Source organism: Bufo bufo, chromosome 2 (assembly GCF_905171765.1).
Source record: "Bufo bufo chromosome 2, aBufBuf1.1, whole genome shotgun sequence".
Classification (NCBI taxonomy): domain Eukaryota; kingdom Metazoa; phylum Chordata; class Amphibia; order Anura; family Bufonidae; genus Bufo; species Bufo bufo.
In genome coordinates, this window is record NC_053390.1 from 71654161 (window position 1) to 71798339 (window position 144179).

The window sequence follows — 144179 nt, forward strand, 5'->3', positions numbered from 1 at the left end:
ACAATAAAGGAATTCAAGAGGGGCCTGGATGTATTTCTGGAGTGTAATAATATTACAGGCTATAGCTACTAGAGAGGGGTCGTTGATCCAGGGAGTTATTCTGATTGCCTGATTGGAGTCGGGAAGGAATTTTTTATTCCCCTAAAGTGAGGAAAATTGGCTTCTACCTCACAGGGTTTTTTTTTGCCTTCCTCTGGATCAACTTGTAGGATGACAGGCCGAACTGGATGGACAAATGTCTTTTTTCGGCCTTATGTACTATGTTACTATGTTACTATGTATACTATACACAACCATCTGGGATACACAGTGCACAAGAAAAATAATACTTTAATCATTTAAAGGGGTTGTCTCACTTCAGTAAGTGGCATTTATCATGTAGAAAAAGTTAATACAAGACACTTACTAATGTATTGTTATTATCCATATTGCTTCCTTTGCTGGCTGGATTAATTTTTCTACCACATTATACACTGCTCGTTTCCATGGTTACATGGACCCTAGACCCCCCCAGGGGTGCTGCAGCTTGCCCCCCCCACACACACACACAAATTTTTGGGGCGCAAGCAGTTTTCTTTTTTGCGTACGCTGACTGTGGCCGGCACTCTTAGCGTCCGGCCACTGTTAGCGCATCGCCCACCTCACCGCTGATCAGCTTCGGACGGCTGATCAGCGAGTTGGAATATTTTAAATTTTTTTTTCAAATTTATTTTTATTTTTTTCTGTTAGGTTTAGGCCTCATGCACACGACAGTATTTTTTCACGGTCTGCAAAACGGGGTTCAGTTGGTCCGTGATCCGTGACCATTTTTTCGTCTGTGGGTCTTCCTTGATTTTTGGAGGATCCATGGACATGAAAAAAAAGTCGTTTTGGTGTCCGCCTGGCCGTGCGGAGCCAAACGGATCCGTCCTGACTTACAATGCAAGTCAATGGGGACGGATCCGTTTGACGTTGACACAATATGGTGCAATTGCAAACGGATCCGTCCCCCATTGACTTTCAATGTAAAGTCAGGAGTTAATATACCATAGGATCGGAGTTTTCTCCAATCCGATGGTATATTTTAACTTGAAGCGTCCCCATCACCATGGGAACGCCTCTATGTTAGAATATACCATCGGATTTGAGTTAGATCGTGAAACTCATATCCGACAGTATATTCTAACACAGAGGCGTTCCCATAGTGATGGGGACGCTTCTAGTTAGAATATACTACGAACTGTGTACATGACTGCCCCCTGCTGCCTGGCAGCACCCAATCTCTTACAGGGGGCTGTGATCCGCACAATTAACCCCTCAGGTGTCGCACATCAGTGTGCGGCCCCCCCCTCCCTCCCTCTATTGTATTATTTTCATTGGTGGCACAGTGTGCGGGCCCCCCTTCCTCCCTCTATTGTATTATTTTCATTGGTGGCACAGTGTGCGGCCTCCCCTCTCCCCCCCCCCCCCCCGATCATTGGTGGCAGCGGAGAGTTCCGATCGGAGTCCCAGTTTAATCGCTGGGGCTCCGATCGGTAACCATGGCAACCAGGACGCTACTGCAGTCCTGGTTGCCATGGTTACTTAGCAATATTAGAAGCATCATACTTACCTGCTGCGCTGTCTGTGACCGGCCGGGAGCTCCTCCTACTGGTAAGTGACAGGTCAGTGCGGCGCATTGCTTAATTATCTGTCACTTACCAGTAGGAGGAGCTCCCGGCCGGTCACAGACAGTGCAGCAGGTAAGTATGATGCTTCTAATATTGCTAAGTAAGGGGAGGCCGCACACTGGCCACCAATGAAAAAAATACAATATAGGGATAGAGGGGGGGCCGCACACTGTGCCACCAATGAAAATAATACAATAGAGGGAGGGAGGGGGGTCCGGGGGGGCCACACACTGTGCCACCAATGAAAATAATACAATAGAGGGAGGGAGGGGGGGCCGCACACTGTGCCACCAATGAAAATAATACAATAGAGGGAGGGAGGGGGGGCCGGGGGGCCGCACTGGCCACCAATGAAATTAAAACTGGGGAGGGAGGGGGGTCTGCCCCTGCTGCCTGGCAGCCCCTTATCTCTTACAGGGGGCTATGATATGCACAATTAACCCCTCAGGTGCAGCACCTGAGGAGTTAATTGTGCGGACCACAGCCCCCTGTAAGAGATCGGGTGCTGCCAGGCAGCAGAGGGCAGTCATGTACACAGTTCGTAGTATATTCTAACTAGAAGCGTCCCCATCACTATGGGAACGCCTCTGTGTTAGAATATACTGTCGGATATGAGTTTTCACGAAGTGAAAACTCAGCTCTGAAAAAGCTTTTATACAGATGGATCTTCGGATCCGTCTGTATGAAAGTAACCTACGGCCAAGGATCACGGACGCGGATGCCAATCTTGTGTGCATCCGTGTTCTTTCACGGACCCATTGACTTGAATGGGTCCGTGAACCGTTGTCCGTCAAAAAAATAGGACAGGTCATATTTTTTTGACGGACAGGAAACACGGATCATGGATGCGGCTGCAAAACGGTGCATTTTCCGATTTTTCCACGGACCCATTGAAAGTCAATGGGTCAGCGAAAAAAAAAACGGAAAACGGCACAACGGCCACGGATGCACACAACGGTCGTGTGCATGAGGCCTTAGGGATAAGTATGATAACACCCGTGCCCCCACACACATGCACACAAAATAAAAGTTTTCCACACAAGCACACACACACTCCCCTATGGCCCGCCGGATGTTCTCGGCCGAGGAGGCATACGCCCAGCTTGCCTCCAACTCCGAGAGCCCCAGTGAGGACGAGGATGACCCCACTTTCCTTTTGTCATCCGCAATGATGATGAGCCCCCAAAGCAGCGGAGACGCCGCCAGGCAGAGCAAGGGGACCACCATGCCAGGGACCCTGTGGCCCACACTAGTACGAGCAGCTCTGGGGCTCTTACTAGTTTTCAGATATGTCCATCTGAGCCCCCTGCAGGTGGACTTGTCTGGTGTACCCCAGAGGATTTTGAGCCTGTGATTCCTGATTTTGTTGGCCAACCAGGAATCCAGATTCCCACAGTGGGCTTCACTGAATATGACTATTTTAGTCTTTTTTTCAGTGACCACTTTGTGAATCTGATGGTAGAGAAAACTAACTTGTACGCCGAACCGTTCATTGCTCACCCGGGCTCCTTTTTGGCTAGGTCCGGTGGCTGGTCTCCGGTCAGTGCAGCCGAGATGAGGACCTTTTGGGGCCTCGCGCTGCACATGGGCCTAGTAAAAAAAAACTGTGTCAGGCATTGCTGGAGTGGGGACGTCCTCTACCAGACCCCACTTTACAGTACGACAATGACACGTTCCCGTTTTGAGGCCATTCGGAAATGCCTGCATTATGCAGATAATGCAGCATGTCCCCCCCAAGGTGATCCTGCCTATGACCGCCTGTACAAAATCAGGCCGGTCATCGATCACTTTGGGGCCAAATTTTTGGAGGCCTATGTACCTGGAAGGGAGGTCGCGGTGGATGAGTCTTTCATTGCTTTCAAGGGGAGACTCATTTTCCGCCAGTATGTTCCCCCAAAGCGGGCGAGGTACGGCGTGAAGCTGTACAAACTTTGTGAGAGTACACTTACAAGTTTCGTGTGTACGAGGGGCGAGATTCCCGTATTGAACCCCCAGAATGTTCCCCCACTCCGGGTGTTAGCGGGAAACTTGTGTGGGACCTTATGCACCCACTGCTAGATAAGGGTTACCACCTGTACGTGGATAACTTTTATACTAGTATCCCCTTGTTCCAGTCCCTCGCCGCCAGATCCACGTCCGCTTGTGGGACCGTGCGGAAAAATCAACGCGGCCTCCCTGCCAACCCCCTCCAGGTACCTATCCCCAGGGGTCGAGACCCGTGCCCTTACCAGTGGAAACCTGTTGCTGGTCAGATATAAGGACATGAGGGATGTCCTTGTACTGTCCACAATTGACGGTAACGGCATCACCCCTGTCCCTGTGCGAGGTACCGCGGCAACTGTCCTCAAGCCCGATTGTATCGTCGACTACAATCGGTATATGGGAGGAGTTGATCTCTCTGATCAAGTCCTCAAGCCATATAACACCATGCGCAAAAACCGGGCATGGTACAAAAAAGTTGCGTTCTTGTCACAGCCAGACAGCTGAGAAGCGCTCACAGGAGCTTCTCAGATCCTCCTCCTTGAATTTCTTTGTTTTGGTTTAGTTTCTCATCTCGTTAGTCTATCTCAGCTGTCATGCAGTTAGACTGATCGCTACCCTTTAAGTTCCTCCCCATAATGCAGTAGTGTGCGGCTGATACAACTTCCTGGAGTGTGTGTGCATGCTGTTCCCAGTTCCCAGTTCCCAGTCGTCAGTCGTCAGTCGTTTGCAAGATAAGTGCTGTTTATGTATTTATGATTTTGTCTTTTCTGGATCCAGGTGACCCTGACTCCCTCCGTGTCAGTGTAGGGAGCCGGTGGTCGTGTCCCTTCACTATTGTAGGGTCTTCAGGTAATAGATAGCCGAGGAACGTGGATATGCGGCCATCCACCTTTGGGGTGTTCGCATAGGCTGAGCAGTGAGGGAGAGCGGCAGGTCTATTGCAGGGGTCTCCCTTTGTTCCTTAGTTGTGGATCCAGAGAGACATTGTTTATATGGTATTGTCTTGTTTCCTGTACACCATCCGTGACAGTTCTACTTGGTACAGGTTGCCTTGTACAACTCTTTTGTGCTGTCCACACAGGGAGATTCCTCCAGTTCTATGAGGCAGTCCTCAAGGCCCTGATCTTTTCTGACCGGGAAAAAGCAGGCCGGATTACCTCGGGAACTGGAGGCGCCCGGATCGTCCCTGGCCAACACTTTCCAGGTGTGGTCCCCCATACTGGAAAGAAGGGACGGACCCAAAAAAGGTGCAGAGTGTGTCACAAGAGGGGGATACGAAAGGACACCACCACTCAGTGTGACACGTGCCCCGATCATCCGGGCCTCTGCATTATTGGTTGCTTTAGGGAGTACCACACTTCCATGGAGTACTAAATTTATAATCCCCTTCCCCAATTTTAATTCCATTTAGCCACTGCCAATCGAAAAAAAACTATGGTTCTCAGACTTGAGACACTAAAACAAACAAAAAAAATGTTTCAAAAATATTATTTTGTAAAACTAAAATAAATTTTAAAAAGTAGACATATTAGGTATCGCCGCGTCCGTAAGAATCTGCTCTCCACCGAAATAGTGCGAATTAAACCGTCCTCTCATCCCTTTAAAAAATTAGCCCCTAACTAAGATAATCGGCTAAAAACAAAAAAAAAATGACTCTTAGACTATGGAGATACTAAAATGTTTTTTTTTTTGTTAAAAAAGGATAATATAGTGTAAAACCTAAATATATTTAAAATAAGTAGACATATTAGGTATCTCCGCGTCCATAAGAATCTGCTCTATAAAAATACCCCATGAACTAACCCCTCAGATGAACACGGTCAAAAAAATAAAATAAAAACGGTGCAAAAAAAGGTATTTTTTTGCACCTTACATCACAAAAAGTGTAATAGCAAGCAATCAAAAAGTCAAATGCCCCCCAAAATAGTGCCAATAAAACCATCATCTCACCCCGCAAAAAATGAGCCCCTACCTAAGATAATCAGCTAAAAACTAAAAGAAAAACTGACTCTTAGACTATGGAGATACCATTTTGTTTGAAAAAGGATAACATAGTGTAAAACCTAAATAAATAAATAAAAAGTAGACATACAGTATTAGGTATCGCTGCGTCCGTAAGAATCTTCTCTATAAAAATACCCCATGACCTAACCCCTCAGATGAAAAAAAATAAAATAAAAACGTTGCCAAAACATCTATTTTTGGGGAAATTTTCCATTTTAATCCGTTTTTTTCCAGTAACAAAGCAAGGGTTAACAGCCAAACAAAACTTACCCTGATTCTGCAGTTTACAGAAACACCCCATATGTGGTCGTAAACTGCTGTATGACCAAACGGCAGGGCGCAGAAGGAAAGGAACGCCATATGGTTTCTGGAAGGCAGATTTTGATGGCCTTTTGTTTTGGCAACATGTCCCATTTGAAGAACCCCTGATGCACCCCTAGAGTAGAAACTCTATAAAAGTGACCCATCTAAGAAACTACATCCCTCAAGGTATTCAAAACTGATTTTACAAACTTCATTAACCCTTTAGGTGTTCCTCAACAGTTTATAAAATTTCAGAATTTCAATTTTTGGTAACCTTGCCTCACAAAAATATAACAAAGAGCAACCAAAAATCATATGTACCCTAAAAATAGTCCCAACAAAACTGCCACCTTATCCCGTAGTTTCCAAAATAGGGTCACTTTTATGGAGTTTCTACTCTAGGGGTGCATCAGTAGGGCTTCGAATGGGACATGGTGTAAATAAACCAGGCCAGCAAAATCTGCCTTCCAAAAACCATACGGTGCACCTTTCCCTCTACGCCCTACCATGTGCCCGTACAGTAGTTTACGACCAGATATGGGGTGTTTATGCAAACTACAGAATCAGGGCAATAAATATTGAGTTTTGTTTGGCTGTTAACCCTTGCTTTGTTACTAGAAAAAATTGATTAAAATAGAAAATTTGCCAAAAAATGTAAATTCTTAAATATCATCTCCATTTGCCAATAACTCTTGTGGAACACCTAAAGGGTTAACAAAGTTTCTAAAATCAGTTTTGAATACCTTGAGGGGTGTAGTTTCTTAGATGGGGTCACTTTTATGGAGTTTCTACTCTAGGGGTGCATCAGGGGGGCTTCAAATGGGACATGGCGTAAATAAACCAGTCCAGCAAAATCTGCCTTCCAAAAACCACACGGCGCTCCTTTCCCTCTACGCCTTACCGTGTGCCCGTACAGTAGTTTACAGCCACATATGGGGTGTTTCTGCAAACTACAGAATCAGGGCAATAAATATAGAGTTTTGTTTGGCTGTTAACCCTTGCTTTGTTACTGGAAAAAATGGATTAAAATTGAAAATTTGCCAAAAAATTGAAATTCTTAAATTTCATCTCCATTTGCCAATAACTCTTGTGGAACACCTAAAGGGTTAACAACGTTTGTAAAATCTGTTTTGAATACCTTGAGGGGTGTAGTTTCTAGAATGAGGTCATTTTTGGGTGGTTTCTATTATGTAAGCCTCACAAAGTGGTCCTTAAAAAGTGGGTTTTTGAAGATTTGCTTCTAAACTTCTAAGCCTCGTAACATCCCCAAAAAATTCAATGGCATTCCCAAAATGATCCAAACATGAAGTAGACATATGGGGAATGTAAAGTAATAACTATTTTTGGAGGTATTACTATGTATTATAGAAGTAGAGAATTGTAAACTTAGAAATTTGCAAATTTTTCCAAATTTCTGGTAAATTTGGTATTTTTTTATAAATAAAAATGAATTTTTTTGACTCCATTTTACCAGTGTCATGAAGTACAATATGTGACGAAAAAACGGCCTGGATAAGAATGGCCTGGATAAGTAAAAGTGTTTTAAAGTTATTCACACATAAAGTGACACTGGTCAGATTTGCAAAAAATTGCCTGGTCCTTAAGGTGAAAATGAGCCCGGTCCATAAAGGGTTAACTTTCTCTACATGATGAATGCAACTAACTGAAGTGAGACAACCCCTTTAAGTACTTTGGCAATGAATCACAATATTAACTTTTTATCAGTGATCCACTGATTCACTGCAGCATCAGTGGTTATGTGTTGTCATTGCTACTGCCCCCCGGGGCCAGTCCCCAGTAAATATTTAGGGCCGCCGCCACTGTTTGCCTTTGAGGGGGCAGCAGTTTATGGTGTGGCATGGCGCTGTTCAGCCTCATAGGTACCAGGCCACTCGGCCTGAAGCCTATGAGGAAGTAAAAAGGTGCAGGAGATCGCAATGACATCACATTTACCTTCCGCACACAGTTTCACGGGATGACATCATGACGTTCGCAATGTCATTATGTGATGTACAAGACCTGGTGCAGGAGGTTTCGGTGATGTCATCAAGACCACCTGTGCCGGGATTGCAGGAGAGCAGGGGCAAAGCAAATGGTGGCGGAGAGTGGAACACAGATAAGTGTGTGTGTGTATATATATATATATATATATATATATACACTGAACAAAAATATAAATGCAACACTTTCGGTTTTGCTCCCATTTTGCATGAGCTGAACTCAAAGATCTGAAACATTTTCTACATACATAAAGGACCCATTACTCTCAAATATTGTTCGCAAATCTGTCTAAATCTGTGTTAGTGAGCACTTCTCCTTTGCCGAGATAATCCATCCCACCTCACAGGTGTGGCATATCAAGGTGCTGATTAGACAGCATAAATATTGCACAGATGTGCCTTAGACTGCCCACAATAAAAGTCCACTCTGAAATGTGCAGTTTTATCACAGAGCACAATGCCACAGATGTCGCAACGTTTGAGGGAGCGTGCAATTGTCATGCAATGTCTACCAGAGCTGTTGCCCATGCAATTAATGTTCATTTCTCAATTAACCACCTCAGCCCCCTTAGCTTAAACACCCTTAATGACCAGGCCACTTTTTACACTTCTGCACTAAACTACTGTCACCGTTTATTGCTCGGTCATGCAACTTACCACCCAAATGAATTTTACCTCCTTTTCTTCTCACTAATAGAGCTTTCATTTGGTGGTATTTCATTGCTGCTGACATTTTTACTTTTTTTGTTATTAATCGAAATTTAACGATTTTTTTGCAAAAAAATGACATTTTTCACTTTCAGTTGTAAAATTTTGCAAAAAAAAGACATCCATATATAAATTTTTCTCAAAATGTATTGTTCTACATGTCTTTGATAAACAAAATGGTTTGGGTAAAAGTTATAGCGTTTACAAACTATGGTACAAAAATGTGAATTTCCGCTTTTTGAAGCAGCTCTGACTTTCTGAGCACCTGTCATGTTTCCTGAGGTTCTACAATGCCCAGACAGTACAAACACCCCAAAAATGACCCCATTTCGGAAAGTAGACACCCTAAGGTATTCGCTGATGGGCATAGTGAGTTCATAGAACTTTTTATTTTTTGTCACAAGTTAGCGGAAAATGATGATTTTTATTTTTTTTTCTTACAAAGTCTCATATTCCACTAAATTGTGACAAAAAATAAAAACAAAGGGGCCCACATTCCTTTTAGGAGGGCATTTTTAGACATTTGGATCCCAGACTTCTCACGCTTTAGGGCCCCTAAAATGCCAGGGCAGTATAAATACCCCACATGTGACCCCATTTTGGAAAGAAGACACCCCAAGGTATTCAATGAGGGGCATAGCGAGTTCATAGAATTTTTTTTTTTTTGCCACAAGTTAGCGGAAATTGTTTTTTTTTTTTTTCTCTCACAAAGTCTCCCTTTCCGCTAACTTGGGACAAAAATTTCAATCTTTCATGGACTCAATATGCCCCTCAGCAAATACCTTGGGGTGTCTTCTTTCCAAAATGGGGTCATTTGTGGGGTGTTTGTACTGCCCTGGCATTTGAGGGTCTCCGCAATCATTACATGTATGGCCAGCATTAGGAGTTTCTGCTATTCTCCTTATATTGAGCATACGGGTAATGAGATTTTTTTTTTTCCGTTCAGCCTCTGGGCTGAAAGAAAAAATGAACGGCACAGATTTCTTCATTTGCATCGATCAATGTGGATGAAAAAATCTCTGCCAAAAAAAAAAAAGGAGGGGAAAGGCGTCTGCCAGGACATAGGAACTCCGCCCAACATCCATACCCACTTAGCTCGTATGCCCTGGCAAACCAGATTTCTCCATTCACATCAATCGATGTGGATGAATAAATCATTGCCAGGATTTTTTTCTTTATATATACAAAGTGTTTGCCAAAGCATATGAACACCGCCACCTCCTCAGCTCATATGCCTCGGCAAACGTATCTTTTACTGCAGAGGAGAAATCTCGTCTTGCAGCGCCGCATACACCGACTTTTGTGTAATCTGACAGCAGCGCAATGCTTCTGTCCGAATGCACATCAGTGCTGCAGCTGGTTCATCGGTTGGTCCACCTGGAAGGTAAAAAAAAACAAAACAAAAAAGAAAAAACCAGGCCGCAACGCAATAAATTTATTAACTTTATAATAACTTTTGAACAGAACATAGAAACTTTATTTAACTTTGCTTACTGGTGTTTTTTTTTTTTTTTTTTACCTTTTATAGGACAAACCTCTCCTTCCCCATGGGACAATGTGCAAAGCGCAAATCGCCCAAAGATGTGGCGAAGTACATTATGCACTTTATCCCAGGTGAAAGGAGAGGTTTGCAGCAGCTGTGAGTAAAAGGGCCCTAATAGCCCTGTGTGCCTGTCCTGTGAGATGCAATCCCTATGCTAAGTGTACCTGTGTGTGGTACTTCCGGAAACACTCCCCTAAGCATAGGGCAGGGTGGTCAGGGCAGTCAGGACAGAAATAGCGGGTGTCACGCCTTATTCCACTCCTGCTACAGACACGACATTTTTTTCGGGGTGACGGTTGGGTTGAGGTACCAGCAACGACATTGGGGAAATGTCGCTCGTGTAGACGGCTCACTACACTGGTGGTTGGGGCCACGGAACCTCCTGGATACAGGAGGTTCTCGATGATCTCTTCCTGAAATTTGAGGAAGGATCTTGTTCTCCCAGCCTTACTGTAGAGAACAAAACTATTATAGGCAGCCAATTGAATCAAATATACAGACACCTTCTTATACCAGCGTCTGGTGCGTCGGGAAACTAAATAGGGAGCCAACATCTGGTCATTGAAGTCCACCCCTCCCATGAGCGCATTATAGTCGTGGACTGAGAGGGGCTTTTCAATGACACGGGTTGCCCGTTCAATTTGTATTGTCGTGTCTGCGTGAATGGAGGAGAGCATGTAAACGTCACGCTTGTCTCTCCATTTCACCGCGAGCAGTTCTTCGTTACACAAGGCAGCCCTCTCCCCCGTTGCAAGACGGGTGGTAACGAGCCATTGGGGGAAGCCCCGGCGACTAGGTCGCACGGTGCCACAGCAGCCAATCTGTTCTAGGAACAAATGCCTGAAGAGGGGCACACTTGTGTAAAAATTGTCCACATAAAGATGGTACCCCTTGCCAAATAAGGGTGACACCAAGTCCCAGACTGTCTTCCCACTGCTCCCCAGGTAGTCAGGGCAACCGACCGGCTCCAGGGTCTGATCTTTTCCCTCATAGATCCGAAATTTGTGGGTATAGCCTGTGGCCCTTTCACAGAGCTTATACAATTTGACCCCATACCGGGAGCGCTTGCTTGGGATGTATTGTTTGAAGCCAAGGCGCCCGGTAAAATGTATTAGGGACTCGTCTACGCAGATGTTTTGCTCAGGGGTATACAAATCTGCAAATTTCTGGTTGAAGTGGTCTATGAGGGGCTGAATTTTGTGGAGCCGGTCAAAAGCTGTGTGGCATCTGGGACGGGAGGTGCTGTTGTCGCTAAAATGCAGGAAACGCAGGATGGTCTCAAAACGTGTCCTGGACATAGCAGCAGAGAACATGGGCATGTGATGAATCAGGTTTGTGGACCAATATGACCGCAATTCATGCTTTTTGGTAAGACCCATGTTCAGGAGAAGGCCCAGAAAAGTTTTAAATTCGGAAACTTGGACTGGTTTCCACCGGAAAGGCTGGGCATAATAGCTTCCCGGGTTGGCGGATATAAATTGTGTGGCATACCGATTTGTTTCTGCCACGACTAAGTCCAAGAGCTCCGCAGTCAAGAACAGCTCAAAAAATCCCAGGGCCGAACCGATCTGAGCTGTCTCAACCCGAACTCCAGACTGGGCGGTGAAAGGGGGAACTACAGGTGCGGCTGAAGTTGGGGACTCCCAATCAGGATTTGCCAACACCTCAGGGATTCTAGGGGCTCTACGGCCTGTCTTTGCGGTGGCTGCAACGGGCTAACTACTGCACGTGCCACCGTACCAGCTTCAACTGCCCTTCTGGTGCTCGCCACTTCACCAGGTTGTACGGCAGTGCTGGTACTAGGTCCAGGATGGGCTGCGCTGCTGGTGTATGCCTCACCACGTAATCCAGCAGCGCCAGCCCCACTCTGCTGCCCTTGAAACGGATCCTGCACAACCTGTGGTCTAGCGACACGCCTGGTGCTATCAGGGACCTCAACCTCCTCGTCCGAACTTTGGGTCAGACTGCCACTGCTCTCTACAGGTTCATATTCTGACCCGCTAGATTCGTCAGATGAGGGTTCCCATTCCTCATCCGACTGGATCAGAATCCTGTAGGCCTCTTCAGAAGAATACCCCCAGTTTGACATTTGGACTACTAAATTTAGGGGTATTCCCTGAGACTACCCAAGAAAAAAAGCAAGCCTGTCTTACAAATGGGAGGCTAGCGAAGTACCGGAGGCCGCTGCGATTGATAAAAAATATCAAAACTGATTTTTTTTATCGCCGCAGAGCTTGTAAAGTGATTGTGCAGTGATCAAAAAAAAAAAATTTTTGTCACTGCGGTGGGGCGGGCGTGGGAGAACGCACGTGTGGGCGACCGATCAGGCCTGATCGGGCAAACACTGCGTTTTGGGTGGAGGGCGAGCTAAGGTGACACTAATACTATTATAGATCTGACTGTGATCAGTTTTGATCACTTACAGATACTATAAAAGTACAAATGCTGATTAGCGATACGCTAATCAGCGAATAAGGGACTGCGGTGCGGTGGGCTGGGCGCTAACTGACGCTAACTACCTAACCAAGGGACCTAAACTAACCTAAACCTAACAGTCAATGACAGTGGGAAAAAAAAGTGACAGTTTACACTGATCACTTTTTTCCCTTTCACTAGGTGATTGACAGGGGCGATCAAGGGGTTAATTGGGATGATGGGGGTGATGGAGGGTGATCTGGGGGCTAAGTGTGGTGTTTGGTGGATACTCACAGTGATGTCTGCTCATCTGCTGGAACCAACCGACCAAAAGGACCAGCAGAGGAGCAGAGAAGCCATTTAACACCTTATATTTACAAATATAAGGTGTTAGATGGCTTGTGATTCGATTTTTTAAAAATCCGCAACCTGCCAGCGAAGATCATTGGCTGGCAGGTTGCTGACGAAATACTCCTCGAACTATTGCCGGCCCGCGATGCGCATGCGCGGGCTGGCTCTGACCGAAATCTCGCGTCTCGCGAGAGGACGCGTATATGCGTCCAGGAGGAATGAATCGACCGCCTCCAGGACGCGTCGCTGCGTTCGGCGGTCCGGAGGCGGTTAATAGTAGAATAGAACAACAGTATGTAAAGGGTGTATCTCACACGGCCTGAACCAGACTAGGCCTCAATTAAAGATTTCTTTGCCCAAAATGGCTGTATTTCAAATGCCTGAATCAAATCCCTGTATGTAGAGGGTGTATCTCACAGGGCATGAACCAGTGTAGGCCTAAATTATAGATTTCTTTGCACAAAATGGCTGTATTTCAAATGGCTGTATTCTAAATGCCTGAATCAAATCCACGTACCGTATTTTTCGCCGTATAAGACGCACCGGCATATAAGACGCACCCAATTTTAAAGGAGGAAAATCTAGAAAAAAAAAGATTCTGAACCAAATACTGCAGTAAAATATTTTATATCAACTGTATAAAGTTAACAGCAGTTTAAGAACAATTTTATGTCAACCATGTAACATATTAAGAACTATCTTTACTCTCATTAACAGTCAGAAAAGTCAGTAAACAGTGAAAGTAACAAAAATAAGGCTGTAATGTTTTTATTCGAACCCCAAGAATTCCTCTTCTTCGCTGCTATCAGAAATGTGGAAGGACAGATCCACGCAGTCATTGTCATCACTTTCTTCCTCACTGATGTCAAATAAGACGTCGTCTTCTATTCCATCCAAGGCATTACTAATGCCACACTTTTTGAAGGATTTTACAACAATGTCCTCCTTCACGGAGTCCCATGACCTTTTAACCCATTCACACACTTGTGTGATAGTGGGCCTCTTCATCCGCCCAGTAGGCGTCAGATCATGGTTCCCAGCTGACATCCAGGTGTTCCACTCCTCTCGCATCAGAACTTTGAACGGTTTGTTAATGGAAACGTCCAGAGGTTGCAGCTGGCTGGTAAGACCACCAGGAATCACAGCTATTTGGGTCTTAACTTCCTTAAAGTTCTTTTTAATAGTTTCTGTAATGTGCGCTCTGAACTGGTCAAGCACCAACAAGGAAGATTTCTTCATAAGCCCGCCAGGACGTTTGCACCACACTTTGTCAATCCACAGCCTCATGCCATTTTCGTCCATCCACCCTTTATCATGAACGTGCACGACGACTCCCCGTGGAATTTCTTTTGGTAATGTTTTCCTTTTAAAGATCAACATCGGAGGCAGTTTGGTACCATCTGCACAGCAGGACAGCACAACTGTGTAGTGGGTTTTCTCATGCCCTGAGGTTTTTACGGTTATGGTTTTGGCTCCTTTGTTATCTACGGTTCTGTTAGATGGCACATCAAACGTTAGCGGGACTTCATCCATGTTCCCAATCTGGCTAATTTCAAAGTTATTCTTCTTCCTCGCATCAATAACAAACTTATGAAAAGATAGAATCTTTGATTCATATTCCTTTGGCATTTTTTGTGCAATCCTGGTTTTGGTGCGCATAGAAAGGCCAGATCTCTTCATAAATCTAAAGCACCACGATGGTGATCCGGTGAAATCCTGAATGCCTTTCTCCACAGCAATGCGTTTGGCCTCATAGATTATCATTTTTGTTGAGACAGAAAGTCCATTTTGCCGGTGACGGGTGATCCACTCCTTCACTTCTACCTCTAACTCTGGCCACTTTGCAGTTGGTCCACGTAAGGTGTGCTTGCTTTTATCCAACTTTTGGAGCTGATCCTCCTGTTTCCTCCACTCTCTTATCATTTTCTCAGTTGGAGGTGGCCCGAAGTGTCTCTCCGCTGCTCTGTTTCCATGCTCCTTAGCAAATTTGATTACTTCCAGCTTGAAAGCAACTTTATATGCCAGTCTCTTCTGCTTAGACATCTTGAAAAGGATAACGGTACCGTAATTTTCTACAAGAAATCCAGAAATTACCAATATGTTCTTCATTTCCCCTCCCCCCTTATATTTCATCTGGTGCTTTCTTATCCAGCCATATTTCATCTGGTGCTCTCTAACCCCCCATATTTCATCTGGTGCTCTCTAACCCCCCATATTGCATCTGGTGGTCTCATACCCCCTCATATGCCATCTACAGTACCGTAGTTTGAGTGAATGCTGCTGGAGTGAATGTTGTGGGATAGTCTGCAGCCTTGGTTTACAGACTGTTACACTGACCATGCAGGAGTCATGGGAACAGCTATTCATCACACTGACAACATATGGGACATATGGGGAGACTTTATCATCATATGGGGGCACAGGAACAGCCATACTGCAACTTTTTTAATCAGTAAAATCAGCCAATACTTGGCTTTAAATGTTCATTATGCTCTTACTAGGTGTGCTGCCCTGATATTCTGTGTGTATGCACATTTTACATTTCATTTACCCTGTAGTTGGTCCGCCTGAACACTTTCTCTCCATACACCATACACGCTGCCTGGCAACAGTATGATGTAGGGAGGGGGGTGTGTCTTCTCCCCGTGATTCGGGGGCGGAGCTTGTGGAGCCATTCTTCTGCCCATCAATCATGGGCATCCAATAGAGTAGTAGGCAAAGTGGGGGCGGAGCAGGAGCAGCAGTATGAGGTAGGGAGGGCAGTGTCTTCTCCCCGGGATTCGGGGGGCGGAGCTTTGGCGGATCAATCAATCACGGGCATGAAATCAAGGAGGAGCAGGGCGGAGCAGAGCACGGACAGCACACAGTAAATCTTGGCCGGAGGAGGCGGAACTTATGGAACAGGAGGGGCAGACGTACAGACATTTCAGGGCAGCAGGAGATATGCCCAGTGCCCGGGAGATATGCCCAGAAGCGGATTGTGCCCACACTGCCCAGCAAGGAGTGAGACTGCCCGGGGAGACATGAAGAGGCACAGCCCGCACTGATGGAGGGAAAGGTAAGCAGCTCAGCAGAGCGTTGACATGGTGCCCGGGCAGCACGTGGTTAGACTGTCGGGAGGGGGGGACAAGGCGCGCTTTAGGAGGAAGAGGGAAGCCCGAACACACAGAGCCTGGCCGTGCAGGGAGGGTCAGAGAAGTCTCCACAGCCCGCAGTACATGCCACAAATCCAGCCTGCAGCACACACAGCATAAAAAGAGGACTGCGAGCAAGCACCACACAAAGTTAGGGGCAGTTTTAATGCAGATAAAATGTGTATTCGCCGTATAAGACGCACCAACTTTTTCCCCCCAGTTTTGGGGAAGAAAAAGTGCGTCTTATACGGCGAAAAATACGGTATGTAGAGGGTGTATCTCACACGGCCTGAACCAGTGTAGGCCTTAATTAAATATTTCTTTGCACAAAATGGATGTATTTCAAATGGCTGTATTCTAAATGCCTGAATCCAACCCCTGTATGTAGAGGCTGTATCTCACAGGGCGTGAACCAGTGTAGGCCTGAATTCAATATTGGTGCACCAAATGGCGGTATTTCAAATGCCTGAATCCAACCCCTGTATGTAGAGGGTGTATCTCATACGGCCTGAACCAGTGTAGGCCTGAATTCAATATTGGTGCACCAAATGGGGGTATTTAAAATCTCTGAATATAACCAAAATGTATTAATAGTGATTCTCACAATGACATCTGCATCAAAGGCTGCCAACTAAATGTTTTGTGCCCAAACTAGTGTTTGTTTAACAACTGAATTTGACAGCAGTATATAAGCCTGTAATTTCACACGTGCTGATGTTGCAAGGCCTGAAAATAGTGTTTTTTGTCAAAAAGTGTGTTTTTCGAAACCCCAGAAAATGATGGGTGTATTTCTAGCTTAAATTGCACACTGACTAATCCAGATGTTGTAGATTGCCAAAAAAGTGTTTTTTTTTGTAACAGAATATGAAAGCTGTATATATTAAACTTGAATTTAACACTTGCAGATCAGGAAAATACTGTTTTTTGAGAAAAAAATGTGTGTTTTTCAAACCCCAGAAAATGATGGGTGTATTTCTAGCTTAAATTGCACACTGACTAATCCAGATGTTGTAGATTGCCAAAAAAGTGTTTTATTTTGGTAACAGAATATGAAAGCTGTATATATTAAACTTGAATTTAACACTTGCAGATCAGGAAAATACTGTTTTTTGGCAAAAAAGTGTGTTTTTAAAACCCCAGAAAATAATGGGTGTATTTCTACCTTAAATTGCACACTGACTAATCCAGATGTTGTAGTTTGCCCAAAAAAATGGTGATTTGCAATGTCCCAAAAGCTCAGACGCAGTGCTGGTGCACTGAGCTTGCATAAAATGGCCGCCGCCCACCTAACTAACAGAATTATGAAAGTTATTTTTTTTTGGTCAATGGCCTCAGGGCAGGGTAAAACGTTTGTCCCCTGCATCCACACAACTATTTCTAGGTAGATCGCTGAGCTAGATTCTTTCCTATTCTCCCCCTGAAATCACAAGTCCAGCAGCATCCTCTCCCTACACTTGTAACAGCAGAGTGACGTGCAGCGCTACGTGACTCAAGCTTATATAGAGCCTGGGTCACATGCTGCTCTGGCCAATCACAGCCATGCCATTAGTAGGCATGGCTGTGATGGCTTCTAAGGTCAGACAGTTAACCGCTTGTTGATTGGCTGCTCTGCAGCCTTTCAAAAAGCGCCAAGAAAGCGCTGAACACCGAACCCGAACCCAAACTTTTACGGAAATGTTCGGGTCCGGGTCCAAAAATCCTAAAGTTCGGTACGAACCCAAACTTTACAGTTTGGGTTCGCTCAACCCTATTTATAAGGTCAGAGATCAGAGATAAGGAGCCCATCAGCTCCCTGCCTGACAGAGCAGAGAGTAAGTAAAGATCCTGCTGGGAGTAGAACTCAAAGCTGTGCAAGGAAAATGGCTCATTATTTTTGCTAAAGACCAATTGAAAAAATTATTTTTAGCTCAAAATGAGCACAATACAATAATACAAAAAAATACTTCCAAAAGTGTACACAAGTATTAACCTGTAAATATGGGATATGACTAATACTATGACTTTAACTGTAGCGATGCATGATACATAGTTGCCAACTGTCCTAAAATTTGACTGGACTGTCCCTGAAGTCCTGGCATATTGTGCTGACCCAGGCCATAAATGGATGGGTAAGTATGGTGATATGACAGGTTCTATAGCTGTATATACATGAGAATTGTCAGTAAATATGATATGACTGGTACTAGAAGAAATGTATACAGTATGGCCATTTCTGCCATTACAGGCCTCGACTGCTGCTAGTAGACTTTCTAGCCTGCCCCTGCTGTATCCAGCCCACTACTGTTTTACTCTATGCCTTGCAGGGGATGCCAGGCAACCCAGCGCTCGGTGATATCCTCCCTTCTCCTTCTCTTTCCCATGCAGGTATCACCCTAGAATGTACTAAATGGAAGGCCACCTATTCCCCAAGTGCAGCGGGCTCCTCCTGCTCAAACAATTTTAGATTTTGCTGCCCCTTTGCTGGCATTTGAATTATCAAGCAGTTGAAGGATGAAGCAGCTGCCAAAGAGGATCTCTAGTCCTCCAGAAGTAGGAGGAGGGAAGGAGAAGATGGCAGTACCAGAAGGACAGGACAGAGCAAGAGTAAAAAATGGAGAGATAGCAAACCCATGGCACAAAGTAACCACCAAGTAAGTAGTGCCCGTCACACAGCAGTGTTTATAAAAACCCATGCCAAAGAATTTGGAAGAGAGGGTAAGTAATGGGCCCAGGAGCTGAGCATGGTTCATACATGGTGGTGTCAGCCAATCTGAATAGTTAGACAGAAGATGGGGGGCTCCACCTTTTTCCTCCAGCAAAGGTCCCACCCTAGGCCCTTTAATCTGAAAGGGTCCAAAAGGTCCACATGTCCCATATAAGTAGACCAGTGCTGTACACCACACATGATAGTTCAAGGCCCTGTTAAGTATTTTACATTGGAGCCCAGGAGCTTGAAGTTAGTCATCTAGATTTAGGGCTCATGCACACGATCGTATATATTTTGTGATCTGCAAAACACGGATGCGCAAAAAAAAACGGATGCTACCTGGGTGACATCCGTGTGACATCCGTATTTTTTGAGAATCCATTGTAACAATGCATGTCCTTGTCCGCTATTGTAACAAAGCCTGTCCTTGCGGAATGGACTTGCGGACATTTAGATACTGAATGCACACAGAGTAATTTTTTTTTTTTTTGCGGGCCCATTGAAATGAATGGTTCTACATTGGGGCCACAAAAAAAAATAAGGAGCCGACACAGACAAAAAATACGTTCATGTCCATGAGCCCTTAGAGAGGTTTTCTAATAAAGACATGTTTCCGCTCAGTCAAACCATAAGTTTTATGACTATAGATCTTGAAACTGGCGCTGGTGACAAGAATAACAAGAAGAGACTCCATCCTCCTGGTCTTACTCCGATATAGTCTCTGTAGTTCTTATGTGATATATAGGCAGGTAAGGAATGGGAAATGAAATGCTGCAGTCAAGATTTCTTGTATATTTTTATTTTTTTTAGGGAAAAAGGGGAGGGAAGAAAAGGGGAAGGGAAGATAATTATTTATTTTTTGGGAAACATTTTAAATTTTTTTTTTTTTTATGGAGGGGGATTAGGGAGAGAAAGGGAAGGGAGAAATAGGGATGGGAAGTTTTTTTTAAAGTTTTTTTGTTTTTGGGGAAGGGTTAAAACTTTCAGTTTTTTTTTTCCTGGCGGGTGGCAGTACAGGATGGTGCTTGACGGTTCGCCTTCACACTGGCTCTTTTTCCAGAGGCTCTCTAGATTTCATTTTCCTCCAGAATATGCAGATGCTGAAAAAAGAAAATCTATCAGTTATTTGATATTTGCTACTTACATGTCAGCTCTGAGTGAAATGTGTGCACAGATCCTCCAATGTTTTTTCTTACATTAGCTGACATTATAACATGTCTGGCCTTGTAATATGCGCCAAATTTATCATGAAGCGTTCAGTATTGTGATAAATCTGGAGCATCTAGTGACTGCCTGGACTAAGTTTACACTGTGTAATGTGTAATATTTATCTAAGATAATACGCCTGTTCCACGGAATATCTTATAAATGCTACCTACCATATGCCAGCGATCAGCATGATGGTGACGGAGCCGGCCACAGATATTGCTATGAGGGAAGCATTGTTGTTCCGTAGCTCCTCTAGAAGTGGCGGCTCAGGCGCTGTGATGTCAAGCACATCAGGAAGTGTAGGGCGAGGATGGTATTTTTTTGTAGCCTGTTCCGATTCGCTGATAACTAAATGAAGAAAACAATTACATTAATAGTTAATTCCATGAAGAGAACGATAATGACATTGTAGTGTATCTTATACATGAAAGAACATGAAATATATGTCAGAATATCAGAATCGTCTGCATCATGGAGGCTCAGAAGCACTGTCAAAACCAAAATTGGCTCCAAAATACAGAAATGGCTAAAATCTTTCAATTATATTTTTTTCCTTACAAATACTAATGTAAAATAACCCCACATTATAGGTGACAATTCAGATTTTCAGAACTAGATCCTTTCCCACTAATTATCACCCACAAGTAGATATGAATCCCACGTATCTAAGAATTACCGCTCAGCATAGTGCCAGTAATAATATGTCCTTACCTGCCACGTTATAGGTGATCTTACTCACTGGCACCTCAGAGTCCAGGATGGTGGTACACGTGTACCGTCCGGAGTCCCCCATCTGTACGCCTTTGATCACTAGATAGGGCTCCCGGGTGATTTTGGGATTGTGTTCCCGAGGCTATAGAAAAATTATGGAGAATTATTAGAGCCTCAGATATCACAACTATTTATAATATAATATTTGTAATTTACATAGTCATATCATTTAGACAAAAATTTTGAAAATTACTGATGATAATTTGCTGACATGACAGAAAGTCTTATTTTAGACCATATTGAGCAGCCTGGTGATGATATTGGGTGAAAGGACTTTCTGCTAAGTGGTTTTTGAGTAATGAAAGGAATAGGTTTGGGAAGCGCTGCCTTAACATTATGGTCGTATAACTCAAACTGAACAATCTCCCAATTTTACCCTTATTTTCTTGGAAATCTGCATTGTACTTACCAGGGTGAACACGTTGTTATAGGTGTCCTCCAGCCTCGCGTACCATTCAAAAGTACAGTCCAGAATTAGTTCTTCATATTCTGGGATTTTTATATTTATCTCTAGAAAAACAGGAAAATGAAAGAAGATATTATAGAAGTAATTGTGTAGATATTCTGTCCTACATTTAGGGGTTGTCTCAATAACACGTCTCCTTCTATAAGACCTAATAGGAAATACGGCCATCATAGAGGAGACCGATAGTAACTGGTTATATTCTGCTATCTCCTCACCTCCACAGTTTACAGTCTCTGCCAGGTGAGACGTGTGATCTTTACACGGAGAGCAGGACCGTCCAGTTTTCAGATCTGAGAAAAGAAGAAAGAAATGAAATGTGAGCCGAGCATTAAAGACACTTATAATATTAGAATAAATATGATAATCATGTGCTGGTATCTATCACCCCTCTGTCACCTGCACATGGACAGGATACTGTACAGGCTGCCACAAATCACCCTTCTAGCCTGCTTATTGACTGAATCATATTAATGTAATTATCCTCCTGCTTTGGGAAGTCTGGTGTATACCAGTGACTGGTATATTTAGTGTACGGTGAGGATTTGGGGTCCTATATATTTACTAATGTACTATATGAATGTAGATGTAAGAAAATAAACTTCTACTTTACCAAAACATCTGTTGGAGGTGCATAGGCAGCTGCATCTCTCCAAGTAGTCTGTGAAAAGAGAAGAAGTCTTATAATAGTCAGCGAGTGCTGTGTAAAGTGCCTATGTAGTGCTGCTCACCTCTGTATAATAGGCACAGTACCCACAGTTTACACATAGTTTACACACACTAGTGGGAAAGGTCCATTGGCATGCATTAAATAGTGTAATTCTAGTTCCTCTGGCCTATGATAGAAATCTTATACTGTACCTTGATTTTTTGGAGGGCCCCCGGCGCAGACAACCTTCTCCTCGGCGCAGGTCTGACAGTTGATGTAGGTTTGCACCATTAATCCTAGGGAAATGCACTTGTGTTATAACCTTCCAATCTTATAGATAATAATAATGACAAGAAGCTGAATCTGGTATAAAATGTACTTACCACAGCTGTCTGCACCTGAGGAATGGAGAAGAAAGAAGACATTACTGACCGTTCTCATTGTCAGACTCAGAAACCTCTAATCTCTGGGTCTCCTTATTATTACATGATGTCAGTGCCTCTGTGTTCGTCACTTTGTTTTCTAGATTTCCATTGACAGAAATCTCTGAGCCGCCCCAGAACGGTCCGGGCCTCTATAGAGCGCAGCAGCTCCTAGTGCAAACATCCCTGGCAGCCAATCAGATGTCGGCTTTCATATGTCCAGTACAGGGTAGGAGATAACAGCAGTGATCTGATTGGTGGCTGTGGGGATCTCTAGTTTGGGTCTACATTACTATTACTACAAGAGGCCTGTGTGTGATGCACTTATATGTCATATTATAGCAGGTGTTATATCTAGAAGAACTCACCTTGTTTATTTGGACACCTCCCTAAAAGTGAGAAATGAAGAAAAGCAGAATTACCGATAGAAAACAATAGAGAACAGAAATCCCCTGTATATGAGGGCTCTATCTATAACACTGCAATAATACAAAAGAAAACTGCACGCATAGCAATTCCCAGTATAGAACATTTTATTACAATCGCTCCCTCCTGTCACTAGGCTGTAGGGAAAGGAAAACAAGCTGAAAACATCCTCTCTGACAACCTACCAGACACGTAGAAGATAAGTACAATGGTAGACAGAAGAAGATTCCACTTACGTTGGTTTGAGTCCTGGACGATAACCTTGAGCTTTTCTTTGAGTCGCTGGAAATGGAGTCCAATGATGTGAAGAAGCTGGATCTCTAAGATATATAAAGAGGAGAAGAATGAGAGTCCGATCCCCTCATCTGTCCGATCCCTCATCTATCAGTCTGAGCCCCCAACACACTAATTCCTATTAATAAGAGAAGTAGAATTTCCACCTACGTATAAAATATTGTACTTACCCTTAAAATCTATATCCTGGATGACGTCCACAGATTTTTTATATTCAGACGCAATTTCGGATATAGCATATTTATCTGGAAAGAAAATAATGGTACAATAATTATCTATCTATCTATAGATTATATGAAATAGAGAAAATAGTAATAATATAAGTACCCAGTATGCCGACTTCATCCTCAAGGTAGTTCAGGACCCTTTTTTCTGCGACTTTGGCAAACCGCTTGATGTTGACATAGGCTTCTATTGAGTCAATGTCATCGACTTGGCTTTTGATAAAGGTGTTGAATTCTTCCATAGCCATTTTCCCTCTGGAGTCGCATGGTATGCAACAGAGAGACTGTCCGATGAAGACAGATGTTACCAGCAGTAGAAGCCACATGGTCTGGAAAGAACCAGACATCTTTAGTAAAATCGCTTCCTGTAGCAAATAATCACTAAGGACGCAAGAGAGCAGAACTATGTCCCACTGAGAAGACAACAGCACTGCACAGGTTACAGCATCAGGCGCCGGTTAAGGGACAAGGTCTTTATGACATCATCAGAATATGCAGATGAGGCTCTGAAACAAGCAATTGGATTGGTGGAAAATGTGATTATGACATCACCAGAATATGCAAATGAGGCTCTTGAACACATAAGCTATTGGATTGGTGGAAAATTTAATTGTGATAATATCATATGAATATGCAAATTAGGCTCCAAAACAAATAAGCCATTGCATTGGTGGAAAATGTAATTATGACATCATCATATGCAAATGATTCTCTGGAACATGAGTTGTTAGAAGGAGTAAATAAGTATGTTCACAAAAAAAAACTTTTTTTTAAATATCACAAATAATACAAATAATGACATTCTTTACAGAATATACATATCAAACATGGTTCACAGAATGATGTACCCAGGGGCATAGCGGGGGAAGGGGGGGGAGGGCTGTTGCAAGTGGGTGCATATGCCCTGGGTGCCGAGGATGGAGGAGGCACCTGGGCGGGCACAGTCTTCTGAACATGTCTCGCATGACATCAAAACAAAGAGGTTTCAGACGGTGGAAGCGGAGCACAGGAGCTGCCTGCTGCATTGAGTCAGTCTATACGGGAGCTGCGCCTCTACCTCTTCTCCTCTGATGTGTTTTATCCTAATGAGAAAGATTTCATAATAAGGATTTGGAGAAGGGGCAGAGGGATAGCAGAGCAGGGAGAGGCTGGTGCTGCTACTAGGGGGTCATACCATGGGGGATTAATAAAGCCCACCATAATGCCCCCCCCCCCCAGTAGTAATAATTCTCCTTATAATGTGACAGTGCAAAAAATACCCCCTTGTAATAACGCCAGTTGAGCTAATGTCCCCATAGTGCCCCCATAATGTGCAAGTATAAAATACCCCTATATAGTGCCCCCAGTAAATGCCCCCATAGTGCTCCTCTCCCCCCTCCTAGTGCCCCCCATAATGTACCAGTATAAAATGCCCCATATATAGTGCCCCAGTAGATGCCCTCAGTGTCCCCCATAATTTGTAAGTATAAAATACCCCTTCTCAGTGCCCCCGTAGATGACCCCATAGTACTCCTCTCCCACCTTCCCCATAGTACCCACTATAATGTGTCTCAGTATAAAATGCCCCTATACAGATCCCCATATAAAATAACCGTTCTTTGTGGCCTCAGTAGATGCCCCTATAGTGCCCACCAATAATGTGCCAGTAAGAAGTGACCCCATAGATGTTCCCCAATAATGTGCCAGTAGCCAGAGCCCCCCATATCATGTGCCAGTAGCCAGAGCCTCCCCTATATCATGTGCCAGTAGCCAGAGACCCCCCTATATCATGTGCCAGTAGCCAGAGCCCCCCTATATCATGTGCCAGTAGCCAGAGCCCCCCCTATATCATGTGCCAGTAGCCAGAGCCCCCCCTATCATGTGCCAGTAGCCAGAGCCCCCCCTATCATGTGCCAGTAGCCTGAGCCCCCCATCATGTGCCAGTAGCTATAGGCCCCCCTATCATGTGCCAGTAGCCTGAGCCCCCCATCAACATGTGCCAGTAGCCATAGGCCCCCCTATCATGTGCCAGTAGCCTGAGCCCCCCCATCATGTGCCAGTAGCCATAGCCCCCCATATCATGTGCCAGTAGCCTGAGCCCCCCCATCAACATGTGCCAGTAGCCATAGGCCCCTCCTATCATGTGCCAGTAGCCATAGGGCCCCACTATAATGTGCCAGTAGCCAGAGCCCCCCCTATCATGTGCCAGTAGCCATAGGCCCCCCTATAATATGCCAGAAGCCAGAGCCCCCCCTATCATGTGCCAATAGCCAAAGCCCCCCTTATCATGTGCCAGTAGCCAGAGCCCACCCTATCATGTGCCAGTAGCCTGAGCCCCCCCCCCCCATCAACATGTACCAGTAGCCATAGGCCCCCCCCTATAATGTGCCAGTAGCCATAGCCCCCCCCTATAATGTGCTAGTAGCCATAGGACCCCACCCTATCATGTGCCAGTAGCCAGAGCCCCCCATTATGTGCCAGTAGCCACCAGTATTGACAACAAAAAAAAAAAAACACTTATACTTACCTCCTTGGCAGCGATGTGATGCAGGCCCGCGCTGTACGGCTCAGGGCTCAGGCGGCGCGATGACGTCATTGTGCCGCATGCGCCGGCCTCTGATAGGCTGCCAGCCTAGTGCCTGCAGCCTATCAGAGGAAGGGGAAGGGACACACCTCTCCCTGCCCTGCTGCACAGCCATCTGTATCGCTGTCCTGAGGACGGCGATACAGATGACTGGAGATGAGCGCTTCTACAATGGAAGCGCTCATCTCCGTGTGACTGTAACTGTCCTGCCTATAGTTAGTTGCGGGCCGGCGCGGGGGAGGCCCCTAAGGACTCGGGGGCCCAAGGGAAATTGCCCCCCTTGCCTCTATGGAAGCGCCGGCCCTGCACTCACTAAAATCACATCTATGGACAGAAACTGCTCTACAGGACAGGAGGTACTAGTCTGCGGCTACCCCAATGAATGGTTTATGGCTCCAAGACTATGAAGCCTGCCCAGGCTGGCCTGAGACAGTATTCACACTATTGCTGGCTCTGGGCCTCCTCTTCCTTTTCTGTGGCCCTCAGGCACTGGCACCTTGCCCCTGTAGTCCCAGTGTTATCTGTGGTGTAACAGGACTGCAGGTAACAATTACATTATCTGCGCAGACAATGATGACTGTGGTTTTACATAGGACTACAGGTCATGATACTATATTATCTACAGTCTGCTCATGAAGCTACAGGATTGACAAATATGATATGTCATGTTGCTTCAGGAACAGAGTGCAGATAATGTAGTATCATGTACCTGCAGTCCTATGTAAAGGCACAGATGATACAGTGATCATTCTCCTTACAGAGCCATTGCAGTCTATGGGGCTATTCACATAGCTTTTTTTTCCCTTATAAACAGCCTACCTACAACATGGGGCCACTTTTAGTTTTATTTTCCAGGGCCACTTTAAGTTCCCAGTCCACCCTTGGGGCTGACGATAATCCCCAGCCCTTTCCTCATCTACTCATCCCAGCAGGTGTGATGATGTCAATGCACTGTGCCAGCTGGAGAGATCAGGATGTGGTCTGTTCACTGGGACTAGGTGAGTATTACTGATTTTTATTTATTTTTTCACTGGGGGCCTTCACTTATATTAGCTAGAGTACTACTGTGTGGGGGCATTAAGGGGGATCACTACTGTGAGGATGGAGTAAGTGGGCATAATTACTGTTTGGGGGCACTAAGAAGGCATAACTACTGAGTTGGTGGAGGGTTTTTTGTTAAGTGTGGCGGTCTTGATTAGCCGTGGGACGTTGGCTGCAAGGAAGTTGCTTGGGTGGGTGGGGGGGGGGTCACATTTAGCCATTATGCTCTGGAATTGATTCTTGTGCAGAAGGAGGTGGGCCAGGATCTCTAAGTGTGATCCTCATTAGTCTTGGCTCTCCTGGCTCACCTCCTTCTGCAATCTTACACAATCCGGTTTATTACTGTGAGCATCTTCCGTGGGGCAGCGACCACAGATGTGTTAAGACACTTGTTATTGACATCAGAAAAGCATCCAATCGCATTTAAGTGGTGCACTAAGCACAAGAGGGAACACCAGGTGGTGACGGTTAGTAAAGCTTTAGTAGCCATTTTGCTGTAGCCTGATTATGCTTATTCTGACAGGACACTCAGATCTAGTGTCTGATCTAAAGCGTGATCTAGGGTGGGGTGCTGAGTGGGGTGTTAATGGGGCATTTTACTGTGTGGAGGCACAACTACTTTTGGGGACACTAAGGGGGCATTCTACTGTTAGGGGGCACTAAAAGAGGCATTTGACTGTATAGGGGTCACTAAATTGGCATTCTACTATATGAGGACACTAAAATGGGCAATCTAATGTAAGGGGGCAATAATGGGGCATTCTATTGTGTAGAGTCGATAAAGGAATTCTACTGTGTGGTGGTAGTAAGGGAGCAAAACAATTGTAAGGGGGTGTTGAGGAAGGGTTGAGACGTATGCATATATATCCATGCATGCCTGCAAACACGTGTGGGCATGTATGGTATATATATGCATACATTAACCACCGCATCATGGGGTGATGTGCGCAGATGTGCCCAGCATCTGCGCACGTCTGCCCATGGTGATCCCCAGGGGCTCATGGTGGCCCCTGTGGGAAATATGTGGTCCCTGGAAGCTGTGCCCCTTTATAATCCCCCTTATATTAGTATATATATGTGTCCCCTTATAGTTAGTATATATTTCCTGTATGACCGTGTATATATTGGCCCTGTATGGCAAGTGGGGACATATGCATGTCCCCTGTATGTGATGCCCCAGATATATGCGAGGGTGTGTGTATATATAGATATGTGTGTATGTATTTGCACACGTGTCTATGTATATACACTTATGTCAGCATGACAGTATGTATGTGGGCTTATTGCTGCCCATTCATACCCCCAGTTTTGTATGTGTATGTGTTTATAGATGTGATATATGCAATTCCAACTCTTATCAACAGAGTTGTTTAGAGAAAAACTTGTGCTGATAGCCTGTAGGATAACAGCTGATTAGCATCTAGTCCCCTTTTGTTCAGGCCCAAAGCAATCAGACTCTTTGGCACCGTTTGTGGGGGACTTTCTAACCAGAGACATCAAGAACCTGTTTTTCCACACCTCTGCCCATGGCTAAAACTCCATGCCCCTACTCCCAGCATTTTTGGGACATGGGGGGGGGGGGGGACTCTGGGGATTGTAGGCAGGCATACGTCACAGTGACACTATGATGTCACATCCCTGAGGAAGGAGGAGGGGGCTGGTTTTGGGCTATAAAGCCCCAAACAGAGCAGAGGTGCGGTCTCTTGCAACCAGACTAGATTCAGAGACGCATGGGAGAGAGCAGGTTCATGATGACCACCTGGATAAGGCCTAAGTATACCTGTGTAGCCCCTACCTACCCCTCACATATCACCCCTGGTCCTGTAACCCCTATATTTCCCTGATGTGCACCTTGGGCCCTGATTCAACCCCTATCCCACCAACGATTAACCCTTTCCCTGCCAGGCATTACCCCTGGTAGTTACCCTGGTCCCTGTGTGCTGGTAACCCCTGATGGACCCTGGTCCCTGCCTACTGTGCACCCTTGCTACCCTTGCCCCTGAAACCCCTGATATACCCTTTCCATACCCTGATTAACCCCTGGTGGTAACCCCTGCTTAAACCCTGCCACACCCCCCCCCCTCACTGTACACTTGCAGGGTATTTAGCCCCTGCATTGCTGTACAGTTCTGATATTATCCCCATTGTTAACCCTTTGTGTTTGTGGTCGGCTTACACCCCTGTAAGGCCACCGTTAACCCTCGGCGTACCCCATAGGGATAGTATAGAACTAGATGGGTGGGTTGTTATATACTTGTATGTGTGAACTGTATAGTTAGTTGATGGGTGGAATTGGGAATGTGTAGTGTAGTTTAGGATTGTATATTGTAGTGCTGTATTGTTAGTGTATTGCGTGCGTAGTGTATTGTAAGTAATAAATACCATGTTACTTGTAACTATCTGTGTAACGTGTAGTTATTGGCGATAGTTAGTTAGTAAGGCGCATGCAGCTAGCGTAGCGATCAGTGTAAAGCATAGCGAAAGTATTGTTGTTATATAAAGGCATAAATGGGCGGAGTTATCAATAGTTGGCTCCTCCCATTTATGAATATTAAATATTGATATTTGCATAAATATTAGTGATTAATATTCCCCCTTTACATTGGCGAGCCAGGCCAACTGCGTGGATTTTGCGCTTATTTTTGGTCTTAAGGCTGAGGGTCGCTAGTACTGTGAATTAGCGGGCAGGAGAGACGCGGTCAGCGGAGTGTCTGAGCGTCTAGGACCCGATAATTCGTACAGGAGAAGCGATACTTCCCTTAGAGTACCAGAAATAAAACAAAATCTTTTGCAGAGAATCTATAATCTGTTCTGTGAATTAATATTTTTGTATTTGCTTTACACGGTCACCGTCGCTGGGGTAAGAGAAGAAGACACGGAAAAGTACAGCACCAACAAGCATCGCTCAAGTGATTGCAAGGGAGAAGAGCACACGTCACTGAAGGAGATCCATCTTCGTGGGAGCGGCGTACAAGTCCGGCTGGGGAAGAACAGATCCGGGAAAATGGACTTCTTCCAAGCAGCTGCGAGGACAAAGAGGTACGGCCCCAAGGAGAAAATGGACGCTCATCAAACGGTGAGTATGGACTTCCCCACACTGCAACACTTGAGCAGACACAGCACATTTAACCCCATCCTCCCCACTACATACAAGTCAGCAGAAATGCTGTGGTCCGATTTGTTGGCACAGGCTTGTAGTTACGACAAGCTTTGTGTTAACAAACGGACGGTTTTGAACAAGTCCACCAAACGGCTTCGGATGCTAGCCAAACTCGTTCATACGTTTGAGGCTAGCATCTGTAAGCCAAAGGAAGTGGCGCTGGTGTCTCAGTCAACGGAGACAATTCCTCCGGCCGTTCACTGCCAGTGCTGTGCCGGTAATTCGGACCAGGTTTCGGCATTGCAGGCACAGCTGGCAGAGAATGTGCAGTCTACTGTTGACCGAGATGCACAGGTGGCTAATATAGAGTCACAGTTAGTAGAGCTGCAGAGGCAGAAGGAGGAAATTGAGGCTAAGTTGACTCAGTCTTATACTGAGGTCAAGGCCTTCAAGGAGCGGACTGCCTCTACTGACGTGACGGTAGCCAAATTAAAGGCTGAGGTTGCTGTAAGGTCCCAGCTAATGTCTGGCATGCAACAGGTTATCACCAAGTTGGTGCCGGCCCTTTCTTTTTCTGTAAAGCCAGGGTCGGAATCTCCCAAAACGTTGCCCTGTGCAGGGCCACAAGGGGGGAGAGTAGTCTGTGACCGGTCTAATCATCAGACCAAGCCGGTCCAGACTAACAGAGATTTTTCCCTGACTTTGGGAAAAAGAACTGTCGTGAAGAGTGCGTCCCTGAGGATAGAACAATTCAGGAGAAGGGAGCACGGCTGCAGTGTAGATGGACCTGGGCCATGCAGAGCAAACTACAGATGTTTTGCATGTGGTGGCCTAGGTCACATAGCGAGACACTGCAAAACAGATAGGAACCTAACACACAGGACAGGAAACCAAGTCACGTGTTTCAGGTGTGGGAACAAAGGACACATTGCAAGGAATTGCCCTTGTGCAAGTAATTGCAATGTGTCCAACAGTATCAGCCAGGTAACAAATTGTGCAGTGGGGTCTAGTCAGCCTGGCCATAACGGGGTTACCTCTTGGCAGCATCACCAGCTGCTGAGGGGTCAGAGTGGCCAAGCTAGGCTAGGCAACATTTGACACCCCTGTACTATTTGTTACACCGTTTGTTCCTTGTGTATGTCCATGTTGTGTGTTTTTGTTATCTGTTTGTAAGTTTTTCTTGACGTTGATGGTGGTAGTCCTTGTCTACGGATGTGTTCTACCATGCTGATTTATGTAGTGTTGTAAGTCCCGTCTGCTGTCTTTGTTTCATTCTGTGTCCCCTTGGAGTGGAACAGTGTTATACTGTGGATCGAGAACGTATAGGTTCGCGAGCAGATAATATCACACGGGAAATCCTGCTGGTCGGGAGAAGACATAAGGACCTTCTCCATGCAGCACACAAAGGATGATGTGATATTATTCTGGGCAGCCAGGGTCTCGGATCGATACGGGTAACACTGTTGTGCTCAAGGTTTTCGATAGGGCTGTGTTGCGCTGGGGACTGGGGCGGACAGACAACATTGGTGTAATGTTGTGCTGCGCACTTAATTCTAGTCCGAGCAGGCAGCACAGCTCTGATAGGGATTGGACGCAGAGTGTTTGGCAGCAGAGTGTGGACTGTGTTCTTGTGTTGTGGGGTCCTGGGGAGCCAGGGCATGACTATGCCATTGGTTTTGCGGGCCTCCACAGGATGGGATCACAGGGGGAAATCAGCCTGGGTACACATGAGTGGACAGGGATGTGGTGCCATTAATAACAAGATGGTGCTTTGTCCACAGAACTCCAGTTATCCTAACCTAGTAGGGTGGCCATCCTTATCTGTTGGTGCAGAGGGATGTGCAGCAGAGGACGCTATCCTCTGAAGGTAGGGTGTTCAGACACCAGTGTTGGGATAATGAGGAGCCCTGTGAGACAAAGGGCAGCCCAATACCTTTCTCTACCCATGGGTCAAAGGTATTGCTGCTGGAAATTTTCACATTTAATTGCACTGTTAGGGGAGAAATTCCCCCGGGAGCGCCTGGTGTTTTCTTCTGCCATAGGGGTGATTTTATATGGAGCGGAAGAAAAACCCAGGAGATGCCACAGAAGAGGCCAGCTATTCCCCCTGACACTCTTGTGAAGCTCCAGAGGATCCCACTGGATTTTGGCAACTAAGCAACCTCTGTCTAGAGGTGTTCTAGAGATGGAGGACTGTGCCTCAATCCAGCGGGAGCATTATTTAAGGCTCTGGAGGAAGACTTGGGAGACGTTCGGGTGGAAGAACTTATTATTATCACTTGTTTCACCCAGTGAAACTTCTTCTGGTTCTGGTCATCGTAATCGGAGGGTCAAGGGACTTATTGACGAAATACACCAGAACCAGACAGAACTTTACAGAACTATCCGAAGGAGGAGGCTCAGGACATAACTCAAACCTTGTTCCTGTAGCCAAATATTGTATGGACACTTTGTTTCCTATGAGGGTTCGGGACGTATAACCTGTACTACCCTGAAACCCCATAGCACATTGTACATTTTATGATTTTGTTTGTCGGTTGATTGTGTACCCATGGACACTCTAGGTACAAATGTGTGACAGCCTATATTTGGCTGTACACATTTGCATCCTATAGTCGTTTCCCATTGACACAGGGGTACCTACCTGTGTCTTTGGAGGTGTAGAGATATGCCAGGTTGCATGAGTCTCTATGGGTACACATACATATATTGTTTTGGTGGTGTTGGGAGGGATGTGACATGTGTTTTATGTGAATGGGGATAAGGTTAGGTCACGATAGGGACAGGCATCATTCATTTGCCACCTTGAACCCTGGAACGGTGAGGTTCTTAAGGGAAGGGCTGGATGTGTAGTGTGGCGGAGGTGTTCTCCGCAGTAGAATTTAGGTACTATGACATCACCGCTTAAGAGTCTGACTTGCCTTGTAAAGACCTATTAATCTGTCCACGGGAGAACCGCACCCATCAAGATGGAAACAGACGTTGGATAGAAGAAAGTTGGGACTGAGGTTGTGAGGGTGAACCCGCTCCAGATGCCTTGGAGGCGGGCCATACCTGAAGATCGGCAGAACTACCGAGAGACTGTGGGGGTGTGGCCACTCCAAAGTGGGGGTGGCCGACACCAAGAGACTGTTAAAGAAAGGCCAGTTAAAGACTGTAAGGGTGAACCCGCTCCAGAATTGGGGGGGACGAAGATACCTGAAGATCGGCAGAATTACCGAGAGAATGTGGGGGTGTGGTCACTCCAGAGTGGGGGCGGCCGACACTAAAAGACTGTTAAAGAGACTGTGGGTGTGTGGTAAGACGGTGTATCCTGTGGATGGAGGAGTAGGTTACGGTGAAGGGCAGGTCGGAGGAAGCTGGATGAGGGATGTTTAAGTACCTAAAGATCAGTGTGCACTACAGTTCTTCCTGAACTTCCACAAAGGATGGGGTTGAAGGGGGGGCAAATATATCTCAACCCGTTCCCCGAATATATTGTCGTATTATAGTCCGACAACAGGGGGATTGTTGAGGAAGGGTTGAGACGTATGCACAGTGCCGCTGATAGGCCAGTACAGCTGGCCCAGTTGTACCGGGCCCGGCTGGCAGGGGGGCCCGGGCTGCCGACTCCCGAGTAGGGTTGCCACCCGTCCGGGATTCACCCGGACAGTCCGGGTTTGTAATCCTGTGCCCGGGTACAACCCTTTCTTAGACCCGGGCACAGGATTATTCATTCAAACTGCAGTGTGGTCCGACCGAGACTCCGATCGCATATTTAAGCTGTCACTCCGGGTGATCAGCTGAGCGCAGCGCTCCCGAGCCTCCCCTCCTCCCTCCTCCCTCCTCCCTCCTCCAGTCTACACACTACAGTACAGTGATGCCAGGCAGCGCTGTGTTCACTCACTGTTCAGGCTCCTCCCCTCGCTCCTCCCCTGCCTCCTAGTCCCTCCCTCCCTCTCTCTGATAAGGAAGTGATGACATCAGAGAGAGAGGCAGAGGGAGCTCCGTGGGAGAAATCATTCTTCTTCTCCTCTCCAGTCCAGCTCCAGCAGCCTGCCCATGTAGTGCCCACTGTGCCCTGCCTGCAGACAACCTGACCAAGACAGTCCTGACTCCTGAGTCCTGACACCTGTCCTAGTCTGTCACTCACTTCTAAAAAGGTAGAAATATAAAACATTTGAATTGTGTAATTGTATGTAACAGTGTGGGCTTCTGTCACCCCACTAAACTCTTTTTTTTCGGCTTCTTATAATCCCTATACTGCGATATATGAATACATAATGTTATTAGTTATTTTGGTTCAGTAGATAATGAATAAAACAGATTTTTATAATATGTAAATTACCTCTCTACCAGCAGGCAGGGCGGTTACTTGCTGTTAGCAGCCGCATCCTCCTCTCATAATGACGCCCCCTCCTCATGTTGATTGACAGGGCCAGCGAACGCGATCGTCCTCTGGCTGGCCCTGTCTGCTATCAAGTTATTGCGCCTGCGCCGTAGCGGTCTTCAGTCGGCACAGGCGCACTGAGAGGAGGACGCTCGCTCGGCCGCTCCTTCCTCAGTGCGCCTGCGCCGGGTGTAGATGTGACGTCATTGGTGTAGGCGCACTGAGGAAGGAGCGGCCGAGCGAGCGTCCTCCTCTCAGTGCGCCTGTGCCGACTGAAGACCGCTACGGCGCAGGCGCAATAACTTGATAGCAGACAGGGCCAGCCAGAGGACGATCGCGTTCGCTGGCCCTGTCAATCAACATGAGGAGGGGGCGTCATTATGATAGGAGGATGCGGCTGCTAACAGCAAGTAACCGCCCTGCCTGCTGGTAGAGAGGTAATTTACATATTATAAAAATCTGTTTTATTCATTATCTACTGAACCAAAATGACTAATAACATTATGTATTCATATATCGCAGTATAGGGATTATAAGAAGCCGAAAAAAAAAAAAAAAAAGAGTTTAGTGGGGTGACAGGAGCCCTTTAAACAGGTTTCTGAATCTGTCAATCATCAGAAAAAACGTCATGTTATGTAGCTGACTGACATTAGCGATGTGCTGATGTCAGCAGTACATAACTCCCTGCCTGCCGCTGCCGCCGTTCTCTTAAAATAAAGACTTATCATATGCTAATGAGCCTCTAGGTGCTATGAGGGCGTTCCTGCAGCACCTAGAGGCTCCGTCTATTCACCCTTTGGCAGTGGCACGCCCATGTCCAGTTGATTGACGTCCGAGTTCTCCTCTTCGTCCCGTAAATCCCGCGCCTGCGCCGAATACTAAACGGGACGGCGCAGGCGTGGGATCAGGGGCGTAACGATCGCGGTGCGACAGCGACCAGGGGTGGAGACGGGACATGGTTGGAGGCGGGACATGGGCGTGGCTGGAGGCGGGGCCTGGAAGGGGGCCCTCCCTCCCTTCTGTTCGGGTTTGGCTTGAAGAAAAGGTGGCAACCCTACTCCCGAGCCATTTTAATTTTTTTGCTGTCAGTGGGCTGGCTCCAGTAACAGCAGGCAGTGTGGGGGCGGCGCTCACTCACTGACGTCACACGCCTGCTCCTCCCACTAGGCGGCGCAGGCGCGTGACGTCAGTGAGTGAGCGCTGCCGCCCGCACTTGTTACTGGAGGCTGGAGGGTGGAGGGAGGAGGCAGGAGCTGAATGTAAGGTAGTATTTTAGTAAAGAGATGAGCGCTGTGCCTGTGCTAAAATTAAAGTTACTGTCTGCAGCCTGCACGGCTGCACCGATTTATTAATGTATACTACTGTGAGTGGCGGGGGGGGATCTATATGGATGACGTCATGACGGCACTGTTATAGGGAGGGCGGGGGATCCGTGGATGGCACTGTTATGGGGGGGGGGGGGGGTCTGTCATGTGGATGACACTTATGGGGGGGGGCCGGGGGGTCTGTGGATGACACTTATGGGGGGGATCTGTGGATGGCACCATTATGGAGGGGGATCTGTGGATGACACTGTTATGGGGGGGATCTGTGGATGACACTGTTATGGGGGGATCTGTGGATGACACTGTTATGGGGGGATCTGTGGATGACTGTTATGGGGGGGATCTGTGGATGGCACTGTTATGGAGGGTATCTGTGAATGGCACTGTTATGGAGGGGTATCTGTGGATGACACATAGCATAAGATGCTATATACGGTATGTGTCATCCACAGATCCCCCTCTATAACAGTGCCATCCACAGATCCCCCCATAACAGTGCCATCCACAGATCCCCTCCATAACAGTGCCATCCACAGATCCCCCCATAACAGTGCCATCCACAGATCCCCTCCATAACAATGCCATCCACAGATCCCCTCCATAACAGTGCCATCCACAGATCCCCTCCATAACAGTGCCATCCACAGATCCCCTCCATAACAGTGCCATCCACAGATCCCCTCCATAACAGTGCCATCCACAGATCCCCTCCATAACAGTGCCATCCACAGATCCCCTCCATAACAGTGCCATCCACAGATCCCCTCCATAACAGTGCCATCCACAGATCCCCTCCATAACAGTGCCATCCACAGATCCCCTCCATAAAAGTGCCATTCACAGATCCCCTCCATAACAGTGCCATTCACAGATCCCCTCCATAACAGTGCCATTCACAGATCCCCTCCATAACAGCGCCATTCACAGACGACCCCCCAGCGCCATAAATATCACTTGTAGACAAATCTGCATGTTGTTTCAAGGCGGCGTCTGGGGAGGGGCCAAGGGCGGGGCCAGGGGTGTGGCTGAAGGAGGGATCAGGGGGTGGAGCTGAAGGGGGCCCCGTCATGTATGCTGTACGGGGCCCCATGATTTCTATCAGCGGCCCTGCGTATGCATATATATCCATGCATGCCTGCAAACACGTGCGGGCATGTATGGTATATATATGCATACATTAACCACCGCATCATGGGGTGATGTGCGCAGATGTGCCCAGCATCTGCGCACGTCTGCCCATAGTGATCCCCAGGGGCTCATGGTGGCCCCTTTGGGAAATATGTGGTCCCTGGAAGCTGTGCCCCCTTATAATCCCCCTTATATTAGTATATATATGTGTCCCCTTATAGTTAGTATATATTTCCTGTATGACCGTGTATATATTGGCCCTGTATGGCAAGTGGGGACATATGCATGTCCCCTGTATGTGATGCCCCAGATATATGCGAGGGTGTGTGTATATATAGATATGTGTGTATGTATTTGCACACGTGTCTATGTATATACACTTATGTCAGCATGACAGTATGTATGTGGGCTTATTGCTGCCCATTCATACCCCCAGTTTTGTATGTGTATGTGTTTATAGATGTGATATATGCAATTCCAACTCTTATCAACAGAGTTGTTTAGAGAAAAACTTGTGCTGATAGCCTGTAGGATAACAGCTGATTAGCATCTAGTCCCCTTTTGTTCAGGCCCAAAGCAATCAGACTCTTTGGCACCGTTTGTGTGGGACTTTCTAACCAGAGACATCAAGAACCTGTTTTTCCACACCTCTGCCCATGGCTAAAACTCCATGCCCCTACTCCCAGCATTTTTGGGACATGGGGGGGGGGGGGGACTCTGGGGATTGTAGGCAGGCATACGTCACAGTGACACTATGATGTCACATCCCTGAGGAAGGAGGAGGGGGGCTGGTTTTGGGCTATAAAGCCCCAAACAGAGCAGAGGTGCAGTCTCTTGCAACCAGACTAGATTCAGAGACGCATGGGAGAGAGCAGCTTCATGATGACCACCTGGATAAGGCCTAAGTATACCTGTGTAGCCCCTACCTACCCCTCACATATCACCCCTGGTCCTGTAACCCCTATATTTCCCTGATGTGCACCTTGGGCCCTGATTCAACCCCTATCCCACCAACGATTAACCCTTTCCCTGCCAGGCATTACCCCTGGTAGTTACCCTGGTCCCTGTGTGCTGGTAACCCCTGATGGACCCTGGTCCCTGCCTACTGTGCACCCTGGCTACCCTTGCCCCTGAAACCCCTGATATACCCTTTCCCTACCCTGATTAACCCCTGGTGGTAACCCCTGCTTAAACCCTGCCACACCCCCCCCCCCTCACTGTACACTTGCAGGGTATTTAGCCCCTGCATTGCTGTACAGTTCTGATATTATCCCCATTGTTAACCCTTTGTGTTTGTGGTCGGCTTACACCCCTGTAAGGCCACCGTTAATCCTCGGCGTACCCTATAGGGATAGTATAGAACTAGATGGGTGGGTTGTTATATACTTGTATGTGTGAACTGTATAGTTAGTTGATGGGTGGAATTGGGAATGTGTAGTGTAGTTTAGGATTGTATATTGTAGTGCTGTATTGTTAGTGTATTGCGTGCGTAGTGTATTGCAAGTAATAAATACTGTGTTACTTGTAACTATCTGTGTAACGTGTAGTTATTGGCGATAGTTAGTTAGTAAGGCGCATGCAGCTAGCGTAGCGATCAGTGTAAAGCATAGCGAAAGTATTGTTGTTATATAAAGGCATAAATGGGCGGAGTTATCAATAGTTGGCTCCTCCCATTTATGAATATTAATTATTGATATTTGCATAAATATTAGTGATTAATATTCCCCCTTTACAGGGGGCACTAAGGCATTCTACTGTGTGGGTGCACTAAGGGGTGAATCTACTATGTGGGGGCACTATGGGGATATTATACTATGTGGGGGCAGTAATGGGGCATTCTATTGTGTGGGGTAACTAAGGGGGCATTCTACTGTGTGGGGGCACTAAGGGGACATTATACTATCTGGGTCTAAAGATAGACATTAACCCCTTAGGGCCTGGGCTCATTTTCACCTTAAGGGCCAGGCCATTTTTTGCATATCTGACCAGTGTCACTTAATGTGTGACCAGTGTCACTTAAAACGCTTTGACTTGTCCAGGCCATTCTGAGATTGTTTTTTCGTCACATATTGCACTTCATGACACTGGTAAATTGGAGTAAAAAAAATTCATTTTTATTTATAAAAAAATACAAAATTTGCCAAAAATTTGGAAGAATTAGCAAATTTCCAAGTTTCCATTTCTCTACTTCTATAATACATAGTAATACCTAAAAAACTAGTTATTACTTTACATTCCCCATATGTCTACTTCATGTTTGGATCATTTTGGGAATGACATTTTATTTTTTGGGGATGTTACAAGGCTTAGAAGTTTAGAAGCAAATCTTGAAATTTTTCAGAAATTTTCAAAAACCCAATTTTTAAGGACTAGTTCAGGTCTGAAGTCACTTTGTGAGGCTTACATAATAGAAACCACCCAGAAATTACCCCATTCTATAAACTACACCCCTCATGGTATTCAAAACTGATTTTACAAACTTTGTTAACCCTTTAGGTGTTCCACAAGAATTAATGGAAAATAGAGATACAATTTCAAAATTTCACTTTTTTGGCAGATTTTCCATTTTAATAATTTTTTTCCAGTTACAAAGCAAGGGTTAACAGCCAAACAAAACTCAATATTTATGGCTCTGATTCTGTAGTTTACAGAAACACCCCATATGTAGTGATGTCGCGAAGATAAAATTTTACGTTCGCGAACGCCGAACGCGAATTTCTGCAAATGTTCGCGAACGGGCGAACCGCCATAGACTTCAATAGGCAGGCGAATTTTAAAACCCACAGGGACTCTTTCTAGCCACAGTAGTGATGGAAAAGTTGTTTCAAGGGGACTAACACCTGGACTGTGGCATGCCGGAGGGGGATCCATGGCAAAACTCCCATGGAAAATTATGTAGTTGACGCAGAGTTGGATTTTAATCCATAAAGGGCATAAATCACCTAACAATCAAATTTTTTTTTGAACAACGTTTAAAACATCCAGTGTGTGTATACGATCAGGTATGATGTTGTATCGATCAGGTAGTGTAAGGGTTACGCCCGCTTCACAGACATTGACAGACCAAACTCCCCTTTTAATGCACCGCAAACAACCGCAAACAGTCCATTTGCCCAACCGCAAACTCCCCATTTGTTCAAGGTTGGATACCAAGCTAGCCATGTCCCGTTGATGTCATTGAAAGTTTCTCCCTCCACCCAGCCACGTACAACACCAAGGGTCCCCGAAAGGTGAATTGAATAGATTTTTCGAACGGGGAGATGGTTAAAAAACTGCCCCACCCGATATGAGTGGTATTTTCTGTAGTACTATTCTCATCAGTTTAATCCCTGTTACGTCCCCAATCTGGGGTAAAATTATTAAATAGATTTTTCAAACGGGGAGAGGGTTAAAAAAAAATGCTGGCTCCCTCCCCTTTGTTTGAATCCATGCCACGGTCACTGTCTGCGCAGTGCAATTTACTGCCCCACCGGATATGAGTGTTATTTTCTGTAGTTCTCTCTTCTCATCAGTTTAATCCCTGTTACGTCCCCAATCTGGGGTCAATTTATTAAATAGATTTTTTGAACGGGGAGATGGTTAAAAAAAAATGCTGGCTCCCTCCCCTTTGTTTGAATCCACGCCACGGTCACTGCGTCTGCGCCGTGCAATTTACTGCCTCACCCGATATGAGTGGTATTTTCTGTAGTACTATTCTCATCAGTTTAATCCCTGTTACGTCCCCAATCTGGGGTCAATTTATTAAATAGATTTTTTGAACGGGGAGATGGTTAAAAAAATGTTGGCTCCCTCCCCTTTGTTTGAATCCACGCCACGGTCACTGCGTCTGGCCGTGCAATTTACTGCCCCACCCGATATGAGTGGTATTTTCTGTAGTACTATTCTCATCAGTGTAATCCTTGTTACGTCCCCAATCTGGGGTCAATTTATTAAATAGATTTTTAGAACGGGGAGATGGTTAAAAAAATGTTGGCTCCCTCCCCTTTGTTTGAATCCACGCCACAGTCACTGCGTCTGGCCGTGCAATTTACTGCCCCACCCGATATGAGTGGTATTTTCTGTAGTACTATTCTCATCAGTTTAATCCTTGTTACGTCCCCAATCTGGGGTAAAATTATTAAATAGATTTTTCGAACGGGGAGAGGGTTAAAAAAAAATGCTGGCTCCCTCCCCTTTGTTTGAATCCACACCACGGTCACTGTGTCTGCGCAGTGCAATTTACTGCCCCACCGGATATGAGTGGTATTTTCTGTAGTTCTCTCTTCTCATCAGTTTAATCCCTTTTACGTCCCCAATCTGGGGTCCATTTATTAAATAGATTTTTCGAACGGGGAGATGGTTAAAAAAAATGCTGGCTCCCTCCCCTTTGTTTGAATCCACGCCACGGTCACTGCGTTTGCACTGTGCAATTTACTGCCCCACCCGATATGAGTGGTATTTTCTGTAGTACTATTCTCATCAGTGTAATCCTTGTTACGTCCCCAATCTGGGGTCAATTTATTAAATAGATTTTTAGAACGGGGAGATGGTTAAAAAAATGTTGGCTCCCTCCCCTTTGTTTGAATCCACGCCACAGTCACTGCGTCTGGCCGTGCAATTTACTGCCCCACCCGATATGAGTGGTATTTTCTGTAGTACTATTCTCATCAGTTTAATCCTTGTTACGTCCCCAATCTGGGGTAAAATTATTAAATAGATTTTTCGAACGGGGAGAGGGTTAAAAAAAAATGCTGGCTCCCTCCCCTTTGTTTGAATCCACACCACGGTCACTGTGTCTGCGCAGTGCAATTTACTGCCCCACCGGATATGAGTGGTATTTTCTGTAGTTCTCTCTTCTCATCAGTTTAATCCCTGTTACGTCCCCAATCTGGGGTCCATTTATTAAATAGATTTTTCGAACGGGGAGATGGTTAAAAAAAATGCTGGCTCCCTCCCCTTTGTTTGAATCCACGCCACGGTCACTGCGTTTGCACTGTGCAATTTACTGCCCCACCCGATTTGAGTGGTATTTTCTGTAGTACTATTCTCATCAGTTTAATCCCTGTTACGTCCCCAATCTGGGGTCAATTTATTAAATAGATTTTTCAAACGGGGAGATGGTTAAAAAAATGCTGGCTCCCTCCCCTTTGTTTGAATCCACGCCACGGTCACTGCGTCTGCCCCGTGCAATTTACTGCCCCACCCGATATGAGTGGTATTTTCTGTAGTACTATTCTCATCAGTTTAATCCCTGTTACGTCCCCAATCTGGGGTAAAATTATTAAATAGATTTTTCGAACGGGGAGAGGGTTAAAAAAAAATGCTGGCTCCCTCCCCTTTGTTTGAATCCACGCCACGGTCACTGTGTCTGCGCAGTGCAATTTACTGCCCCACTGGATATGAGTGGTATTTTCTGTAGTTCTCTCTTCTCATCAGTTTAATCCCTGTTACGTCCCCAATCTGGGGTCAATTTATTAAATAGATTTTTCGAACGGGGAGATGGTTAAAAAAATGCTGGCTCCCTCCTCTTTGTTTGAATCCACGCCACGGTCACTGCGTCTGCGCCGTGCAATTTACTTTCACACCCGATATGAGTGCTATTTTCTGTAGTACTATTCTCATCAGTTTAATTCCTGTTACGTCCCATATCTATCACGGTCGGCGTGACTATCACATACGTGACACAGAGGGAGGGAACAAGGAAGGCCCTGACCAAGTGAGAGGGAAGGTGGTGACCCCTGACTCACCTAGCGGCTGGCACCTGGCTGCCCTGACGTCCCTAGACGGGTTCCTCACCCGTACGCCGATCACGTGCCTAAAGCCCTGGCTTTCCCTAAGCTGAGCCCTAGATAGTGAACAGGGCGGTGGGAACACTAGTCCGCACCACTAGCTCTAAAGGAAAACACCAAGGGAAGGACAGACAATACAAACTCAACATATAATCCCAGGTGGGCGACAACAGGAGACAACAAGAAGCCCAACAGGGATCCGGAGGGTAGCACTCTGGAACGACAACCAGGATTCACAACTCCAGTGGGTCAGTATAGATGTCTAGGCAGGAAGCTCTATAACTGGCAACTAGAGAAGTGTGAGGGGAGAATATAAGGAGGTTGGGAGTGGCAGACAAGAAACAGCTGAGGAGGAGAAGCTACGGATCCCTGATTGAGACAAAAAGGATAGCAAGGCAAACACAGAAAACAATCACTAAGAAACAACGTGATCTTTAGATATAGAGCGCGCAGCCACCCGCTGCGACCTCCTGACCCCGGGTATAACGGAGTCAGACGTGGCTCTAGATACCCTTGTGACAATATCAGGGTGGGATTGCCTTTTGTGGCCGGGTACCTTCGACTGCCTTCACAGTGACAGACCAAACTCTGATACACCAAAATGAATTAATTTTAGGAACCGGGAGATGGAAAAAGCAGCTTGGTCGGTCCTCTTACTCAGTCCCAAGTTGGGGCACTGCGCGTGCACGGAGCAATGTGCTGTGACACCCTATATGAGTGGTGTCTTAACTAGTACTATTCCTATCAGTTTAATCCCTGTTACGTCCCCTATCCGGGGACGTTTGTTGAATTGATTAACCATTGTCGAATTAACGAACCATTACAACATCCTGGAATAATTTAGTTCTGAGCTTTGTACTTGCTTTGTATTGGAATTGATGGGGATTTTTTAAATTGTCTGCATTATTTCTAATAAACTATTAAGAGACTTTATTATGATTTTTTTATTTTATGTATTAAAAACCCACCCATACAACTTAAAAAAAATATATAAAAAAATTTATGTTTTTTCTATGAAAAATTATCCAGCCGATCGCTTTTGGTCTGATCATAATGAAGCAACGGCCTTATCATCTGGGGTGTGGCAACATTGCCAACACACTAATAGAGGTGATGATCGCTTCATTGTGATATGCAAGCCCCTTCACCACAACAAGGTAACGATCATGAAGGGGAATTGACACTTGTATGTGCCTTTTTTTTTTGTTTTGTTTTTGCAGCCACAGTGCAGCACCAGAGGCCAGAAAAATTAGGCATGTACACATGCCTGAAAAATAATGTCATTGTTGCAGCCGCTGTTGTAGCAGCGGCCGGAAAAATTTATGTTTTCAAGGCAGAAAGGTGACTAAAACATTGCGGCTTGAACCCTAGTTGGTGGCGGAGAATTCACGAAAGTTATCCGGTATGCAGACATTAAATACAGCAGCGTGGGGACCATTTTGAGGCCAAGGCATGTCATCAGGCCCTTTGTTAGTCAAACGTATCCCCCACTGTCAGTCCCTTCGGGATACATGCCTCATTCATCTTAATGAAGGTGAGGTAATTAACCCTTTTTTGACCGAGGCGACTTCTTTTGTCAGTGACAATGCCTCCTGCTGCACAGAAGGTCCTTTCTGACAGGACACTTGAAGCAGGGCAGGCCAGAAGTTCTATCGCAAACTGGGATAGCTCAGGCCACAGGTAAAGCCTGCACACCCAGTAGTCAAGGGGTTCATCGCTCCTCAGAGTGTCGATATCTGCAGTTAAGGCGAGGTAGTCTGCTACCTGTCGGTCGAGTCGTTTTCTAAGGCTGGATCCCGAAGGGCTGTGGCGATGTGTAGGACTGAAAAAGCTCTGCATGTCCTCCATCAACAACACATCTGTAAAGCGTCCTGTCTTTGCCGCCGTGGTCGTGGTAGGAGGAGGATTACTTTCACCTCTTCCCCTGTTAGATTCCTGTTGTGCTGTGACATCCCCCTTATAAGCTGTGTAAAGCATATTTTTTAGTTTTGTTTTGAACTGCTGCATCCTTTCTGACTTTCGGTAAGTTGGTAACATTTCCGCCACTTTCTGCTTATACCGGGGGTCTAGTAGCGTGGCCACCCAGTACAGGTCGTTCTCCTTCATCCTTTTTATACGAGGGTCACTCAACAGACATGACAGCATGAAAGACCCAATTTGCACAAGGTTGGATGCCGAGTTACTCATTTCCTGTTCCTTGTCCTCACTGATGTCATTAACGGTCTGTTCTTCACCCCAGCCACATACAACACCACGGGTCCCAGATAGGTGACAACAACAAGCACCCTGTGGTTGGTCTTCCTCCTCCTCAAAGCCACATTCCTCCTCTGACTCCTCTTCATCACACTCCTCTTCCAGCGTTGCCGCAGGTCCAGCAAGCGATGATGACAAGGCTGTTTCTGGTGGTGATGGTGACCACAACTCTTCCTCTTCACGCTCATCTACAGCCTGATCCAGCACTCTTCGCAGGGCACGCTCCAGGAAGAAAACAAATGGGATGAGGTTGCTGATGGTGCCTTCGGTGCGACGGACTAGGTTTGTCACCTCCTCAAAAGGACGCATGAGCCTACAGGCATTGCACATGAGCGTCCAGTAACGTGGCAAAAAAATTCCCGGCTCCGCAGAGGCTGTCCTAGCACCCCGGTCATACAAATACTCGTTGACGGCTTTTTCTTGTTGGAGCAGGCGGTCGAACATTAGGAGTGTTGAATTCCAACGTGTCGGGCTTTCGCAAATCAAGCGCCTCACTGGCATGTTGTTTCGGCGCTGAATGTCTGAAAGGTGCGCCATGGCCGTGTAGGAACGCCTTAAATGGCCACACACCTTCCTGGCCTGCTTAAGGACGTCCTGTAAGCCTGGGTACTTAGACACAAAGCGTTGTACGATGAGATTCAACACGTGTGCCATGCACGGCACATGTGACAACTTGCCCAAAATCAATGCCGCCAACAAATTGCTTCTATTGTCACACACCACTTTGCCGATCTCCAGTTGGTGCGGGGTCAGCCACTGTTCCACCTGTACGTTCAGGGCGGACAGGAGTGCTGGTCCAGTGTGGCTCTCTGCTTTCAGGCAAATCAACCCCAAGACAGCGTGTGTAAAGGGGGAATATTAATCACCAATATTTATGCAAATATCAATAATTAATATTCATAAATGGGAGGAGTCATCTATTGATGACTCCGCCCATTTATACCTTTATATAACAATATTACAATACTTTCGCTATGCTTTACACTAATCACTACGCTAGCTGCATGCGCCTTACTAACTCGCTACCGCTAACAAGTACACGCTACACAAAGGGTATAAATATAACGGTATTTATTAAAACCTAATACACTAAGCACGCAATACACTAACAATACACAGCACTACAAATATACAATCCTAAACTACACTACACGGTTACCAATTCCACCCACAAACTAACTATACAGTTCACACATACACGTTGGAGCAACCCACCCGCATGGCTACTCACTGTCCCTACGGGGTACGACGAGGGTTAACGGTGGTCTTACAGGGGTGTAAGTAAACCACAAATACAATCAGGGGCAGGGGTACAAACAAGGCACAGTAATAGGGCTACCAATAAAGCAAGGGTTTGGGGGAACAGAGTGCCCAGTAGGCAAGGGTTAATCAGGGCCCAGGGTGACACAAGCAAGGCAAGGGTTAATCAGGGCCCAGGGTGTGGATTAGGGAATGTAGGGGTTAAATCAAGGGAGCAGGGGTAATAGGGTTAACCAGGGGATAAATCGTTGTTGGGATAGCGGTAGGGGATAGCGGTAGGGGGTCAGGGGATATAATAAGGGGATGTGAGGGGTAGGTAGGGGCTACACAGGTAGATAATTAATCCTTCCAGCGTTAGTAGGCCTTTTCCAGGCGGTCATCATGGAGCTGCTCTCTCCCATGTGTCTCTGATTCTAGTCTGGTTGCAAGAGGTCGCACCTCTGATCGGTTTGGGTTATTATAGCCCCAAAACAGCCCCCTCCTCCTTTCTCAGGCATGTGACATCATAGTGTGCCTTCCTACAATCCCAAGCCATGGGGCAGAGGTGTGGAAAACAGGTTTTTGATGTCTCTGGTTAGAAAGTCCCCTCACAAACGGTGCCAAAGAGTCTGATTGTTTTGGGCCTGAACAAAAGACGACTAGATGCTAATCAGCTGTTATCCTACAGGCTATCAGCACAAGTTTTTCTCTAAACACCTCTGTTGATAAGAGTTGGAATTGCATATATACATAGTTCATATTACATATATATATCCACAGATGCTTGGGGCACATCTATAAACACATACACATACAAAACCGGGGGTATGAATGGGCAGAAATAAGCCCACATATATATATATATACCTGGGGGAGAGCCATGGCAGATACACATATAGATGTATGCACTGCATACACACATCCCCATATATATATACATATATCTACATGAGAGGGACAGGAAATATATACTAACTATAAGGGGACACATATAAGGGGGGCACAGATCATATAAGGGGGCACAGATCAACCAGGGACCAGATATTTCCCACAGGGCCCAACATGAGCACCTGTGGGCCACTAAGGGCAGATGTGCGCAGATGCTTGGCACATCCGCGCACATCATCCTATGAAGTGACCATTAATGCATGTATATATATCATACATGCATGCACGTGTTTGCATGCATATATGTATATATATGCATGCGTCTCAACCCTTCCTCAACAGCGTGACACTGTCGTATCCGGGATGTGGAATAGCCCCTGGGGAGCTGGGGGGATTCAGTTGATGTGCAGCCAGACGCTGCAGCAGAAGAGGACTCAGCCGAGGAGGTTATGGAAGAGGATGGAGTAGGAGGAGTAGAGGAGGTGGCAGTAGGCCTGCCTGCAAGTCGTGGCGGTGTCACCAACTCTGCTGCAGAGACACGCATTCCATGCTTGTCAGCCGTCAGCAGGTTGACCCAATGCGCAGTGTAGGTGATATACCTGCCCTGATCGTGCTTTGAAGACCAGGTATCAGTGGTCAGATGGACCCTTGCCCCAACACTGTATGCCAGAGATGCCATGACTTCCTTTTCAATCACTGAGTAGAGGTTTGGGATTGCCTTTTTTGAAAGAAAAAATTCGTCCGGGTACCTTCCACTGTGGTGTCCCAATAGCGACAAATTTTTTGAAGGCCTCAGACTCCACCAGCTGGAATGGTAAAAGCTGGCGGGCTAAGAGTTCCGTCAAGCCAGCTGTCAGACGCCGGGCAAGGGGGTGACTCTGGGACATTGGCTTCCTACGCTCAAACATTTCCTTTACAGACACCTGACTGTGGGCAAATGAGATGGAACTGCTGAAGGTGAGAGGTGTAGTGGCGGGTGGTTGAGAGGGGGCAAGGAGGACAGCAGTGGTTGACGTGGCTGAAGATGCTGGACCAGGAGGAGGATGGTGGCTTTGAGGTTGTGTGCTGCTTCTACTCGTCATCATGTGTTGATCCCATAGGCGTTTGTGATGTGCGATCATGTGCCTTCGCAAAGCAGTTGTACCTAGGTGGGTGTTGGATTTCCCACGACTCAGTTTCTTTTGGCACAGGTTGCAAATGGCATCGCTGTTGTCAGAGGCAGACACACAAAAAAAATGCCACACTGCTGAGCTTTGCAATGACGGCATTCTGGTGGTGGCAGCAGCATGTGTTGATTGGCGTGCTGTCTGGCTGACCCCGGGTGCCGATACATGCTGTCTGACTGTGCCACTAGCTCCTTGCGACGACCTCCCCCTGCTTCCAACTCGTCACCTCCTTCTCTCTGTCTCGCCTTCTGAACTAAATACCTGGTCATGCAGGTTGTGCTATGGTTGAGAACGTTTATGCCTCGCTTCAGGTTCTGATTGCACAGCGTGCAAACCACTCGTGTCTTGTCGTCAGCACAATGTCTGAAGAACTGCCACGCCAGGGAACTCCTTGGAGCTGGCTTTGGTGTGCTCGGTCCCTTGCTGCGGTAGGCAGTAGGAGGCGTACTGTCTACAGGACGGCCGCTCCGCTTTTGAACCCTGCTCCCTCTTCTGCTGTGCTGGTGGCTCTGTGCGACCATCGCCTCTTCCTCCAAACTATATAGGTCACTCGCATGACCTTGATTCCATGTGGGGTCGAGGACCTCATCGTCCTCCACATCATCTTCCACCCAGTCTTCACCCCTGCCTTCCTTGTCGGTCTGTACACTTTTGAAAGCCCCAGCAGTTGGCACCTGTGTTTCGTCATTATCCGAGACGTGCTGCGATGGTCCTCCCATGTACTCATCTTGAAAAATAAGTGGTTGGGCATCGGTGCACTAAATTTCTTCCACTTCTGGGGAAGGGCTAGGTGGATGGCCCTGGGAAACCCTGCTAACAGAGTCATCAAAAAGCAGAAGAGACTGCTGCATGACTTGGGGCTCAGACTGCTTGGCTGATTTGCAAGGGGGTGAGGTGAAAGACTGATGGACATCGGCTGCAGGTGCCAACTGTGGTCTTTTAGCAGGAGACTGGGTGGGAGACAATGTGAAGGAACTGGATCCACTGTCAGCAACCCAATCTGCTATCGCCTGTACTTGTTCAGGCCTCACCATTCATAGAGCAGCATTAGACCCGACCGGATACCGCTGCAGGTTCTGTCGCCTACTCGCACCTGAGGAAGGGGTTTCACTTGTGCCTATAGCTGGCACAGATCGACCACGTCCTCTCCCTGCAACAGGAACTCCACCAGCAGCACCACGACCTGTGCCACGTCCCTTATTTGACGCTCTCCTCATAATTTTCGAATTTAGAATCTTGCCCTAAATGGGTGTTTAATTAATGGTAGAATAGAACGACAGTATGTAAAGGGTGTATCTCACACGGCCTGAACCAGACTAGGCCTCAATTAAAGATTTCTTTGCCCAAAATGGCTGTATTTTAAATGCCTGAATCAAACCCCTGTATGTAGAGGGGATTATCTCACAGGGCCTGAACCAGTGTAGGCCTAAATTAAATATTTATTTGACCAAAATTTCTGTATTTTAAATGGCTGTATTTCAAATGCCTGAATTAAACCCCTGTATGTAAAGGGTGTATCTCACAGGGCCTCAACCAATGTAGGCCTGAATTAAAGATTTCTTTGCCCAAAATGGCTGTATTTCAAATGGCTGTATTTCAAATGCCTGAATCAAACCCCTTTATGTAGAGGGAGTATCTCACAGGGCACGAAGCAGTGTAGGCCTAAATTATAGATTTCTATGCCCAAAATGCCTCTATTTCAAATGGCTGCATTTCAAATGCCTGAATCAAACCCCTGTATGTAGAGGGTGTATCTCACAGGGCATGAACCAGTGTAGGCCTAAATTAAAGATTTCTTTGCCCAAAATGGCTGTATTTCAAATGCCTGAATCAAACCCCTGTATGTAGAGGGTGTATCTCACACGGTCTGAACCAGTGTAGGCCTAAATTAAATATTTCTTTGCCCAACAAGGCTGTATTTCAAATGGCTGTATTTCAAATGCCTGAATCAAACCCCTTTATGTAGAGGGTGTATCTCATATGGCCTGAACCAGTGTAGGCCTGAATTCAATATTGGTGCACCAAATGGCGGTATTTAAAATCTCTGAATATAACCAAAATGTATTAATGGTGTATCTCACAATGACATCTGCATCAAAGGCTGCCAACTAAATGTTTTGTGCCCAAACGAGTGTTTGTTTAACAACTGAATTTGACAGCAGTATATAAGCCTGTAATTTCACACGTGCTGATGCTGCAAGGCCTGAAAATAGTGTTTTTTGTCAAAAAGTGTGTTTTTCGAAACCCCAGAAAATGATGGGTGTATTTCTAGCTTAAATTGCACACTGACTAATCCAGATGTAGATTGGCAAAAAAGTTGTTTTTTTTTGTAACAGAATATGAAAGCTGTATATATTAAACTTGAATTTAACACTTGCAGATCAGGAAAATACTGTTTTTTGACAAAAAAGTGTGTTTTTCAAACCCCAGAAAATTATGGGTGTATTTCTAGCTTAAATTGCACACTGACTAATCCAGATATTGTAGATTGCCAAAAAAGGGTTTTTTTGGTAACAGAATATGAAAGCTGTTTATATTAAACTTGAATTTAACACTTGCAGATCAGGAAAATACAGTTTTTTGAAGAAAAAAAGTGTGTTTTTCAAACCCCAGAAAATGATGGGTGTATTTCTAGCTTAAATTGCACACTGACTAATCCAGATGTTGTAGATTGCCAAAAAAGTGTTTTTTTTGGTAACAGAATATGAAAGCTGTCTATATTAAACTTGAATTTAACACTTGCAGATCAGGAAAATACAGTTTTTTAACAAAAAAGTGTGTTTTTCAAACCCCAGAAAATGATGGGTGTATTTCTAGCTTAAATTGCACACTGACTAATCCAGATGTTGTAGATTGCCAAAAAAGTGTTGTTTTTTTGTAACAAAATATGAAAGCTGTATATATTAAACTTGAATTAAACACTTGCAGATCAGGAAAATACTGTTTTTTGGCAAAAAAGTGTGTTTTTAAAACCCCAGAAAATGATGGGTGTATTTCTACTTTAAATTGCACACTGACTAATCCAGATGTTGTAGTTTGCCCAAAAAAATGGTGATTTGCAATGTCCCAAAAGCTCAGACGCAGTGCTGGTGCACTGAGCTTGCATAAAATTGCCGCCGCCCACGTAACTAACAGAATTATGAAAGTTATTTTCTTTTGGTCAATGGCCTCAGGGCAGGGTAAAACATTTGTCCCCTGCACCCACACAACTATTTCTAGGTAGATCGCTGAGCTAGATTCTTTCCTATTCTCTCCCTGAAATCACAAGTCCAGCAGCATCCTCTCCCTACACTTGTAACAGCAGAGTGACGTGCAGCGCTACGTGACTCAAGCTTATATAGAGCCTGGGTCACATGCTGCTCTGGCCAATCACAGCCATGCCATTAGTAGGCATGGCTGTGATGGCTTCTAAGGTCAGACAGTTAACCGCTTGTTGATTGGCTGCTCTGCAGCCTTTCAAAAAGCGCCAAGAAAGCGCTGAACACCGAACCCGAACCCAAACTTTTACGGAAATGTTCGGGTCCGGGTCCAAAAATCCTAAAGTTCGGTACGAACCCAAACTTTACAGTTTGGGTTCGCTCAACCCTATTTATAAGGTCAGAGATCAGAGATAAGGAGCCCATCAGCTCCCTGCCTGACAGAGCAGAGAGTAAGTAAAGATCCTGCTGGGAGTAGAACTCAAAGCTGTGCAAGGAAAATGGCTCATTATTTTTGCTAAAGACCAATTGAAAAAATTATTTTTAGCTCAAAATGAGCACAATACAATAATACAAAAAAATACTTCCAAAAGTGTACACAGCCATTAACCTGTAAATATGGGATATGACTAATACTATGACTATAACTGTAGCGATGCATGATACATAGTTGCCAACTGTCCTAAAATTTGACTGGACTGTCCCTGAAGTCCTGGCATATTGTGCTGACCCAGGCCATAAATGGATGGGTAAGTATGGTGATATGACAGGTGCTATAGCTGTATATACATGAGAATTGTCAGTAAATATGATATGACTGGTACTAGAAGAAATGTATACAGTATGGCCATTTCTGCCATTACAGGCCTCGACTGCTGCTAGTAGACTTTCTAGCCTGCCCCTGCTGTATCCAGCCCACCACTGTTTTACTCTATGCCTTGCAAGGGATGCCAGGCAACCCAGCGCTCGGTGATATCCTCCCTTCTCCTTCTCTTTCCCATGCAGGTATCACCCTAGAATGTACTAAATGGAAGGCAACCTATTCCCCAAGTGCAGCGGGCTCCTCCTGCTCAAACAATTTTAGATTTTGCTGCCCCTTTGCTGGCATTTGAATTATCAAGCAGTTGAAGGATGAAGCAGCTGCCAAAGAGGATCTCTAGTCCTCCAGAAGTAGGAGGAGGGAAGGAGAAGATGGCAGTACCAGAAGGACAGGACAGAGCAAGAGTGAAAAATGGAGAGATAGCAAACCCATGGCACAAAGTAACCACCAAGTAAGTAGTGCCCGTCACACAGCAGTGTTTATAAAAACCCATGCCAAAGAATTTGGAAGAGAGGGTAAGTAATGGGCCCAGGAGCTGAGCATGGTTCATACATGGTGGTGTCAGCCAATCTGAATAGTTAGACAGAAGATGGGGGGCTCCACCTTTTTCCTCCAGCAAAGGTCACACCCTAGGCCCTTTAATCTGAAAAGGTCCAAAAGGTCCACATGTCCCATATGAGTAGACCAGTGCTGTACACCACACATGATAGTTCAAGGCCCTGTTAAGTATTTTACATTGGAGCCCAGGAGCTTGAAGTTAGTCATCTAGATTTAGGGCTCATGCACACGATCGTATATATTTTGTGATCTGCAAAAGACGGATGCGCAAAAAAAACGGATGCTACCTGGGTGACATCCGTGTGACATCCGTATTTTTTGAGAATCCATTGTAACAATGCATGTCCTTGTCCGCTATTGTAACAAAGCCTGTCCTTGCGGAATGGACTTGCGGACATTTAGATACTGAATGCACACAGAGTAATTTTTTTTTTTTTTGCGGGCCCATTGAAATGAATGGTTCTACATTAGGGCCACAAAAAAAAATAAGGAGCCGACACGGACAAAAAATACGTTCATGTCCATGAGCCCTTAGAGAGGTTTTCTAATAAAGACATGTTTCCGCTCAGTCAAACCATAAGTTTTATGACTATAGATCTTGAAACTGGCGCTGGTGACAAGAATAACAAGAAGAGACTCCATCGTCCTGGTCTTACTCCGATATAGTCTCTGTAGTTCTTATCTGATATATAGGCAGGTAAGGAATGGGAAATGAAATGCTGCAGTCAAGATTTCTTGTATATTTTTATTTTTATTTTTTTTAGGGAAAAAGGGGAGGGAAGAAAAGGGGAAGGGAAGATAATTATTTATTTTTTGGGAAACATTTTTAATTTTTTTATTTTTTTATGGAGGGGGATTAGGGAGAGAAAGGGAAGGGAGAAATAGGGATGGGAAGTTTTTTTTAAAGTTTTTTTGTTTTTGGGGAAGGGTTAAAACTTTCAGGTTTTTTTTTCCTGGCGGGTGGCAGTACAGGATGGTGCTTGACGGTTCGCCTTCACACTGGCTCTTTTTCCAGAGGCTCTCTAGATTTCATTTTCCTCCAGAACATGCAGATGCTGAAAAAAGAAAATCTATCAGTTATTTGATATTTGCTACTTACATGTCAGCTCTGAGTGAAATGTGTGCACAGATCCTCCAATGTTTTTTCTTACATTAGCTGCTTATCAGTCCACTGACATTATAACATGTCTGGCCTTGTAATATGCGCCAAATTTATCATGAAGCGTTCAGTATTGTGATAAATCTGGAGCATCCAGTGACTGCCTGGACTAAGTTTACACTGTGTAATGTGTAATATTTATCTAAGATAATACGCCTGTTCCACAGAGTATCTTATAAATGCTACCTACCATATGCCAGCGATCAGCATGATGGTGACGGAGCCGGCCACAGATATTGCTATGAGGGAAGCATTGTTGTTCCGTAGCTCCTCTAGAAGTGGCGGCTCAGGCGCTGTGATGTCAAGCACATCAGGAAGTGTAGGGCGAGGATGGTATTTTTTTGTCGCCTGTTCCGATTCGCTGATAACTAAATGAAGAAAACAATTACATTAATAGTTAATTCCATGAAGAGAACGATAATGACATTGTAGTGTATCTTATACATGAAAGACCATGAAATATATGTCAGAATATCAGAATCGTCTGCATCATGGAGGCTCAGAAGCACTGTCAAAATCAAAATTGGCTCCAAAATACAGAAATGGCTAAAATCTTTCAATTATATTTTTTTCCTTACAAATACTAATGTAAAATAACCCCACATTATAGGTGACAATTCAGATTTTCAGAACTAGATCCTTTCCCACTAATTATCACCCACAAGTAGATATGAATCCCGCGTATCTAAGAATTACCGCTCAGCATAGTGCCAGTAATAATATGTCCTTACCTGCCACGTTATAGGTGATCTTACTCACTGGCACCTCAGAGTCCAGGATGGTGGTACACGTGTACCGTCCGGAGTCCCCCATCTGTACGCCCTTGATCACTAGATAGGGCTCCCGGGTGATTTTGGGATTGTGTTCACGAGGCTATAGAAAAATTATGGAGAATTATTAGAGCCTCAGATATCACAACTATTTATAATATAATATTTGTAATTTATCATAGTCATATCATTAAGACAAAAATTTAGAAAATTACTGATGATAATTTGCTGACATGACAGAAAGTCTTATTTTAGACCATATTGAGCAGCCTGGTGATGATATTGGGTGAAAGGACTTTCTGCTAAGTGTTTTTTGAGTAATGAAAGGAATAGGTTTGGGAAGCGCTGCCTTAACATTATGGTCGTATAACTCAAACTGAACAATCTCCCAATTTTACCCTTATTTTCTTGGAAATCTGCATTGTACTTACCAGGGTGAACACGTTGTTATAGGTGTCCTCCAGCCTCGCGTACCATTCAAAAGTACAGTCCAGAATTAGTTCTTCATATTCTGGGATTTTTATATTTATCTCTAGAAAAACAGGAAAATGAAAGAAGATATTATAGAAGTAATTGTGTAGATATTCTGTCCTACATTTAGGAGTTGTCTCAATAACACGTCTCCTTCTATAAGACCTAATAGGAAATACGGCCATCATAGAGGAGACCGATAGTAACTGGTTATATTCTGCTATCTCCTCACCTCCACAGTTTACAGTCTCTGCCAGGTGAGACTTGTGATCTTTACACGGAGAGCAGGACCGTCCAGTTTTCAGATCTGAGAAAAGAAGAAAGAAATGAAATGTGAGCCGAGCATTAAAGACACTTATAATATTAGAATAAATATGATAATCATGTGCTGGTATCTATCACCCCTCTGTCACCTGCACATGGACAGGATACTGTACAGGCTGCCACAAATCACCCTTCTAGCCTGCTTATTGACTGAATCATATTAATATAAATATCCTCCTGCTTTGGGAAGTCTGGTGTATACCAGTGACTGGTATATTTAGTGTACGGTGAGGATTTGGGGTCCTATATATTTACTAATGTACTATATGAATGTAGATGTAAGAAAATAAACTTCTACTTTACCAAAACATCTGTTGGAGGTGCATAGGCAGCTGCATCTCTCCAAGTAGTCTGTGAAAAGAGAAGAAGTCATATAATAGTCAGCGAGTGCTGTGTAAAGTGCCTATGTAGTGCTGCTCACCTCTGTATAATAGGCACAGTACCCACAGTTTACACATAGTTTACACACACTAGTGGGAAAGGTCCATTGGCATGCATTAAATAGTGTAATTCTAGTTCCTCTGGCCTATGATAGAAATCTTATACTGTACCTTGATTTTTTGGAGGGCCCCCGGCGCAGACAACCTTCTCCTCGGCGCAGGTCTGACAGTTGATGTAGGTTTGCACCATTAATCCTGGGGAAATGCACTTGTGTTATAACCTTCCAATCTTATAGATAATTATAATGACAAGAAGCTGAATCTGGTATAAAATGTACTTACCACAGCTGTCTGCACCTGAGGAATGGAGAAGAAAGAAGACATTACTGACCGTTCTCATTGTCAGACTCAGAAACCTCTAATCTCTGGGTCTCCTTATTATTACATGATGTCAGTGCCTCTGTGTTCGTCACTTTGTTTTCTAGATTTCCATTGACAGAAATCTCTGAGCCGCCCCAGAACGGTTCGGGCCTCTATAGAACGCAGCAGCTCCTAGTGCAAACATCCCTGGCAGCCAATCAGATGTCGGCTTTCATATGTCCAGTACAGGGTAGGAGATAACAGCAGTGATCTGATTGGTGGCTGTGGGGATCTCTAGTTTGGGTCTACATTACTATTACTACAAGAGGCCTGTGTGTGATGCACTTATATGTCATATTATAGCAGGTGTTATATCTAGAAGAACTCACCTTGTTTATTTGGACACCTCCCTAAAAGTGAGAAATGAAGAAAAGCAGAATTACCGATAGAAAACAATAGAGAACAGAAATCCCCTGTATATGAGGGCTCTATCTATAACACTGCAATAATACAAAAGAAAACTGCACGCATAGCAATTCCCAGTATAGAACATTTTATTACAATCGCTCCCTCCTGTCACTAGGCTGTAGGGAAAGGAAAACAAGCTGAAAACATCCTCTCTGACAACCTACCAGACACGTAGAAGATAAGTACAATGGTAGACAGAAGAAGATTCCACTTACGTTGGTTTGAGTCCTGGACGATAACCTTGAGCTTTTCTTTGAGTCGCTGGAAATGGAGTCCAATGATGTGAAGAAGCTGGATCTCTAAGATATATAAAGAGGAGAAGAATGAGAGTCCGATCCCCTCATCTATCAGTCTGAGCCCCCAACACACTAATTCCTATTAATAAGAGAAGTAGAATTTCCACCTACGTATAAAATATTGTACTTACCCTTAAAATCTATATCCTGGATGACGTCCACAGATTTTTTATATTCAGACGCAATTTCGGATATAGCATATTTATCTGGAAAGAAAATAATGGTACAATAATTATCTATCTATCTATAGATTATATGAAATAGAGAAAATAGTAATAATATAAGTACCCAGTATGCCGACTTCATCCTCAAGGTAGTTCAGGACCCTTTTTTCTGCGACTTTGGCAAACCGCTTGATGTTGACATAGGCTTCTATTGAGTCAATGTCATCGACTTGGCTTTTGATAAAGGTGTTGAATTCTTCCATAGCCATTTTCCCTCTGGAGTCGCATGGTATGCAACAGAGAGACTGTCCGATGAAGACAGATGTTACCAGCAGTAGAAGCCACATGGTCTGGAAAGAACCAGACATCTTTAGTAAAATCGCTTCCTGTAGCAAATAATCACTAAGGACGCAAGAGAGCAGAACTATGTCCCACTGAGAAGACAACAGCACTGCACAGGTTACAGCATCAGGCGCCGGTTAAGGGACAAGGTCTTTATGACATCATCAGAATATGCAGATGAGGCTCTGAAACAAGCAATTGGATTGGTGGAAAATGTGATTATGACATCACCAGAATATGCAAATGAGGCTCTTGTGCAGCGTACTCAAGTTGTGTTTAATAGAGTTTCTGGGTGTAGTAGTGCAATAGACACTAACCTGAGACGGCTGACTCTCTGCAAGGGCAGGTGATGTTAGAAAATGTTCGTGACGCCAGTGCCAATTAAACGGTGGCACGCCGTTTGCTGATAGCAGGAATAACTGAGGAACCACGTGATGTTAAAACAAAATTCCAACTTTAGTAGTTTCCATATAGAGACATTAATGGAAGCACAGTTCCTTTGCATACAGTTGATTTTTCAATACGGTCGATGCAGGCAATACAGATTAAGCAAGGTGACTTCAGAGTGTGAAACACAGGACTTGCAGTACAGGAGCTTGCACTCTATTCCTGACTGATCCTGGGACATAGAAAATCTTCTCCAAGGCCCAATACCTTAACTCTGGCGTATATCCTTGGTTCTCTCTTTATAAAGTACCTCCTCTGTTATCTTGAGTACCTCTTGCTTTTCTGCGCTTTGCCTCTGTCTCTCTCTCAGCTTCCTCAGGCTCTAGAAACTTCTGAGCTCTAAACTAGACTGACTTTTGCTTCCCTGACTGGGCCTTATATAAACTAGGGCTCTCTAGCTCCCTCTAGTGACTAGAAGCTGGAATGACACCCCTAGCAGGCCTGTACATGCAAGTGTCATAGTAACAGGGAAATACATAACATTACATTACATGACAATTTATAAAAATGACATATACCAACTTCCCCATAAATAAGGGGGGACGACAGCACACCAAGTAACACTTTTGTAGTGACGGGCATTACAGTCCCCGTACACTACATACCCCACTGCTTTAAGCTGAGTACGACCTCGTACTCCATCAGGGCTCACCCAACTGGAATCTCTACCTGAAACAGAAAAAGAAACATGCAGGCATACATTTATGTAATTCATCTTCATTTACGTTCATATCAGGTCCAATTGGCAAAGGTGAAGGGTGATGACAAGGGGCGTCGTTCTCTTCTCTCAGGATAGTGAATGGAACTGGGGCGCTGACCTGGCACAGCGTAACATTATAACCAGGATAGTCCATGACAATGAATAAGTCCATAATAGAACAGCACAATAGATAAAACAGTATAAAAACGGAACTACCCAGGAGTTTCCTGTGGGTGTATCACAGGCAAGGGCTCACGTGGAGGAGTCCATTCTTGCGCACAAATATCAAGTAAGGTATTGCCAGTGGCAACTGTTTGGGAGGAGACACCACCAGAATAATCAAAGTCTCCTAAACGGACTGGCGGGCGTCCCCTGGTCATCCTGGTAGACCTTCTCAAAACAGGGGTCTCCTCTTCCCTTAGCAACGAGGTAGAAGAGAGAGGAGCAACAGGAGGGTCTCCATCAGGGAGATCTTGGTCAGGAACAACTGGAACAACTGGAACAATTAGATCCACTAGAGGGGGAACTGGATCCGGGGCATCTTGAACCAGCTCTTCCGGAGGTGAAGTTACAGTAGGTGCCGGAGCAGGCACCAGCAAGTTCAACCAAGGTGTCAGAAGCCAATGCATGGGATCAGCGTCATACCTCAGATTACTAACAGCCTGCATAGGATCCTCGGGCTGTATTGCTGACTCTGACACAGGATATTCAGATCCAGAACTCTCGGCACTAGGTTCTGGTGTCAGGCAGAGCTTTAACCGGTTTTGGTGTACAATTTGGGATCCCTTGTCTTCCCGGGTGATCTCATAAGTGTGAGTTCCAACATTTGGGATTGCCGTGACAACATAGGGACTTCGCTCCCATTTACTGTCCAATTTACTGGTACGGCGGTTATTCTTTAACCATACCACGGCCCCTATTGTCAAGGGTTCTGCATGGGCTGCTTGATCATAGTCTCTCTGCTGTCGGTCCCTAGCATAGTCCATACGCTCCTGAACAATGGCTTTGGCTGTATTCAATCGCCTTTGATGTTCAGCAACCCAGTCGGTGTTAGGTAATGGGTTAATGCAATCAGGTACGTGTATGTCCAATGAATGATCAGCAGGCAATGTCCCTTGGCGCCCAAACATCAAGTAAAAAGGGGTATACCCGGTGGAACAATGTATGGTATGATTGTATGTGAACATGAGCTGTGGCAACAGACTGGGCCAATCTCCTCTGTCCTCAGGAGGCACGGCCCTCAGCATCTCTATCAAGGTCTGATTCATTTTTTCACATAATCCGTTACCTTGAGGATGGTAGGCCGTTGTCCGGATCTTCTTACAGTTGTGTAAGCAGCACAGTTCATGGAACAGATGGGACTCAAAAGCAGGTCCTTGATCGGTGAGGATCTTTTCTGGACATCCATAGGGCAGGAGGAAGTGCTTCCAGAACATTTCGGCTGTAGTCTTGGCTGTCTGGTCTCTCACAGGCACTGCTACAACAAACTTAGTGAAATGGTCAATAACAGTCATGGCATAAGCATACCCTGAGCGACTAGGCTCCAGTTTCACATGGTCGATGGCGACAAGTTCAAGAGGACGGGTACTTACAATGGGTCTCAGTGGTGCCCTCTGATCATGGTGCTCACTCCGTTTTAAGGCACAGGCTACACACTCTCGACACCACTTCTCCATGTCTTCTCTCATGCCCACCCAGTAAAACCGCTGGCGGATAGTAGCCTCAGTCTTTTGGACCCCAAAGTGACCGGATTGATTGTGGTACATCTCCAACACCATACAGTAGGTGTTTGTGAGATTGTGCTTTTAGCACGACAGCGTCGCGCTGATACTCGGCAACATGGTGCCGAGATCTCGCACTCACTGGAATAGTGACAGCACATCCCAGCAAGCGCGTCATAGAAGCGACGGGAGATCCGACTTGGATTCCCGCCAATTCTACACGTGTGCGGCGTTTGTTATGAATCCTGAGGGGGAAGTCCCCGCCGGATTTTAAATAAAAATCCGGCCTGGGTCCCCCCCTCAGGAGCATACCGGGCCCTTAGGTCTGTTATGGGTTGTAAGGAGAGCCCCCCCTACGCCGAAAATAATGGCGTAGGGGGTCCCCCTACAATCCATACCAGACCCGTATCCAAAGCACGCTACCCGGCCAGCCAGGAAGGGAGTGGGGACGAGCGAGCGCCCCCCCCCCCTCCTGAGCCGTACCAGGCTGCATGCCCTCAACATGGGGGGGTTGGGTGCTCTGGGGCAGGGGGCACACTGCGGCCCCCCCACCTCAGAGCACCCTGTCCCCATGTTGATGAGGACAGGGCCCCTTCCCGACAACCCTGGCCGTTGGTTGTCGGGGTATGCGGGCGGGAGGCTTATCGGAATCTGGGAGCCCCCTTTAATAAGGGGGCCCCCAGATACCGGCCCCCCACCCTAAGTGAATGAGTATGGGGTACATCGTACCCCTACCCATTCACCTGCAAGAAAAGTGGTAAAAACACAAATAAACCACACAGTGTATTAAAATATTTTATTTTTCTGCTCCGGAGGCCGCCCCCTGTCTTCTTTATTAGCTCTTTTACCAGGGGGGGGGCTCTTCTTCTTCCGCTATCCCGACGGGTCTTCTCCGCTATCCGGGGGGTCTTCTCAACTCTCTGGGGTTCTCCTTCTGTCTTCTCCGCTATCCGGGGGGTCTTCTCAACTCTCCGGGGTTCTCCTTCTGTCTTCTCCGCTATCCGGGGGGGTCTTCTCAACTCTCCGGGGTTCTCCTTCTGTCTTCTCCTTCTGTCTTGTTGACTCGGCGCACCCCGGTTCTTCGTCTCGCGAGACTCGGCGCACCCCGGTTCTTCGTCTCGCGAGACGTCTCGCGAGACGAAGAACCGGGGTGCGCCGAGTCTCGTGAGACGAAGAACCGGGGTGCGCCGAGTCAACAAGACAGAAGGAGAAGACAGAAGGAGAACCCCGGAGAGTTGAGAAGACCCCCCCGGATAGCGGAGAAGACAGAAGGAGAACCCCGGAGAGTTGAGAAGACCCCCCGGATAGCGGAGAAGACAGAAGGAGAACCCCGGAGAGTTGAGAAGACCCCCCGGATAGCGGAGAAGACAGAAGGAGAACCCCGGAGAGTTGAGAAGACCCCCCGGATAGCGGAGAAGACCCGTCGGGATAGCGGAAGAAGAAGAGCCCCCCCCTGGTAAAAGAGCTAATAAAGAAGACAGGGGGCGGCCTCCGGAGCAGAAAAATAAAATATTTTAATACACTGTGTGGTTTATTTGTGTTTTTACCACTTTTCTTGCAGGTGAATGGGTAGGGGTACGATGTACCCCATACTCATTCACTTAGGGTGGGGGGCCGGTATCTGGGGGCCCCCTTATTAAAGGGGGCTCCCAGATTCCGATAAGCCTCCCGCCCGCATACCCCGACAACCAACGGCCAGGGTTGTCGGGAAGGGGCCCTGTCCTCATCAACATGGGGACAGGGTGCTCTGAGGTGGGGGGGCCGCAGTGCGCCCCCTGCCCCAGAGCACCCAACCCCCCCATGTTGAGGGCATGCAGCCTGGTACGGCTCAGGAGGGGGGGGGGGCGCTCGCTCGTCCCCACTCCCTTCCTGGCTGGCCGGGTAGCGTGCTTTGGATACGGGTCTGGTATGGATTGTAGGGGGACCCCCTACGCCGTTTTTTTCGGCGTAGGGGGGGCTCTCCTTACAACCCATAACAGACCTAAGGGCCCGGTATGCTCCTGAGGGGGGGACCCAGGCCGGATTTTTATTTAAAATCCGGCGGGGACTTCCCCCTCAGGATTCATAACAAACGCCGCACACGTGTAGAATTGGCGGGAATCCAAGTCGGATCTCCCGTCGCTTCTATGACGGCTCTGTCTCCATCGCGGCAAGCCAGCTCGGCGCTGGCTCCCGCGATGGGGCTCGTAGGTGCTCAATCTCGCCGAGAAAGAGAGCGAGATTGACACAAAATCGGGTTCACCTACTGTACCTGCATCTCGTCGGGGTATGAGAATCTGGTGCACTCTCTCGTTGGACACTGGGTCTAGGCTTCTCCGTAGCAATAGGCCCTTTTGTATGAAGAGTTGATGGCGCTGTCTCCACAGTTTGATGAGCTCAGGATCTGCACTCTTACGCCGAATCCTCTCAGGGGCTCTGCCACTAGTAATGAAGTCCAACAACTCACCTAGCACTCTACTTTCAGACTGTAGTTTCACCCACCTTTCTTCTTTAGGATCAGGCCTACTGGAGGGTGAAGGAACTGCAGCTCTGTTATTGGTAGCTCGAGCCTGATCCTGTTGAGCAAATTTGTTATAGAAAGCCGGCATCTCTACATCTTCCCAAGCATCTCGCACATCATCAGGAGCTGTCTCTGTGGGAAGCCTGGATAAAGCATCAGCATTATCATTAGTACGTCCAGCACGATACTTTACAGAGAAATTATAGTTGGCAAGGCGAGAGGCCCATCTCTGCTCCAAGGCCCCCAATTTAGCTGTATTTAGATGTGCCAGAGGGTTATTGTCAGTGAATGCAATGAACGGGGTGGCGGCTAGATAATCCTTGAATTTTTCTGTCACCGCCCACACTAATGCCAGGAACTCTAGTTTGAAGGAACTATAATTCTGGTCATTTTTCTCAGCTCGTTTCAGGGAGCGGCTTGCATATGCTATCACTCTCTCTTTTCCCTCTTGGATTTGGGCTAACACAGCTCCCAGGCCTCGCTTGCTAGCATCGGTATAAAGATGGAAAGGCTTGCTATAATCTGGATAACCTAACACAGGAGGCTCGGTCAGTTTCTTTTTTAGCAATTGGAACGCTATCTCTCTTCCCTCATTCCACTCAATGGGCACAGGAGTTCTAGGACTTTTCTTGGGTTGCCCCCTCAAGAGTTCCTGGATAGGATCAGCTATTTGAGCAAAATGGGGGATAAAACGTCTATAGTAGCCGGCAAAACCAAGGAAACCCCTCACTTCCTTGACAGTAGTAGGAACCGGCCAATTACGGACAGACGATAACTTATCAGGGTCAGGTTGCACGCCCTCTCCGCTTACCACATGCCCCAGGTATCTTACTGCAGGTTTGAGCAGGTGACACTTGGATGGCTTTACCTTCAAGCCATATTTGATAAGGATTTCATATACTTCTGCCAAATGTTTCAGATGGTCCTCATATGTTTTTGAGTACACAATGACGTCATCTAGATACAGCAGCACTGTTTCGAAGTTTTTGTGACCCAAACACCGCTCCATTAGTCTCTGGAAAGTTCCTGGGGCATTACATAGCCCGAACGGCATACAATTGAATTCAAACAGGCCCATGGGAGTAGTGAAAGCAGTCTTTTCCCTATCTGCAGGGGCCATGGGTACTTGCCAGTAGCCACTGGTCAAGTCCAAGGTGGAGAAATAGGCAGAGGAGCCCAGAGCAGTTAGTGACTCCTCAATGCGGGGCAGTGGGTATGCATCTTTGTGGGTTATTTGATTAATTTTCCTATAATCCACACAGAAACGGATACCACCGTCCTTCTTCTTTACAAGGACTAGGGGTGCAGCCCACGGACTACGGCTGTCCCGGATTACATTAGAGTCTTTCATCTCTTGGATCATTTCCTTTACAGTCTGATATGAAGTAAGCGGTAAGGGTCTGTATCTCTCCTTGATAGGAGGATGAGAGCCAGTAGGTATGGTGTGTTGTATGGCACTCACCTCTCCATAATCCGTAGCATGCTTACTGAAGGCCTGGTGGTACTCTTTGACAAGCTGTATAATCCCTTCTTGTTGTTGTTGGGGGGTAGTCTCGTCCCCCACATGGAGCTCTTCCCACCAGGGCACTTGTGGCTGGGTCACCGGCGAACATCCGCTGACTGCAGCTGGCGGCTTTTCTGTCACTGGGAGACGAATGATGTCTTGGAAGGACACCTGGGACAGCTGGGCAACATGGCAATGCTTAGTAAGCGCAACAGGATGATCACTCAGGTTAATCAGACGGACAGGTACTTTACCTTGGGAGACGTTCACCAGGCACTTGGCAGCTCTCACATAAGGGTAATCCTCCATCTGGATTGGTTCCACCAGGGCTGGATAATCTCGGCCTTGGACTCCCAGGACAGCACGACACCATAAAAGAGTTTGAGAATTAAGAGGCAAAGTCACAGGCTTAATATCACTAATCCTGGCAGTACAAATTTCTCCTTTCCCATTAGCAAACCTCTGCTGGGCACTTAACACAGTAATAGTCTTTTGAATCACCCTCCTGGATGCAGAGGAAGCAGTGGGCAAAGTCTGATGTAATACGGCAAGTATTTCTGAATAACAGTTTTTGAAGACATTGGTGCCTAGAATGACAGGATGTCCTCCTCTGTCGCCGGCCTGTACTACTATCACCCCCTGTTGAGGCAGGGTTACTTCTCCCACCTGCAGGGTGGGTTCCCAGTATCCATGGATCTTTACTGGTTTGCCATTGCTGGCGATAATCTCCACCCAGGATTCAGGCGGCTGGGTCAACTGGTTGGTGTCCCAGAACTTTTCAAATGCAGGCAGCTGAATAGTAGTGACTTGAGACCCAGTATCTAATAGGGCTTCAAAGGGGACCCCGTTGATCTCTATATTGATTTTAGGATGGGATCCTACATAGTGTGGCATCCAATTTGGATCCTCTGGACCTAGTGTTCTACCTCCCGAGGGGTGGTCCTCAGCCTCAGGGGTTGCCCGTTTAACTGCCAGCACGTGGATTCTGTGTGTCCCAGCTTTTTGCAGTATGTACACACGGGCCGCTTACGGCCTTTATTGCGCCTCCCAGGATCCCTGGGGTGAGTCTCTTGGTAAGGAGGTGGGAACGGCCTAGGAGGTGACAGGAATTCTTCTTCTGTCATTATGGGTTTTTCCCATTCCTCTATTTTTCTGCACACCTTCTCTAGACTTTTAGTGAGGTGATTTACTTGCTCTGTCAGCATGGCAATAGTATCGGTAGCTGACACTTGAACAGCTTGGCCGGCCTCAGCTCGGTTAGTGATAAGCGGTTTTGGCCTGCAGGCTGATGACTCAGGTGGGGTGCTCAACTCCGGAGATACTGCGGACCCCAGAATTTTTATAGCCAGTTCTTTAAAGTCCAGAAAGGCACTGTTAGGGTGCTGGGCGGACAGCATCTTTAATTGGGTCCTTATGTGTTCACTAGACACCATGTTGATAAATTGTTCCCTCAGGGTCTGGTCCTGGTTATCAGCCTCTTTGGGATCTATCTGAATTACAGCCCCTAAAGCCTCCTGAAGTGATAGGGCATAGTCACGGAGGGACTCACCGGACTTCTGTTTCTTGCCAAAGAAGTGCATCTTTATCTCTGAGGCAGTCCTAGTTTCAAAAGTGGCTCTGAGGCGGGTGAATATCTGTTCTAGAGTACTCCGCTCAGTAGCAGGCCAGGATAACACTTCTCTACGGGCCGCTCCCTCCACTTGTGCCAGCAGGATTTCCATTTGCTGGTCGGCATTTATAGGGTACAATCGGAATAGTGCCAGCAACTTTTCTTCAAAGTCCCTTAGGGTATGGGTCTCTCCCCTGTAGCGAGGGAACCATGGGGCCCCGAAATAGTAAGGCATGGTAAAGGGCATCATGCTGGGGGCTGTAGGATGATTAGGAGCCGCGAACTCTCCCGGGGCCGGCTGCTCAGGCACTCCTGGCTCTGACATGGTAGTCTATTGAGAGGTGGCCACTGGCGACTAAAGGGGCCGGAACACTCCCCTTCCCTCCGGTTACAAGTGCTTACCGGTATCGCCGGGCTTGCGCAGGCCAAGTCTCGCGAGATTCCGGACGTCCTGAGCACCCGATGACGTAGAAGAAGCAGGGCCGCGGCGGTGCGATGATGAAGAGGGGCGGGATTCTCTGTGTCCTTGCAGGGATCCGCCCACGAAGGTCCTCAGCAGCGCGGGAAACTTTACTCCAGGCGGCCGGTGGCCATCTTTAGCAAAACGCTGTCCATTCACTGACAGCAAGCAGGATTGTAAAAAGTCCACAAAACCACACTCCAATGTGGCGATTTTCTTCCTTTTGATAGCGCAACACTGCACAGCGCTTTTTAGAGGTTTTAGGTACACTTTGGGTATGTTTTTCAGTCCACAAAGTCCACTTTAAATAAACAGGCAATTTGTCACTTTGGTCACAGGGCAACTGTATAAGGCACAAAGTTCACGCTTCTTGCACTAGAAAGCGTGCGTATCCTGTTCGGGGACGCCAAAAGAGAAGTGCAGCGTACTCAAGTTGTGTTTAATAGAGTTTCTGGGTGTAGTAGTGCAATAGACACTAACCTGAGACGGCTGACTCTCTGCAAGGGCAGGTGATGGTAGAAAATGTTCGTGACGCCAGTGCCAATTAAACGGTGGCACGCCGTTTGCTGATAGCAGGAATAACTGAGGAACCACGTGATGTTAAAACAAAACTCCAACTTTAGTAGTTTCCATATAGAGACATTAATGGAAGCACAGTTCCTTTGCATACAGTTGATTTTTCAATACGGTCGATGCAGGCAATACAGATTAAGCAAGGTGACTTCAGAGTGTGAAACACAGGACTTGCAGTACAGGAGCTTGCACTCTATTCCTGACTGATCCTGGGACATAGAAAATCTTCTCCAAGGCCCAATACCTTAACTCTGGCGTATATCCTTGGTTCTCTCTTTATAAAGTACCTCCTCTGTTATCTTGAGTACCTCTTGCTTTTCTGCGTTTTGCCTCTGTCTCCCTCTCAGCTTCCTCAGGCTCTAGAAACTTCTGAGCTCTAAACTAGACTGACTTTTGCTTCCCTGACTGGGCCTTATATAAACTAGGGCTCTCTAGCTCCCTCTAGTGACTAGAAGCTGGAATGACACCCCTAGCAGGCCTGTACATGCAAGTGTCATAGTAACAGGGAAATACATAACATTACATTACATGACAATTTATAAAAATGACATATACCAACTTCCCCATAAATAAGGGGGGACGACAGCACACCAAGTAACACTTTTGTAGTGACGGGCATTACAGTCCCCGTACACTACACTTGAACACATAAGCTATTGGATTGGTGGAAAATTTTATTGTGATAATATCATATGAATATGCAAATTAGGCTCCAAAACAAATAAGCCATTGCATTGGTGGAAAATGTAATTATGACATCATCATATGCAAATGATTCTCTGGAACATGAGTTGTTAGAAGGAGTAAATAAGTATGTTCACAAAAAATATAACTTTTTTTTAAATTTCACAAATAATACATATAATGACATTCTTTACAGAATATACATATCAAACATGGTTCACAGAATGATGTACCCAGGGGCATAGCGGGGGAAGGGGGGGGGAGGGCTGTTGCAAGTGGGTGCATATGCCCTGGGTGCCGAGGATGGAGGAGGCACCTGGGCGGGCACAGTCTTCTGAACATGTCTCGCATGACATCACAACAAAGAGGTTTCAGACGGTGGAAGCGGAGCTCAGGAGCTGCCTGCTGCATTGAGTCAGTCTATACGGGAGCTGCGCCTCTACCTCTTCTCCTCTGATGTGTTTTATCCTAATGAGAAAGATTTCATAATAAGGATTTGGAGAAGGGGCAGAGGGATAGCAGAGCAGGGAGAGGCTGGTGCTGCTACTAGGGGGTCATACCATGGGGGATTAATAAAGCCCACCATAATGCCCCCCAGTAGTAATAATTCTCCTTATAATGTGACAGTGCAAAAAATACCCCCTTGTAATGCCCCCAGTTGAGCTAATGTCACATAGTGCCCCCATAATGTGCAAGTATAAAATACCCCTATATAGTGCCCCCAGTAAATGCCCCCATAGTGCTCCTCTCCCCCCTCCTAGTGCCCCCCATAATGTACCAGTATAAAATGCCCCATATATAGTGCCCCAGTAGATGCCCTCAGTGTCCCCCATAATTTGTAAGTATAAAATACCCCTTCTCAGTGCCCCCGTAGATTACCCCATAGTACTCAGAGTAGCCAGAGACCCCCCTATCATGTGCCAGTAGCCAGAGCCCCCCCTATCATGTGCCAGTAGCCAGAGCCCCCCCTATTGTGTGCCAGTAGCCTGAGCCCCCCCATCATGTGCCAGTAGCCATAGGCCCCCCTATCATGTGCCAGTAGCCTGAGCCCCCCATCAACATGTGCCAGTAGCCATAGGCCCCCCTATCATGTGCCAGTAGCCTGAGCCCCTCCATCATGTGCCAGTAGCCATAGCCCCCCCTATCATGTGCCAGTAGCCTGAGCCCCCCCATCAACATGTGCCAATAGCCATAGGCCCCTCCTATCATGTGCCAGTAGCCATAGGGCCCCCCTATAATGTGCCAGTAGCCAGAGCCCCCCTATCATGTGCCAGTAGCCATAGGGACCCCCTATAATGTGCCAGTAGCCAGAGACCCCCCTATCATGTGCCTATAGCCAGAGCCCCCCCATTATGTGCCAGTAGCCATAGCCCCCCCTATCATGTGCCAGTAGCCTGAGCCCCCCATCAACATGTGCCAGTAGCCATAGGCCCCCCTATAATGTGCCAGTAGCCAGAGCCCCCCTTATCATGTGCCAGTAGCCATAGCCCCCCTATCATGTGCCAGTAGCCTGAGCCCCCCATCAACATGTGCCAGTAGCCATAGGCCCCCCCTATAATGTGCCATTAGCCATAGCCCCTCCTATAATGTGCTAGTAGCCATAGGACCCCTCTCTATCATGTGCCAGTAGCCAGAGCCCCCCATTATGTGCCAGTAGCCACCAGTATTGACAACAAAAAAAAAAAACACTTATACTTACCTCCTTGGCAGCGATGTGATGCAGGCCCGCGCTGTACGGCTCAGGGCTCAGGAGGCGCGATGATGTCATTGATAGGCTGATAGGCTGCCGGCCTAGTGCCTGCAGCCTATCAGAGGAAGGGGAAGGGACACACCTCTCCCTGCCCTGCTGCACAGCCATCTGTATCGCTGTCCTGAGGACGGCGATACAGATGACTGGAGATGAGCGCTTCTACAATGGAAGCGCTCATCTCCGTGTGACTGTAACTGTCCTGCCTATAGTTAGTTGCGGGCCGGCGCGGGGGGGGGGGGGGGCCCTAAGGACTCGGGGGCCCAGGGGCAATTGCCCCCCTTGCCTCTATGGACAGAAACTGCTCTACAGGACAGGAGGTACTAGTCTGCGGCTACCCCAATGAATAGTTTATGGCTCCAAGACTATGAAGCCTGCCCAGGCTGCCCTGAGACAGTATTCACACTATTGCTGGCTCTGGGCCTCCTCTTCCTTTTCTGTGGCCCTCAGGCACTGGCACCTTGCCCCTGTAGTCCCAGTGTTATCTGTGGTGTAACAGGACTGCAGGTAACAATTACATTATCTGTGCAGACAATGATGACTGTGGTTTTACATAGGACTACAGGTCATGATACTATATTATCTACAGTCTGCTCATGAAGCTACAGGATTGACAAATATGATATGTCATGTTGCTTCAGGAACAGAGTGCAGATAATGTAGTATCATGTACCTGCAGTCCTATGTAAAGGCACAGATGATACAGTGATCATTCTCCTTACAGAGCCATTGCAGTCTATGGGGCTATTCACATAGCTTTTTTTTCCCTTATAAACAGCCTACCTACAACATGGGGCCACTTTTAGTTTTATTTTCCAGGGCCACTTTAAGTTCCCAGTCCACCCTTGGGGCTGACGATAATCCCCAGCCCTTTCCTCATCTACTCATCCCAGCAGGTGTGATGATGTCAATGCACTGTGCCAGCTGGAGAGATCAGGATGTGGTCTGTTCACTGGGACTAGGTGAGTATTACTGATTGTTTTTTTTATTTACACTGGGGGCCTTCACTTATATTAGCTAGAGTACTACTGTGTGGGGGCATTAAGGGGGATCACTACTGTGAGGATGGAGTAAGTGGGCATAATTACTGTTTGGGGGCACTAAGAAGGCATAACTACTGAGTTGGTGGAGGGTTTAAGTGTGGCGGTCTTGATTAGCCGTGGGACGTTGGCTGCAAGGAAGTTGCTTGGGGGGGGGGGGGGGGGCTGGGGTCACATTTAGCCATTATGCTCTGGAATTGATTCTTGTGCAGAAGGAGGTGGGTCAGGATCTCTAAGTGTGATCCTCATTAGTCTTGGCTCTCCTGGCTCACCTCCTTCTGCAATCTTACACAATCCGGTTTATTACCGTGAGCATCTTCCGTGGGGCAGCGACCACAGATGTGTTAAGACACTTGTTATTGACATCAGAAAAGCATCCAATCGCATTTAAGTGGTGCACTAAGCACAAGAGGGAACACCAGGTGGTGACGGTTAGTAAAGCTTTAGTAGCCATTTTGCTGTAGCCTGATTATGCTCATTCTGTCAGGACACTCAGATCTAGTGTCTGATCTAAAGCGTGATCTAGGGTGGGGTGCTGAGTGGGGTGTTAATGGGGCATTTTACTGTGTGGAGGCACAACTACTTTTGGGGACACTAATTGGGCATTCTACTGTTAGGGGGCACTAAAAGAGGCATTTGACTGTATAGGGGCACTAAATTGGCATTCTACTATATAAAGACACTAAAATGGGCAATCTAATGTAAGGGGGCAATAATGGGGCATTCTATTGTGTAGAGTCGATAAAGGAATTCTACTGTGTGGTGGTAGTAAGGGAGCAAAACAATTGTAAGGGGGCACTAAGGCATTCTACTGTGTGGGTGCACTAAGGGGCGAATCTACTATGTGGGGGCACTATGGGGATATTATACTATGTGGGGGCACTATGGGGATATTATACTATGTGGGGGCAGTAATGGGGCATTCTATTGTGTGGGGTAACTAAGGGGGCATTCTACTGTGTGGGGGCACTAAGGGGACATTATACTATCTGGGTCTAAAGATAGACATTAACCCCTTAGGGACCGGGCTCATTTTCACCTTAAGGGCCAGGCCATTTTTTGCAAATCTGACCAGTGTCACTTAATGTGTGACCAGTGTCACTTAAAACGCTTTGACTTATCCAGGCCATTCTGAGATTGTTTTTTCGTCACATATTGCACTTCATGACACTGGTAAAATGGAGTAAAAAAAATTCATTTTTATTTATAAAAAAATACAAAATTTGCCCAAAATTTGGAAAAATTAGCAAATTTCCAAGTTTCCATTTCTCTACTTCTATAATACATAGTAATACCTAAAAAACTAGTTATTACTTTACATTCCCCATATGTCTACTTCATGTTTGGATCATTTTGGGAATGACATTTTATTTTTTGGGGATGTTACAAGGCTTAGAAGTTTAGAAGCAAATCTTGAAATTTTTCAGAAATTTTCAAAAACCCAATTTTTAAGGACCAGTTCAGGTCTGAAGTCACTTTGTGAGGCTTACATAATAGAAACCACCCAAAAATGACCCCATTCTATAAACTACACCCCTCATGGTATTCAAAACTGATTTTACAAACTTTGTTAACCCTTTAGGTGTTCCACAAGAATTAATGGAAAATAGAGATACAATTTCAAAATTTCACTTTTTTGGCAGATTTTCCATTTTAATATTTTTTTTCCAGTTACAAAGCAAGGGTTAACAGTAGGGATGAGCGAACCCGAACTGTATAGTCCGGGTTCGTACCGAATTTTGGGGTGTCCGTGACACGGACCCGAACCCGAACATTTTCGTAAAAGTCCGGGTTCGGGTTCGGTGTTCGTCGCTTTCTTGGCGCTTTTTGAAAGGCTACAAAGCAGCCAATCAACAAGCGTCATACTACCTGCCCCAAGAGGCCGTCACAGCCATGCCTACTATTGGCATGGCTGTGATTGGCCAGTGCAGCATGTTACCCAGCCTCTATATAAGCTTGGTTCACGTAGCGCTGCACGTCACTCTGCTGTTACAAGTGTAGGGGGAGGTTGCAGCTGCGACGTTAGGGCGAGATTACGCTTCATTCAGTGATCGATCTACAGCTGTGGATCATTGAACTGCTGCTATTCAATTGCTCACTGTTTTTAGGATGCCCAGAGCTTTTTTCATTCACTTTTTTCTGGGTTGATCGGCGGCCATTTTGTGTCTTGTGGTGCGCCAGCACAAGCTGCCACCAAGTACATTTAACCATCAATAGTGTGGTTATTTTTTGGCTATATCCTACATCAGGGTCAAGCTGTCATCAAGTGCATTTAACCATCAATAGTGTGGTTATTTTTTGGCCATATACTACATCAGGGGCAAGCTGAGCCTGTCACAATGTGCATTTAACCATCAATAGTGTGGTTTTTTTTTGGCTATATCCTACATCAGGGTCAAGCTGTCATCAAGTGCATTTAACCATCAATAGTGTGGTTATTTTTTGGCCATATACTACATCAGGGGCAAGCTGAGCCTGTCACCAAGTGCATTTAACCATCAATAGTGTGGTTGTTTTTTGGCTATATCCTACATATGGGGCAAGCTGTCACCAAGTGCATTTAACCCTCAATAGTGTGGTTGTTTTCTGGCTATATTCTACATATGGGGCAAGCTGTCACACCAAGTGCATCTAACCATCAATAGTGTGGTTATTTTTTGGCTATATCCTACATATGGGGCTTGGCTGTGCTTGCTATTTTATTGAGGGGTGAAATACAATTGCCAAAATAGCAGTACCCTAAATCTGGTGTTTCAGCTGTGGCCAGCCAATTGTAATACTGTCTGCTGTCTGGCAAAGGATATATTTTTGTTCAGGGTTGAAATACAATTCCCAATTTTGCAATTCTCTAAATTAGTGGTTTTATGCTGTATCAGGCCTACTTTAAATCGATCCCTAAAAGGGTATATAAGATTCAAGGTGCAGATAGGGTTATTCTCAATAACTTCACACACACGCTACTGTGCAATTCCAAGTCTAACTCTGTGTGGAAACGTATACCTGTCACCCAGCGCCTAAAAAATAGGCCTCAAATTTATATTCATCCAAATCTGTCATTATTGCTTTAGCTGGTCAAGTTATTTAGTGTCCGTCAAAGCACAGTTTTTGTTCTGGGTTGAAATACAATTCCCAATTTTGCAATTCTCTAAATTAGTGGTTTCTGCTGTATCAGGCCTACTTTAAATCTATCCCTAAAAGGGTATATTAGACTCAAGGTGCTGATAGGGTAATTCTCAATAACTTCACACACACGCTACTGTGCAGATCCAAGTCAAATTCTGTCCGTAAACGTATACCTGTCACCCAGCGCCTAAATAATAGGCCTCAAATTTATATTCAGCTAAATCTGTCATTACTGCTGTGCCTGTATTAGTGTAATACGGTACCTAAATAGATAGCCAGATAGTGTTAGGTGTCTGTAAAAAAAGGCCTGAATTTGAATTCAATACATTGGGCCAAATAATATTTTTCTTATTGTGGTGAACAGTAACAATGAGGAAAACATCTAGTAAGGGACGCGGACGCGGACATGGTCGTGGTGGTGTTAGTGGACCCTCTGGTGCTGGGAGAGGACGTGGCCGTTCTGCCACAGCCACACGTCCTAGTGTACCAACTACCTCAGGTCCCAGTAGCCGCCAGAATTTACAGGGATATTTGGTGGGGCCCAATGCCGTTCTAAGGATGGTAAGGCCTGAGCAGGTACAGGCATTAGTCAATTGGGTGGCCGACAGTGGATCCAGCACGTTCACATTATCTCCCACCCAGTCTTCTGCAGAAAGCGCACAGATGGCGCATGAAAACCAAGCCCATCAGTCTGTCACATCACCCCCATGCATATCAGGGAAACTGTCTGAGCCTCAAGTTATGCAGCAGTCTCTTATGCTGTTTGAAGACTCTGCTGGCAGGGTTTCCCAAGGGCATCCACCTAGCCCTTCCCCAGGGGTGGAAGAGATAGAATGCACTAACGCACAACCACTTATGTTTCCTGATGATGAGGACATGGGAATACCACCTCAGCACGTCTCTGATGATGACGAAACACAGGTGCCAACTGCTGCGTCTTTCTGCAGTGTGCAGACTGAACAGGAGGTCAGGGATCAAGACTGGGTGGAAGACGATGCAGGGGACGATGAGGTCCTAGACCCCACATGGAATGAAGGTCGTGCCACTGACTTTCACAGTTCGGAGGAAGAGGCAGTGGTGAGACCGAGCCAACAGCGTAGCAAAAGAGGGAGCAGTGGGCAAAAGCAGAACACCCGCCGCCAAGAGACTCCGCCTGCTACTGACCGCCGCCATCTGGGACCGAGCACCCCAACGGCAGCTTCAAGGAGTTCCCTGGCATGGCACTTCTTCAAACAATGTGCTGACGACAAGACCCGAGTGGTTTGCACGCTGTGCCATCAGAGCCTGAAGCGAGGCATTAACGTTCTGAACCTTAGCACAACCTGCATGACCAGGCACCTGCATGCAAAGCATGAACTGCAGTGGAGTAAACACCTTAAAAACAAGGAAGTCACTCAGGCTCCCCCTGCTACCTCTTCTGCTGCTGCCGCCTCGGCCTCTTCTGCTGCTGCCGCCGCCTCGGCCTCTTCCTCCGCCTCTGGAGGAACGTTGGCACCTGCCGCCCAGCAAACATGGGATGTACCACCAACACCACCACCTGCGTCACCAAGCATCCCAACCATGTTACACGGCAGCGTTCAGCTCTCCATCTCACAAACATTTGAGAGAAAGTGTAAATTCCCACCTAGCCACCCTCGATCCCTGGCCCTGAATGCCAGCATTTCTAAACTACTGGCCTATGAAATGCTGTCATTTAGGCTGGTGGACACACACAGCTTCAAACAGCTCATGTCGCTTGCTGTCCCACAGTATGTTGTTCCCAGCCGGCACTACTTCTCCAAGAGAGCCGTGCCTTCCCTGCACAACCAAGTATCCGATAAAATCAAGTGTGCACTGCGCAACGCCATCTGTGGCAAGGTCCACCTAACCACAGATACGTGGACCAGTAAGCACGGCCAGGGACGCTATATCTCCCTAACTGCACACTGGGTAAATGTAGTGGCGGCTGGGCCCCAGGCAGAGAGCTGTTTGGCGCACGTCCTTCCGCCGCCAAGGATCGCAGGGCAACTTTCTTTGCCTCCTGTCTCCTCCTCCTCCTACTCAGCTTCCTCCTCCTCTTCTTCCACCTGCTCATCCAGTCAGCCACACACCTTCACCACCAACTTCAGCACAGCCCGGGGTAAACGTCAGCAGGCCATTCTGAAACTCATATGTTTGGGGGACAGGCCGCACACCGCACAGGAGTTGTGGGGGGGTATAGAACAACAGACCGTCGAGTGGTTGCTGCCGGTGAGCCTCAAGCCCGGCCTGGTGGTGTGCGATAATGGGCGAAATCTCGTTGCAGCTCTGGGACTAGCCGGTTTGACGCACATCCCTTGCCTGGCGCATGTGCTGAATTTGGTGGTTCAGAAGTTCATTCACAACTACCCCGACATGTCAGAGCTGCTGCATAAAGTGCGGGCCGTCTGTTCGCGCTTCCGGCGTTCACATCCTGCCGCTGCTCGCCTGTCTGCGCTACAGCGTAACTTCGGCCTTCCCGCTCACCGCCTCATATGCAACGTGCCCACCAGGTGGAACTCCACCTTGCACATGCTGGACAGACTGTGCGAGCAGCAGCAGGCCATAGTGGAGTTTCAGCTGCAGCACGCACGGGTCAGTCGCACTGCGGAACAGCACCACTTCACCACCAATGACTGGGCCTCCATGCGAGACCTGTGTGCCCTGTTGCGCTGTTTCGAGTACTCCACCAACATGGCCAGTGGCGATGACGCCGTTATCAGCGTTACAATACCACTTCTATGTCTCCTTGAGAAAACACTTAGGGCGATGATGGAAGAGGAGGTGGCCCAGGAGGAGGAGGAGGAAGAGGGGTCATTTTTAGCACTTTCAGGCCAGTCTCTTCGAAGTGACTCAGAGGGAGGTTTTTTGCAACAGCAGAGGACAGGTACAAATGTGGCCAGACAGGGCCCACTACTGGAGGACGAGGATGAGGTGGAAGAGGATGAGGATGAAGCATGTTCACAGCGGGGTGGCACCCAACACAGCTCGGGCCCATCACTGGTGCGTGGCTGGGGGGAAACGCAGGACGATGACGATACGCCTCCCACAGAGGACAGCTTGTCCTTACCTCTGGGCAGCCTGGCACACATGAGCGACTACATGCTGCAGTGCCTGCGCAACGACAGCAGAGTTGCCCACATTTTAACGTGTGCAGAATACTGGGTTGCCACCCTGCTGGATCCCCGGTACAAAGACAATGTGCCCACCTTACTTCCTACACTGGAGCGTGATAGGAAGATGCGCGAGTACAAGCGCACATTGGTAGACGCGCTACTGAGAGCATTCCCAAATGTCACAGGGGAACAAGTGGAAGCCCAAGGCGAAGGCAGAGGAGGAGCAAGAGGTCGCCAACGCAGCTGTGTCACGGCCAGCTCCTCTGAGGGCAGGGTTAGCATGGCAGAGATGTGGAAAAGTTTTGTCACCACGCCACAGCTTACTGCACCACCATCTGATACGGAACGTGTTAGCAGGAGGCAACATTTCACTAACATGGTGGAACAGTACGTGTGCACACCCCTCCACGTACTGACTGATGGTTCGGCCCCATTCAACTTCTGGGTCTCCAAATTGTCCACGTGGCCAGAGATAGCCTTTTTTGCCTTGGAGGTGCTGGCCTGCCCGGCGGCCAGCGTTTTGTCTGAACGTGTATTCAGCACGGCAGGGGGCGTCATTACAGACAAACGCAGCCGCCTGTCTACAGCCAATGTGGACAAGCTGACGTTCATAAAAATGAACCAGGCATGGATCCCACAGGACCTGTCCATCCCTTGTGCAGATTAGACATTAACTACCTCCCCTTAACCATATATTATTGTACTCCAGGGCACTTCCTCATTCAATTCTATTTTTATTTTCATTTTACCATTATATTGCGGGGCAACCCAAAGTTGAATAAACCTCTCCTCTGTCTGGGTGCCGGGGCCTAAAAATATCTGACAGTGGCCTGTTCCAGTGGTGGGTGACATGAAGCCTGATTCTCTGCTATGACATGAAGACTGATTCTCTGCTCAGTCGCTGACATGAAGCCAGATTCTATGTTATGGGACCTCTCTCCTCTGTCTGGGTGCCGGAGCCTAAATTATATGACAATGGACTGTTCCAATGTTGGGTGACGTGAAGCCTGATTCTCTGCTATGACATGAAGACTGATTCTCTGCTGACATGAAGCCTGAATCTCTGTTATGGGACCTCTCTCCTCTGCCTGGGTGCCGGGGCCTAAATATCTGACAATGGACTGCTCCAGTGGTGGGTGACGTGAAGCATGATTCTCTGCTATGACATGAAGACTGATTCTCTGCTGACATGAAGCCAGATTCTATGTTATGGGACCTCTCTCCTCTGCCTGGGTGCCTGGGCCTAAATATGTGACAATGGACTGTTCCAGTGGTGGGTGACGTGAAGCCTGATTCTCTGCTATGAAATGAAGACTGAATCTCTGCTGACATGAAGCCAGATTCTCTGCTATGGGACCTCTCTCCTCTGCCTGGGTGCCTGGGCCTAAATATCTGACAATGGACTGTTCCAGTGGTGGGTGACGTGAAGCATGATTCTCTGCTATGACATGAAGACTGATTCTCTGCTGACATGAAGCCAGATTCTATGTTATGGGACCTCTCTCCTCTGCCTGGTTGCCTGGGCCTAAATATGTGACAATGGACTGTTCCAGTGGTGGGTGACGTGAAGCCTGATTCTCTGCTATGACATGAAGACTGATTCTCTGCTGACATGAAGCCAGATTCTCTGCTATGGGACCTCTCTCCTCTGCCTGGGTGCCTGGGCCTAAATATCTGACAATGGACTGTTCCAGTGGTGGGTAACGTGAAGCCTGATTCTCTGCTATGACATGAAGACTGATTCTCTGCTGACATGAAGCCAGATTCTCTGCTATGGGACCTCTCTCCAATTGATATTGGTTAATTTTTATTTATTTTATTTTTTAAAAAATTAATTTCCCTATCCACATTTGTTTGCAGGGGATTGAACTACATTTTGCTGCCTTTTTCAGCCCTCTAGCCCTTTCCTGGGCTGTTTTACAGCCTTTTTAGTGCCGAAAACTTCGGGTCCCCATTGACTTCAATGGGGTTCGGGTTTGGGACGAAGTTCGGGTCGGGTTCGAATCCCGAACATTTCCGGGAAGTTCGGCCGAACTTCTCGAACCCGAACATCCAGGTGTTCGCTCAACTCTAGTTAACAGCCAAACAAAACTCAATATTTATGGCTCTGATTCTGTAGTTTACAGAAACATCCCATATGTAGTGATGTCGCGAACATAAAATTTTCAGTTCGCGAACGCCGAACGCGAATTTCTGCAAATATTCGCGAACGGGCGAACCGCCATAGACTTCAATAGGCAGGCGAATTTTAAAACCCACAGGGACTCTTTCTAGCCACAGTGGAAAAGTTGTTTCAAGGGGACTAACACCTGGACTGTGGCATGCCGGAGGGGGATCCATGGCAAAACTCCCATGGAAAATTATGTAGTTGACGCAGAGTTGGATTTTAATCCATAAAGGGCATAAATCACCAAACAATCCAATTTTTTTTTTGAACAACGTTTAAAACATCCAGTGTGTGTATACGATCAGGTATGATGTTGTATCGATCAGGTAGTGTAAGGGTTACGCCCGCTTCACAGACATTGACAGACCAAACTCCCCTTTTAATGCACCGCAAACAACCGCAAACAGTCCATTTGCCCAACCGCAAACTCCCCATTTGTTCAAGGTTGGATACCAAGCTAGCCATGTCCCGTTGATGTCATTGAAGGTTTCTTTCTCCACCCAGCCACGTACAACACCAAGGGTCCCCGAAAGGTGAATTGAATTGATTTTTCGAACGGGGAGATGGTTAAAAAAACGCTGGCTCCCTCCCCTTTGTTTGAATCCACGGTCACTGCGTCTGTGCCGTGCAATTTACTGCCCCACCCGATATGAGTGGTATTTTCTGTAGTTCTCTCTTCTCATCAGTTTAATCCCTGTTACGTCCCCAATCTGGGGTCAATTTATTAAATAGATTTTTCGAACGGGGAGATGGTTAAAAAAAATGCTGGCTCCCTCCCCTTTGTTTGAATCCACGCCACGGTCACTGCATCTGTGCCGTGCAATTTACTGCCCCACCCGATATGAGTGGTATTTTCTGTAGTTCTATTCTCATCAGTTTAATCCCTGTTACGTCCCATATCAGGGTGGGATTGCCTTTTGTGAAAAAAAAATTAGGCCGGGTACCTTCGACTGCCTTCACAGTGACAGACCAAACTCTGATACACCAAAATGAATTGATTTTAGGAACCGGGAGATGGAAAAAGCAGCTCTTACTCAGTCCCAAGTTGGGGCACTGCGCGTGCACGGAGCAATGTGCTGTGACATCCTATATGAGTGGTGTCTTAACTAGTACTATTCCTATCAGTTTAATCCCTGTTACGTCCCCTATCCGGGGACGTGTGTCGAATTGATTAACCATTGTCGAATTAACGAACCATTACGACATCCTGGAATAATTTAGTTCTGAGCTTTGTACTTGCTTTGTATTGGAATTGATGGGGATTTTTTAAATTGTCTGCATTATTTCTAATAAACTATTAAGAGACTTTATTATGATTTTTTTTATTTTATGTATTAAAAACCCACCCATACAACTTTAAAAAAAAAATATAAAAAAAATTATGTTTTTTCTATGAAAAATTATCCAGCCGATCGCTTTTGGTCTGATCATAATGAAGCAACGGCCTTATCATCTGGGGTGTGGCAACATTGCCAACACACTCATAGAGGTGATGATCGCTTCATTGTGATATGCAAGCCCCTTCACCACAACAAGGTAACGATCACAAAGGGGAATTGACACTTGTATGTGCCTTTTTTTTTGTTTTGTTTTTGCAGCCACAGTGCAGCACCAGAGGCCAGAAAAATTAGGCATGTACACATGCCTGAAAAATAATGTTATTGTTGCAGCCGCTGTTGTAGCAGCGGCCGGAAAAATTTATGTTTTCAAGGCAGAAAGGTGACTAAAACATTGCGGCTTGAACCCTAGTTGGTGGCGGAAAATTCACGAAAGTCACCCGGTATGCAGACATTAAATACAGCAGTGTGGGGACCATTTTGAGGCCAAGGCATGTCATCAGGCCTTTTGTTAGTCAAACGTATCCCCCACTGTTAGTCCCTTCGGGATCCATGCCTCATTCATCTTAATGAAGGTGAGGTAATCAACACTTTTTTGACCGAGGCGACTTCTTTTGTCAGTGACAATGCCTCCTGCTGCACTTAAGGTCCTTTCTGACAGGACACTTGAAGCGGGGCAGGCCAGAAGTTCTATCGCAAACTGGGATAGCTCAGGCCACAGGTCAAGCCTGCACACCCAGTAGTCAAGGGGTTCATCGTTCCTCAGAGTGTCGATATCTGCAGTTAAGGCGAGGTAGTCTGCTACCTGTCGGTCGAGTCGTTCTCTAAGGCTGGATCCCGAAGGGCTGTGGCGATGTGTAGGACTGAAAAAGCTCTGCATGTCCTCCATCAACAACACATCTGTAAAGCGTCCTGTCCTTGCCGCCGTGGTCGTGGTAGGAGGAGGATTACTTTCACCTCTTCCCCTGTTAGATTCCCGTTGTGCTGTGACATCCCCCTTATAAGCTGTGTAAAGCATATTTTTTAGTTTTGTTTTGAACTGCTGCATCCTTTCTGACTTTCGGTAAGTTGGTAACATTTCCGCCACTTTCTGCTTATACCGGGGGCTAGTAGCGTGGCCACCCAGTACAGGTCGTTCTCCTTCATCCTTTTTATACGAGGGTCCCTCAACAGACATGACAGCATGAAAGACCCAATTTGCACAAGGTTGGATGCCGAGCTACTCATTTCCCGTTCCTCGTCCTCACTGATGTCATTGACGGTCTGTTCTTCACCCCAGCCACGTACAACACCACGGGTCCCAGATAGGTGACAACAACGAGCACCCTGTGGTTGGTCTTCCTCCTCCTCAAAGCCACATTCCTCCTCTGACTCCTCTTCCTCACACTCCTCTTTCAGCGTTGCCGCAGGTCCAGCAAGCGATGATGACAAGGCTGTTTCTGGTGGTGATGGTGACCACAACTCTTCCTCCTTACGCTCATCTACAGCCTGATCCCGCACTCTTTGCAGGGCACGCTCCAGGAAGAAAACAAATGGGATGAGGTCGCTGATGGTGCCTTTGGTGCGACTGACTAGGTTTGTCACCTCCTCAAAAGGACGCATGAGCCTACAGGCATTGCGGATGAGCGTCCAGTAACGTGGCAAAAAAATTCCCGGCTCCGCAGAGGCTGTCCTAGCACCCCGGTCATACAAATACTCGTTGACGGCTTTTTCTTGTTGGAGCAGGCGGTCGAACATTAGGAGTGTTGAATTCCAACGTGTCGGGCTGTCGCAAATCAAGCGCCTCACTGGCATGTTGTTTCGACGCTGAATGTCTGAAACGTGCGCCATGGCCGTGTAGGAACTCCTGAAATGGCCACACACCTTCCTGGCCTGCTTGAGGACGTCCTGTAAGCCTGGGTACTTAGACACAAAGCGTTGTACGATGAGATTCAACACGTGTGCCATGCACGGCACATGTGACAACTTGCCCAAATTCAATGCCGCCAACAAATTGCTTCCATTGTCACACACCACTTTGCCGATCTCCAGTTGGTGCGGGGTCAGTCACTGTTCCACCTGTACGTTCAGGGCGGACAGGAGTGCCGGTCCGGTGTGGCTCTCTGCTTTCAGGCAAGTCAACCCCAAGACAGCGTGACACTGTCGTATCCAGGATGTGGAATAGCCCCTGGGGAGCTGGGGGGATTCAGTTGATGTGCAGCCAGACGCCGCAGCAGAAGAGGACTCAGCCGAGGAGGTTATGGAAGAGGATGGAGTAGGAGGAGTAGAGGACGTGGCAGAAGGCCTGCCTGCAAGTCGTGGCGGTGTCACCAACTCCGCTGCAGAGACACGCATTCCATGCTTGTCAGCCGTCAGCAGGTTGACCCAATGCGCAGTGTAGGTGATATACCTGCCCTGACCGTGCTTTGAAGACCAGGTATCAGTGGTCAGATGGACCCTTGCCCCAACACTGTATGCCAGAGATGCCATGACTTCCTTTTCAATCACTGAGTAGAGGTTTGGGATTGCCTTTTTTGAAAGAAAAAATTTGTCCGGGTAACTTCCACTGTGGTGTCCCAATAGCGACAAATTTTTTGAAGGCCTCAGACTCCACCAGCTGGAATGGTAAAAGCTGGCGGGCTAAGAGTTCCGTCAAGCCAGCTGTCAGACGCCGGGCGACTTCCTTGTCGGTCTGCACACTTTTGAAAGCCCTAGCAGTTGGCACCTGTGTTTCGTCATTATCCGAGACGTGCTGCGATGGTCCTCCCATGTACTCATCTTGAAAAATAAGTGGTTGGGCATCGGTGCACTCAATTTCTTTCACTTCTGGGCCAGGGCTAGGTGGTTGGCCCTGGGAAACCCTGCTAACAGAGTCATCAAAAAGCAGAAGAGACTGCTGCATGACTTGGGGCTCAGACTGCTTGGCTGATTTGCAAGGGGGTGAGGTGAAAGACTGATGGACATCGGCTGCAGGTGCCAACTGTGGTCTTTCAGCAGGAGACTGGGTGGGAGACAATGTGAAGGAACTGGACCCACTGTCAGCAACCCAATCTGCTATCGCCTGTACTTGTTCAGGCCTCACCATTCATAGAGCAGCATTCGGCCCGACCGAATACCGCTGCAGGTTCTGACGCCTACTCGCACCTGAGGAAGGGGTTTCACTTGTGGCTATAGCTGGCACAGATCGACCACGTCCTCTCCCTGCAACAGGAACTCCACCAGCAGCAACACGACCTGTGCCACGTCCCTTATTTGACGCTCTCCTCATAATTTTCGAATTTAGAATCTTGCCCTAAATGGGTGTTTAATTAATAGTAGAATAGAACAACAGTATGTAAAGGGTGTATCTCACATGGCCTGAACCAGACTAGGCCTCAATTAAAGATTTCTTTGCCCAAAATGGCTGTATTTCAAATGCCTGAATCAAACCCCTGTATGTAGAGGGGATTATCTCACAGGGCCTGAACCAGTGTAGGCCTAAATTAAATATTTATTTGACCAAAATTTCTGTATTTTAAATGGCTGTATTTCAAATGCCTGAATTAAACCCCTGTATGTAAAGGGTGTATCTCACAGGGCCTCAACCAATGTAGGCCTGAATTAAAGATTTCTTTGCCCAAAATGGCTGTATTTCAAATGGCTGTATTTCAAATGCCTGAATCAAACCCCTTTATGTAGAGGGAGTATCTCACAGGGCACGAAGCAGTGTAGGCCTAAATTATAGATTTCTATGCCCAAAATGGCTCTATTTCAAATGGCTGCATTTCAAATGCCTGAATCAAACCCTTGTATGTAGAGGGTGTATCTCACAGGGCATGAACCAGTGTAGGCCTAAATTAAAGATTTCTTTGCCCAAAATGGCTGTATTTCAAATGGCTGTATTTCAAATGCCTGAATCAAACCCCTGTATGTAGAGGGTGTATCTCACGCGGTCTGAACCAGTGTAGGCCTGAATTAAATATTTCTTTGCCCAACAAGGCTGTATTTCAAATGGCTGTATTTCAAATGCCTGAATCAAACCCCTTTATGTAGAGGGTGTATCTAACAGGGCCTAAACCAGTGTAGGCCTAAATTAAATATTTCTTTGCACAAAATGGCTGTATTTCATTTGGCTGTATTCTAAATGCCTGAATCATATCCACGTAAGTAGAGGGTGTATCTCACATGGCCTGAACCAGTGTAGGCCTAAATTAAATATTTATTTGTACAAAATGGATGTATTTCAAATGCCTGAATCAAACCCCTGTAGGTAGAGGCTGTATCTCACAGGGCGTGAACCAGTGTAGGCCTAAATTAAATATTTCTTTGCCCAAAATGGCTGTATTTCAAATGCCTGAATCCAACCCCTGTATGTAGAGGGTGTATCTCATACGGCCTGAACCAGTGTAGGCCTGAATTCAATATTGGTGGACCAAATGGCGGTATTTAAAATCTCTGAATATAACCAAAATGTATTAATGGTGTATCTCACAATGACATCTGCATCAAAGGCTGCCAACTAAATGTTTTGTGCCCAAACGAGTGTTTGTTTAACAACTGAATTTGACAGCAGTATATAAGCCTGCAATTTCACACGTGCTGATGCTGCAAGGCCTGAAAATAGTGTTTTTTGTCAAAAAGTGTGTTTTTTCGAAACCCCAGAAAATGATGGGTGTATTTCTAGCTTAAATTGCACACTGACTAATCCAGATGTAGATTGGCAAAAAAGTTGTTTTTTTTGTAACAGAATATGAAAGCTGTATATATTAAACTTGAATTTAACACTTGCAGATCAGGAAAATACAGTTTTTTGACAAAAAAGTGTGTTTTTCAAACCCCAGAAAATGATGGGTGTATTTCTAGCTTAACCACCTCAGCCCCCCTAGCTTAAACAACCTTAATGACCAGGCCACTTTTTACACTTCTGACCGACACTACTTTGACCGTTTATTGCTCAGTCATGCAACTTACCACCCAAATGAATTTTACCTCCTTTTCTTCTCACTAATAGAGCTTTCATTTGGTGGTATTTCATTGCTGCTGACATTTTTACTTTTTTTGTTATTAATCGAAATTTAAAGATTTTTTTGCAAAAAAATGACATTTTTCACTTTCAGTTGTAAAATTTTGCAAAAAAAACAACATCCATATATAAATTTTTCTCTATATTTATTGTTCTACATGTCTTTGATAAAAAAAAAAGTTTGGGTAAAAAAAAAATGGTTTGGGTAAAAGTTATAGTGTTTACAAACTATGGTACAAAAATGTGAATTTCCGCTTTTTGAAGCAGCTCTGACTTTCTGAGCACCTGTCATGTTTCCTGAGGTTCTACAATGGCCAGACAGTACAAACACCCCACAAATGACCCCATTTCGGAAAGTAGACACCCTAAGGTATTCGCTAATGGGCATAGTGAGTTCATAGAACTTTTTATTTTTTGTCACAAGTTAGCGGAAAATGATGATTTTTTTTTTTCTTACAAAGTCTCATATTCCACTAACTTGTGACAAAAAAAAAAACTTCTATGAACTCACTATACCCATCAGCGAATACCTTGGGGTGTTTTCTTTCCAAAATGGGGTCACTTGTGGTGTAGTTATACTGCGCTGGCATTCTAGGCGCCCGAATGTGTGGTAAGTAGTTTGAAATCAAAATCTGTAAAAAATGGCCGGTGAAATCCGAAAGGTGCTCTTTGGAATGTGGGCCCCTTTGCCCACCTAGGCTGCAAAAAAGTGTCACACATGTGGTATCTCCGTACTCAGGAGAAGTTGGGCAATGTGTTTTGGGGTGTCATTTTATATATACCCATGCTGGGTGAGATAAATATCTTGGTCAAATGCCAACTTTGTATAAGAAAATGGGAAAAGTTGTCTTTTGCCAAGATATTTCTCTCACCCAGCATGGGTATATGTAAAATGACACCCCAAAACACATTGCCCAACTTCTCCTGAGTACGGAGATACCACATGTGTGACACTTTTTTGCAGCCTAGGTGGGCAAAGGGCCCACATTTCAAAGAGCACCTTTCGGATTTCACCGGCCATTTTTTACAGATTTTGATTTCAAACTACTTACCACACATTAGGGCCCCTAGAATGCCAGGGCAGCATAACTACCCCACAAGTGACCCCATTTTGGAAAGAAGACACCCCAAGGTATTCGCTGAGGGGCATGGCGAGTTGCTAGAATTTTTTATTTTTTGTCACAAGTTAGCGGAAAATGATGATTTTTTTTTTTCTTACAAAGTCTCATATTCCACTAACTTGTGACAAAAAATAAAAACTTCCATGAACTCACTATGCCCATCAGCGAATACCTTGGGGTGTCTTCTTTCCAAAATGGGGTCAGTTGTGGAGTAGTTATACTGCCCTGGCATTCTAGGGGCCCTAATGTGTGGTAAGTAGTTTGAAATCAAAATCTGTAAAAAATGCCGGTGAAATCCGAAAGGTGCTCTTTGGAATGTGGGCCCCTTTGCCCACCTAGGCTGCAAAAAAGTGTCACACATGTGGTATCTCCGTACTCAGGAGAAGTTGGGCAATGTGTTTTGGGGTGTCATTTTACATATACCCATGCTGGGTGAGAGAAATATCTTGGCAAAAGACAACTTTTCCCATTTTTTTATACAAAGTTGGCATTTGACCAAGATATTTATCTCACCCCGCATGGGTATATGTAAAATGACACCCCAAAACACATTCCCCAACTTCTCCTGAGTACGGCGATACCACATGTGTGACGCTTTTTTGCAGCCTAGATGCGCAAAGGGGCCCACATTCCTTTTAGGAGGGCATTTTTAGACATTTGGATCCCAGACTTCTTCTCTCGCTTTAGGGCCCCTAAAAAGCCAGGGCAGTATAAATACCCCACATGTGACCCCATTTTGGAAAGAAGACACCCCAAGGTATTCAATGAGGGGCATGGCGAGTTCATATAAAAAAAAAAATTGCCACAAGTTAGCGGAAATTGATTTTTTGCGGTTTTTTCTCACAAAGTCTCCCTTTCCGCTAACTTGAGACAAAAATTTCAATCTTTCATGGACTCAATATGCCCCTCAGCGAATACCTTGGGGTGTCTTCTTTCCGAAATGGGGTCATTTGTGGGGTGTTTGTACTGCCCTGGCATTTGAGGGTCTCCGCAATCATTACATGTATGGCCAGCATTAGGAGTTTCTGCTATTCTCCTTATATTGAGCATACGGGTAATGAGATTTTTTTTTTCCGTTCAGCCACTGGGCTGAAAGAAAAAATGAATGGCACAGATTTCTTCATTAGCATCGATCAATGTGGATGAAAAAATCTCTGCCAAAAAAAAAAAAAGGAGGGGAAAGGCGTCTGCCAGGACATAGGAGCTCCGCCCAACATCCATACCCACTTAGCCCGTATGCCCTGGCAAACCAGATTTATCCATTTACATCAATCGATGTGGATAAATAAATCATTGCCGGTATTTTTTTATTTTTTTTATATATACAAAGTGTTTGCCAAAGCATATAAACACCGCCGCCTCCTCAGCTCATATGCCTCGGCAAACGTATCTTTTACTGCAGAGGAGAAATCTCGTCTTGCAGCGCCGCATACACCGACTTTTGTGTAATCTGACAGCAGCGCAATGCTTCTGTCCGAATGCACATCAGTGCTGCAGCTAGTCGATCGGTTGGTCCACCTGGAAGGTAAAAAAAAAAAAAAAGAAAAAGAAAAAACCAGGACGCAACGCAATAAATTTATTAACTTTATATTAAAATTTGAACGGAACATATAAACTTTAACTTTTTCAACTGGACGTTAACTTTTTTACTTAACGGTAATTTTTTTTTTTTTTTTTGTTTTTTACCTTTACACTGCGTGCAGAATTATTAGGCAAATTAGTATTTTGACCACATCATCCTCTTTATGCATGTTGTCTTACTCCAAGCTGTATAGGCTCGAAAGCCTACTACCAATTAAGCATATTAGGTGATGTGCATCTCTGTAATGAGAAGGGGTGTGGTCTAATGACATCAACACCCTATATTAGGTGTGCATAATTATTAGGCAACTTCCTTTCCTTTGGCAAAATGGGTCCAAAGAAGGACTTGACAGGCTCAGAAAAGTCAAAAATAGTGAGATATCTTGCAGAGGGATGCAGCACTCTTAAAATTGCAAAGCTTCTGAAGCGTGATCATCGAACAATCAAGCGTTTCATTCAAAATAGTCAACAGGGTCACAAGAAGCGTGTGGAAAAACCAAGGCGCAAAATAACTGCCCATGAACTGAGAAAAGTCAAGCGTGCAGCTGCCAAGATGCCACTTGCCACCAGTTTGGCCATATTTCAGAGCTGCAACATCACTGGAGTGCCCAAAAGCACAAGGTATGCAATACTCAGAGACATGGCCAAGGTAAGAAAGGCTGAAAGACGACCACTACTGAAGAAGACACACAAGCTGAAACGTCAAGACTGGGCCAAGAAATATCTCAAGACTGATTTTTCTAAGGTTTTATGGACTGATGAAATGAGAGTGAGTGTTGATGGGCCAGATGGATGGGCCCGTGGCTGGATTGGTAAAGGGCAGAGAGCTCCAGTCCGACTCAGACGCCAGCAAGGTGGAGGTGGAGTACTGGTTTGGGCTGGTATCATCAAAGATGAGCTTGTGGGGCCTTTTCGGGTTGAGGATGGAGTCAAGCTCAACTCCCAGTCCTACTGCCAGTTTCTGGAAGACACCTTCTTCAAGCAGTGGTACAGGAAGAAGTCTGCATCCTTCAAGAAAAACATGATTTTCATGCAGGACAATGCTCCATCACACGCGTCCAAGTACTCCACAGCGTGGCTGGCAAGAAAGGGTATAAAAGAAGAAAATCTAATGACATGGCCTCCTTGTTCACCTGATCTGAACTCCATTGAGAACCTGTGGTCCATCATCAAATGTGAGATTTACAAGGAGGGAAAACAGTACACCTCTCTGAACAGTGTCTGGGAGGCTGTGGTTGCTGCTGCACGCAATGTTGATGGTGAACAGATCAAAACACTGACAGAATCCATGGATGGCAGGCTTTTGAGTGTCCTTGCAAAGAAAGGTGGCTATATTGGTCACTGATTTGTTTTTGTTTTGTTTTTGAATGTCAGAAATGTATATTTGTGAATGTTGAGATGTTATATTGGTTTCACTGGTAAAAATAAATAATTGAAATGGGTATATATTTGTTTTTTGTTAAGTTGCCTAATAATTATGCACAGTAATAGTCACCTGCACACACAGATATCCCCCTAAAATAGCTAAAACTAAAAACAAACTTAAAAACTACTTCCAAAAATATTCAGCTTTGATATTAATGAGTTTTTTGGGTTCATTGAGAACATGGTTGTTGTTCAATAATAAAATTAATCCTCAAAAATACAACTTGCCTAATAATTCTGCACTCCCTGTATAGAACAAACCTCTCCTTCCCCATGGGACAATGTGCAAAGAGCAAATCGCCCAAAGATGTGGCAAAGTACATTATGCACTTTATCCTAGGTGAAAGGAGAGGTTTGCAGTAGCTGTGAGAGAAAGGGCCCTAATAGCCCTGTGTGCCTGTCCTGTGAGATGCAATCCCTATGCTAAGTGTACCTGTGTGTGGTACTTCCGGAAACACTCTCCAAAGCATAGGGCAGGGTGGTCAGGACAGTCAGGACAGAAATAGCGGGTGTCACGCCTTATTCCACTCCTGCTACAGACAAGACATCTTTTTCGGGGTGACGGTTGGGTTGAGGTACCAGGAACGACACTGGGGAAATGTCGTTTGTGTAGACGGCTAACTACACTGGTGGATGGGGCCACGGAACCTTTTGGATACAGGAGGTTCTCGATGATCTCTTCCTGAAATTTTAGGAAAGATCCTGTTCTCCCAGCCTTACTGTAGAGAACAAAACTATTATATGCAGCCAATTGAATTAAATATACAGACACCTTCTTATACCAGCGTCTGGTGCGTCGTGAAACTAAATACGGAGACAACATCTGGTCATTGAAGTCCACCCCTCCCATGAGCAAATTATAGTCGTGGACACAGAGGGGCTTTTCAATGACACGGGTTGCTCGCTCAATTTGGATTGTCGTGTTTGCGTGAATGGAGGAGAGCATGTAAACGTCACGCTTGTCTCTCCATTTCACCGCGAGCAGTTCTTCGTTACACAAGGCAGCCCTCTCCCCCCTTGCAAGACGGGTGGTAACGAGCCGTTGGGGGAAGCCCACGCGACTAGTTCGCCCGGTGCCACAGCAGCCAATCTGTTCTAGGAACAAATGCCTGAAGAGGGCCACACTTGTGTAGAAATTGTCCACATAAAGATGGTACCCATTGCCAAATAAGGGTGACACCAAGTCCCAGACTGTCTTCCCACTGCTTCCCAGGTAGTCAGGGCAACCGACCGGCTCCAGGGTCTGATCTTTTCCCTCATAGATTCGAAATTTGTGGGTATAGCCTGTGGCCCTTTCACAGAGCTTATACAATTTGACCCCATACCAGGCACGCTTGCTTGGGATGTATTGTTTGAAGCCAAGGCGCCCGGTAAAATGTATTAGGGACTCGTCTACGCAGATGTTTTGCTCTGGGGTATACAAATCTGCAAATTTCTGGTTGAAGTGGTCTATGAGGGGCCGAATTTTGTGGAGCCGGTCAAAAGCTGTGTGGCCTCTGGGACGGGAGGTGGTGTTGTTGCTAAAATGCAGGAAACGCAGGATGGCCTCAAATCGTGCCCTGGACATAGCAGCAGAGAACATGGGCATGTGATGAATTGGGTTCGTGGACCAATATGACCGCAATTCATGCTTTTTGGTTAGACCCATGTTCAGGAGAAGGCCCAGAAAAATTTTAATTGGACTGGTTTCCACCGGAAAGGCTGGGCATAAAAGCTTCCCGGGTTGGCGGCTATAAATTGAGTGGCATACCAATTTGTTTCTGCCACGACTAAGTCCAAGAGCTCCGCAGTCAAGAACAGCTCAAAAAATCCCAGTGCCGAACCGATCTGAGCTGTCTCAACCCGAACTCCAGACTGGGCGGTGAAAGGGGGAACTACAGGTGCGGCTGAAGTTGGTGACTGCCAATCAGGGTTTGCCAGCACCTCAGGGACTCTAGGGGCTCTACGGGCCTGTCTGTGCGGTGGCTGCGATGGGGGAACTAATGCACGTGCCACTGTACCAGCTTCAACTGCCCTTCTGGTGCTCGCCACTTCACCATGTTGTACGGCAGTGCTGGTACTAGGTCCAGGATGGGCTGCGCTGCTGGTGTATGCCTCACCGCGTGATCCGGCAGCGACAGCCCCACTCTGCTGCTCTTGAAGCGGATCCTGCACAACCTGTGGTGTAGCAACAAGGGACCGGGTACGCCTGGTGCTATCAGGGACCTCAACCTCTTCGTCCGAACTTTGGGTCAGACTGCCACTGCTTTCTACAGGTTCATATTCTGACCCGCTAGATTCGTCAGATGAGGGTTCCCATTCCTCATCCGACTGGGTCAGAATCCTGTAGGCCTCTTCAGAAGAATACCCCCTGTTTGACATTTGGACTACTAAATTTAGGGGTATTCCCTGAGACTACCCAAGAAAAAAAGCAAGCCTGTCTTACAAAGGGGAGGCTAGCGAAGTACCGGAGGCCGCTGCGATTGATAAAAAATATCAAAACAGATTTTTTTATCACCGCAGAGCTTGGAAAGTGATTGTGCAGTGATAAAAAAAATATATATTTTTTGTCACTGCGGCGGGGCGGGCGTGGGTGAACGCACATGTGGGCGACCAATCAGGCCTGATCGGGCAAACACTGCGTTTTGGGTGGAGGGCGAGCTAAGGTGACACTAATACAATTATAGATCTGACTGTGATCAGTTTTGATCACTTACAGATACTATAAAAGTACAAATGCTGATTAGCGATACGTTAATCAGCGAATCAGTGACTGGGGTGGGCTGGGCGCTAACTGACGCTAAACTACCTAACCAAGGGGCCTAAACTATCCTAAAACCTATCAGTCAATACCAGTGAAAAAAAAATGTGGCAGTTTACACTGATCACTTTTTTCTTTTCACTAGGTGATTGACAGGGGCGATCAAGGGGTGATCAAGGGGTTAATTCGGGTGATGGGGGTGATCTGGGGCTAAGGTGTAGTGTTGGTGGGTACTCACAGTGATGTCTGCTCCTCTGCTGGAACCAACCGACGAAAAGGACCAGCAGAGGAGCAGAGAAGCCATTTAACACATCATATTTACTAATATGATGTGTTATCTGGCTTTTCATTAGTTTTTTTAAAAATCATCAGCTTGCCAGCGACGATCATTGGCTGGCAAGCTGATGACCCGACCCCCCTCTAACTTTTGCCAGCCCGCGATGCGCATGCGCGGGCCGGCTTTGAGCGAAATCTCGCGTCTCGCGAGATGACGCGTATATGCGTGACTGTGCGCAGGGCTGCCGCCTCCGGAACGCGATCCTGCGTTAGGCGGTCCGGAGGCGGTTAATGTTCACGTCTCCAAAGGCGTTTCAGAGAATTTGGCAGTACATCCAACCGGCCTCACAACCGCAGACCACGTGTAACCACACCAGCCCAGGACCTCCACATCCAGCATGTTCACCTCCATGATTGTCTGAGACCAGCCACCCGGACAGCTGCAGCAACAATCGGTTTGCATAACCAATAAATTTCTGCACAAACTGTCAGAAACCGTCTCATCTGCATGCTCGTCGTCCTCATTGGGGTCTGGACCTGACTGCAGTTCGTCGTCATAACCGACTTGAGTGGGAAAATGCTCACATTCGATGGCGTCTGACACATTAGAGAGGGGTTCTGTTCATGGATGAGTCCCGGTTTTTACTGTTCAGGGCAGATGGCAGACAGCATGTTGTGTGGGTGAGCGGTTTGCTGACGTCAACATTGTGGATCGAGTGGACCATGGTGGCGGTGGGGTTACGGTATGGGCAGGTGTATGTTATGGACAATGAACACAGGTGCATTTTATTGATGGCATTTTGAATGCACAGAGATACCGTGACGAGATCCTGAGGCCCATTGTTGTGCCATTCATCCACGACCATCACCTCATGTTGCATATTGCAAGGATCTGTACACAATTCCTGGAAGCTGAAAACATCCCAGTTCTTGCATGCCTAGCATACTCACCGGACATGTCACCCATTGATCATGTTTGGGATGCTCTGGATCGGCGTATACGGCAGGGTGTTCCAGTTCCTGCCAATATTCTGCAACTTCGCACAGCTATTGAAGAGGAGTGGACCAACATTCCACAGGCCACAATCAACAACCTGATCAACTCTATGCAACGGAGATGTGTTGCACTGTGTGAGGCAAATGGTGGCCACACCAGATACTGACTGGTTTTCTGACACCCCCCCCTCCAGAAAAGGCAAAACTGTGCACATTTCAGAGTGTCCTTTTATTGTGGGCAGTCTAAGGCACACCTGTGCAATATTCATGCTGTCTAATCAGCACCTTGATATGCCACACCTGTGAGGTGGGATGGATTATCTTGGCAAAGGAGAAGTGCTCACTAACACAGATTTAGACAGATTTGCGAACAATATTTGAGAGTAATGGGTCTTTTATGTATGTACAAAATGCTTCAGATCTTTGAGTTCAGCTCATGCAAAATCGGAACAAAACCGAAAGTGTTGCGTCTATATTTTTGTTCAGTGTATATATATATATATATATATATATATAAAGAAGAAAAAAAGGCAGCACTCCAAATAGTGATGAAATAGTAGTGCGCATGCTCATGCCCTCACAGGCCTCAAGGGCCCTGCATGAAAGATAGTTAGCGGCCATCTTTACTGTGGTTCCCACATCTCCTTACATTGTCACGTGTAGCGGCGCATGCGCAGACCGCTCTTTCAGACGCCAAACAGACTCCACTGTGTCTCCACGATTCAACGTGACCTATCCGAAGTTTTTTAAGGTTTTAATTACTTTGACATTGATATCCACTGTGCACCTTTCATATATTTATTGATAATTATGTATTCACATTGATATTACTATTGTGTTGATCACGTTATGTACTTTGTTTGATGATGTTCACAATTATTTTAGGTACGATCATGGTCACAGATGAACTATGTTTTTAATGTTGTTATATCTTGATGCATTTGCACTTTATTATTTAATTATGGATTTGTGATTTTGTAAATTGCTTGCACTACTTATGTATGCCACTATGCACATGTTACTCAGCTAGACAAAGGCTCCAATGAGAGAGCTAAAACATTGCTGCTAGATGGGTGAATAAACTATCCACTATTTCATCACTATTTGGAGTGCTGCCTTTTTTTCTTCTTTATACATTTGGGACCTTGGTCACAGGCCCCCACAAGGACTTGCACCTGCGTTTAATGTGTGCTGCTTTTTTCTTTTCTTTTTCTATATATATGTATATATAGATACACAAAGAAAAGTCTGCAGCACTCCTCTCTAGAAAGGTGAAAAAAATGTGTCTTTATTCACACATGTCACAGCAGTGACGTTTCGATATCCTATCGGAACCTTTCCCAAGCCAAGTGAACTACAAAGTGCAAGTGCACAAATGTATACAATCCATAGTGAATCAATCAATTAAAAAATCCACAACTATATATCAAAAACCGCTTGGCCATTATAAATATACTAAAAGAGAGAGAATCCATCCAGGTCATATAACCAGTATTGAATCACCTTATAAATATGGTCCCACAATCTGTACCACGCCGCTCCCGGGCCTTGGCGTTCTGCTCCCCATACTGCGCATGCGTCCGTACCTCACCTGCTTATCACTGTCTCGCGCTATCCTACTTAAGGGCGGGTCTATGCAATACAAGCAGCACCGCAAGCGGACGCCAGTGCACCACTCATCTTAGAGCGCATGCGCCAACACCCCACGCACTCAGCAATGCTATGCGCCATCTTGTCTAAGGGCAAATCTAAGTGCACTTGCACTTTGTAGTTCACTTGGCTTGGGAAAGGTTCCGAGAGGGGATTGAAACGTCGCTGCTGGGACATGTGTGAATAAAGACACATTTTTTCACCTTTCTAGAGAGGATGTCACGCCCTGCCCTGTGAGAGGCCTGAGAAGATCTGACAGACTTGCTGCACGTGAGTCTATCTGACAGATTGTTCTGTTTCTCTTTGTTGTGGTTTTGGGCAGGATCCTACTTCCCCACAGGTTCTGCTCATTAGCTATTTAGTGGTGCTATTTATACCCGCCTCTCACTATAGCCCTAGTGGTTTATATTCTCAGCTGGTGTTTGGTGGATCTCTTGCTCCCTGTCCGTCTTAAGCTAAGTCCTACTTCTTGTCTTTTGTTGTGTGTTCTGGTTAGGCCTCAGGAAGACGCTGGTTCCTGCACCTAGCGCTAGGAACCGGTCGTCTTATCGCCAGCTCCCTAGCTGAGGGTTTGTTACAGTTTCAGCTAGGCCTAGGTTCAAGCGCATGAGCACTTCCACCTTAATGATTGGCTCATGTTGTCAGCAGTCAGGTAAAGGCTCAGGGATTGTCAGGCGGTGACCTTTCCCTGTTCCCTAGCTTTGGGGCCTAGCCTGGTGTTTTGTTGCTTTTGTTGTATTTGGTTTGCTTCCCTTCCCTCACCTACCGTGACAGATGAGTGCTGCGGACCTTTCTTTAAATATTGTACACCCTGGATCAAGGGTCAACGCTGGCACCCGCATTACATATTGGGAGTAGTGCTGCCCTATTTTGGACTATATATATGTATATATATATATATTTTTTTTTTATTTATGCATGCTGGCCACGCTGGGAGGAGGTATAGAATTATATTTACTACAGAGGGGTGCATCTATGGTAGTCCTTGTGCCTGGAGTTAAAATCGTGGCATACTTTTCAGCTAACATTTTCATCTGTTTCCGGGAATAAATTTTAGTAAATTTGCCCCTGACAAGCTCCTGCCCCCATCAGGCCCAACTGGCGGACATGGCGTAAAACCGGCTGTGCAACTACATATTGTCGCACAGCCAGTTAGAAAAGGGGACTTACGACTATTTTACTCCTAGAATAGTCGCAAGTCCCTTAGTAAATGTGCCCCAATATTTCCTCTAAGCCAGCATACAGGGCCGGAAATTCAGCCGTGGCATTTTCAAGCACACAGGCCCACATGCTGTGTGGTGAATGTGAAATATGTTTGTGCGCTCCCCACCTCAGTGCTAATGTCATATTTGTATGGATATTAAATTCTGCATTGCCAAAAGTACAGGAGAATACAGCACATACCTCTTACATCCAGTGATGTATCCTCAGATGTTGACATTCTCTTTTCTCATCTTCTGCATTGGGAACAGACCACCATGATGACATCTTTAAGCCACATCTCGTCTCTGCAGAGTTTTAACACACAGTCATCTTAGATTTTTCACTTTTCCATCATTCCCCCCCTTTCATCCTGGTGCTACCGGCAATACTGTGCCCACTGTATTCCCAATGTACCATATAGATATTCCCCTCATACTCTCTTCCAGAGTGCCCTCATAACAGTGCCTCCTACAGTAATAATGCTCCATAAGTGTGCCCGTTAGTAGTAGTGAGGACAGCAATAAAATTATATTTTTCTTTATATTTTTAATATAATAATGTTTTATATTTGCGTTAGGACACTACTTTCGGGGTAAAACATTGGCAAAACATGTCTTGGCCTAGTGACGCCCGGGAGGCCCACTCCGGCATCGGCCCATCTGGCATTTGCCAGATGGGCAGTGTGGCCCTTCCAGCATAGCCTGGAAAGCTCCTTCACAATCCAGATCCACATCACATGACTCATTCTGAAGGCACTGGCAGGTGTGATGCGGACATGACAGACAGTGATTTATGATAAGCGGCTCTGCAGTTGCTGCCTGTGTTTATTGTGGGCTTACAGATATCTTGCACCTCGAGAACTGGTTTGGCCTCTTTTACACGAGCGAATTCTCCACCCGTATGCGATGCTTGTGGTGAACACACAGCATCCAGACTGAATCCTGACCCATTCATATCAATTCATTTTTCACGCACGCATGTCTCCGTATAAGTGAATAGGGCTTGTGTCAATAACGGAAAACATCCGAGCGCAATACGTTTTTCAATGAAGCCCCATTCACTTCTATAGAACCAGAGCTGCGTGAAAAACGAAGAATACGGTATAGAACATTCTGCGATTTTTCCTGAACGCAGAAATGATGCTGATTAAATGATTAAAATGAATGGGTTAGGATTCAGTGTGGGTGCTATGCGTTCATGTCACGCATTGCACCCGTATGGAAAACCTGTTTGTGTGAAAGAGGCCTAAGTCTCCGACACTCCAACTGTGGTGAAACTACGACTCCCAGCATGCTCCATTCATTTCTACAGAGTTCTGAGAAAAGCCAAGCAAGTGTAAATCTTGGGAGTTGTAGTTTTACCACCTGGACTAAGGGTACTTTCACATTAGTGTTATTCTTTTCCGGTATTGAAATCCGTAAAGGGTCTCAATACCGGAAAAAAACGCATCAGTTGTGTCCTAATGCATTCTGAATGGAAAGCAATCCGTTCAGTATGCATCAGGATGTCTTCCGTTCCGTCCCTTGTACGATATTTGACCGGACAAAATACCGCATCTTGCTGTGGTATTTTTTCCAGCCAAAATCCCGGAACAATACCGCACTTGCCGGATCCGGCATTAATTTCCATAGAGATATATTAATGCCAGATCTGGTACCAAGTGTGTCCCCGGATCCGGTTTTCCAGTCTGCGCATGCGCCGGGATATAGGAGGAGCTGATTTCTCTTTTGATCTTTGAAAAAATTGAAATACCAGATCTGTTATTCTGGAACAGATAACGGATCCGGAAAAAAAGGATATCAGTTTGCATACTGTTTGCCGGATCCGGCAACAGAAATGCCTGCCAGATTCTAACAATGCTAATGTGAAAGTAGCCTAAGGCCACTTTCAAACGAGCGAGTTTTCCGTCAGGGTGCGATGCATGAAGCAAATGCATAGCATCCGCATCCGCACTGAATCTTGACTCATTCATGTCAATGGGTCTGTGCACATGACATGATTTTTCACGCATCATTTCTGCGTTCAGGAAAAATCGCAGCATGTTCTATATTGTGTGTTCTTCACGCAGTTCTGGTTCCATAGAAGTTAATGGGGCTTCAATGAAAAACGGATTACATCCGAATGCATTTTTTACTGATGGTTGCTGGGAGATGTAGATTGTTAGGCTGGTTTCACACGGGCGTTGCGGATTGGGGCCGGATGCGTTCAGGGTGCGTTCAGTGAAACTCGCACCATTTTGCAAGCAAGTTCAATCAGTTTTGTCTGCGGTTGCGTTTAGTTCTTCAGTTTTTTCCGCGCGTGCAATGCGTTTTGATGCGTTTTTCACGCGCATGATAAAAAACTGAATGTTTACAAACAACATCTCTTAGCAACCATCAGTGAAAAACGCATCGCACCCGCACTTGCTTGCGGATGCAATGCGTTTTTCACGCAGCCCCATTCACTGCTATGGGGCCAGGGCTGCGTGAAAAACGCAGAATATAGAACATGCTGCGATTTTCACGCAACGCAGAACTGATGCATGAGAAACAACGCTCATGTACAAAGCACCATAGAAATGAATTGGTCAGGATTCAGTGCGGGTGCTATGCGTTCACGTCACGCATTGCAACCGCGCGGAAAACTCGCTCGTGTGAAAGGGACCTTAGTCTTCAGTTGATTTTCACGCACGTGAAACACACATCAAAAACTGATTGCACCCACACGAATAAAACTGAAATACTGAACACAACTGCAGACAAAACTGACTGGACTTGGTTGCAAAACCATCAGATTTTTCCTGAACAGACCCTGAGAGAATCCGTAACGCTCGTGCGAAAGAGGCCTGAGGAGGAGCAACAGCTCTCAGCTGTTCAGAGATGGACATTCTGTACTTTTGGCAAATAATCCAATCAGAATCATCACAAACAATACAATTCAGTTCAGCAAATGATCTCTCTATGAGGTTGAACTAAAATCAAGAACTCATAGAAGTACTTTAAGAAATACAAAAAGGGTTGTCCGGGATTTCTAAAAATGTTGCAGCAAATGTGATTAAAAAAAAAGAAAAAAAAAAGGAATGTTCACCTGTTAAATCCCCCACTCCTACAGCGTTGGTGCTCTGGTGTTCCCACTAGGGTTGTTTCGATACCACGCGAAAAAAATAAAACACCTAAAAAAGCCACGTGCATTCCGCATTTTATGAAACAGTCCGATCCTATTTTTGGGGGGACAAGGTGACTTAAAAAAAATGGCGAATCGCATAGGACATTTTTTTTTTTTTTTAATAGTTTTGACTTTTCAGACATGGCCATATGTAATATGTATATTTATTTATTGTTTATATATTTTATATGTAAAATTGGGAAAGGGGATGATTTATGCTTAATATTTAGATGTTTTTTTTTACTTTTTATTTTTTTTACTTTTAATTTAATAACTATTTCCCCCCTTAGGGGCCAGAACCTGGGATCTTTTAATCCCTTGTCCTATTCACCCTGATAGAGCTCTATTAGGGTGAATAGGACCTCACACTCTCACTGCTGCTCTGTACATAGTACACACAGCAGCAGGGAACTGACCATGGCAGCCAGGGCTTCAGTAGCGTCCTGGCTGCCATAGTAACCGATCGGAGCCCCAGGATTACACTGCTGGGGCTCTGATCACAACTGCCACTGCCACCAATGGGTAGGAGGGGAGGGGACCCTGTCTCCACTGCCACCAATGATTTTAATACTGGGGGAGGGGGTTAGGCGGGCGCACTGCACCACCAATGATTTTAATACTGGGGAGGGGGTTGAGGGGAGGGGGCGCACTGCGCCACCAATGATTTTAATACTGGGGGGTTGAAGTGAGGGGCGCACTGTGCTACCAATGATTTTAATACTGGGGGGGCGGGCACACTGCACCACCAATGATAATATAATTAACATTTAATACAGGAGGCGGGTGCAGCACCTGAGGGGTTAACTGCCGCTAATCGCAGCTACCCGCCTCCTGGATTTGTATTAAACGTTTACTTTGATTGCTGGCGCAGTGCGCCCTCCTCTCTCTCCTCATTGGTGGCAGCGGCAGCAGAGGCACAGGGGGAGGGAGAGACTGCTTCCTTCTCCCCTGTGCTGCTGAGGAGAACACGGAGAGCGCTGAGAGCAGTGCGTTCCTTGTTCTCTGATATTAGACTGCGCAATAGCGAAGCCTAGTATCGAAAAAAGGCAAATCCTGGTATCGAGGTCAATTCCAGGCAAAAGTATCGATTGGGTATGGAAAATTCGATACCCGAAACAACCCTAGTTCCCACTGGCCTTCATTTGTTTTGTTGTAGCAATGACATCCTGTACATCCACATGACCACTGCAGCCAGTCACTGGCCTCCACAGTCTCATGCTGTACAGACAAGCAGCGATTGGCTGCTGCGGTCATGTGGATGTACAGGATGTCATTGCTGCAGCAAGGAAATACAAAATAACAAAATAAACCACAAATCCAAATGTGTTACGTTTAGCCACTGATTCATTGTGGATTTTGCATCGAGATCGTAGAAAAAACTACAGCAAAATTTTCACCCCGTGTGGTCGTGCCGCAATCTCACACCAGTAGAGGAGTGACGAAAAAACTGCATTAACATCTCTACAAAAGTGGTATTTGTAAATTGCTGAAAAAATACGCAGGTTTTGATAAATCTGGTGCAAAGTACAGCAACACAGACTCAAGCAAAACTGATTTGAACGTTTCCCCTTGTGATAAATCTTTGTGTTTCAATTCTATTTTATTGTCAAGATTGGTGCTTTCCGCCAATGAATGGAAATATTGTTAATACTTGTTGCAATGGTGTCCAGTCTAGATAATAATAATCTGTGAATTAAAAACACCAGCAAAACAAATCTCCCGCCTGTCCTAAAAGTTTGCTACAATGTATCAGTATGGCAAAGTTTAAAAACCCTTTTATACAGGCTGACACAGCAGGTAATTATCAGGAACGAAACATTCCTTCGTGATAATTGCCAGCTCTTTGCAGTAGGTTAACGTTATATTTGCATGCAGCAATTACCTCCACTGTATCATCCCTCATCCCCATATAATTTTAACATGGTCTCTTGCCTGATGATTTAAAAGGGTTGTCCGGGTTCAGAGCTAAACACAGGCAACTCCCCTAATATGAGCATCCGAGCATTTCATGAATTGCTCTGATGCTCTCCCTTGCCCTGCCCTGCGCTGGTATGCAGCATGAAATGCTCCGATGCTCATATCAGGGGGGGCCGTCTGGGTGAAAATGCGGGTATGTCTGGGTTCAGCTCTGAACCTGAACAACCCCTTTAAGGCCCCTTTACAAAGGTTAATGATCAGGGCAATTATCGGGGAGGAGTGCCGGAGTGTTCCCGATAATTGCCCTGTGTAAAGGTGCCGCCGCTCACCCAACGAACTAGCTCGTTCATCAGATGAAAGCATCGCTGGTGCAGCCACCTAAATCATTGTTTCTGGTAGGCAGATTGGGCTCTCTAAACAGTGATCTGCTGCCCAGAAACAATTAATGTGTATGGGGATGACTGATCATTCTAGCGATCGTTCGTCCCCATACAGCGGAGGGAATGTAAATGCCTCTCTCACCTCCTGTAACAAGCAGGCACTTATTGGGAATGAACGGTTTGTTCCCAATAACTGCCAGCTGTGTCGGCCCGTGAAAAGAGACCTTTAGGTGAGTGCGCCAGCGATGCTTCCATCCGATGAATGAGCGTTTGTTCATTGGGTGATTTTGTGATTTTGGGCAACCTTACACCGGGCAATTATTGGGAACGAGAATTCCTAGAAATGCTTATTCCCAATAATTGCTCTGATCATTGGCTTGTGTAAAGGGGCTTTAAAGGGGTTGTCTCATCTCGCAGTTACTAAAGTGAGATGAGACACAGTCCTGACCATTGCGGTGCATGGTAGCTATGGAAACAGCAGAGCATAGCAAGAAATGCTGTTTCTCCAGAAATGGGATAGTTTGCATTGCTACGCTGTTTCCATAGCTATCATGCACCGCAATGGGAGCTACTAAAAAAGAGAGCGCTGGAGTGCTTTGCTGTTTTCCGGCCGGCTGGTGGTCAGGACTGTATCTCATCTCACCTAACTTAAGTAACGGCGAGATGAGACAACACTCTAGGAGTGTCTATACTGGATATAACTACAAATCCTCTGTGTACGGGGTAAGAATGATTCCATTCACTGACAGCAAGGAGAAATCTTTACTAAGAAATTGAAACAAAGAGGAAGATTGTGATTGTGTGTTACATTCAGTTCAGTTCGATCCATGATTTAGTATTATAATTTTGTCATGTTTGCATATTTCTGCTGGTTTTAGGAAGGTGTCGTCTTTTCCACTGTTATGTGTACTGTCTGTGTGACATCCCATGTTGGGGCCTTCCTGATGACCTCCTGTGGAGACAGGTCAGTGGGGACACTGTACACCTTTGGCTTCACATTATTGTCTGGATGCTGGAGACGCCCTGATTGATGAATGCAGCCTTCTCTGCTGAGGGGCACCTAGAAATTTCCCAGGATGTCACCCTCTCAGGTATTTAACCCCTTCTACCCAAGGCCATTTTTTGCCCTTATGCCCAGACCAATTTTTCTGCCCTTATGCCCAGGCCATTTTTTGCAAATCTGACATTTGTGTGGTAACAGTTTTGTAACGCCTTTATTTATCCAAGCCATTCTGAGATTGTTTTCTCGTGACACATTGTACTTCATGCTAGTCATAAATTTGAGTCAATATATTTCACCTTTATTGATGAAAAAATCCCATATTTACCCAACATTTTGAAAAATTTGCAATTTTTAAAACTTCAATTTCTCTGCTTTTAAAACAGAAAGTGATACCTCATAAAATATTTATTACTTAACATTCCCCATATGTCTACTTTATGTTGGCACGATGGACTCCCTTACCCTCCGCAAACCCCTTCTATGCCACAGTCAGCGCTGACTGAGGCATAGAAGGGGTTAATGGTGGATAAAGCAGGGGACTGCCAGGCCCCTGCAGTGATTGGGCGTGCACCGTTCAGGGCCATCTTTAATATTGATTGGACCCTGGGCAAAATTTACTTGGGTCCCCTGGATCCCACCTTCCCACACCCTAGCATGCAATCACGCCCTTCACCACAACACACACACACACAAAAAAATCCACACACCTCGTAGAGTAGTAAACTTTAATAATGATGAGTGGCCACTAGAGGTGTTCCTTGGCAGTAATGTAAATACTGTCTTTTTTCGGAAAAGGCAGTGTTTACATTAAAAAGCTTGCAGAGACATGCTATAGACACCAGAACTACTATATTGTCCCCCAAAAATAATTGTGGTAAGCTGATACTGTGCCAAGGTGCCCCCACAGTAATAGTGCTCCCAAAAGTCCCACCAATATGAATAATTCTCTGCTAGAGCTCACATGGTAGTAATAGTGCTCCTACAGTGCCCCCAACATGTCCCCACTGTCCCCCAGAAGTAATAATGCGCCCATACTAGTAATAATGTTCCCCATAGACCCCCAGTAGCAATAAAGCCCATCATAATGCCCCCAGTAGTAATAATTCACCTTATAATGTGCCAGTGCAAAAAATACCCCTTTTAATGACCCCAGTTGAGCTAATGACCCCATAATGGGGCAGTATAAAATACCCCTATATAGTGCCCCCAGTAAATGCCCCATAGTGCTCCTCTCCCCCTTCTTCCTAGTGCCACCATAATGTACCAGTATAACATGCCCCATATATAGTGCCCCAGTAGATGCCCTCAGTGTCCCCCATAATTTGCAAGTATAGATGAGCCCATAGTATTCCTCTCTCCCCTTCCCCATAGTACCCACCATAACATTATGGTGGAAAATGTGCCCCAATATAAAATACCCCTCAGCTTCAATAGAAGCCCCATAGTGTTCCTCTCCCCCTTCCCCCATATAAAATACCCCTTCTTTGTGGCCTCAGTAGATGCCCCCATAGATGCCCCCAATAATGTGCCAGTAAGAAGTGCCCCCATAGTGCCACCCAATAATGTGCCAGTAAAAAGTGCCACCAATAATGTGCCAGTAAGAATTGCCCGCATAGATGCCCCCACAGTGCCCCCCAATAATGTGCCAGTAACAAGTGCCCCCATAGATGCCCCTCAATCATGTGCCAGTAACAAGTACCCCCATAGATGCCTCCCAATCATGTGACAGTAACATGTACCCCCATAGATGCCCACCAATCATGTGCCAGTAACAAGTAACCCCATAGATGCCCCCCAGTCATGTGCCAGTAACAAGTACCCCCGTAGAGGCCCCCAATCATGAGCCAGTAGCAAGTGCCCCCATAGATGCCCCCAATAATGTGCCAGTAACAAGTGCCCCCGTAGATGTCCCCCAGTCATGTGCCAGTAACAAGTGCCCCGTAGATGCCCCCAATCATGAGCCAATAACAAGTACCCCCATAGATGCCCCTAATAATGTGCCAGTAACAAGTGCCTCCGTAGATGTCCCCCAATCATGTGCCAGTAACAAGTACCCCCATAGATGCCCCCCAATCATGTGCCAGTAACAAGTGCCCCCATAGACACCCCCCAATCATGTGCCAGTAACAAGTGCCCCCATAGACGCCCCCAATCATGTGCCAGTAACATGTGACCCCATAGATGCCCCCAAATCATGTGCCAATAACAAGTGCCCCCATAGATGCCCCCCAATCATGTGCCAATAACAAGTGCCCCCATAGATGCCCCCCAATCATGTGCCAGTAACAGGTGCCCCCATAGATGCCCCCAATCATGAGCCAGTAACATGTGCCCCCATAGATGCCCCCAAATCATGTGCCAGTAGTAGTATGATATAAAAAAATAAACACTTATACTTACCCCCATCAGGCTGGCAGCAATGCGATGCAGGCCTCTTCCGGCCTGTGTCCCGCGCTGTACGGCTCAGGCGGCGTGATGACCGTGAAGGGAGACGCCTCTCCCTCCCCTGCCGCAGCACTTCCATCTGTATCGCTGTCCTGAGGACAGCGATACAGATGACTACGGAGATGAGCGCTTCTGTGGCAAACCTAGCCACTTACAGAATGTCTTTCTTGTCTGTACCTCTTCACCTCCCCCCTTTTCCTGTCCCATTGTTTCCCCAGCAGGGTGTTGTCTCAGGGACACTGGGAGACCTGTGTAAAATAGCTGCAGTGTCCTCCCTCAACCTCCCATCAGCCCTTGCTATTGTCTGACCCCACTTTTCCTTGTACCATAGTAATCTATGTATTGTATGTAAATGAGGCTGTTGGCAGTTTGAAACCAGGTGCGCATGCCTAGTAAAGTCAGTTGACTCCCAAACTGTGTGTCGTCCAGTCACTGGGGAAATTGTCTCTTGGTTATTGACCTGCTTCTTCAGCTACAAGGGGATTTAAGTGAAGATATTGAGGGTATACCGTGAAGCTCCGCAACAGCTTCCACAATGGAAGCACTCATCTCCCTGTGCCCTGCTGCCACCCCCCACGTCACCAGTGGCCAGCGGGGCTCAAGAGGCCGCTGCCTTGGGCCCCCCAGGAGCAACTGCCCCTTTTGCCCTGCGTTAAAGAAGGCCCTGGGTGCCTGCCCGATCACCATGACGTAATAGTACGTCAATATGCGGCAAGTCACTTGCCGCCATGACGTACTATTACTTCATATGTCGGGAAGGGGTTAAGGAGTTTAAAGAGGATCTGTCAGCAAACCAAGAATTGACATGTGCAGTGGGCCCCTGAGAAGCCAGAGCAGAGGATTGTAGTGGTAGTGGCTCTGGCTGTTACGGTCAATCACAGTGGCTTTCCTTTCACCATTGTTCCCTAGGGCCAAGAAGCGAAAGGAAGAAGCACCATAGTGCTCCTCTCCCCCTTCTTCCTAGTGCCACCATAATGTACCAGTATAACATGCCCCATATATAGTGCCCCAGTAGATGCCCTCAGTGTCCCCCATAATTTGCAAGTATAGCTGAGCCCATAGTATTCCTCTCTCCCCTTCCCCATAGTACCCACCATAACATTATGGTGGAAAATGTGCCCCAATATAAAATACCCCTCAGCTTCAATAGAAGCCCCATAGTGTTCCTCTCCCCTTCCCCCATATAAAATACCCCTTCTTTGTGGCCTCAGTAGATGCCCCCAATAATGTGCCAGTAAGAAGTGCCCCCATAGTGCCACCCAATAATGTGCCAGTAAAAAGTGCCACCAATAATGTGCCAGTAAGAATTGTCGCATAGATGCCCCCACAGTGCCCCCCAATAATGTGCCAGTAACAAGTGCCCCCATAGATGCCCCTCAATCATGTGCCAGTAACAAGTACCCCCATAGATGCCCCCCAATCATGTGCCAGTATTAAGTACCCCCAAAGATGCCCCCCAATCATGTGCCAGTAACAAGTACCCCCATAGATGCCTCCCAATCCTGTGCCAGTAACATGTACCCCCATAGATGCCCACCAATCATGTGCCAATAACAAGTAACCCCATAGATGCCTCCCAGTCATGTGCCAGTAACAAGTACCCCCGTAGAGGCCCCCAATCATGAGCCAGTAGCAAGTGCCCCCATAGATGCCCCCAACAATGTGCCAGTAACAAGTGCCCCCGTAGATATCCCCCAATCATGTGCCAGTAACAAGTGCCCCCGTAGATGCCCCCAATCATGAGCCAATAACAAGTGCCCCCATAGATGCCCCTAATAATGTGCCAGTAACAAGTGCCCCCGTAGATGTCCCCCAATCATGTGCCAGTAACAAGTGCCCCCATAGACACCCCCCAATCATGTGCCAGTAACAAGTGCCCCCATAGACGCCCCCAATCATGTGCCAGTAACATGTGACCCCATAGATGCCCCCCAATCATGTGCCAGTAACAAGTGCCCCCATAGACACCCCCCAATCATGTGCCAGTAACAAGTGCCCCCATAAACGCCCCCAATCATGTGCCAGTAACATGTGACCCCATAGATGCCCCCCAATCATGTGCCAATAACAAGTGCCCCCATAGATGCCCCCCAATCATGTGCCAATAACAAGTGCCCCCATAGATGCCCCCCAATCATGTGCCAGTAACAGGTGCCCCCATAGATGCCCCCAATCATGAGCCAGTAACATGTGCCCCCATAGATGCCCCCAAATCATGTGCCAGTAGTAGTATGATATAAAAAAATAAACACTTATACTTACCCCCATCAGGCTGGCAGCAATGCGATGCAGGCCTCTTCCGGCCTGTGTCCCGCGCTGTACGGCTCAGGCGGCGTGATGACCGTGAAGGGAGACGCCTCTCCCTCCCCTGCCGCAGCACTTCCATCTGTATCGCTGTCCTGAGGACGGCGATACAGATGACTACGGAGATGAGCGCTTCTGTGGCAAACCTAGCCACTTACAGAATGTCTTTCTTGTCTGTACCTCTTCACCTCCCCCCTTTTCCTGTCCCATTGTTTCCCCAGCAGGGTGTTGTCTCAGGGACACTGGGAGACCTGTGTAAAATAGCTGCAGTGTCCTCCCTCAACCTCCCATCAGCCCTTGCTATTGTCTGACCCCACTTTTCCTTGTACCATAGTAATCTATGTATTGTATGTAAATGAGGCTGTTGGCAGTTTGAAACCAGGTGCGCATGCCTAGTAAAGTCAGTTGACTCCCAAACTGTGTGTCGTCCAGTCACTGGGGAAATTGTCTCTTGGTTATTGACCTGCTTCTTCAGCTACAAGGGGATTTAAGTGAAGATATTGAGGGTATACCGTGAAGCTCCGCAACAGCTTCCACAATGGAAGCACTCATCTCCCTGTGCCCTGCTGCCACCCCCCACGTCACCAGTGGCCAGCGGGGCTCAAGAGGCCACTGCCTTGGGCCCCCCAGGAGCAACTGCCCCTTTTGCCCTGCGTTAAAGAAGGCCCTGGGTGCCTGCCCGATCACCATGACGTAATAGTACGTCAATATGCGGCAAGTCACTTGCCGCCATGACGTACTATTACTTCATATGTCGGGAAGGGGTTAAGGAGTTTAAAGAGGATCTGTCAGCAAACCAAGAATTGACATGTGCAGTGGGCCCCTGAGAAGCCAGAGCAGAGGATTGTAGTGGTAGTGGCTCTGGCTGTTACGGTAAATCACAGTGGCTTTCCTTTCACCATTGTTCCCTAGGGCCAAGAAGCGAAAGGAAGAAGCACCATAGTGCTCCTCTCCCCCTTCTTCCTAGTGCCACCATAATGTACCAGTATAACATGCCCCATATATAGTGCCCCAGTAGATGCCCTCAGTGTCCCCCATAATTTGCAAGTATAGCTGAGCCCATAGTATTCCTCTCTCCCCTTCCCCATAGTACCCACCATAACATTATGGTGGAAAATGTGCCCCAATATAAAATACCCCTCAGCTTCAATAGAAGCCCCATAGTGTTCCTCTCCCCCTTCCCCCATATAAAATACCCCTTCTTTGTGGCCTCAGTAGATGCCCCCAATAATGTGCCAGTAAGAAGTGCCCCCATAGTGCCACCCAATAATGTGCCAGTAAAAAGTGCCACCAATAATGTGCCAGTAAGAATTGTCGCATAGATGCCCCCACAGTGCCCCCCAATAATGTGCCAGTAACAAGTGCCCCCATAGATGCCCCTCAATCATGTGCCAGTAACAAGTACCCCCATAGATGCCCCCCAATCATGTGCCAGTATTAAGTACCCCCAAAGATGCCCCCCAATCATGTGCCAGTAACAAGTACCCCCATAGATGCCTCCCAATCCTGTGCCAGTAACATGTACCCCCATAGATGCCCACCAATCATGTGCCAATAACAAGTAACCCCATAGATGCCTCCCAGTCATGTGCCAGTAACAAGTACCCCCGTAGAGGCCCCCAATCATGAGCCAGTAGCAAGTGCCCCCATAGATGCCCCCAACAATGTGCCAGTAACAAGTGCCCCCGTAGATATCCCCCAATCATGTGCCAGTAACAAGTGCCCCCGTAGATGCCCCCAATCATGAGCCAATAACAAGTGCCCCCATAGATGCCCCTAATAATGTGCCAGTAACAAGTGCCCCCGTAGATGTCCCCCAATCATGTGCCAGTAACAAGTGCCCCCATAGACACCCCCCAATCATGTGCCAGTAACAAGTGCCCCCATAGACGCCCCCAATCATGTGCCAGTAACATGTGACCCCATAGATGCCCCCCAATCATGTGCCAGTAACAAGTGCCCCCATAGACACCCCCCAATCATGTGCCAGTAACAAGTGCCCCCATAAACGCCCCCAATCATGTGCCAGTAACATGTGACCCCATAGATGCCCCCCAATCATGTGCCAGTAACAAGTGCCCCCATAGATGCCCCCCAATCATGTGCCAATAACAAGTGCCCCCATAGATGCCCCCCAATCATGTGCCAGTAGCAAGTGCCCCCATAGATGCCCCCAACAATGTGCCAGTAACATGTGCCCCCATAGATGCCCCCAAACCATGTGCCAGTAGTAGTATGATATAAAAAAATAAACACTTATACTTACCCCCATCAGGCTGGCAGCAATGCGATGCAGGCCTCTTCCGGCCTGTGTCCCGCGCTGTACGGCTCAGGCGGCGTGATGACCGTGAAGGGAGACGCCTCTCCCTCCCCTGCCGCAGCACTTCCATCTGTATCGCCGTCCTCAGGACGGCGATACAGATGACTACGGAGATGAGCGCTTCTGTGGCAAACCTAGCCACTTACAGAATGTCTTTCTTGTCTGTACCTCTTCACCTCCCCCCTTTTCCTGTCCCATTGTTTCCCCAGCAGGGTGTTGTCTCAGGGACACTGGGAGACCTGTGTAAAATAGCTGCAGTGTCCTCCCTCAACCTCCCATCAGCCCTTGCTATTGTCTGACCCCACTTTTCCTTGTACCATAGTAATCTATGTATTGTATGTAAATGAGGCTGTTGGCAGTTTGAAACCAGGTGCGCATGCCTAGTAAAGTCAGTTGACTCCCAAACTGTGTGTCGTCCAGTCACTGGGGAAATTGTCTCTTGGTTATTGACCTGCTTCTTCAGCTACAAGGGGATTTAAGTGAAGATATTGAGGGTATACCGTGAAGCTCCGCAACAGCTTCCACAATGGAAGCACTCATCTCCCTGTGCCCTGCTGCCACCCCCCACGTCACCAGTGGCCAGCGGGGCTCAAGAGGCCGCTGCCTTGGGCCCCCCAGGAGCAACTGCCCCTTTTGCCCTGCGTTAAAGAAGGCTCTGGGTGCCTGCCCGATCACCATGACGTAATAGTACGTCAATATGCGGCAAGTCACTTGCCGCCATGACGTACTATTACTTCATATGTCGGGAAGGGGTTAAGGAGTTTAAAGAGGATCTGTCAGCAAACCAAGAATTGACATGTGCAGTGGGCCCCTGAGAAGCCAGAGCAGAGGATTGTAGTGGTAGTGGCTCTGGCTGTTACGGTCAATCACAGTGGCTTTCCTTTCACCATTGTTCCCTAGGGCCAAGAAGCGAAAGGAAGAAGCACCATAGTGCTCCTCTCCCCCTTCTTCCTAGTGCCACCATAATGTACCAGTATAACATGCCCCATATATAGTGCCCCAGTAGATGCCCTCAGTGTCCCCCATAATTTGCAAGTATAGCTGAGCCCATAGTATTCCTCTCTCCCCTTCCCCATAGTACCCACCATAACATTATGGTGGAAAATGTGCCCCAATATAAAATACCCCTCAGCTTCAATAGAAGCCCCATAGTGTTCCTCTCCCCCTTCCCCCATATAAAATACCCCTTCTTTGTGGCCTCAGTAGATGCCCCCAATAATGTGCCAGTAAGAAGTGCCCCCATAGTGCCACCCAATAATGTGCCAGTAAAAAGTGCCACCAATAATGTGCCAGTAAGAATTGTCGCATAGATGCCCCCACAGTGCCCCCCAATAATGTGCCAGTAACAAGTGCCCCCATAGATGCCCCTCAATCATGTGCCAGTAACAAGTACCCCCATAGATGCCCCCCAATCATGTGCCAGTATTAAGTACCCCCAAAGATGCCCCCCAATCATGTGCCAGTAACAAGTACCCCCATAGATGCCTCCCAATCCTGTGCCAGTAACATGTACCCCCATAGATGCCCACCAATCATGTGCCAATAACAAGTAACCCCATAGATGCCTCCCAGTCATGTGCCAGTAACAAGTACCCCCGTAGAGGCCCCCAATCATGAGCCAGTAGCAAGTGCCCCCATAGATGCCCCCAACAATGTGCCAGTAACAAGTGCCCCCGTAGATATCCCCCAATCATGTGCCAGTAACAAGTGCCCCCGTAGATGCCCCCAATCATGAGCCAATAACAAGTGCCCCCGTAGATTCCCCCAATCATGTGCCAGTAACAAGTGCCCCCATAGACACCCCCCAATCATGTGCCAGTAACAAGTGCCCCCATAGACGCCCCCAATCATGTGCCAGTAACATGTGACCCCATAGATGCCCCCCAATCATGTGCCAGTAACAAGTGCCCCCATAGACACCCCCCAATCATGTGCCAGTAACAAGTGCCCCCATAAACGCCCCCAATCATGTGCCAGTAACATGTGACCCCATAGATGCCCCCCAATCATGTGCCAATAACAAGTGCCCCCATAGATGCCCCCCAATCATGTGCCAATAACAAGTGCCCCCATAGATGCCCCCCAATCATGTGCCAGTAACAGGTGCCCCCATAGATGCCCCCAATCATGAGCCAGTAACATGTGCCCCCATAGATGCCCCCAAATCATGTGCCAGTAGTAGTATGATATAAAAAAATAAACACTTATACTTACCCCCATCAGGCTGGCAGCAATGCGATGCAGGCCTCTTCAGGCCTGTGTCCCGCGCTGTACGGCTCAGGCGGCGTGATGACCGTGAAGGGAGACGCCTCTCCCTTCCCTGCCCAGCCGCAGCACTTCCATCTGTATCGCTGTCCTGAGGACGGCGATACAGATGACTACGGAGATGAGCGCTTCCACAATGGAAGCACTCATCTCCCTGTGCCCTGCCGCCACCCCCCACGTCACCAGTGGCCAGCTGGGCTCAAGAGGCCGCTGCCTTGGGCCCCCCAGGAGCAACTGCCCCTTTTGCCCTGCGTTAAAGAAGGCCCTGGGTGCCTGCCCGATCACCATGACGTAATAGTACGTCAAAATGCGGCAAGTCACTTGCCGCCATGACGTACTATTACTTCATATGTCGGGAAGGGGTTAAGGAGTTTAAAGAGGATCTGTCAGCAGACCAAGAATTGACATGTGCAGTGGGCCCCTGAGAAGCCAGAGCAGAGGATTGTAGTGGTAGTGGCTCTGGCTGTTACGGTCAATCACAGTGGCTTTCCTTTGACCATTGTTCCCTAGGGCCAAGAAGCGAAAGGAAGAAGCACCCTTTCTTCCCACTGGGCACAGTCTGGCTCCTGTCTGATGGTGGTTGGGGTGCCCGTGATATTAAGTGTGTGTATGGGTGCAAGGCAGGGCGTGTGGAGTGCAATGGCTGGCGTATGGTGCAGGAGTCAGAAAACCAGGTCAGAGGTAAAAGATTAAATCTCTCTTTACTCAAAGGCAAAATAGGAGTTGTAGTACATCTAATTATAGCAGACAGTTTCAACTGTAGACAGTGCAATTCTCTCCCAGATAGTAGTGCGTGGATTTAGGCAAGGATGTGAGTTATGACCCTTTTTGTACACCGTCTTGCTAAAATCTCTTCCGACGGAACCTATGGTTGACAACAATACCTTGGTAATAATGGCTGTAATGTAAACTGCTAGATAAGGAATTTTGAAGGCACGCCTGGCCAGGATGTGTCCAAATGTGAAGAGTGTCTTAACAGTGTCCCTCACTGCAGCAAAGTCTGAATAGCTTAAGTAGCAGCTTACCTTGCTGACTCTAATGCTTAACCATACAGATTCTAAGTTCTCCCATTTTCTACTTCTCTTAATCTTGCTATAATTCACACAGAGATCTGTTAGTCTCTGGAGTTTTCTGGGCAAAAGGCACAACTTCCTCTCTTACTGAACTCTACAATAATAATACAACTAACTGAGCTTGGGCCAGATCTTGGATCCCCACCCAACCTCCTGCACAGGGCTGAGCCAGGATTGTTAAACCTTGGCATGCCATCCATACCTTACTGGGTATACATTACATAGCATGAAATAACAATACACAACATTTGTAGATACCCCCTGCTCTGGGGTACTGCACATACATATACACTTCACTGAGCATGGCATACCTGCTGTTATGATTGGGTACCAAATATGTTAACCCAGAGCAACTAGCTCAGAGGTTTGGCTCTTCACTCCTCTTCTTTGCTAGGGGAGATTTCTCCTTGCTTTGATGAGTTCCGTCACAGGGAATCATGTTGCAGCGCGATCTCATGAGAACTGGGCGTTCTCACAAGACCACACTGTATCGTAGCTTCAGATGGGCTGCCTCAAACTCACAGTCACTGTCTCACTCACATATTATAGGTAAGTATAATAGCATAATATATCAGAAAACCCACATTATAGCAAAAAGCTGCATATTGATATTCCCTGCAAAATGGGACAATGCACCTCTGGGCCCCATAACAACTGCTATGGCTGCTATGGCTATAGATACACCCATGCAGTAATATTTGTGAAAGACTAGCATCAAAGGTGTGTAACTAAATTAATTGCAATAATTGCACTTTTTATTAATGGTATTAATGAGGATTAACTTTTTCTACAAAATACAGCAATGAGCTGGCATAAGGAAGTCGGTCTATGTGCAGTACTTTGGACCAAACGGAAACCCCCCTGCAGCTCTACCAAATTAAAAAACAAGAACAAAACATTTCTAATATACTAACCCACCAGTCTCAGGTTAAGATCTTGAGGTGATTACATTTTTAGATAATTTATTAGACTATACAGTTGAAACAAATCCTCACCCGTGAAAACTTTTAGCTCAGGATGGGTTTTCAGATCCCATTAGGGTGCAGAAATGTTATTTATTTATTTTTTGACAGTCACTAGTCAGAAAAGTAATTAATGTTGGGGCATCAAGCACTTATGTATTTGGCCAGTAGCCAAAGTTGCCCTGTTGCCTCCTGAATTTAACTGTATTGCCAACCTGAGGAAACCGGAGTAGGAGGATGGAACGTGTCCATAGGGGCAGATTCTGTGGACATATAGTTTATGCGGCTTAGGCATTATTTTGTGATGCACTGTGGTATTAGGTTCTGCTGGGCCAGTATATTGTGGTGTAATGTGGTATTTGGCTCTTTTGGGGCAGTATATTGTGCCACAATATGGTATTCCTGACCCTGTCCGCCTATGGCTTTTTGATTGCCTTTTATTCCATTTGGGAGGAGGAATTAGCAAACTGCAGTTTTGGGATTTGTTTATTTTTTAGGCTGCTTACCATACATGATAAGAAATGTGATAATTTTATTGTATGGGTCATTACAGATACAATGATACCAATTATGTATAGTTATTTTAATATTTTAACATATTTACAGACAAAAAGGGAATGTTTTGGTTTTGGTACTTTTCCAAGCACATTCTTTTTACTTTTTAATTTCTTTTTCTATGTCCCACTGGGGGGCTTGAACGTGCTTATCATCTGACCACTTATATAATACACTGAAATACCTCTGCATTCCAGTGTATTATGTCAGTAACTGTTATAACTAACATAAAGCCTGTTCAGCCCTGCTAAACGCAGGGCCTAATAGGCACCTGTACATGGCATGCCTGGTGGCTATTGTTAGACTCCCCAGCTGCTGTAGCAACGCCTTGGCACAATGCAATTGCATTTTTGGGGCTGGGAGGAGGTTTATAGATGCCAAGGTCAGGATTAATCACAGCATCTAAAGGGTTAAATAGTCAGCATCAGAGTTATCTCCAATGACAGCCGGTACCCACAACTTAATGCACTGGCACAACTTCTCAGCCTTTGTCATTACTAACGTAATGACTTGCTTGCGGCACCATACAGGTACGGTATGGTGTAGGAAGGGTTAATGATTTCATTCAAAAAAAGCAAGCAGAGGTCCTGAAAATGCTGGGGAAATGAAACACAAAGTATGTTAGAAATTTGTCAATTCTTTTTCAGTACAATTATTCAGTGATATATGCATGCTGGGAGTTGTAGTGCCACACGTTGCATATGATGTGCAGAATACTCTGTTCACTTTCAAACTTGGAAAGGACTCTGGACAGCCGCTTATATGCACCATTTATTTATCACACTGTAAAGGACAATGACGCTGAATACTGTGGTATATCCAATGCAGATTGTCACCAGTGCGTCATGTACAGTATATCATTATCTTTATTACCAGGAGGAATAATTAACATGGTAAAACCTGCACATAACAGGATATGAATCAGTGACACAGATTATCACATCAAAGCTGGAGAATGAAAGGAGGAGACGTGGGCCTGAGGCCAGAGAGAAACAAGGGCAATTACACTTACGGGGCCACTCCACGACCTTCATGATGTAGAGTCCATTACAAATTGCCTACAAACATAAGTGTAAATCATCAACACAACAAAATACATAATACAATTGTGAACAGAGCACAAGACATTTATTTCTATTTAACTGCAATTAACAGAGTTATACAACCTGCAACAATTAAAAGTAAATTCACTTAATTCTGGTTCTGTGGTATGCCCTCTTCTAAACTGTATCCTAATAATACTTGAATACTGCCTCCTATAAATAAGAATATAACTACTATAATACTGCCTCCTATGTACAAGAATATAACTACTATAATACTGCCTCCTATGTACAAGAATATAACTACAATAATACTGCCTCCTATGTACAAGAATATAACTACTATAGTACTGCCTCCTATGTATAAGAATATATCTACTATAATACTGCTCCTATGTACAAGAATATAACTAATATAATATTGCCTCCTATGTACAGGAATATAACTACTATAATACTGCTCCTATGTACAAGAATATAACTACTATAATACTGCCTCCTATGTACAAGAATCTAACTAACATAATACTGCCTCCTATGTACAAGAATATAACTACTATAATACTGCCTCCTACATACAAGTATATAACTAGTATAATACTGCTCCTATGTACAAGAATATATCTTCTATAATACTGCTCCTATGTACAAGAATATAACTACTATAATACTGCTCCTATGTAGAAGAATATAACTACTATAATACTGCCTCCTATGTACAAGAATATAATGACTATAATACTGCCTCCTATGTACAAGAATATAACTACTATAATACTGCCTCCTATATACAAGAATATAACTATTATAATACTGCTCCTATGTACAAGAATATACTGTATCTACTATAATACTGCCTCCTGTGTACAAGAATATAACGACTATAATACTGCCTCTTATGTACAAGAATATAACTACTATAATACTGCTCCTATGTACTCGAGCCTGTTGACAATAGATTCGGCTCTGGGGTCGCTGAGTCGCCTCCATATGTTCCCGAACCAGAGGCAACACTGTCTCTATCCGTTCTTGCATCTGGGTGACGTATTCAATAACACTTTTATACGGAGTGCGCTGTTGTTCCCATGCCTCCTTGGCTACATCCAACAGCCCGCGAGGATGTCTGCCATGTAGCAGTTCGAAGGACGAGAACCCAGTAGAGGCCTGGGGAACCTCTCGCACTGCAGACATGAGATAGGGCAGAAGGAGGTCCCAGTCCCTTCCATCTTTGGACACTACTCTATTTAACATATTTTTGAAGGTTTGGTTAAGTTTTTCTACCAGCCCGTCCGTTTGTGGATGGTAGACGGACGTCCGTAACTGTTTTATGTGCAGCAACTTGCACAATTCCTTCATGACCTTGGACATGAACGGGGTCCCTTGATCCGTCAAGACCTCTTTGGGTTGTCCTACGCGGGAAAACATCTCCATTACCTCTTTAGCTATGAGTTTGGCCGATGTATGCTGCAGTGGCACCGCCTCCGGATACCGGGTAGCGTAGTCTAGGATGACTAGAATGTGTTGGTGCCCTCTACCGGACTTTGGTACTGGTCCTATGAGATCTATAGCGATTCTTTCAGACAGGACCTCGATGATCGGGAGAGGTACTAAGGGACTACAGAAATGGGGCTGGGGGCCAGTTATTTCAGATCAGGCAAGACTTTCAAAACTCTTCCACCTCTCTAAACACACTGGGCCAGTAAAACCACTGTAGTATACGGTCCTTTGTTTTCTGCAATCCCAGATGACCTCCGAAAACATGTTGGTGCGCTAGATCTAGTACCAGTTTGCGATAAGTCTTGGGCACCACCAAATCATGGAGAACCACAAAACGCGGAAATATCTACTCGGCCCCCGGTTGTTGTGGTTCTCCATGGATCATTAACACATTCTCCCAGGCTCGGAATAATGTTGGGTTCCTGTGTTGTGCTGTACCGAAATTATCACCGGAGACATTCAAGTTTGCCAAATCAGAGCCCAGCGGCAAGTCCTCCACCTCCCCAACCATCACATTTAATGGGGCTGTTCCCCTCTCATCCACCGAAGTGACGGTCACCCCTACCGATTGCCCTTCGGCCTCGGGTTCTGGCCTCCCACTTGAGCAAGGCCAATCCCCTGAGGTTATCCCTGACTCTTGGGGACCGGTAAGTCTCATAAGTGGCCACATTTCCGAGAAGCCCGGGAAGTCTCTTCCTATTATTAGTTCATAGTGTAGATTTGTGGCGACGGCCACTTCATGAATACTCCTGCCAGCAACCGTGGTTAAAGACACCAAAGCGGTGGGGTAGTCTTTTAAGTCACCATGTATGCACATTACCTCGACTTTCCGGCCAGTAAACTCAGCGGGTCGAACCAGGGTATCCCTTACCAGGGTCACCAGACTCCCCGAGTCCAGCAGAGCCACCGCTGGAGTGTCTCCCACTTCCACCTGACACAGGTGATTATTATCTAGAGACTCCCTGGTACCTGTTGCACACAGCTTCCTGGCATATAGCGACTGACGGTAGCCATAGTTAGTGTCCATGGGCTCAACCCTATGGGGACAGTCGGCCCTTACGTGACCAGGCTCATGAGACCACCAAAAGATCACCGGAGCCAGGTCCGCAGTGGGTACCTCCCGGGCGGGCTTTTTCGGCTCCAGTCTCCGGGCCTAGGGTGGGGATTGTCGATTTTTAACTGCCCCCTTCCCGAAAAAGCCCCCCTTTAGTTTCCTGGTAGCCTCATATCGTTCAACCAGGTCCACCATCTCAATGGCATTAACAGGAGACGCCTGGCCAATCCAATGCTGAAGAGGGTATGGCAACGCCCTCCAGAACATATCAGCTAAAATACGGTCCAGCATAGCAGTGGGATTCAGTACATCGAGTTGTAGCTATTTTTGCAAAAGGTGGAATAAAGCATAATACTGGGGTCTCGCGGGCTCAGCCGGGTTAAACTCCCACTGGTGCAACCTCTGGGCCCGGACCAACAAAATTCACCCCCAGCTTCGCCAGGATCTCACCCTTGACTTTCTGGTAATCGACTGCTTGCTCGTCTGGTAAGTCGAAATACACCTGCTGGGACTCGGATGCCAGGAACGGAGCGATGACCTCAGCCCACTGATCTCGGGGTAGATTCTCCCTCACAGCCACTCTAATACCGCCAGGTAGGTTTCGACATCATCCATGGGTGCCATCTTGGGGATCGCCGTACGAACTGCTTTCCGGGCATCGTGAACGCTCGAGGATGCTCCTGCCGTCTGTAGCGCCATCACGTGTTGCAGCAACAGCTGGTTTGTTTCTTGCTGCTGCTTATTAGCCTCCCGCTGTTGCAGGTTAGCCTCCAAGAGGGCCTTCATTACAGCTTCCATTTTGGGGAGGCAGGTATTTTCCTCCCAGTGTGTGCTGCTGGACTGATTAGCGGCCAGGTGGAGTCAAACACCGGACTGGACTCATGTGCCGGCCCGGGTTTTGACAACACCTACCCTGTAGCTGCCTTTAAAAGACAACTGGGTTCAGCAGAAAGGATCTCTGCATTTGGATCTGAGGCTTTTGCTGGGCTTGGAGGTCTGAGACCAGTGTGAGGGGAAACAGGCCGCCTAAAGTCTGTTCATGGACTTTTTGAGGCAGAACTGGCAGCTGGGTGTAAACTAACACCAAAACCAAAAGGTAACTTTTTGTGTTGAATGTGACTTTTTGTTTATGAACTTGCCAAAAGTGTGAATAAACACTGAACTGTTTGCTTTAAGAACTGGTTGGTGCCTCTATACTGCGTCCGCTTATCCTGTCTACCAGAGCGAATCTCCACAGAATATAACTACTATAATACTGCCCCTATGTACAAGAATATTACTACAATAATACTGCCTCCTATGTACAAGAATATTACTACAATAATACTGCCCCTAAGTACAAGAATATTACTACAATAATACTGCCTATGTACAAGAATATTACTACAATAATACTGCTCCTATGTACAAGAATATAACTACTATAATACTGCCTCCTATCTACAAGAACATAACTACTATAATACTGCTCCTATGTACAAGAATATAACTACTATAATACTGCTCCTATGTACAAGAATATAATTACTATAATACTGCCCCTATGTACAAGAATATAACTACTATAATACTGCCCCTAAGTACAATAATATTACTACAATAATACTGCCTCCTATGTACAAGAATATTACTACAATAATACTGCTCCTATGTACAAGAATATAACTACTATAATACTGCCTCCTATCTACAAGAACATAACTACTATAATACTGCTCCTATGTACAAGAATATAACTACTATAATACTGCTCCTATGTACAAGAATATAACTACTATAATACTGCTCCTATGTACAAGAATATAACTACTATAATACTGCCTCCTATGTACAAGAATATAACTACTATAATACTGCCTCCTATGTACAAGAATATAACTACTATAATACTGCCTCCTATGTACAAGAATATAACTGGTATAATACTGCTCCTATGTACAAGAATATAACTGGTATAATACTGCTCCTATGTACAAGAATATAACTACTATAATACTGCCTCCTATGTACAAGAATATAACTACTATAATACTGCCTCCTATGTACAAGAATATAACTACTATAATACTGCCTCCTATGTACAAGAATATAAGTACTATAATACTGCTCCTATGTACAAGAATATAACTGGTATAATACTGCTCCTATGTACAAGAATATAACTACTATAATACTGCCTCCTATGTACAAGAATATAACTACTATAATACTGCCTCCTATGTACAAGAATATAACTAGTATAATGCTGCCTCCTATGTACAAGAATATAACTACTATAAATACTGCAAAGAAATAGTCACGGCCAGCTCCAAAACATGGGTCTGGGGAATGGAAATCGTGGCGCTCCAACACATGCAAACTGACAAAAAAAGTTAATTCCATCCTCCAGATAAAAAATATCAATTCTTTATTGAAGAATTATCATAAAATCCAGGTACTGAATGCCAAACACAGTGCACAAAAAAAAGCTCCTCCTGTGACGCATTTCAGCTGTAAGAAGGTGGTGTGAATACTGTTGCTTCTTAAATTTGGAAGCGGGGCAGAGCTGAATAAATGAAATAATATGATACATGTGAGACAACAGCCCACAATGACTAACCCCGCCAATTTAAAAAAGAAACAAATTAAGGAAAAACTAAAAGAAAAACAAAACCGATCAAAATCAATAATGTAATCTAAAATCCTGTCTGCAGATTAGTCCATTGGGTACACAAGTGTCCAGTTACCTCCTGTGGGGGCCTTCTACTGACCCTGCAGCTCTGTCCCCCGAGACACCCGGCAATCACGTGATAGGTGCTCACCCATCTGAGGAGAAGGCTGAAGAGCTGATAAACTGCTTCTGTCTTCTCTTTGGGTCCCCGGCTGTCAGTGACCCAACCTGCTTCTGCTTAAATGTAGGAGCTGTAATCCTACACCGTGTGGAGCTCCGGACAGAAAAACAGCTGATAGCAGGAGCATGGGGCTGGAAATCTTGGCCCTACGGGCTGTATGCGGCCCGCAGGCCTTGGGTTGTGCACCCATGGAGTAAAGGAAAATTGGCTTAGTTACCCATAGCAACCAATCAGAGTTCACCTTTTATTTTTCAAAGATCCCGTGGGAAATGAAAGGTGGAATCTTATTGGTTGCTCCGGACGACTAAGCAAGTTTTCCATTACACCCGTTTTAACAAATCATCCCCTGTATGTTTTTATCCTTGGTATGCAGTGTATTTCCAGCAGTCGCCCTTGGAAGAAGACAGTCTCAGGTCACAATGCAGGGCCACAAAGCATAGTACACAATAGACTCACCACAGGCAGGTGCAGGGCTGGGCCACCAGCGAAATCTAAGGTATCTGGCTCCCGGCCTACCCAGGTTACAGCCTTAAAGGGATTATCCGAGGATGGGGGACGGGGACGAGCCTCCTTAGCGTCACCAGAGATGCTAGGGAGGCTCCTTCCCATCCCTGCCAGCCATTGGCTGCTCCCCCTGACACCAGATGTTTTTATCCACGCACAGGGAGAAGCAGCAACGTCAGGGCAGGGACCAGGAGCGGCGAGCCAGGTAAGTAGATTCAGTGTGAGGGTCGGGACCCGGGCATATAGGGGACATTTTTTAGTCTCGGATAACCCCTTTAAGGCCGGAAGAGGTCTGGAAACCACTTGTGACAACCATAGCGTTCTCTACTCACTCTAACAGGCCCAATAATTGACAACAGTCCAGAACGCGTACGTCCGTGGTGTACGTTTTGGTCCATAATTGTCTTATCAGATCTCAAGGTTACTACTCCTCTCAGCATGCCGAACTCCAACCGTGGATCTTCCTCACTGGGCGCCTTGGCTCAGCAGCATTCTCCCATGTACTCTCTCCCTGACTGTGGTCGCAAACTTACAGTCACAGGTATCTTGGTTTCCTCCTGCCACGGTTCAGCATCTACCTACCCACTTGCAGGGAGCGATGTCTTAGTTTCCATCCACCAAACTGGTCACCTAAGGTCACAGAGGACATTCTCACACCCTTGTAGCTCAGGTTCCAGGCTCATACTAGAAGCATAGTTGCCAACAGCCCTGAATTTGCTGGAATTGTCCTGAATTTTCAGAGACGTTTCTGACAAATTTGGCTTGTCTCAACTCGAAAATGGGTGGAGCTTATGGAAACCATGTTCAGGAGTGGGAAGGTCTAGGTTGGGGCTTAAATGCCCTGAATTTATGGACAAAAATGTTGTAAGTATGTTGAATTGGTCCATAACTATTTCCGGAACACCCAAGTTTACTGCCTTTATATTGGTGAAGGGGCCTAAAGTGTCAGCTGCTACCACACACCCTACAGTCCTACAGCTTGACTCTCATATCTCTGGTCAGTGGTCTCTGTGTCACTCTCAACACACTTCAGCTATTTCTGGTTCACGGCTCAGCACCTTCTTCATCCAACTCAACAGCAGCTAACTGGAGCCTCAATGCCTTTCTCACTCTCTTAGCAGACCTTCAGACTCAGCTAGTCTTCTCACAGCTCTCTCCTCAGATGCACATGTCCTGGCATCTGAGCTGCATCCACACCAAGCTGTGCAATTTACCCAGACCTATGCACAACCTTTCACACCATGTGGCTTCAGCTACATAAGGACTTCCCGTTCTCTGCTGCACATTATATGATATATATATCGAATGAAACACTGCCACCTAGTGTCATGAGTGAGTACTACAACAGACATTGAGTTCCATGTAAACAGCGTAGAGCACTGCATCATGCAGCAGATTTTCAGCCTAATACGTTGCAGCCATAAAGACAACTGTTAAAGGCACAGTACCTGCGTTGAAAATGTAAAGCAACAGTGCATGCAGTATGCACACGATACCATGACATTAGCCAGGAGTTACTTCAGTGGCGTCTCACAGATCAAGGATACACTTTATGGGAGGCTCACCCCATTACAAGATTATATTATTTTTTTCTTCTGTACATTATCACCGCCCCTCTGCTGCTACATATAAGGTGTTATTGGTTTACATTTCCCCTCTTCACCATCATCCTCAGTCACCTTTGGGCACCACCCTGAGACTAATTACAGCCCCATCTTATGTCGAGCACACTGTAATTAAAGGATCAGTGTAGTTGGTGAGTATCTGCTCTGATTACTGTCAGTTATGAGTATTGTGAATGCGACCGACATCTCACCATACTTCTGATAGCCTCATTTACGTGCCAGCTCCAGCCATGGTGGGAGTGACTGCAGGGAGCTTAAGGTTGAATATAAATCTGTCAGTCGTACCAATATGGCTACACAGGAGATTTCACCTCGCCTTCCTAGACCTCTGTATGGTAAATCCTCCTTGTGGTGTAGTGATACAGTCCTTACTCCCACATCCTGGACAGCATGGTGAGCTGTAATGGTAGCCATATTGGCTAATCACAAGTGTAAAGCTACACATGGTGGGCTACATTTCTAAGACTATGATGCACATGTGATACTACTTAGGTTCTGTTCACATTTCTGTGAAATTTTCAGTTTTTCTGATTCATAAAGAGACTCGGTGCCAGATCCGTCATAGGAGGAATGCCATCAGTGCCTGAGGGTCTTCACCGGTGGCGGACTGGGAACTTAAAGTGCTTCTCCTTTGTAGTTCAGTCCAAATTGATGGAAGTCAGGGCCAGCAATACCATATTGTGGCACATTATACCACCCCAACAAAGCCAAATACCACAGTCCATCACAAAACACTGCCGCCAGCAGCACACAATACATACCCAAAAACTTCCACTGGCCGGCCGTGAGGAGTGGCCCTCTGGGAAATTTCCCTGTAAGGTCTATGGACAATCCGCCCCTGGTCTCCTCTGACTTCTAATGGGGTCTGTTGGGTTCCTCCATGGTGTCTGTTAATTCGACATTAAGAATAATGCTGCATGCTGCATTACTCTTACCATCAACTATGATAGAAACCATGAAGGAGGCTCGAAGACTATGACATAAAAACTACTTTTACAAGTTCTTCCACATATTAGAGTGTAATTTTTTTTTTGAACAGCAGGTGGCAGCACACCTATTCCAATCGTGCAGACAGTGGTACAAAAGACACTCGGCATCCAACGTACCTGACAGGTGTTGGCTGCGCTGAAATTATGCCATGCCATGATTGATAATTATTTTTTTTATCAGAAATCATACAGTACATGACAACTCCTTTCTAACAAAGCTAGAACCAGCCCTGTACCTCACATGGGTCCAGAGATCTCCACATTCACTGCTCCAAATGCTCTGCTAGATTACTCTTTAGCCAGGTTGCTCAGGTGGTGTGTCCTTTCTGCTGCAGCTCTCACCCTGTAACTGCCGCAACTTCTAATAGAACACAAGGCTGGTGGCAGTTAAAGAATAAAAAAATATATATATATTCATTTCTGTATCATATATGAATGTTAACAACAGCACAAAGGGAACATTGTGGTGGGACGCAGCCCAAATTACGAATCATCGTCTCATGGATTAAAGGTATATAATAGCTGGTCACAAAGTAACAAAGCCGGCTTGAGAAGCTGAAGAGCCCAAAAATAAAAGACATCTTGAACTCGGATCTACTTAATCAGATCTTCGCCTCGGATCGTAAAGACCAAATAAAGACATGATCCTAAGAGTGGTAGCATGTAACAGGTTCCCTTCGAGCTTTGGGGGATATCAGAGCGGGGGAGGGTAAGACAATGCGGCAGTTGAAAATTGAAACTGAGCACGTTCGACCAGTTCAGTGAGATGGACACAAAATAAGGAGAAGAACAAACAGCAGGTGGCACTATACAGATACATTTTATCGAATAGCTCACTGGCTATACTATATTTCAGTATTCAGATCCAGGTGCGGGTTTGAAAAAATGTAGACTGTGTTTCATGACAAAACAGGTCTTTACATTGATATCAGCAAAAAACTAATCCCCATATCATAACAACTGTTACAGAAAGGGGACATCATTTTTATTTATTTTTTAAAGGATTTTGGTTGCACTGTTTGGTATAAAAAAAAAAAAGTAAAATGTAGAAAACATTTTTTTTAGCATTCTCCCAGGAATAAAAAAAAAAATCAAAAATTTTAATAAATCAAAAATGCCTCAATGGTTAGGCAAAAAAATGGTGAAAAAATTATTTTCAGAACCAAAAGAAAAAATAAGTTATGGTTTTCAAAGACACATGCACTTGTAAATGGCCCAGAGTTGAACTGGTTAAACTAAGGCTACTTTCACACTAGCGTTCGGAGCGGATCCGTCTGATGTTTCATCAGACAGATCCGCTCCGATAATGCAGACGTTCGCATCCGTTCAGAACGGATGCGTCTGCATTAAAACTTAGAAAATTTTCTAAGTGTGAAAGTTGTCTGAGCGGATCCGTTCAGACTTTACATTGAAAGTCAATGGGGAACGGATCCGCTTGAAGATTGAGCCATATAGTGTCATCTTCAAGCGGATCCGTCCCCATTGACTTACATTGTAAGTCTGGACGGATCCGCTCGCCTCCGCACGGCCAGGCGGACACCCGAACGCTGCAAGCAGCGTTCAGGTGTCCGCTCACTGAGCGGAGCGGAGGCTGAACGCTGGCAGGCGGATGCATTCTCAGTGGATCCGCCTCCACTGAGAATGCATTGGGGCCAGGCGGATGCGTTCGGGGCCGCTCGTGAGCCCCTTCAAACGGTGCGCACGAGCGGACACACGAACGCTAGTGTGAAAGTAGCCTAAGCGCATTTGTAACACCCCAGAGGTGCATTACCACTTCTGCACCCCGCTACTATCTTCTTTGGAGGGTGGAACTTTACTGAAGATAAATCCAGGTAACAGTACATCCAAGTAATAACAGTATCTTTGTACAGCTGCAACACGCCAGACCTGCAGGGTATAGCGAAGGGAGGTCACGGTTATGGGCAATCGAGGGTTGCTCACTGTATTGGAGAACCCTGGGCAGGCATGCGGCAGTAAAGGAGAGGTAGACACAGTTCCTCTGGGGCACACTCTGTATGTAGGGACCAGGCCTGATGGTGGATGAGGTGCCCTGGATGTTACTGGTATTTTGAGTGCCTGAAGCAAGGTCCCTTTTGGATTCGTGACGCCAGTGCTTGTAAAGGTGGCACACCGATTTATAGTTGGAATAAGTGAGGTACACAGGTGGTATAGTGAACCAAACGTTGCTTTACTTAACAGTCCAACTTTGTACATACAGATGGTAACACAGTCCTTTAGATCACAGCTTTACAAGCAGGCTTTATTCCACAAGATGGCAGGTAGTAATTATGCAAGATACTCAGAGGGTAAATCCACAATGCACTCAGAATCAGGTTGTACCTTTCCTCGGAAATAGTGTACACTGTCCTTTTCTAGAACTCCTGTCTGGTTTTAATCCCAAGGCCCGGATGCCTAAATGGTGGCTTAAATCCTTGGTAAAATATATATCTTCCTCCCGTATAAATCCTTGCTTTGCTTTCTAGTTCCTCTGCCTATCAGGGTTACTTATCTTGGTTGGAAAATATCCTTGCTTGACTGGTGAAGGACTGTGGGTTTCTCCTAGGAGGTTCTGTCCTGCTACTGGGGTGTCTCTACTGAGCTAATCCTAGCCTCAGGAGCTTCAGGTGGACGAAGTAACTCCTCTAGTCCCCTGGAATGCACTAACTTCCCCTGTCTGGGCCTACCTATATATAACCAGGGCTCTCTGGCTCCCTCTAATGTCTGGGATGTCTAACTACACCCAACTAGGCCTGACACCAGTTAACACAGGGAAAATGCATACATATGACATTAAATGCAATTAAGACACATTAACCCCTTTTGTGCAGTGCCCACCTTCACCTAGTGGGACACTACACAGCCAGATATTAAATACAGTCTCCCATGCAAGTCCTTCGAGGAAACAGGCTCTTTGGAATGAATATGAAAGCTACTGCTTCAGACCAGGCTTATGAAGTATGAAAGTCTTAAACTGGTAAAAACTCTTGCCTTGGTTGAAGATGCTTTTCTGAATCATTGAATCTCTATTCCAGTGTTGTTCTGACAGTTGGCCTAAACTGTCCTCAGGGTTTAAACTGGTGGTGAGGATGCCAGAGGCTGTGTCCTACACCTGGTGCAAAGGTGCCTAGTAAGCCCTCAAGTAATGGCTGTCTTGCTCATCCTTTGTCCTGAATAAATTGTAGTATTCCCTTGGATACTTGGCTGAATGCAGCTTGGTCACTCTGGAGGGGCGATCTATAGGAGTGGATTGCTCACCTCTAGGTAGAATAGTTGCAGGCTTTAACCCTGGACTGTGGAGCCGACAGGGACAGAGCAGAGAGGCGGTGAATAGGCCTCCAGGTATACAGCTACATGGCTGCTGCTTTCTTACTAAGCTTCATGAGTGAACTGGACTGCTCTCAGCTCTGCACTGAACTGAACTGGTCTGTTCTAGAATGAACTCTGAACTGAATTGAACTGCCTAACTAGGTCTGAGCTAAGCTATTTATACACACTGACATTGCGCCATCTTGTGAAGAAACAAGTGTAGTGCACCCTAACTAGGTCTGTGTAAAGGATCTTGCATGTGGAATCACACAGTGAAATGGGAGAATATGACATGAGATGAAGTGCAAAATACAGGCATATTACATGACAATAAAACATAGTTTGCGGTGCCCACGATTATGAGTGGGATACTGCACAAAGAGGAGTTTGCCTGCCACAGATAATGCCAAAGCCTGCTGGTAACCAAGATAAAGTCTGTAAACTGCTTGGAGAAACATTTACCAAAGTAAAGCTGTTATCAACTTCATCACAAGGTCTGGACTCAATTTATTTAATCATCCCCTTCATCAACTACTCCCTTTGTCTGCTTCGGAGCCAACGCCTGGGGTTCCAGCGTATCCAAGTAGGAGCACCATGACACGTGCAAAAGTACATTTAGAGGGACATTGTAGGCTACCCTACACCACGGCACCATCCAACCACCATATCACTAAAAGGGGCCCTGTGCCCTTGTTGCTTCACTGCAATTGGCGTCACGACAACAAACACTTATCTCATTTTAAAGGAACCCCGGTGCGTGCCACGCTTCCGCTGCACATTTAGTGCAGCACATAGCCACACAAAAAAAATAACACAACATAAATAAGATTTTAAATAGATTTTCCCCTATTCAGATCAATGGAGAAAAGGAGCCACAAAGACCCAGGTGAATAATATTTTATAAGCTATGCTTTATTCCCTCCACAGTAAAAAAATATATATCAGGGGGAAAAACGCCAAGATAAACAGCGTAAACCTAACCTACTGTAAATCTTTGGGTTACATGGTATGTTATTTTGCCAGTTTACCACTAGGTGGCAGCATCTGCTCTTCTATAACTCACCTGCAAAAGAAAGACTGGATCTTTCACATCTTCTTTTACATTTCCATTCTTCTCATCTATCAGAACAGAAAAATAATTTAATAAACCGTATCCGTTATTTTGAGCATCAGTTGTGCTCAGTTTGCATACAATTGCACTAAAAATAACTGATAACTATTTTTGAGCATCAGTTATGATCAGTTTGTATCACTTCCATCAAAGATCATTTATGTTTGACGAGAGAATAAGTCCTGCATGCAGAACTTTTTAGGCCGTGTTCACATCACCATTTCGTTTTCTGTTCTTTTGATCTGTCAGAAGAACAGAAAAATAAATGAATAAAAATGGACCCTGTATTTTAGGCATCCGTTATGCACATTTTTGCATCCATTTTAGCCATTTCCGTCTGAGATGCGTTATTTTAGACGGGAAAAAAATACCTGCACAAAGTAATTTTTTCCCTCTAAGATAACGGATCTAAGGCGGAAATGGCTAAAACGGATAAAAAAAAATGAGCATAATGGGTGGTTAAAACACAGGATCCGTTTTTTTTTTTTTTTCTGTTCTTCTGACAATCTGAAGTTAAACGATGATGTAAACTATACCTAAGCAGTAGAAGCAGTTAAGTGTCACATGCCAGAGGCCCAAGGCAGACCTCCGGGACGTCATGCAAACAGGACACAGGCAAAACAGACCAAGGACCCATAGAGAACTTTATTACAAGTGTAATAAAAGCACATGACAGTAAGCAGGTTAGGCAATAGTGGTAACACTACCACAGAACCAAGTGCACCGGCAGACCAGAGGCAAACCCAGAGAGCAGAGAGCCAGTGAGTCCCGTTCTTCACAGAGCCCCTGGTGGTGGGGATGAACTGGGCTGAGAGCTCATTGTTCGCACCTCCAGGAAGGTCCCAGTACACTTGGCCTCTATCTGTAAAGAACCACACAGGTGCAAGCACCAGTGGAACAGACAACAGAACTGGAACCCATACAAACACAGAACATGGAACAGACAACAAGACGAACGGGAACCAGCACAGAGGTAGATGCCTGGACCCCAAGCGGGATGGAAGCATGGCGGTTTTAGGCAGAGCTGCGCACAGACTAGAGATACGCACAGACTAGAAATTCCCCCTCCGAGGAACCCAGGGACCCTCTCAAGAAGGTAGGACAAACATTGGACAGGAACAGAAGTAGAAAGGAACTACAGGCAGACAAGAACAGACAGGGATCAGACAGGGATCAGAAGCAGTAGGAACTGCCAGGCAGGACATGGAACAGGCAGGATCGGAAGCAGTTAAGCACTGCCAAGCTATCAGATGCTGTAGAGCACTGCTAGGCTAACAAGGAACAGACAAGGATAAAAAAAAACTCACACAGGCCAGATACAGAAGATCAGGCAAGGACATAACATCAACAACATCACAGAACAGGTGCAGGAGAACAGACAAGACAATAACAACAAACACCAATGCAATACCAGGCAACACCACACAGAATGGTAGATGGAAAAACCCCTGGGTCAGCAACAAGGTACTACACCCAGCAAGACACAAGAAAGACTGACCACAAGCCCCACAGCTCACAGGTAGAAATAGCTGCTAATGAGGGCACCTGAAGCCACACCCAGGGACAGATCAGGGGACTGTAACCCCATCAGAACAGGAGTAACAGAACCACAAAACACACAGGTTGTAGTACAGGACGTTGCCCCTGGCAACCAGCATACACGGAGTCCACCACAGCCAGCACACCAGAGCACAAACAATCCATGTCACAGTGGCAAACAGAGAAGCATCCAAATTCAGGCCCAGTTCACACACAAGACCGCAGCCAGCACGCATCGCAGAACCAGCATGCATGGGGAAAACCCACAGCCAGTACACAAGGCGCATGCAGCCAGCCTGCACGGCACTAGAAACATGAGCCACAGAGATGCAGACACAGGAATACACAAACACAGGACACAGTTCACAAACTACACCGCAGCCAGCATTCAGTTCCACGCAACCAGCATACACAGGTGTCAGCCTGCAGCCAGTACATAAGGGAGCCTGCAGCCTGCACAGCAACAGTGATAAGAACTGCACAGATAAGCAGACACAGGGAGAGCAAACATTCACAGGCAGCAGTTCACAGAAGACAGCGGCAGCCGACACACAGCCCCAAGAAACCAGCCTGCACAGGAGTCAGCCTGCAGCCAGTATGCGAGAGGGCATGCAGCCAGCATACACGGACACAACTGTGACAGTGAATCGCACTGTGACATTAAGTACCTGGCCACTTCTCATCACAGGCTCTGTAGTGGTGGAGCGTGGACCTTTCTGGTCTGCAGATCCGTTCAGTCTCGCTCAGTTTGTGCCGCACTGTGGTATTGCGGTCCCCGCCTACTTATGTTGGCCTTGCCCATAACATGGGGGCCACTTTTAGTTTATTTCCAGGGCCACTTTTAGTTCCCAGTTCGTCCCTGGCCTCTTGTCATCAGAGATGGACCATCACCCCCATCCTCTACTGCTGTCGCATAAAGCAAGTGGAATCTAATTGACATTACATAGGGTGACCATATTTTGGTTTTCAAAAAGCATACTTACCAACGTTTAGGTTGGTAAAAAATGGGACATTTAAAACCACAACCCTGGGAACGCCCAACTCTCACTGGAAATGGCCATTTATGGGTGGGATTATAGTTAACCCCGCCCATTTTTGCCCAAGGACAGTCCGAATTTGCCAGGGCTCTCTCTGAAAACCAGGGACAGTCCCTGCAAATTCGGGACAGTTGGCAACTATAAGAAAGCAGGGCACTTGGGGTATGATGGTGGCATGGGAGAGACGTGCAATACCCTAGTATTGGGGGTATCTGCAAATTGTTGGTTTGAAATGATATGTCATGTTTTCCCTGTACACCAGCAGGTGAGTTATGGTTGGCATCAGGAGTGGGGATAACTACCCCATTCCCATACCTTCCAAGTTTTTTTTCATACTAGGCCACGCCTCTAATTTCCCCTAAAACATAACTATACATACCCAATTTCACCCAGCCCCCTTTATGCCCCCACATAGTAGTTATTCCCACTTTATGCCACCACACAGTAGTTATTCCCACATTGTGCCCCCCTTCACAGTTTATGCCTAGTCATACCCACTTCACAGTATTTATGTCCAGATGTGCCCCCTCACAGTACTAATGCCCACATGTGCCCCTTCACAATAGTTATGCCTTGTCATGCACCCTTCACAGTATTTATGCCCAGATATGTGCCCCGTCACAATAGTTATGCCCAGATGTGCCCCTTCACAGTACTAATGCCCACATGTGCCCCTTCACAGTAGTAATGCCTAGTCATGCCCCCATTATAGTATTTAAGCCCAGATTTGTGCCCCCTTCACAATAGTCATGCACAGATGTGTCCCCTTCACAGTAGGTACATTTTTTCATACTAGGTCATGCCTTTAACTGCACACCCAATCTCACCCAGTCCCTTCAATGCTCCCACATAGTCATTAATACCCCTTTATGCCACCACACAGTAGTAATGCCCACATTGTCCCCCCTTCAAAATATTTATGCCCACACTGTGTTCCCTCACAGTAGTTATGCCCAGATGTGACCCTTATATAATAGTTATGCCCACATGTGCCCCCTTCACAATAGTTATGCCCAGATTTGTGCCCCCTTCACAATAGTCATGCACAGATGTGTCCCCTTCACAGTAGGCACATTTTTTCATACTAGGTCATGCCTTTAACTGCACCTAAAACATAACTATGCACACCCAATCTCACCCAGTCCCTTCAATGCTCCTACATAGTCATTATTACCCTTTTATGCCACCACACAGTAGTAATGCCCACATTGTCCCCCCTTCAAAATATTTATGCTCACACTGTGTTCCCCTTACAGTAGTTATGCCCAGGTGTGACCTCGTTCACAGTAGTTATGCCCAAATGTGCCCCTTATACAATAGTTATTCCCACATGTGCCCCCTTCACAATAGTTATGCCCAGATATGAGCACCCTTCACAGTAGTTATGCCCAGATATGTGCACCCTTCAAAGTAGTTATGCCCAGGCCTCGACATAATAACTTTGGCTCTTGCTGCTGCCGGCCGTACAGCCTGCTTTACACTATGCGAGCTCCCTTGCTGGTGAAGTTTAAAGGGGTTGTCTCACTTCAGCAAATAGCATTTATTATGTAGAGAAAGTTAATACAAGGCACTTACTTATGTATTGTGATTGTCCATATTGTCTCCATATTGGTCGCTGTGCTTGCACACTATAGGAAAAAGTACCAGCTTATGTGAGCTCCCACGGTCCCAGCCACCAGAGAGGCCGCCACTTTTTCCTATAGTATGCAAGCACGACCACCACTGATGGAATGCAGGGTGGTGATAACTATGGAAAGGAGCCGTATATATAATGTGATGTAGAAATGAATCCAGCCAGCAAAGGAGGCAATATGGCCCATCACAATACATTAGAATTAGAGATGAGCGAATTTCCAGTTATTAAATTCATTTGCGATTCGTTTACTGGTAAAAGGTGAATTGCGTTATGGATTCCATTACCACAGACCATAACACAATTCTATGACGGAATGCATAATGGAATGCCTTTAGAGGCATTCTGTTTTTCATTCTGTCATAATAAAAGTCTATGGGCTGCATAACGGATCCGTCCCATTTCCGTTATGCAGGGGAGTCCTGGACAAGTACTGTGTGAGGGTACAATGTGGGCATAACTACTGTGTGGAGGCACTAAGGAGGAAAAACTACTGAGTGGGGGCACTAAGGGTACTGGGCGGAATTGGGAATATACAGATAGGCATTGGGTGGAGTTAGAGGTGTAGCTTAGTATTTTAAAAAAGTTGCCGCAGCACGTTCCACATGCCACTGCTACTGTCCTTCTTGGGGTTTTCAAAAGTTGGGAGTCATGATATTGGAAGGTGGAGGAACCTTCTCATAAAGCCAGTACCCCGGCACTGGTCTCTCATCCAGCCCCTCATGTTGAGAGAGGCGCAGTGCAGGAAGGTTTTGGTTCCTGGCTATAAGGAGATGTCTTGGGGCTCAGCAGATGCGAGGTGTGAAGAGTTCTTCGTAAGGAGGATCCACAGGACTCCTGACATCTCTTATTCCTTTATTTAGAGCCTGATATAATTTGCGGTTGCAGCTTTGTAATTTGCTTTGTGGAGCCCCCGCCAAACACAGGAGTTGTCTATTAACCCCTCACCACAACACTCGGGTACGGTAGATGAATATAGGTCAGGACTTATGTCTACCACTGGTAAATTTTACACTTTATATACATTATGTAGAATGTACATAAGAACATAAGACGAATCCGATTAACATGTAACATAAGAAGAAGCCATGTAATATCTACATAAGAGGCTGAGTAACATCTTCAGCTGGCATCACAATTCAGCTGGTTGTTACTGCACACCATCAGCAGGCTTGTTGCCAGATACGTCACTAACAGCTTAGCTGAAATCCTATAATGCTAGGGACAGTCCTTACATCAGGTTACCCAGGGGCGGACACGGGCAGCAAAGGGCCCCTGTGCATAGGATGTACCTGCCCCCCCCCCCCCCCCCAAACCACACATACAAATATAAACATATATGTGCAAATAAAAAACATCTTGTGAAAATGTTTACAATATGTATACAGGTCCTTCTCAAAAAATTAGCATATTGTGATAAAGTTCATTATTTTCTGTAATGTACTGATAAACATTAGACTTTCATATATTTTAGATTCATTACACACAACTGAAGTAGTTCAAGCCTTTTCTTGTTTTAATATTGATGATTTTGGCATACAGCTCATGAAAACCCAAAATTCCTATCTCAAAAAATTAGCATATCATGAAAAGGTTCTCTAAACGAGCTATTAACCTAATCATCTGAATCAACTAATTAACTCTAAACACCTGCAAAAGATTCCTGAGGCTTTTAAAAACTCCCAGCCTGGTTCATTACTCAAAACCGCAATCATGGGTAAGACTGCCGACCTGACTGCTGTCCAGAAGGCCATCATTGACACCCTCAAGCAAGAGGGTAAGACACAGAAAGAAATTTCTGAACGAATAGGCTGTTCCCAGAGTGCTATATCAAGGCACCTCAGTGGGAAGTCTGTGGGAAGGAAAAAGTGTGGCAGAAAACGCTGCACAACGAGAAGAGGTGACCGGACCCTGAGGAAGATTGTGGAGAAGGACCGATTCCAGACCTTGGGGGACCTGCGGAAGCAGTGGACTGAGTCTGGAGTAGAAACATCCAGAGCCACCGTGTACAGGCGTGTGCAGGAAATGGGCTACAGGTGCCGCATTCCCCAGGTCAAGTCACTTTTGAACCAGAAACAGCGGCAGAAGCGCCTGGCCTGGGCTACAGAGAAGCAGCACTGGACTGTTGCTCAGTGGTCCAAAGTACTTTTTTCAGATGAAAGCAAATTTTGCATGTCATTCGGAAATCAAGGTGCCAGAGTCTGGAGGAAGACTGGGGAGAGGGAAATACCAAAATGCCTGAAGTCCAGTGTCAAGTACCCACAGTCAGTGATGGTCTGGGGTGCCATGTCAGCTGCTGGTGTTGGTCCACTGTGTTTTATCAAGGGCAGGGTCAATGCAGCTAGCTATCAGGAGATTTTGGAGCACTTCATGCTTCCATCTGCTGAAAAGCTTTATGGAGATGAAGATTTAATTTTTCAGCACGACCTGGCACCTGCTCACAGTGCCAAAACCACTGGTAAATGGTTTACTGACCATGGTATTACTGTGCTCAATTGGCCTGCCAACTCTCCTGACCTGAACCCCATAGAGAATCTGTGGGATATTGTGAAGAGAAAGTTGAGAGACGCAAGACCCAACACTCTGGATGAGCTTAAGGCCGCTATCGAAGCATCCTGGGCCTCCATAACACCTCAGCAGTGCCACAGGCTGATTGCCTCCATGCCACGCCGCATTGAAGCAGTCATTTCTGCAAAAGGATTCCCGACCAAGTATTGAGTGCATAACTGAACTTAATTATTTGAAGGTTGACTTTTTTTGTATTAAAAACACTTTTCTTTTATTGGTCGGATGAAATATGCTAATTTTTTGAGATAGGAATTTTGGGTTTTCATGAGCTGTATGCCAAAATCATCAATATTAAAACAAGAAAAGGCTTGAATTACTTCAGTTGTGTGTAATGAATCTAAAATATATGAAAGTCTAATGTTTATCAGTACATTACAGAAAATAATGAACTTTATCACAATATGCTAATTTTTTGAGAAGGACCTGTATATATTCTTTTCATACTAGGTCACGCCTCTAACTCTGCCCAAAGCATAACTATACACACCCAGTACCCTTAATGCCCCCACATAGTAATTATTCTCCCTTTGTGCCAGTACATAGTAGTTATGTCCAGATATGTGCCCCCTCACAGTAGTAATGGTCAAATATGTGCCCCCTTCACAGGAAGTTAAAAAAAATATACTCACCTAGTTCCTCATGATCACAGTTCAGCCGCTGGCGCTCCACAGCAGTAGCAGGATGTAGTGTCACACATTGCTCTGCACGGCAGATTCCCGGCCGCACCGCACAGACCAGCAGTGTGATGTGTGACACTACATCCTGCTACTGCTGTGGAGCCAGGTCCATATTTAGATTTGATGCTGCCCTAGGCACTTTAGTGCCAGCTTTCTCCCCCCAATGAAGTCCATAGCTGATGGTAAAATGCTCCCTAGGCCTTCAGCTATCCCTCGGGACTCCCTCATACACTTGGACAATTAAAGGACTGACCTGTTACATGTGCACTTGGCAGCTAAAGGCATCTGTGTTGGTCCCATGTTCTTATGTGCCCGCATTGGTGAGAAAAATGATGTTTTATTATATACAAATGGGAGCGTTACCATTACACCTAGAGGCTCCGCTCTCTCTGTAATTGCCGCGCCCTCTGCACTTTAACATGGATGACATTTTCACTGCCAGTCAAAGAAGACAGGGAGCGGCAGTTGCAGAGACAGCAGAGCCTCTAGGTGTAATGGTAACGCCCACGTTGCTCCTAGAGGATCATTTGCATATATTCAAATATTCATATTTTTTTTCTCAATAATGCAGGCATATATGAAGATGGGCCCAACTCAGACCGGTACTGATGGGTGGCTTTAGGGCTGCCCTAGCCATTTTACAGGCTAAGGCAGCGCTAAAGCATGTCCATTAGTGCCAGTGACATCACCAGGCTCACTGCCAGGCGGAAGCCACCCCCAAATAGTATCCCCAGTGGTAATAAGGCTCCCTACAGTGCCCTCAGTACTAATAAGGCCTCCCTATAGGGCACCTCTTATAATCTATAAGGCACTTCTATAGAGCCCTCAGTAGTAGTAATGCCCTCCACCACTGCCCACAGTATTTATAATGTTCCCTGCAGTGCCCCCTGTAATTATAATACCTCCTGCCGTACCCCCGGAGTTATAATCATCTCTGTAGTGCCCCCATAAATTATAATACCTGTTCTCTCCCTCCAGTCTTCTATACCATGCAGTCCCATATAAATAACATCACTCCTTACCCTCCAGTCTTCTAAAATATCCAGTCCCATGTAAATAACACGTCATCTCCCTCCAATCTTCTATAACATACAGTCCCATGTAAAAAACATATCTTTCTTATAGTCTTCTATAACATACAGTCCTATGTAACTGACACCCCTTCCCTCCCTCCAGCCCCTCTAACATACAGTCCTAGTTAAATAACACATTTCCCTCCCACTAAGCAGGGAGGAGGTATAATGGGGAGAACCACATCTCCCAGCATTTCTCTGACACTTACATTCATTCCATGGCATCACAGGTTTCCACTGCTGCTGAGCCCTCCCTCTTTCTGCACTGGTCACATGACAGTGACCTCATCACAGGTCCTACCTCCACTTCCACTGCTGAAAAGATCACATGACTATGATGTCATCAAAGGTCCTTCAGCTATGGAATTAATCACTAATAGGTCAGATAATGTAACAATTGCTGTCACTGGGATACTCTATTGATTTAACATATGCCACACTGAAAAGAGTAGATGCACGTCCCATAGGTTAAAAATGTATAATCTTTATTAAAAAAAATCAAAACATAATACTAATATAAATACAAAAAATTACTGATGAGCATATAGTGAATATGTCCAAATTATAACACCACCTATTCTTTATATATATACCACTCTGAAGGTAATGAGTCTAAGGAACAATGCTAGTTCAGGGAACAGGGTGCCGTAAACTAAGTATGCACTGAGCCAGAGGAGGGATCCACCCTCTAAATATTGCTCAGCGCAGAGTCAATGCATCACATTCCCTGAGCAGCATCAAAAATAATCCAGTTCAATACAAATATCTGAAGAAAGTGACCAAAGACATAAAGTGAAAATCGTACCAGTAAGAGTCAGGATAGGTGGTTGTTATCTCCTCGACGTACAGTACGTTTCGCCGTTCTGCGTCCTCATAAGTACAATGCAATAATAAAATATTTGCCTCCAAAGGCGTCCATAGCCTTTAAAGGTAAATGTATGCTTCAAGGTTAAGGCTCTTAATAAGATGGACGTGGCTGTAAAAATCTAATGCATCAGTGAAGTCTTTGTGGGATAATAAAAGACCTTAAGGCCTTCTGATCAGACAAGAAAATCGATGCACAGATAACACGAGGAACATTAGTGCATTTTTATGAATATGCTGGCCATCGTAGGTCTAACTTGCCCTACTGTATCAGAGATGTCCTCTGCTGCCTCACCTGCTGGTTCAGTGTCTGCAGAGGACATGGCTCACTGTATGAGATGTATATTGGAAAGCTGCAGAGCTTCCATTATGCAATGATTAATCTATTTACATAAAACAGCAATATGATATCTGCAGCTGCCAAGAGCCTGGGGACAACATAAAAGCCACCTGTAGCAGCCATGGCAGCGGGTAAGTGTGGGTTATACACATCACTGTGGTTATAGTAGTGTTTGATCGCCACTGCAACTACTTTTCCTAGAGAATGTACGAATTGCTTAAAGGGTTTGTCCAGCCCTCGATCGATTGTTAAAGGGGTTTTCTCATCTCAACATTTGTGGTATATCTCTAGGATATGCTATTAATGTCAGAAAGGTGCGGTCCCACCTCTTGGACCCACTTCTATCTTCAGAATGGGACGCCCAAGTGAAGGGAGAGCAGCTATCCACGCACGGCCCCTCTTCGTTCACTGCTATGGGAGTTCAGAAAATAGCAGAGCGTGCTTACTTGGCTACTTATAGAAATACCAGAGCAGTGAATGCAGAAGACGCCGTGCATGCGTCACTTCAGGGGCCTCATTCTGGAGATAGAATACCTAGCATTATGCCATAAATGTTGACTTTGGACTGCAACAGGCCTGGGAAGGGAGCAGGAGAGAGGACAGGTAGGAGCACTGATGGTGGTAGTGGTTTTCACAGTGACAGTTTTCACCCCGGCACCTGAAGCACTATAACCCAAACCAGATGCAGTGAAGTCTACAGCCGTAAAGGTGCATTACCTTCACTAGCTTTCTTGGCCACGCACTGTCCCTTTTAATGGTCCTCAACCTTCTATGGAAGCTTGTTCTTCTCTCCCTCAGAGGCTGGCTGTTTGTTCAGGGTTGGTGTCTATCTGGATAAGGATTCTACTTTTTCCTGCTTTGGTTATAGTTTGTCTTGTTTACATACCAGCAACTACTACACATGTCCTCTCAATTGACTTGCTTGCCTGCAACTCACTACCAGGGAAAGTGGGGCCAGCCCACCACCCAGCAATTGTCTGAAAGGGCTGCCAGTTAACTACTTCCTTCCCATATACAGCCTTTTGGAATACAAAGTGTACAATAGAATAACATTGGCTATTATTATTAATGAAAGTGCATACAGAGCATATATTAACCCTTGTCTCTCAATAAACATGACAACTTTGGCAGTAAACCACTGGGTCACTGCAGGACAACCCCTTTAAAATCCCTAACCACCCTGCGGGGACCTATTGGGTGAAGCATACATACCTGCTCCCTGACACTCGGTTCTGGCTCCTAGGGTCCAGAACGGTCTTCTCCTGACTTCCAGCACCACATGTCAACATCCGGTATGGATGGGGGTCAAGTGTCCTGCTGCAGCCAATCACTGTCTTCAGCTGTAGACCGCTGAGGTCAGGGCCTAAAGAAACAAGTGTGGATCTCAGGAGGGGAAACTTATGTGAAGTGACACAGGCCTTAGGTAGGCCCGTGTGGGGCTAACAGGAATCCGAGACAGAAAAAGACTTATTCAATGTGTTTTGCATTTAAAGGGGTTGTCCGACCTCAATAAAAAAGTTATCAACAGTCAGGAAATTGTGTAAAAAATAAAAAGGTCCCTGCTGGACTGGAAGTGATGATTTTTCATCCATGGTCAAGTGACCACTGCAATCACTGGCCTTGGGGTGACGTGTGCAAGAATAGGTGGCAGTTTTTTTCCAGTCATTGAATCTGTCTCCAAAATCGCCCCATTTTCCACACTGATTTGGGGTGTGGATTTCATAATACATGTGTTTTTTGACATGGTTTGACTGTGCTTTTTCTGCTCCCTATTTATTTCAATGCAAATTTGAGCTGCTGATTTTGCGACAACATAGGGCATGATGCTTAATTTCTCAACTTGCTAAAAAAATTAAAAAAATAAAATATATTTTGCACTCACGGATCCCCATTGAAATCACTGGGAAGCAGATTTAATGGGCCATAAAATACGATCAGCGGTCGTCAACACCCCCCCCCCTCCCCCCCTCCGGCTGATCAGCGGTTTTACAGTAGCTCCGTCCGATGCTTGAACTACACAGCTCCACCCATTGTGTAGTGGACAGAGCTAGTAACTGCAGCGCTGCTCCTATTCACTTCAATGGTAACCAGCTCTGTCCACTACACAATGAGCAGAGCTGTGTATTTCCAGCACTGACTTCTGGTGCCAGAGCTACAAGGAAACATCTGACTGGCGGGATAGGCCATCAATATCAAAAGAGGGCTCTCCATGCTGATTATGAATAGAAAAGCACATCTATGATCCATTCTTTAAAAGGGGAAATCCTTCAATCACATAGGGACCCCATACTACATACTGTATCATTATGACAGTCCATGGTTTGACATCTGTTTCCATCTGTTTCCTGGGTAAAACCAGTAAAAGCAGAAATTGTCACCCAGCTTTCCTAGACTGCTGATGGGAAATCTAGTATGATGGGATTCAACTCCTACTTTGACATAACTTGCAAATTTTCCATTCAGGACTCAGAGGAGAGCTGGACCCCATTGGTTTGGTTCTCACCCAGCTTTCCCAAAATCCAATATAAGAAATGGCTGAGGATTCATCTTTTATTATCTCAGCAGCAGATTGAAAGAAGAGGTGAAATCCTGGTCCTGCCCTGCTGAGCAGGAAACGTCTTGGAGTGAGACTGACAGGAGGAGGCATGGGAGGATCAGCACTCTCACCGGGGTCAAAGGTCAGCCATTGCTGCTTGCTTTTCTCATGTACCAGACCTGAGTTATGATTCAGGAACAGCTGATGAGCAGGAAACAGACCTGAGAAAACCAGATAAAGAAGTGTTTTATTATTGCAGAGAGGGGATGAAAGTAGCAGTAGGGAAGTGTGTGTGTGTGTGTGGGGGGGATAATAAAACAGAACGTAATAAGCAAGAACATTCCTTTAATCTGGCGTCAATAGGAACAGCTAAGTGCTGGATTATGAGATATTCCAAACTATTAGATAGAGGTGTCAGATTATCAGGTATTCTGGACTAGTGGACAGTCATAACCAAATCTGTAATACATATATTATTTTTGGGAAGACCAGGAGCCCAATATAAAATGTCACACCCATTCTGCTGTTGTCACCTTACTTCATGGGTGTAATTATAGCCATAAGCAGCCATAGCATTTAGGATGGAGCCCAGAGGTTGGGGGGACCCAATCAGATGCAGAAATATTGTACATTTTTGTGGGGAATAGCAATACGGTGACTTTTTGTTATAATGTGGGTTTTGTGATATATGTTGCTATTATACATATCTTTAATTATTGCTACTTAACCCCTTCACTACCGAGCCACTTTTCACGTTAAATCCCAGGCCGATTTTTGCAAATCGGAAATGCGTCACTTTACTTTTACTTATCTGAGCTGTTCTGAGATTGTTTTCTCGTGACACATTGTACTTTATGACAGTGGTAAATTTGAGTCGATATATTTCACCTTTATTTATAAAAGAATCCAAAATTTACCAAAAATTGGGAAAAATTCACAATTTTCTAAATTTAAATTTCTCTACTTTCAAGACAGCTAGTAATACCGCATGAAATAGTTATCAGTGAATATTCCCCATATATCTGTTTTATTTTGGCATAATTTTATATACCGTATTTTTCACCCCATAAGACGCACTTCCCCCCCCCCCCCAAAAGTGAGGGAAAAATGCCCCTGCAAATGCTGCCATTTTACATCGCAGACTGCGATGTATCAGCTGGAGGGGGAGGGAGGAGGGGCTGGTGGCATGCAAATGCGGCGGGGCCGGTACGGTCACTGTACTCCGGCCCCGCCACTCACTCACTGCTTTATTGACTAAACCTTTTATATTAATAACCTTAATTTAAGTTCCGATGCCCAGCCCCATCTGTACTACTTACTAAATGTCCTGTAGCAGGCAGAGCAGGGCGGGCGGCCGGCCGTAACTCACTGATGTCACGTGCCTGCGCCGCCTACTTCATTCATAAAGTAGGTGGCGCAGGCACGTCACGTGACATCAGTGAGTTGCGCCCGGCCGCCCGGCCTGCTCTGCCTGCTACAGGACATTTAGTAAGTAGTACAGATGGGGCTGGGCATCGGAACTTAAATTAAGGTTATTAATATAAAAGGTTTAGTCAATAAAGCAGTGAGTGAGCGGCGGGGCCGGAGTACAGTGACCGTACCGGCCCCGCCGCATTTGCATGCCACCGGCCCTTCCTCCCTCCCCCTGCCACAGGTTTAGCTCCGGTATATTAGGGCATCTGTGGATGCCACTATTATGGGGTGGGGGATATGTGGATGGCACTCTTATGGGGTGTGGGATCTGTGGGTGACACATATATAGCAGTGCCATCCACAGATCCACCCCCCATAACAGTGCCATCCACAGATCCCCCTCCATAACAGTGCCATCCCCAGATCACCCCCCCATAACAGTGCCATCCACAGATCCCCCCCATAACAGTGCCCCGCTCAGATCCCCCCCATAACAGTGCCATCCACAGATCCCCCCATAACAGTGCCATCCACAGATCCCCCCCATAACAGTGCCATCCACAGATCCCCCCCATAAACAGTGCCACCCACAGATCCCCCCCATAACAGTGCCATCCACAGATTCCCCATAGTAGTGTCATGCACAGACCATCATTAGTTCAAAACCCACCAAAAGCACACCTTTTGGTTAAAAACATTTTTTTTCTTATTTTCCTACTCAAAAACCTAGGTGCGTCTTATGGGCCGGTGTGTCTTATAGGGCAAAAAATAAGGTATGTAATTTTATTTCTTTAGGATGTTAGAAGGCTTAGAATCTTAAAAGCAATTTTTCAAATTTTCAACAAAATTTCCAAAACCATTTTTTAAGCACCAATTGAGTTATAATTTGAGGGGCTTTCGGAATTGAAACCACCAATAAATGACCCCATTTTAGAAACTACACCCCTAAAATTATTCAAAACTGATGTTAACCCTTGAGGTGTTTCACAAGAATTAAAGGAAAATGGAGGTGAAATTTCAAAATTTCTTTTTTTTTGGTAGATTTTTTATGTTAATCAACATTTTATTGCAACACAGCAATAGTTAACAGCAAAATAAACCTCAATATACATTACTCTGATTCTGCAGTATACAGAAATACCCCATATGTGGTGGTAAATTGCTCTATGGGCACGTGGCAGTGGTCAGAAGGAAAGGAGCGCCTTATGGATTTTGGAGGCATATTTTGCTAGAATGGTTTTTAAGCACCATTTTGTATTTGAAGAGACCCTGACGTACCCCTACAGTGGAAACCCTCAAAAAGTGACCCCATTTTGGAAACTATACCCCTTAAAGAATACCCCCTAAGCGTTTTACGGAATTTGGAAACACTTGGTTGTAAAAATGAAAGGTTTCATTTCTTCTAATAAAATGTTGCTTTAGCCTCAATTTTTTCATTTTCACAAGGGGTAACAGGAGAAAAAGCACCCCATAATTTGTTACCCATTTTCTCCTAAATACAGCAACATCCCATATGTGGTAAACTGCTGTTTTGGCAGTGTTTTTTTTTTACAGCGGTCACCTGATGGGGTGTATCGCGTGATATTTTTATAGAGCCGGTCGATACGGACGTGGCGATACCTAATATGTCTATTTTATTCTTTTACCTATTTTTTTACATTTTTTTAAAAATTAATTTTGGGAAAAGGAAGCATTTTTTTTACTTGAAACTTTAATTTTTTTTTATTGTGTAATACTTTATTTTTTTACTTTTTTCTTTTACTTTATTTTTTGTCCCACTCTGGGACTTCAACTTTTGGGGGTCTGATCCCCTGTACAATGCATTACAATACATCTGTATTGTAATGCATTGGCTATAAGTGTATTACACAGTGTAATACACTTACATCTTGCTTGCCTGTGAGATCCAGGGGGCTGGATCTCACAGGCTTACAGGAAGGCAGCCACCATGCCTAAGGAAAGCATCGGGCTGCCTTCCCAGCCATCGGGTCCCTGTCACAGCAGCGCGGGGACCTGATGGACACCCCGCACCTGGCAGGATACCGCACGTGCTGCGGCAGTACAAGGGTTAATGCGCTGGCATCTGTGTT

General features: G+C 46.0%; 1 protein-coding gene across 1 annotated transcript; it reads right to left on the minus strand.

Annotated features, from left to right (window-relative positions):
• Positions 1-53589: 53589 nt before the first annotated feature.
• LOC120990706 (izumo sperm-egg fusion protein 1-like) lies at positions 53590-57313 on the minus strand. Its single transcript, XM_040419612.1, has 12 exons — positions 57166-57313; positions 57009-57083; positions 56797-56880; positions 56503-56523; positions 56096-56110; positions 55925-56008; positions 55677-55724; positions 55282-55356; positions 55010-55110; positions 54540-54681; positions 53999-54176; positions 53590-53704 (listed from the first exon to the last, which is right to left on the minus strand). The coding sequence occupies exons 1-12, from the start codon at positions 57308-57310 to the stop codon at positions 53644-53646; spliced, it is 1029 nt and encodes a 342-aa protein (XP_040275546.1). The 5' UTR covers positions 57311-57313; the 3' UTR covers positions 53590-53643.
• Positions 57314-144179: the final 86866 nt, after the last annotated feature.

Excerpts from the sequence above, each read along its gene's own strand:
- LOC120990706 (XM_040419612.1), bottom strand. The coding sequence starts at position 57,310 with ATGGCTATGGAAGAATTCAACACCTTTATCAAAAGCCAAGTCGATGAC. Across the intron at positions 56,524-56,796 it reads CGTCCAGGACTCAAACCAAC|GGAGGTGTCCAAATAAACAA; the intron begins GTAAGTGGAATC and ends TCTCACTTTTAG. Across the intron at positions 54,682-55,009 it reads ATAACAACGTGTTCACCCTG|CCTCGTGAACACAATCCCAA; the intron begins GTAAGTACAATG and ends ATTTTTCTATAG.